General features: G+C 57.4%; 7 protein-coding genes across 27 annotated transcripts; 3 read left to right on the top strand and 4 right to left on the bottom strand.

The window, feature by feature from the left end:
* Positions 1 to 459: 459 nt before the first annotated feature.
* Positions 460 to 49,516, top strand: ANK1 (ankyrin 1). 18 transcript variants are annotated; one of them, XM_032712489.1, is made up of 46 exons: positions 461 to 1,386; positions 16,528 to 16,620; positions 24,577 to 24,678; positions 27,425 to 27,523; positions 28,384 to 28,482; positions 28,790 to 28,888; positions 29,002 to 29,187; positions 29,325 to 29,423; positions 29,527 to 29,625; positions 29,958 to 30,056; positions 30,600 to 30,797; positions 30,900 to 30,998; positions 31,292 to 31,390; positions 31,646 to 31,744; positions 31,908 to 32,105; positions 32,277 to 32,375; positions 32,465 to 32,563; positions 33,661 to 33,858; positions 34,084 to 34,182; positions 34,581 to 34,679; positions 34,856 to 34,954; positions 35,056 to 35,148; positions 35,301 to 35,373; positions 35,770 to 35,793; positions 36,631 to 36,733; positions 37,021 to 37,099; positions 37,385 to 37,482; positions 37,571 to 37,795; positions 38,202 to 38,356; positions 38,508 to 38,719; positions 38,835 to 39,039; positions 39,186 to 39,282; positions 39,651 to 39,879; positions 40,048 to 40,173; positions 40,255 to 40,374; positions 40,555 to 40,639; positions 40,885 to 40,959; positions 41,446 to 41,577; positions 41,759 to 41,905; positions 42,433 to 42,441; positions 43,564 to 44,116; positions 44,723 to 44,981; positions 46,191 to 46,274; positions 46,527 to 46,694; positions 46,980 to 47,101; positions 48,450 to 49,516. In XM_032712489.1, the coding sequence occupies exons 1-45, from the start codon at positions 1,261 to 1,263 to the stop codon at positions 47,076 to 47,078; spliced, it is 5,937 nt and encodes a 1,978-aa protein (XP_032568380.1). In that variant the 5' UTR covers positions 461 to 1,260; the 3' UTR covers positions 47,079 to 47,101; positions 48,450 to 49,516. The 18 variants fall into 18 exon arrangements, with proteins under 18 accessions (XP_032568392.1, XP_032568380.1, XP_032568379.1 ...); XM_032712488.1 differs by having other exon boundaries at positions 37,021 to 37,168; positions 46,980 to 46,985; XM_032712484.1 differs by having other exon boundaries at positions 37,021 to 37,168.
* Positions 49,517 to 51,759: 2,243 nt separating this feature from the next.
* On the top strand, positions 51,760 to 54,268 carry NKX6-3 (NK6 homeobox 3). The gene is made up of 3 exons (XM_032712508.1): positions 51,760 to 52,300; positions 53,283 to 53,452; positions 53,529 to 54,268. The coding sequence occupies exons 1-3, from the start codon at positions 51,919 to 51,921 to the stop codon at positions 53,757 to 53,759; spliced, it is 783 nt and encodes a 260-aa protein (XP_032568399.1). The 5' UTR covers positions 51,760 to 51,918; the 3' UTR covers positions 53,760 to 54,268.
* Positions 54,269 to 57,698: 3,430 nt separating this feature from the next.
* Positions 57,699 to 66,711, bottom strand: GPAT4 (glycerol-3-phosphate acyltransferase 4). 2 transcript variants are annotated; one of them, XM_032712505.1, is made up of 13 exons: positions 66,660 to 66,711; positions 64,345 to 65,326; positions 61,940 to 62,009; positions 61,324 to 61,621; positions 61,077 to 61,151; positions 60,576 to 60,665; positions 60,371 to 60,464; positions 59,799 to 59,914; positions 59,516 to 59,571; positions 59,117 to 59,202; positions 58,796 to 58,924; positions 58,635 to 58,714; positions 57,699 to 58,077 (listed from the first exon to the last, which is right to left on the bottom strand). In XM_032712505.1, exons 2-13 carry the CDS (start codon positions 64,507 to 64,509, stop codon positions 57,969 to 57,971), a joined length of 1,368 nt encoding a protein of 455 aa, XP_032568396.1. In that variant the 5' UTR covers positions 64,510 to 65,326; positions 66,660 to 66,711; the 3' UTR covers positions 57,699 to 57,968. The 2 variants fall into 2 exon arrangements, with proteins under 2 accessions (XP_032568396.1, XP_032568395.1); XM_032712504.1 differs by lacking the exon at positions 66,660 to 66,711 and adding an exon at positions 65,990 to 66,229.
* Positions 66,712 to 67,033: 322 nt separating this feature from the next.
* On the bottom strand, positions 67,034 to 68,372 carry LOC116799393 (protein phosphatase 1 regulatory subunit 3C-B-like). The gene has a single exon (XM_032712506.1). It carries the CDS (start codon positions 68,349 to 68,351, stop codon positions 67,494 to 67,496), a length of 858 nt encoding a protein of 285 aa, XP_032568397.1. The 5' UTR covers positions 68,352 to 68,372; the 3' UTR covers positions 67,034 to 67,493.
* On the bottom strand, positions 67,034 to 73,027 carry GINS4 (GINS complex subunit 4). The gene is made up of 8 exons (XM_032712509.1): positions 72,896 to 73,027; positions 72,662 to 72,748; positions 72,260 to 72,373; positions 71,703 to 71,800; positions 71,290 to 71,378; positions 70,809 to 70,899; positions 70,627 to 70,732; positions 67,034 to 68,394 (listed from the first exon to the last, which is right to left on the bottom strand). The coding sequence occupies exons 1-7, from the start codon at positions 73,010 to 73,012 to the stop codon at positions 70,636 to 70,638; spliced, it is 693 nt and encodes a 230-aa protein (XP_032568400.1). The 5' UTR covers positions 73,013 to 73,027; the 3' UTR covers positions 67,034 to 68,394; positions 70,627 to 70,635.
* Positions 73,028 to 73,308: 281 nt separating this feature from the next.
* GOLGA7 (golgin A7) lies at positions 73,309 to 76,865 on the bottom strand. The gene is made up of 5 exons (XM_032712510.1): positions 76,694 to 76,865; positions 75,724 to 75,876; positions 75,331 to 75,432; positions 74,884 to 74,947; positions 73,309 to 74,506 (listed from the first exon to the last, which is right to left on the bottom strand). The coding sequence occupies exons 1-4, from the start codon at positions 76,802 to 76,804 to the stop codon at positions 74,900 to 74,902; spliced, it is 414 nt and encodes a 137-aa protein (XP_032568401.1). The 5' UTR covers positions 76,805 to 76,865; the 3' UTR covers positions 73,309 to 74,506; positions 74,884 to 74,899.
* A 13,414-nt stretch (positions 76,866 to 90,279) lies between these two features.
* SFRP1 (secreted frizzled related protein 1) lies at positions 90,280 to 103,462 on the top strand. 3 transcript variants are annotated; one of them, XM_032712736.1, is made up of 3 exons: positions 90,280 to 90,830; positions 95,315 to 95,392; positions 101,283 to 103,462. In XM_032712736.1, the coding sequence occupies exons 1-3, from the start codon at positions 90,296 to 90,298 to the stop codon at positions 101,603 to 101,605; spliced, it is 936 nt and encodes a 311-aa protein (XP_032568627.1). In that variant the 5' UTR covers positions 90,280 to 90,295; the 3' UTR covers positions 101,606 to 103,462. The 3 variants fall into 3 exon arrangements, with proteins under 3 accessions (XP_032568627.1, XP_032568629.1, XP_032568628.1); XM_032712738.1 differs by lacking the exons at positions 95,315 to 95,392; positions 101,283 to 103,462 and adding an exon at positions 90,977 to 91,557; XM_032712737.1 differs by lacking the exons at positions 95,315 to 95,392; positions 101,283 to 103,462 and adding an exon at positions 90,974 to 91,557.
* The last annotated feature ends 18,434 nt before the right edge of the window (positions 103,463 to 121,896 follow it).

The following is a 121,896-nucleotide window of genomic DNA, read 5'->3' as shown; positions in this document are numbered from 1 at the left end:
GACAGTTTGCCCGGGGCTTTGCCCCTGGGTTTGGACCCAGGCAGTGGATTTTCTGAGGGACAAGAACTGAGCTGGTAAAGGTAGGGCTGCTCTCAAGTGCCTGCACCTGCTTTGCTCAGGTGATGGTGTGGTCACCACAAAGAACCCACCCCCCTTTTATCTTATCCTGCCCCCTCACATGCTGGTACCATGTGCAGGAACCAAAGTGACTCCTCTAGGCCTGGCCCCTGGGTTCCCATGCGGAATCGGTGCTTTTGGAAGGTGGCTGCAGGTGAAGTGCAGGGCTGTGTGTGGTGAAGGGGTCCTGACTCCCTGGGCATCTTGCCTGGGTGTCCTCAGAGAGGACCTGAGCTCTGGGGATGCCAGGGTGGGCAGGAGCTGCTGGATTGGGTTAATTTGCTGCTGCTGTGTAAACGAGCAGACTGAGCCCTTGGTTTGTGTCTCCTGTTCACAGCTGAGATCCCTCCCCTCGCTGCTCACGGAGATGAGAGGAGGAAAGGATGCTGCTGAGCTGCACTTTGCTCCAGTACTTGGCACATCCTTTGCAGAACAGGCTGTTTGCTGAGCAGAGATGCTGCAGCCATTCCCTCCTGCTCCCCCGGAAAGGAGACGGAACCGTAGCCCGGGGAGTGAGTGAGTGATGCGGCCGCTGCACAGAGCCTGGCTGGGAGGAGGGAAGCTGGAGAGCCTGGAATATGTGCCTGCCTCAGCAGCACTGCAGTGGTGAAGCCCCTGACTGACTACGTGCAGGTTCCTGTTCCTCAGGCACTGCTACAGAGAACTCGGGAGTCGGATGAGATGCATCGGCCTCCTTTTTCACTGCTGCTCTATTGTCATCGTGCACTAATTGCTGGGAGTTATTTTCCTTCCTGTGGCTGCCTGCCTGCATCTCTTCTCATACTGCAGGAGAAACGGTGAGCACAGCAGCAGCCCAGTGTCCTGTCCCACAAGAACGCTCCTGCAGGATGTGCCAGCGCAGTCAGGGGCTGCTGCAATGGTGCGTGGGACCTCGCAAACAGCTGGATTTGGGATTATTAATGCTTTATAAAGGTGTCCCAGACTCCATCTAGCAACTAGCTGGAGACATTGGCTGCCCTTTGGGGCTTGCTGACTGCTTTTGATTTTCCTCTCGTTACTGGTTTCACACTCATCTGGGTCGGCGGCGTTTGCGCGAGGGGAAGGGACTTCCCTGGCCAGGAGGATTTTGCTGCGTGGAAAGTGCAGGTGTGAGCTCTGGAGGGGACTGCAGTCTGACCAGCCATGGCTCAAGCAGCTAAACAGCTGAAGAAAATCAAAGATATCGAGGCTCAGGCTCTGCAGGAGCAGAAGGAGAAGGAGGAATCCAACCGCAAGCGCAGGAACCGCTCCCGGGACCGGAAGAAAAAGGTCAGTGGTGCTGGGAGAGCAAAGCCAGGTCCAGGTCCTGTGCTCTGGCACTGAGTGGTGTTTGTGGTGGGGGCAGAGGGGGCAATGACCGAGGGGCAGCCTGGTCCCTGTGTGAACCTGTGTGCAGCCAGCACAGGAAACAGTCTGCCAAAGAGAGGACAACTTTCAGGAGCAGGATCTGCTGTTTACCCCGACATCTTAGGGAGGGGGGCTGGAAAAAAGTCTGGGGAAGGGGAAGGGAAGTGAGGGGTTTATCAAGGCAGCTCAAGAGGTTCGTTCAGACCAGTGACAGACTGGATCTCTAAAATAAAATTGCTGATTCCTGGCTTCCTGCAGCTTCCCAGAGTTGCTCTTTGTGTTCAGAGCAAAGGGCCAAGAGGCCCCCACTCCTTTTCTCTAGTGAAGGAGCAGTTCTGGTGTCCACTCCATCTGCTGCTTGATCTCCACCAGAACACTGAGATCAGGGGACAGCAGGAGCAGACAGAGCAGGCATGTTTGTGCAGGGACTGTGAGCTCTGCTGCTGATGATGACAGGCTGGATTTGTGCATGGGACACAGGTCGTCCTTCCCAGCAAAGGCACATCCCTTGCTGGCAGCAGATGGGGGGGATCAGGGATCAGAGGTGTTCTGTCCCCTCTGCTGACACCCACATGCTGGAGCCTGGGGTCTGCTGGCTCTTCTGAGCTCTAGTTCCTCTCTGTAAAGTCACTGCCAGCTTTTTCTTGCCACGAGCTTCCTGCAGGAGCAGGTGTGTTGGTAAAATAGCTTTGGTCCCCCTCGAAGACCTCTTGAACTGGATGCTCCTCTCCCAGCAGGGTCTGAGGGTGTTTGTGCTCTGCACCAATGCAGAGAGGCAGCGAGGAGAGAGGTGAGACCAAGGGTAGTCAAGGATATATCTGGCAGCAGGTTGTGATACAGGAATTCTTAGGTGGGCTCCTCCTCTGCCTTTAGCAAAAGACTTGGAGACTTCCATGTGCCCCTCTGAGCAGGAGCCCCAGAGCAGAGCTCTGCTGTTGGAGAGTCCTGAGGAGAGCCCTGCTTTTCTCAAAGCTGGGCCAGGGCAGCCTGGGAGGGGTCTGTGTCGACAGAGCAGCTCCTCAGGGGGAGCTCAGTAGGAACGTCAGGACAAATGTGGGGTCTGCAGGCAGCAGCTGGGAGTTGGGTGTGGGGATCAGGTGCCTCCTCCAGTGACAGGAACTGCTCCCTCCTGGGGGCCTCTGCAGGGCCCCCTGTACTGGGAGCTGATGGAGCAGCTTCCCTCTCACATTGCCAGAGGACTGGAAAGGGGCTCTCCTGTGACGAACCACCAAATCAGGACATTTTGCTGTTGGGTCAGCTCTCCTGTTCTCCCCTGCCCCCAGAGCCTCAGTGTCTCCAGTGGTGGTGTTTTCACTGCCCACGTCTCCCTGGGGCAAGCAGGAGGCTGCCAGGACATACTGGAGCCCCATCCTGTGCTGCTGCAGCAGCTGTGGAGGGTTGGTGTGTGTCAGGGCAGGCTGCTGGTGCCCTGTGAGCCCAGCAGGACTCGTGTCGTGCCCGTGCCAGAGGCCCCTGCACTGGCCACTGGATGGACTGAGGGCACTGTGGTGTCCCTGGCTCCTCCTGCCCCTCTGGCAGTGCCTGCTGGCTGTGCCCTGCTCTGTGCACACACAGGGGCTCCCTGGGGCAGGGGCTGCTCCTCTGCTCAGGGTTTGCACAGGGCAGGGGATCAGATCTCGAGTTCTGGCTGAGCCCACCAAATATTGCTGCAAAGGAATTTGTTAGCAGAGGTGTGACCCGTGATCCAGGGAAGTCCCAGCATGACTCAAGGCAGTGGAGATGGCCAGAGGGAAGGAGATGATGGCCCCAGAACAAGTTTCTTCTTGTCTCATGCCATGTGAGCTCCTGCTGTGAGCTGTTACGTGTTGGGCTCTGTATCCTTTAGCATTTCCTGGCATTTTTGTGTGGTTGTGTGTGTCCCGTGAACTGCACAGTTGAATCCTTCAAGAACCTTGTGTTCTGTGACACCTGGAGGCAGTGAGTTCTGTTATTTAATGCTGTGTTCCCCAAAACCCTTCTCCTTGGACCATGATCATATTTGTTGCTCTTCAGTTTCCATGGCAATTTCTTGGGTTTTGTGTTAAGTGCATGTAATGAGATTGACCTTGTACTGTCCATTTTCGTGTTCTGTGCTTCTTGTTTGTCTCTTGGCACAGGGACAGTCCAGGTGTGTGACCCTGTCACTCCTCCAGTATCCCCTGCACCCAGCCTTTGGAACTCAGGTGATGAGAGCTGATGTTCTGTTTGACAGGGGCTGCACGAAGGATTTAAGGAACAGGATCTTGTCACTCCCCTGTGCTCTCTGTCCAGCCCAGGCACACTTGACCCCAGAGAGCAAGTGTTCAATAGTCGTGCCTGTTCCCACACTTGGTGCAAGTCCTGAACTGTGAGGACTTACCAGGGCTGTGGCAAAATGTGCTGGTGAGTTCTCGGGGTGCTCTGCAGACTGGCAGGTGTGGCAGAGAGCAAAGGAGAGTGTGGACTAGCAGGAGTTCACTGCCTTTAGAGAGTGTGCCAAGCACCCTCTGGGTTGGCTCCTTCCTGTTCCTGCTGCAGGATCCCAGCTTCAACTCTCTGTGCATTTTCTTGGATGGGCAGTTCACAGGGGGCCAGAGCCACTCTGTCCCTGCTGCTGGGCTGCTCATGGAATCTCTGATGTGGCCACAGCTGCACTGACAGGGAAGTGGTGATGGGCAGACCAATATCTGTGCTTTGGATGCAGCTCTTTATCCCTTCTCTGCGGTTTTGAGAGGCAATGATGGTCAGGAACACTTTCTTCCTTCCCCTGCAGTTGTGGTCAGGCTCCCTCAGCAGGAAGCCCTCACGGGGCAGTCACACAGAGCACTTCAGAGACACATCCCTGCCTTTGCCAGGTCATGGGCAGCAGCACAACCCGCTGGGGAACGGGAGGTTGTGACTCTGTTCCTGTAACTGTTGTGTGAACAGTTACTGAGTCCTTTTTAGTTGCACAGGACTTGTTGTTGTGGTTGTGTGTTAAAGACAGAAAATGGACCGAATCTCTTTCCAGGAACTCTGGAAGCACTGGCAGAGCTCACCAAATGGGTGGTTAGAAAGGGCCCAAAGTGCCCAACCCCTAAACTTTTATCTCAAACATAAACCTACAAGCACCTTGCAGCTGTGCCCCCATGACTGGTGGCTGGTGGCATTGCAGCCTGACAGGCTTTGAGAGTAATAAATCAAAGTTAATACTTTTATGAAAATCTTTCTTCCTATTGAAGTATCCTTATTCTGGTACTAAATTCAGCCATGTATATTCAGCCATGTATTCAGCAGACACCTTCATCTGCCTCTCTACAAAGAGGCAGATTCCAGCTGTGCTTCTCACTGGCCATGCAGGATTCATGGAGCAGGAGGCTGGAACCCCTGAAATGTCTATGACAAGGGTGCCACACAGCAAACAGCAAGAGGACTTCAGTAACAGCAGCAGTGCCAATAATGCCCAAAGAACTCCCCAGGTGCACATGTGAGAGCACAGGCAGTCTGTCTGCAGCACAACTGGAGCCATGGTATTAAACAAAAATCTGACCAAGAGCTCAAAAGGAAATTCCTGTGATGATTGCTATCAGTGTTCAAATGATAAATTATCAGTATGAAAGATGTGATGTATCTGCTTGGTACATTCAGAGTAAATTTTTCTTGGGCACGTAAAGAACAGAGGAACTGCCTGAATTTACCACTTTTTTTTTTAATGTCTCTTTTTTTTGATGGGGGGGAGGAACAAACTGCTTTTCTCTTGCCACTCCTCTCTAGTTTCTTTCTCTTGCAGCTGTTCAAGGGTAATTCCGTCACTTGTTATGGATTTGTAGAGCATCTCACACAATGCAGTGTTAAGTAGTAAAAGAAAGTGAGTCCTAATAAGAAACCTCTGCATAAAATTCCTTGGCTTTTTCTAGTTGATATTTTCCTGGAAACAGCACAGAGAGCAGCCTGAGGGTCCCTGGCTCTCCACAGCACAGGCTGGCACCCATCCTCAGTGCAGCACTGCTTCTGCAGCAGGAAATGTGTGCTGCTCACTGTTAGACACAGAAATACAGCCTGGCAGGAGAGGCTGGGAGGGTTCTTCGGAGCAGAGAGACAAGAAATTAATGAGAGAGGGTTTGAATTATGTGGGAAAGCAGGAGAGGTGTTTCTGCTTGGCAGGAGCTGTGGCAGAGACAAAGCTCTTCCATCGGCTGGGGTGAAATGGTGGGAAAGAGCAAAGGGAGGACAGAGGAGCAAGTGACCCCCTTTGTACAGTCAGTCATGGATAAGGAATAAATGTGGACCTTTGAATGGCTGGCAACAACTGCCAGAAGAAACTCCAAGCTGAGGTGTGTGAGGTGAGCTGGGAGAGGGGCTGGGTCCTGGAAGGGCAGCACTGAGAGATTACAGTGACATGGAGGATGCTGATGAGAATGCTTTTACATGGGTGAATTTTGGCACCCTTAGGAAGCCAGGGAAATGTGGGAACTAGAACAAGTCGGAACAGTTTGGACCAACAGCCACAAACCCAATCAGACAGGGAAGCAATTGCAGATGATTCCTTAGTAGGACAGTCGAGCAGTCGCGTAGGGTGACCACGCTTGTGGTTGTTGTGTGACAAGAAAAAGAGGTCACTCACCGACTGTTCACTGATAGGGTGCATCAGGGTGGAACTTGGGTCTGGGCTTAGGATCCCTGAGATGTAAAATCCAGACACCTCTGTCAGAATTATGCAATGAGCACATGAGAAACTGGGGTGAGAAATTGCTGCTGGAGCGCGGCCAAGGAGCAGCAGGGGCCGCTCTCCCCGCTCGCCTCATCCTCCCAAATGGCTCTCACTGTGCAGCAGCCTCAGCTGGCACTGCCTTCAGAGGGGCTGCAGGGAAAAGAGGGATGCACAGAGGAGGGCAAAGGGTTTCAGCAGACCCAGCTGCAGGGGGTTCAGGACGGCCCATGGTAAATGCACTTGTGAGCTCCACTGGGTCCTCCTCCCATGGGTGTTTGGCTGTACAGTCACTGGGCTGGGCTACCTGGACTCTTGCAGTGGATCCTGCCAGAGATGTGACATGGCTGTCAGCCCCCCAGATCTTCACTGGCTACTGGGAGCTGTGCTGGTGTCTCACCTGCAAGCTGGAGAAAGGACCTGCAGAGTCTCAGGGCACCAGAGCTGCTTTGTCTCCTTTCTCTGCCTGCTCCTAGAGCAGCAGCTCCTGCTGCAGCTTCTGTTCTCTCCTACTGCAGGTTTTGTTGGTTCTATCAGCCAAAACCCTACCTGCATCTCTGGTGTGGTTTAACACCAGCCAGCAACCAAGTACCCTTACCAGAACAGTGAGTGAGAAGTCAACCAGCTTGTGGTGTGGTCAGGAGGACACCCGATGCTCCAGCTGTGCTCCAGCTGTTGCAGCAGCTCCTTGCAGCCAGGATTAGGTGTTTGTACTCCAGAGCTCTCTGTCAGAGGAACTTTTTCTGCAAAGGAATGGGTATCTTCTTCCTGGAACACGATGCTGCTGTGCAGTGGCAGGGAGAAGGGGCATGGGAGGGATATCAGGACAGCCAAGGCCTTTGAGACTGGATGGAGCCCCAGCTTTTAGCACTCTGAATGCAACCAGAGGGACAGTATAGACAAAGAATTGAACTATAACTGGTAATGAGCCCAATTGTCAGCTGTTACCTAGACTGTCAAAATTATTTTGCAAATCAAAGGGTCATCTCACATCTTCCTCTGGGTTGTTTGTGTGCCAGGTTCAAAGCAACAGTAGTGCTGAATCTTTCCTGCTGTAGATGTCCAGTGTGTAAAGCTGGCAAGGTGCTTTGTACACAGAGCTGCTGGCAGAGTGGGGCAGAGCATGAGCTGCCTTAGGAGATTGGAGCACAGAGGGATGGAGCAATTGGGGAGGATTTGCTCCTCCACCTCTGCCCAGCATTCCAGCCTGGAACTGCTCTGTGTGCCAGCAAGGTAACTGTGACCCTCCAAGCTCTGTCAAGGTTGTTGGGGAAGCGAGTCCCACTGGGGTGTGGGGAGGATTACGTCAGCTGGCTGCACTGTCAGGAGACTCAGACCTCTGATTCATAGAAGCTTAATAAATATTTAGTTCTTGCTTTAGGCTGGTTGGGAAGCAGAGGGACTGTGTGGGACTGTGTTTTCCTCTGATGCTGCTTGTCTGACCTGCCACTGGAGTCCTGCAGGAAGGGAAATGCTGTCAGGATTCCAAGCAGGATCCCTGCGGCACCTCTCGGCTTCCGTGGCCTGGGAGGGACATTGTCCTCTTCAGCCACTACAGCTTCTCCATCTCCTCTCCCTGTGTCTCTCTGGAAAGGAGTCAGCAGGAAGAGGCTGTTTCAAACTGACCGGTGACTAAACTCTGGGCAGTCTCACTTGCCACTGCTCCCCACACCCCTCGCGTGTTTTCCCGTCGAGCCCCGCAGCACACGCTGGTTTGAAGGGAGCAGCTCTGCCCCCAGCACGTGTGTTTTCCTTCCAGTGCTGGCATCGTGTCTGGGGGAGGGATGGCAGAGGACAGTGCACAGCATGTTTGTGTGCAGGACAAAAGAGGCAACGCTGATCTCAGTGTTCCTGCACAGTGGGGATGTTACAGGAGTTCCTGGCTGAGCACAGGGCATCGTAGGGGACGTGGACCAAGAGCCCTCTTGAGTGACCCAGTTAGGAAAATCAGAATATTTATATGGTAGCAGGTCCTCTCTGGTGTTTACCTATTTCTTCTTTCACTGTCTGTCTTGCCCTTTGCGGAATGTGGTGCCAAGAGAGCCTGGTCTCTGAGATAACATGAGCTAATATATATTGACCTGTGTTTGACTTGACAAGTCCATCCCTTCCCCACTAAATAGTTGTCCACAAATACTAAAGGCAGTTGTAGCTGAAGAACAGCTTGGCTAGAGGGGCATTTCAGAGCAGTGCCTGTGTCTTTTCCTGACGTTCCCAGGCCGGAGGGAGATGTAGCACCGTGGTGGGGTGGGGTGAAGAGGCATCTGGATGTGAGGGAGGTTGGGCAGGAGCAGAATCTGCTGCTGCAGGGACTCACTGGCAGGAGGAAGCACTGGGGGGATGTTGGTGCTGTTCTGCACTGCTGCTCTACAGGCTCTTAAATTATTCAGGTCATAACAGCATCTGTATGTGGCTGGGGAGCCCAGTGGTTAAGGAGGTGCTGGAATGAGGTGAAACCTCGTAGCACTCAGAAATGTGTCTCAGTTCTTCCAGGCTGGGCTCTGTCCTCGCAGCAGGGCCCTGGCTGAGCTCAGGGACCAGCCCTGCCTGGAGCAAGTGCTCTCAGGAGGGTGAGCACAAAGGGCTCTGTGGAAGTCCTGCCCTTGGCAGCCTGAGGGGCTCAGGTTATCCACTGTGGGAAGGCATACAGGCAGTGTGGTGAAGCTGAGGTGCAGCAAGCTGGATCTAAGCTCAAAGGAAAGCAGCTTTACAGAGTGCTAAAATTAGAAGTTTAGTCTGAATTATGCTAATTTGTTTTAATTGTTTAAGTGTGTCAAGGTTCTTCAGAAATACACCCTCTCTGTGGTGGTCTGGAAAGGTGTGGCATCACCAGGGCTGTGATGGAAGGATGGGCCAAGGATGGTGGAGATTTCTGGGTTCCCTGCCCTACTTACATCTCCCTCACAGTCCTCACCTCCAGCTCTCAAAATGCCACGGGGTAGATTCTGAAAGTGTTAGCTCTGGGCTGAACAGACCAGCTTGCCAAAACCTTCAGTGAGTAGAGGGAAGCTTCCTGGGTGCAGGGAGGTTCCTGACACCTTCTCTCTCTAAGGGCACTTACCAGCACAGCAGAGCCATCTGAAAATTCACATTTTCTTTCACAGCTGATTATGTCATGTTTTGAACCTCAACTCTGCAAACAGCAGCAAAAATTCGAGCTCCCTTCCTATTTGCAAATGAAATTTTGCTGACTGGGTGAAACGTTAAGCCAGAGCCATACATTTTGTGTGGAGGGGTTGCAAGTGTAGGGGACTATGTTAAATCTATGCCTCCAAAATGCTGCAGCCTCAGTGAAAAATCTCCAGCAGAGACAAAACAGCAGGTATTCACCCAAGTGCCTTGGGAGGCGGAAGGAGAGAACGCAGCAGCAGGAGAGCATTTAGAAAACAGACGAGGTTTCTATATTTATCCAGAGATGAGGAAGGAAGGAGAGAGTGTGTGTGTGTGTCCAGGCCACTGGGAAGACTCCTGTCTAATCCAAAAGGTACTGCAGCAAGACAGCAAGCAGAAATGAAGGCTGTGGTCCTTCACTGCACTGTGGTGACGGGACTTTTCAGGGCTTGTAGGGTGCATTCGTGGACCTGTGTTGGACCTTCCCAATGGGAAATGCAGAGAACAGCGTTCTGAAACCCTTTGCAGAACACAACCTTCTAGGTTCTCACCCTGTAAATGATTTCCATGGGTTTGGTTATTGGAGTGGTGTGTCCTTAAATAAGATACTAAAACTCAATGATTCAGTGTTCTTGGCTTTTGAATATCTGTGTGGAGTGTCTCTTATTTTGGAGTGTTTTTTTTGTTTTCCCCTCTCTGTTTCCCTCGTGGTGGATGAAAGTCCTCTGGCTGGCAGTGGGAACAGGGGGTGGGTGTTGTGCCAGAGAGTTCTGAGAAAAGTAAATCTTACCCAACTGGCTTTTGATGTTAAACTTGCTTTTACTGGAGTGGGGAGTGTTACAGTTCTTCCCCTCTTTAATACTGAAACAGGAGTGGCATCTGTGGCACTCTGTCCTTGGCACGGGGGGGTTCAGCTCTAGGAGCTGCCTGCCTGGGATCAGTATTTGGCCCGCAGGCTGTAATTTTCTAGGCTTTTTTCATTCTTCAGCTCTTTTCCTGGCAGAACCCTCTCGGCTCACAGTGACAGTAGGTTTGGTCCAAGCAGGAATTGCTCAGTGGAGCGTGGTGTGGCAGCTCCCTTCACACGCAGCTTGGCAGTGCCACTGCCTCACGCCCACAACGTGCCCCCGCTGGGGAGCAGCAAGATGGGCACCACCCTGAGCCCCTCCCTGGGAGGGCTGGGGAGAAATGCTCCCTGTCAGCCTGCTGTCAAATGGCCGTGGAGCTGAGGCTGCAGTAAGAGGAGCTGCAGTGTCACAGGGCACAAGTATAAAATATCTGCTGCCCATCAGTTCTGTATCAGCAAAACTTCTCAGAACTTGTGCACTCGTCCCTGCCAGTGGGGAGATGTGCTTCTTGGACTTGCCAGGGAAGTCCTCCAAGCCCAGCAGCAGCTCAGTGAGGCACAGAGAAAACACCCTTTCCATCCAAAATGTGAGGCAGCAGCATTCCCTGTCTCCTGACAACATTTCACAGGGATCAGCAGCAGTTGCCTATGGGGCCTTTCAGCACAGTCTGTAGTAGGAGACTGCTTCAGGTTTCTGTGTTTGATACTGTAAAGGAAATTCTGTCAGAAGTCTGGCATAAAAACCCCTCAGATCTTTCTCTCTGCCCCCACACTTCAGAGCATCTTGTCTTGCACTGAACCCCCCTGCCCTGGCTGGGGGAGGCAGGTGGGTGCAGGGGTAGGTGGGTGCAGGGGCAGGTGGGTGCAGGGGCAGTGCCCAGCATTTCCTGGCACTGACAGCACCGTGTTTTAGCAAAGCCTCAGAGAATCCCAGTGCTGAGTGTTACAGGAGTGTTCATTTTTTTAAGATAAGCAATTATTCAGTGCTGAGGTCGGAGGTGTCCTTGCCATGCAGGGCATCTCTGTGTGCTGCTGGAGAGATGATCAGGCAGCAGCTCCTCCTGTGGTTGGCACAACCCGTGTTCATGTGGAATGACTTCCCCTCCTCTGTGATGCAGTGGGCGATGGGGGCAGCGTTGTGCTGCATCTTCCTGGGCTCTGCTGGCTCTTCTGGCTGCTCTTCTGACTGCTCAGCTCCCAGCACGGATAACATGGAGTAACACCATCTTATTTCTGAATCGTTGGGGGGAAGGGGGATTTTTTATTAATAACCCAAATTACCCCGTGAAACAGCAGCTTGTCTGACGTTAAATATTAAACTCCATTAAGTGGGTGAGCTGGGGCACAGAGGCAGCAGCGTGCTGGCAGTGCCGGGCTGGGGAGGAGATGAAGCAGTGCTGGCCAGCACCAATCCTTGCTCCTCGGAGAGCCTCCCCTCTCCAGGGCAGTCAGGTGCTCCTCCACTCAGCTCCCCAGCCTCCGACGGCGTTTTGCACGCTTTAAACATTTTGCACGCTTCGAGCAGATCCCAACATCAAAGGCTGGTGGATCCTGGCTCTGGCGTTACCATGGCAACAGCAGCTGAGAGGATTTGGATGTTTCTGGGGTAGGATTGTGCTGCTCGGGGTGCTGGGCAGAGTGGGGCTGCTCTTTGCACGTCGGTGCCACCGAGGGCATCGTGCTGTGTGAGGGGTGGTCTGGACACACTCAGGGGTCCTGTGGGGCAGAACTCTGCACCCCAGCTGCTCACTTCAGCTGCCTCCAGCCTGGGAGAGGAGGAGGAGGAGGGAGCCCTTCCCGTGCTGCGCCACACGTGGAAGTAGGTCAGCTGAATTACACCCTTGGAAATGCTCGTTTCTCTTCCCTGGCTCTCCAGGGAGCCAAGCAGCGAGTCCTGCTTCAAGCACTGGCTCTGTAGGAGCCCAGCACTGCTTTGGTGAGCCTGCCCTCGGGATCTTGGCCTCAGGTGCTTCTTCCATCCTCCTGCAGCTCCGCGTGTGCTGGACACAGTGGATTTCCAGGAGTGGGCATAAAGCTGAGCTTTTTACACTGTGCAAATGTGCTCCTGGTCTGGCTGGGCAGCATGTTAAGGGCTGCTGTGGGCCCTCCCTGGGACTCTGTCAGGCTGTGTGTCCTGGGCAAAATGCCCCATCCTCCCCCTTGTGGTCTGTGAAATGGCCCCTGGGAATTCACTGCTGTTCTGTGAACATTTCTCTTTTGGGTGACCCCAGCATCTCTGGCCAGTGTCTGCTGAGGGGACAGGCACATGTGGGACTTGTTTGGATGTGCACACAGCGGATGTCCTTTGGGGGCTCTGGAGATGGGCGTTGGGACAGCTGGGAGATGTGCTGAAGGAAATCAGGTAATTCTGAGTGCCCTCGTGCTGTCACAGCAATAAACAACCCTCAGACTTGTGCTCTCAGTGCTCTTGGCCACTGCAGACTGAAGGAGGAAATATTTTGTCAGACTGCCTGAACAGAGCAAGAAGATCTCAGTGCAGACTGTGGTATTTAGGGACAGTGAGACCTCAGGGTGGCTGAGAATGAAGGTCCTCTGAAAGTGTGGGATGAGAGCTGAGTTCTTGCTCCCTGGCTCGGTGTTCAGCAGCAGAGCAGGTTTCTTTCCAAGAGGAGCAGAGTGCAGCCTCCCAGGTGGGGACTGTGCCTTCATCTGCTCTCTCAGGAGGTCGGTCTGTGCTGCCTCCAGGCAGGCACTGCAGCCAAGAGCTGGAAATCTCTTGGTCCTGAGATCCCCAAACAGGGGGAACAATTTCTGTGTCTCTCAGGGATGTGGAGCCTTGCAGTTACTGCAGGACCAGGGGATCCAACAGGATCAATAGCTGGGGTGGGTTAACTGCAGCCTGGGCAGGGTCTTGTTACGTCTTTTAGTTTGGTACCTGCCTGAGTGAAAGCTGAAATCTGCACTGTGAGCAGTAATTAAGAAGTGATTTGCCCTTGGCCCATATTGTGGGCATAATGCCAAATTCCTTGTTCCTAGAACTGGGATTTTTCAGATTCAGGCTGAGCTAGGTGATGGTTTCTGGTCTCAGAACTGCCTGTTCTCTAAGAGGGGGACAAACAGTGGCTGTTAATCCTGTGGGTAAGATACCTTCTGGTTCCCTGGGTAGGAGAGATGGAGGCAGAGGTTGCTGAACACTTTTTATCTGTGCAGATATCTTCTTTGCAGCCAGGACAGCACAGAACTGAGCCATAGCATAAACAGTGGGCCATGAATATTCCCTTCCTTTGGGAACTCTGCAGCTCTTCCATGTCTTCACTCTGAAGATCTGACTTTCTGAGTTTTCATGGTGAATAAACATGAATAAGATAAATCAGTGTGATGAAATTTTCAGTTGCGTTGCTTGGCTTGTCCAAATGATGAGCAAAAGGAACACCTGCTAAGTCATGGCATAAGATGCCAGAGAGGCACGTGCTGTGAATTTGTCTGTCTGCTCACTGTGTGCAGGGAGGGGCAAAGGGCTGCTGGAATGTCTTGGTTTGGGGCTCAGACTAATTCCTCTCCAGGAACTAAATGGTGGTTCTGCTGGCACAGGGCAGATGTCTCTTGGAGTGAGACAGCAGGCTGCTTCATCTTCAGAACCATGCCTTTGGAGGCAGCAGTGCACAGTCCAAGAAACAAAACCTGAAGAACATCTACTCACTTTGTATTTCTGAATTTCCTTTGGGTATCTCACAGATTAAATAGTTCTGAACCAATAAACGACCATGAAATGGTTTCTTAGGGCTGTGACAGGAGGAGATTTCTTATGTCTATTAGCTGCTTCTGGGTGCCAGTTTTTAGACTGATTTGGGGAGAAGTACTTCTAAATTGGCTTCCTCACCTTCCCCCCCTCCTGACAATAAAGGACATGGAGAGGCAGCTCGGGAGAGAGCAAGGGCTGGAATATTTGTGTACAGCAAATCTTTGTCCCCCTCCCACCACATAACATTGCACAGCTCCTCCATGGACACAGAGCTGAAGAGCAGGTGTGGGTGTGGACCCCTCACATAGTTTCTCTGGTGCTCCTGGCTGGTGATTCCAGCACTTGGGAGGCTGAGGATGAGCTGTTGGAGAGGTGAGGCACCAGCAGCACCCATGAACCTCCTGTTGGATCACAGATCACTGTGCCAGGAGCCACAAACACCCCAGGGAAGTGAAGGCTCAGCCGTGTGGTGCTCTGGGAGCTGCGGGCTCTGAGCTGCAGCTCTATCCCAGCTCTGCAGAGCATCCTTGTCCCCTTATTTATGCATTTCTGGCTGCATCACCGCTGCTCTCCCGACAGGAGGAAGCTGCCTGACAGCACCACTGCTCCTCTGAGTACCTGCTGTTATCCATGGCTGGGCAGCACTGGCAGAATTGCTAAAGGTTTAAATTATTCAGCTTCTGTTGCTGACTCGGCTGTAAAACTCCCCTGAGGTTTCCTGAGGGAACAGTTTGCTGGCCAGGCCCTGGCTGCTCCTGGAGCCCCAGCAGGTGACAGGAGCACAGCGAGTGCTTTCCTGGGTAAGCAGAAAGGGACATGCTGGAGTAAGGTGAACCCCTGTGTGCCCATGTCCTTGCACCAGGAGGGGACTGCCAAGTGCTCAGGGAGCAGCAGTTCCCTTCAGTAACTGCAGCCCTGGACCCATCCCATCGTTTCCCAAGTGCTGAGTGCAGGAAGGGCTGCCCCTCCTTCCCCGAGCAAAGGCACAGAGCTGCCTCCAGATAGGAGAGCCCTCTGTTATTTCCTCTCCTGCAAGGTGTTTAAGGCTCTCTGCTGCACACACTTCCCTCCCCGCTCCCTGAAGGCAGAGGAAGAGCAGCTGAGGACAGACTGGCAGCAGCCAGCACGTCTCTGGTTACAGAGCCCAGGGAAGGAGCCTCACGTTCCTCCACAGCCACATCACCACCTCAGGAGCTTCTCCAAAGGTCACGGGCAGGACTTCGGATCTTGAGAAACCAAAACTCTTTGTGGCTGAAGGAGTGGTTTCCTTCAGAGACCTCCTCTGCTCCTGAATTTCTGGCAGAGTTTCACTGCCCCCCTGGCAGCTGCTGCTGGAATTTGTTGGTTTTACCTCAGGTGTGAACCTGGAATGTGATGGCACTGAGGCACGAGGGACCTTGAGCCTTGTCCCAGGAGCCATCTCAGGATAGCAGAGGGAGAAATTATTTTTCCTGTGGGTATGATAGATACTACAGCATCCAGAGGACAGCACTTAAGAGAGTGCTGGAACCCTGGCTCACAAAAATTCCCTGAAGCCCACAGGGGTGCCCAGTGGCAATTATTTGCTGTTATTCACTGTAACTCTTGGTCGCTTTTTCTCAGCATGAGTTAGCTCTTTTTTTAGACAATGCTCCTGTTTTTCCCAATGTAAATCATGTCCCTCTGCAGAGGCTGAGTTTAACTCTGTGTCAGCTTTGTGGGTCCAGCATGACACCGACCTGTGCAGCCTCTGAGGCTTTAAAGGGACATTCATATGCTCAGATGTCACTAAGGAGAGGACACAGAATAAAATCTTGGGGAATGAGCAAACCAGACAATCTCAGTTCAGGGTCTGGAAACAGGTAAGTGTTAAGGAACTGCCAGAGACCTTAGATTTTTGAGCTGTGTTCATGGAAATGGAAAGAGCTCTTGGGATTAAAAGCTATTCATTTATTAGAACTGTATTTGTTAGTTTTCAAGCTCTCCCAGGCTCTGATTTCTCAGACAGGGTTGTGCCCACAGTGTTGGTTTCTCCAGAACTGCAGAGATATTATTGTTAGATATAACAGGCAAGGTAACAGCAACAAACTGTTAGTAAAACAAGTTGCTCTGTGGTATGAGTTTCAGCACTGATACATGTCTACAATTAGGTAAGGGGAACTTTTGAAGATGCCTCAGTGAGGTGATAATGAGTGAATTAGACCTGGTAGAGGCATCAGTGGGAAGTGTTCAGGAAATTATCATTAACAAGAGACAGCAATTAATGGAGCAAAGAGACCAGTTTTCTCAGAGGTGGAGCCTGCACCAGCTCCACAAACAGCCCCAGGGATTGTCTCGTCCCTGAGTTTGCCTGTTCTAGATTTGTGAACGTCCCCAGTGCCAGAGGCTGCACAATCAAAGCTAAACCCAGTCTCACAGTGGGGGAGGATGAGGAGGGCAGTCTCAGGGGCACTGTGACACTGCTTTTCCCTGTGGTGCCCGAAGGGAACCGTGGATGGACTGGAGGGCAGAGCTCCTGTTCCAAGGACCAAAGCTGTGTGGCTGCCCTGCAGGCCCCCAGTGCCTCGTGGAGATGGCTCTGCTGTAGCATCTGGACCCAAGGTGGGGTAGGCAGAGCACAGGCAGAGGGATGGATGACTCCTGCCAGCCCAGCTCTGCAGGGTCACCCCGCAGAGCCCCAGGAGGGTGGGACGGGAGCGGTGTCCAGGAGGGCTGTTCCTTTGGACAACTGGTGTGACTCCCTTGCGTGTCTTTCAGAGAGGGCATGCACCAACCACTGTGGACCCCTTGCCTTCTTGCTGCAAGCAAGGATCTCCTGAAGGGATGCTGGAGCAGGAGTCTGCTGTGCAGGTAGAAGGGGGGAAGGGGCGCGTTCATTGTTTGCAGGGGCTCGAGGCCCTATCAAGAGCCTGGAGCTGCTGTCACGAGACTTCATTTGCCACTTCAGTTCCATCTCGGTGTCCTTCATTTGGGACTGTGCCCAGCCAAGGTCTGCAGAGACCAGTGAACAACATGAGGTCTTCTGCTCGCTGCCTCTGGCCCAGCCTGCTTCGTGTGGCACAGACCAAGGGACACTTTGGTTCTAGCCACAGAGCTGTTCCATTCTGCTTTGTATTGCTGAAGTTCCATCTTCCCTCGTACTGTTTGAAGAGCAGGGTTCATGCACACGGGCTCCTCCCTGTTAACAGCCCACAGATGTGTTCATGAAGTGTGGCTCAGGCATGACACCAAATAAACAGTGTCCTCGAGCCCCTGACGTGGGACAGCCCAGCCCGTAATCTCCAGACTCCAGGCAGGAGCCTCCTTGTTGTGTTGGCTGGCAGTCAGGTGTGTGAGTGGTGATAGGGTGCAGTCCTGCTGCTGATAAACCTCCTCCAGCCTGGCTGCTCACACTTGGTTTGGCTGCAGCATTCGGTGTGAGGGGCTGATCAGAGCTGCAACCTGGCTGTCCTGGGTGAGCTGACCTTCTCCTGCAGCCATGACATGTCTGCACCACCTCAGGGTGAGTACTTGGGCATGGTCAGGGGCGTGCTGGGCAGCACAGGGGGAGAGGAATCAGGTCAGCTGGTTTGCACAAGGGAGTTTAGGTATATTCTGGCTGGGAACACAAACTTAAGTCCTAGTCCAGAGAAAATGACCCTTCTCCACAAATGGTTGCAGCTAAACGGACCTCAGACTGGCAGGAAGGGTTTGCTGCCCTTCTTAAGTCACTGGGAACTTGCCTAAGGTCCTACTGGGAGCCAGTGACAGTGTGTGGTGTCGAAACCAGGTTCCCTGGTGTTGTATTTGCCTTGTCCTTCTCACCACTGCTTTGCTGTGGCAGGGAGGTGCCCCCAGGGTTGGTTTTTGTGATGGTCCCTGTTGATTTCTGTGTTGCCACCTTTGCTGTTTTACCCTGGGGCAGGAGCACGGGGTGCTGTTCCTCCTCCAGCACGGGGCAGGCTCTGAGCAGGGCAGGGGCTGTGCTCTGAGCAGGGCAGGGGCTGTGCTCTGAGCAGGGCAGGGGCTGTGCTGCCAGGGCTGTGCTCGCATGTCCTCCCAGGGCTCAGCTGCAGGGACACATCCCAGCCTGTGCTTCAGGTGCTTCCCTGTCAGTGCTTCCCTCCCTGCATGGCTTCTGGAGGCTGCACCCGAGTCTGGCCAGGCTGAGGGCTGATGGCAGTGAATCCACGGCAGCCACAGCACAGGGGCTGCACTGTGACTCCTCCCAGAGTGCAGATCCCAGAGGAAAATCCCCTTCCCAGCGCTTTTGCTCGTGCAGGTAGGGCTGATGTGGGCTGGTCCTGCTGGAGCAGGGGTAGGGAATGAGTCAGAACAGACTGCAGGGATCAGGAGCAGTTTGGGAGCATCACCAGCAAAGAGGAGGAAGCTTCTCCACAGGGTGCCAGGGCAGATCCTGGTGGCATGGCCTGGGCTCAGTGTCTCACCGGAGCAGGAGGGCACTGACAGAGCCCAGGGCAGGTGGAGGCTGGTCCACAAGCTGTGTCTGAGTCCCTGGCTGGCAGCAGGCAGGCTCAGGGTAGGTCTCTGATTCCCCTTTGCACTGGGCATCCCATTAAAGCCCTCTCAGCTCCCCAGTGCTCATTGCACAGACCTGCCTGAACCATGCCATGGTCCAGAGAAGGTACTGCCTTAGGAAAGCAGGAGATAGAAAGCAGTTCCTGTTCTGCTGCATCTCTCTCAGCAGCTGTAAATGTTGTTATGCTGTTAGAAGAGGTGTAGTGCCTGAGCAAAAAGCTCCTGTGTATTGTCTTCAGTCACAGTCTATATATTTTCTGATGAGGTAAAAATAGCTTTTCTTTTTCAGGATATGCAGAGAGCAGAGGCTCCTGCTAACATCAAAGGAGAGTGACAGCTTTCCCCTGGGTGTGCGTGGCCTCAGCTGGCAGAGGAGCAGTAGCTGTGTTAATTCTTGCCTTACTTTGGCTCTGTGTGAAAGGAAAGATGTCCTGCTCTGCTTTCCCTGTTCAGGTCTCTGGACCAGCCCCTGTTCCTGTCTCCACTCTCTGCTGGACCCATCACTGTACTTCATAGGGGAAGTGATAGTTTACAAATGATAGAACAAGGTCTCAATCCCACTGCTTAGAAAATCCATGAGCAGCAGGCAGGCACTGCCAGAGGGAGGCTTCCACAGAGCTGGAGCACCAGGGGACCCTTATCAGAGGGATCAGTCTGCTGGGTAGGGGCAGCTCCTTGCTGCCTTGCTCAGTGCAGATTAAGCTGTTCCTGCTATCTGCTCTCCTCACAGTTCTGAACCTGTTCCAGCTGCAGCAGGGAAAGGGGACCCAGGAAGGGGGAAGGAAGGAGCCAAATGGCAGCACAGATGCTGCCTGTATCCCAAATGCTCAGTTGGGACTGAGTTAACCTGACCTTTCCAAAAGCCCATTACTCATGATTGTGTAATGATGGAGGAGTGTACATTGTGGAGAGGCCAGTCTGGTGCTGGCACCTGAAAGCTTGCCCCTCTTCAGCACTGTCAAAATGCTAATGGACAAGTTGCCTCCCCTCCCACAAACCTGCCAGGGGCCCTCCTTTTCTGCTTTGGGATTTCTCCTCTGCCAGTTGTGCTGAGATCTCCTCCAGCTCTGTCAGCCCCTTGCACGGGAACGTGAACAGATCTTTCATTCCCTGCATGCTCTGATTCACCTGCTGCAAGATGGTTGAGCTGCCCCTTCCATCCTGGGCTGGGGATCTCTGGGCAGGTCAAGGTACATCCTTTGGGGCTGTTGTGAAATCTTCACTCAGCAGAGAGGAGCATGGACAAAGGGTTTACTCAGGCTGGTGCATGAAATGAGAACAAACTCATCTGCCAGATGCTTTCCAGAGGTGACTTCTTGTACCTGGACTCTCATCAGTCCTATCAAGGTCTGTGGACCTGTGCTAAATCACGTGGCAGAGGTGAGGATGATGAGAGAGCAGAACTTGGGCACGTGGATTGATGCATTCATCAGATGAATTTTCCTCATGCTTTTGCTTTTCTCTTTCATCTGGGTTTGCAGTATCTGCCTGTTCTCCATGTTCTGCTGGCTGCCTGCCTGAGGCTTTGCTACTGTGGCCTCTCTGGAGACACTGTGCTCTGCTGAATGCTGCCTTCTACTCAGAAGGCAGAAACCTGCCAGTAGGTTTTCTTTCCACTGCAGGGACCACTGAGAGCATCCAGTTTCTGTTAATACAGATAGGAGAGAAAGTTCCTGAAAGATGGACAGTGTGGTTTCCACTTCTGAGCATTTTGAGTTGAATCTCTGATTTGATTTTCCTGACCTTCCCTGATCATCCTGCAGGGACCCGAGGTGTAATCTCTGACTGCTCTTAATCTTAGCAGCTCTTTTAGTGTGTCTCCAGGACTGACAAATTCTTCTCATCTGATGAGAAGGGATCGAGGTTATCACCTGCAGACCTGGGCATTTGGTATCTGTAAGGCAGGGGGAGGCCCAGATGAGCTCTGGCTCCGGAGGAATTCCTGGGTTGGGCAATTGCCTAAAAGTGAACCCCTGCACGGGTGTGAGGCTTTGCTGCCTGCTGGAAACAATGCCTCAAAGGTGAGGGTCATGCCCACTGCTGGACTCAAGCCCCCGTGAGCAAGGAGACATCGCAGCAAGTGCCAAGGGCTGTTGCCAGGTTTGTCACCCCTGCCCGGGTGGCAGTGCTGGCTCTGGCTAATGCCAGGCTGGCATTAGCAGCTGGAAGTAACTGGATGACCTCTGAGACGTGAGTTGGACCTTTCCACAGCATCTAGACAGGATGTCCACAGCAACACATGACCTGGGTGCCAGGCCTGGGGCTCTCTGGCTGTGGGGTGAGCGGGTGCTGCCCAGCCTGAGGTGTGTCCGTGCTGGGCCTCCTCTGCCACTGCCCATGAGCCCCTGCCAGCCCAGCTGAAGAGATGAGTGAGCACACAGGGTAAGGAGGGCAGTGCAGCAGGGTGCACATGTGCCTTTTGCCAGGCTGGAACAGTGTGGAGACCTGCTCCTTGCTGCCTTTGTGTCCCAGAAAACACGGTGAGATCAGCACAAGCCCCTGAACTCGTTTGCACTTAGAAATCATCGACTTACAGCATTTAGCAGCTTGTACAGAGTGGGCTCCTGCCAAGTGTGGCCACCTCTCACAGGAGAAGGCAATGCTGAGACCCTCCCTCCCGTTATCAGTGATGGGCAGCAGGAGCTGGTGGGAGCTCCTCCCGGCTGGGAGTGAGAGCAGGCACTGCCAGAAGAGATAAGAGCAGGAGACACAGCAGGCTTACTGAACCTCTGACTGCAGCCCTTGAAACCCAGTCTGAGCCTCCGGTTTGGCAGAACTTCCCCTCTGCTTATTGCCTTGGCCGTGGCTCGATGCAGTGGGCTCAGGCAGTTCCAGGCTTCTCCTGTTGGGGTGAAGGGGCCAGTGGCATCAACGTTGTGAGAGCAGGAGGACCTTAACTCTGTCCTAGCTGAAACCAGGGCAGAGGGAAAGGGAAAAACTTATATTGTCAGCAGCCAAGGAGAGGTTTTTCCTGAAGAAAAGAAAGGGAAGGAGTGCTATGTTTTTGACTTTAGAACGTCTTGGAGCACTTATCAAAGTCCAGATCAGAGGCTTCTTTCTTGGGGAATTGCTGGCAGCAGCCTACTGACACATCACAGCCCGGATGGCCACAAGTTCTGTGGAGCATGATGCCTGTGTATAGGCTTTAGCAGATTAAATTTAGGATTTAGTGAGACTGCAGGAGGTACTCAACGGCAAGTGGGGCAGTTTATTTTCTCCTCTGGAGTAGCTCCTTCCTGGAAAACTGCTCGGAAGGCGAAGCAGACTGGAAAGAAACTCTGCAAACTCCAATAAAGGAGAAGCAGCAGGGGCTGTTTCTGCACCTGGAGGCAGTTGCTGTGTGTCCTGGGGCACACGGGTGGGGGTGACTCTGTGTGTGCTCAGGGCAGGGCTGGGCTGCACTTTGTGCTTGTTGAGGGGGGGTGGCTGGACAATGTGTCTCTGTCTGGGTGTGTTGGGGTGGTGCTGGCTGGGGTGTTGGGTGTGCATCTTCTCGATGTGCACACTCCCCGTGTCCATGGGGTCTCTGCAGTTCTTGCTGTCACTGCTCCCTTGTGCTGCAGTTGGGAGGGGGCAGTGGCCCAGCTCTGCTCCTGTTCCCTGGGGAGGGAACTGCCCCAAGCAATAGGCAGCCAGTCCCACTGAGCAGCCTGGCATCAGAAGGACAATATGACCGTGGATCCATTTCCTCTTCTTGTCCCATTTGAGCTGAGCTATCCCATCTTCTCTGGCGGCATGTGTGGTGTGACTGCTGGTGTCTGGTGCCCTGCATCTCCCTGTGTGTCTCTGAAGGTACGTGCTGAGCACAGGGAGCCAAAGGCAGCACCTCTGACTCACTCCAGCCTTGGCACGTCCTCCCAGACCCGGGCCCCAGCATCCAGGGGGTCAGGAGGGAACTGCAAACCCTCTCCTCTGTGGCAGGAGTTACCTGTGGGATGCTGGGCTCCTGGGCATGGCTGTGGGGCTGCTTTTCCTCTGCTGTTCCCAAGGTGGTACCTGCAGCTCTGACCCACTCCCTGCGCTTGGCAGCAGTCATTTGCTTTCCGGAGGCAGCTTGGTATTAAATATCCTGTCTGACACAATAATGGAGAGAAAATGAACAAATTCCATTAGCAGTTGGCGATCCCTTCAGGGTCTGCGCTGGAGGGAGGACGGAGCCTGTATTTTTAGATAGAATGCAATGTAACTTACTGGCTCTCTCAAAGCTGGGGAGTAGATAACCAAGGAGGGAGAGAGGGGACACCGGGCTCAGGTTTCAGCTGAAGTGCTGGGCTATGGCAGCACGAAAGGGCAGGTCTGGTCCAGACGTGGCTGTGAGTATACAATGCACTTCTCCTTCATGCCCACGGAGACCTCTGCTTTGCTTTTCTGCTTGCTTTCTGCTCGTAGTCTCTGCTGCTGGGCGTGCTGGGGCTTCAGGAGCCCCTTTGCTGCTGGACCATGTAGAGTTTTGCCATTTTAATCTTCAGAGCTCCATGTGTGTCCCACAGGGGCAGAGCCTGGCTGAGCTGTGCTTTGGTTTTCCGTGGGGTTTGCTGTCAGAGCTCTGTGCTGTGCTGGCGTGCTGGGGCACAGCTGAGGTGCTGCCTTGTCCTCAATCCCAACCCCAAACATGGAGGCTGCCAGCAGGGTCTGCATTGGAAAAGCTCTTTGCATTCAGCCTGTTGCTTGAAGCTGTCAGTGTTTCCTCACTGGACCCCAGACAGCACACAGGGCTCAGGGTGTCAGTGTGCACTCCTGAGCACAGCACTGCTGCTGCTGCTGCTGCTGCTGCCTCCTGCCTCTGGCAGCCGATCCTCCCTCATGGGCAGAGCACCGAGGGGCCGTGTCCTGCCTCCCCTGTGCTCACACACCCCCCAGAGCCGCGGCTCCACCGTGAATCCGAGGGCTCTGCCCTGATGGACGGGGCCCCCTCTGAGGTGGCAGCGAGCGGAGCAGCTGGGCAGGAGGTCACGGACCAGCACGTGCTCCCCTGGCACCAGGACGGGGCACAGTGGTCCTGCCACCTGCCCCCATGGCCCCCTCCACTGTGGTGGGAGCCAGGCTGAGCTCTGTGCCCGGCCCAGCAGGGCCAGGACACCCTGTCCGTGGTGGTTCTGTCTGCAGGGGACAGCAGGGTCCCGCTGGGCCCAGGGCACGGCTGCATTTCTCTGGGGTAGGAGGGTCAGACAGAAAGGATGAGCTGGGGAGGCAGATGGAGGAGAGCAGAAGGCATTTGAGTTGTGCTGCTCCAAAGTCCCAGTTCAGATGTCTGTAAAGAGAAGGGAATAGAGGAGCCTGAACCTGTGTGGTGCATCATCCTCCCTACGTCTGCCTCCAGGGCTTCTGTCTTGGCCGTGTTGCTTCCAGCTCCTGTCCAGGAGGTTCCTAATCCTGGGTGCTCTTCTTCAGCCAGGCTGTGGGCACTACAGGATGTTCTGGGGTGGCAGGATGGAGGCTCTCCTAGCACAGGAGGTCCCTTGGTCAGTCCCAACATGAGTGGTACAAGAGGGCTTCTGGTTTTGCTCTTGGAGCCGAGGACAGAGGAGTGTGTCCTGTGCCCCTGCCGTGGATGTCTCATGGCTCTTGGCTGCAGAGAGCCCTTTGGGCTGGCCTGAGCAGGCAGGTACCAGCTTGGAGTTACCAGTCCAAGGTCCCAGACTCACAGATCCACATCACTGCATTTCCACCCTGTTCTCCAGCTTCTGGTGAGCCATGCCATTGTCTTCATCTGCTGCCTCACACTGCTCAGTGGTGTTGCTCCAAGTGCTGCTGTGCCTTGCCTGGGCTGGCTGTGGTGTAGCAGTGCAGGGAGGCACTGTCAGAAAAGAGAGCTTTGACTTTCACAGCTGCAGGGTTCTCAGCTGGGGCTGTTGTCCCTGGTGCTGGTACCTGGTGTTGTGGTTACCCAGCGGCTGCTGGAGGAGGGTAGGGGTGGGCTCACCACAGCTCCATCGCTGCAGCCCCTCAGCCTGGACACAGAGGGGTTTCCTGGGCCAAGGGGGGCTGCCATGGTGGCAGGACCTCCCTCTCTACCATCCCCACAGCGCTGTGAGGAGCTGCAGATCTCCTGCCCTGTCATCTGGATGCTCTTCCCTTTAAGTCCAGGTCCCAGCCCTCCTTCTTCCTGTCTGATTTGGGGCACCTCAATCTGTCCCAGCAGTTCCCACTGTGACCTCCCTGGCCTCTGCCTTTTCTGCCTGGTCTGTAGTTGTGTTCTCTGCAGCTGAGCCAAGAGCTGACCCGGTGTTGGTGGTGGGGGAGAACAGCAGGACTCTGAGTTTCATGCTCTTTCTTTTTGTCCCCAAGGCCGATGCTGCAACCAGTTTCTTGAGAGCTGCAAGATCTGGGAATCTGGACAAAGCCTTGGATCACCTCAGGAATGGGGTAGATATTAACACCTGTAACCAGGTAGGTGAAACCCACGGGGCTTCTGGTACCACCTCCAGTTCATGTGAAAATGTGGCTGACCAGGAGGCAGATCTGAAGCAGTTGTCTTTTGGGGCCAGGAGGGCAGCAATAGCTATAAGGATCTGGGGTGCCTGCATGTACTTGCAAAGGACATTAGCAGGTAAGCAGAGAGGGCTCCTTTAGTGTGAGAAGCAACTGGGACATCTGGAAGGGGCTCAGCTGCTTCTCAGAGGGCAGAGCAGGTAGCTGTGAAGAGTAGCACAGGGGCTGGAACATCACAGGAGTGGCTCTTGGGGAATATTCCCCTTGCCTGCAGGTCTCAGGCTTTCAGACTCCCAGAAGCTGCAGCTGATCACAAGCAGGGAATGTTTGCAAAACGCCGGTCGTGGTGTTTCGGGAGGTGTCAGGCAGGAGGAGCCCTGCTCGTCCAGAGCAGACACAGGAACAAAGAGCTGCAGGCACCGAGGAGCTGTTTGCTCATCACTGTCAGAACATTTTGTATCTGTGGAGCTGCCAAATGCAAGTGGCTGAGCCTGAACTGGGGCAGGGACAGACTCAGGGGGCTTGGCCTGAGCAGGGGGAGCAGACAGGCTCCCTCGGGAGCAGGGGTGGTGCTGGGGAGGCTGACTCAGCACAAAGGCACCTTCACCTGCTCCATTATCCAGTCCCCAAACCAAGAGAAGTTCAGACTTGTGGTTTTTGTGCTGTGGTAGCCAGTGCAGTCACTGGGGACAGGCTCCCCCAGGCACAGGCAGAGCCCACCACGGATGTTCCCTCATTTCCAATAGCAAGCCCAAGAGCAGAGGGAGGATTTCTATGTGCACTGGTCCTGTAACACTCTGGGAATATGTGGTTCTGGAGAGGGCTCTGCAAAGAACTACAGCAGGGTGACCCACCCACAAGCTAAAGGTGGTGGCTTTGAACCTCTTCCTCACCCAGAGAGATGGTCAGTCATCAGCTGTCTCCACTGACCAGCTTCAAGTCCTGTCTCCAGCCAGATTTCCAGTGCTGATGAGGAGATTAACACTCTGATGGGCACTGAGTGGCCACAGCAGTACGAGGCACTTCTCTCAGTGATGCCTTTGCACTGGTTCCTGCCATCTCCCAGAGGTTAGATGGCACTTTGGGGTTTCCTTCTGAGGAATATCAGACCTGTGGGAAAGGTCCAACCTCACATGTCCTGTATAGAATAAAGAGGGATATATGTGGTCAGACCTATCCCACAGGCCCTGTATTCTTGCTCAAGTGCAGAGACCTTGACATGCCATCTGATCTTCATCCCCTCCATCGCTGCCATCTGCATCTTCATCATCCACCTCTCGTGTTTCAAACCCCAGCATGCTCCCATCTCACCCACAAGGAGCTGGAGGCCTGAGGATGAGTGCACCTTGCTGCCAGGACTCTCACCAGCAGGGAACAGTGCTGTGCTGGCACGTGGGTGCCTGGAGATGGTCCTCGTTGGGGTGGCCAGCCCTGATGGACAGTTCAGGGCAGGGCCCTGCTTTGGGACAGGCTGAATGCAAAGTCCGTGTTTTCCTGTAGGGCTGCATTTGTCGCATTGGCAGCCAGTGACTGGGATTTCTGGGAAGTGTTTGCAGCACTGGGTGAGGAAAATACAGCACCTTTCAAATTACGCACATCCTGTGGCGGTTTTGGGTCAGATGAGCTGTCAAGCCAAAGCAAATGTGCAAAACAGCCTGTATTGCTCCTGGAGCAGAAATACCAATGGAAACAGACATTGCATAAATGCAGACATTGCATTTATTGCTGTTAGGACAGAGAATAATGATTTGTCACAGGTTTTCAGCATTCAAAAGGTTATTTATGAATCCTTTGGGTAAAAGGGCACATGGGCTGAGGAGAGCAGCTGGGCAGCTGTGGTCTTGCACTCCAGGTGTTGGTTACCAAGAAAAAGCCTGTATGTCTGTGGCCACTTATCCCTGGTGAGGCAAGGGTGCCAGTGATCATTTGTAAGGGGCTGTGTAGGTGTGTCTTCATCAGAGAAGCTGGGCTGGGTCAGAGCAGATGGACTCAGTGTAGCCAGACGTGGCTGGGGAGTATTTCCCTTCAGTGACACTGTTCTGTGGGTGTTGCAGCACTCCCACTTCATTTCCCCTTGGAAGCAGGCCTTCTGTGCTTGAGGCTTGAGGGAACACTGGAGTTGGTATGCTGAGAGGAAGCCTGGGGGTTTTTGGTTTTATTGCTGTAACCAGAGTTGAGCAAAAGAATCTGTAACTCTTCAACCATGGTCCTGGACAACTGGTGCTTAGAGTGATGGGGGGTGGAAAAGCCTTTTCCAGTCTGGCAACGCTCTTGAAGCTGTTCTGATTTTAACTGAAGTATTGAGGGCTGGAACTGGAGCCTCCTTGAGCATTTTATGCTCCCCTACCTATATTCAGAGGATGAAGCATTTCTGTGAACTGACGTTCCAGTCAGGAGTCCGAACAGATGGTTGGGAGGTGGAGTACTTGGGCAGGAACTCTGCCATGTGACAACACTGTGTAGGGGTGAGTAAACCTAGTGCATCCACCTGGCAGAAGTGAGGGACAAGGAGAAAAAGTGGCATTTGCAGGTATTTAGCCTCTTTTCCAGCAAATATCCCAGCCCTTTTGTTACCTGGGAAGTGGAAGTGGGTGTCCAAATGCCTGCAGTTGTGTCTGCACAGGAGCTCAGAGTAGGAGACTCCCCAGAGAGACCCAGCCCCAGATGGTGACTAACTCCCCTCTCCCACCTTTGCTCCCTCCAGAACGGGCTCAATGCCTTGCACTTGGCCTCCAAGGAGGGTCACGTGAAAATGGTGGTGGAGCTGCTGCACAAGGAGATTGTTTTGGAGACAACGACCAAGGTAAGCACAAGGCAGTCTGGCCTCTCCCCTGTGGGGGCCACTTTCCTTGAGAGGGGAGTAACACAAACCACAACATGTGCCAGTGCTGCCTTACTAACAGCTCCCCCAGCACGGGCTGCTGGCTCAGGTCAGCCCTCGCTGCCCCGGGGCAGCCCCTGTGTCCTGCAGCACTGAGGTGGCCTCAGCACCGTTGTCACAAACCTGGAGAGCTCTGGTGCTCCATAAATAACGTCCTGTTGTCTCGTGCATCACCACAGGGTGTGGTTCTTGCTTGGTGACAGGCGAGACAGTGGCACAGGCAAGCAGGGCTGACAAGTGAACAGTCTCCAGCACCGCCTGAAGGGCTGAGAACAGGAGGAGGCCTCGCTTGCCACCTCCCTGCTGCTCTCACAGGGTTCAGGACACAGAGCAGAGTCTGGCATTCTGCCTCACCACCCAAAGGCAGAGCCTGTGTCTGCATTTTCCAGCCTGCTCATCATCCCTTAAGTCTGCTGGGGTGCCTTGGCTACCAGGGCACACTCTGCAGCTTTGCCTGGAGACTGCCAGTTCAGCTCCCCCATCCTGCCTACCCTGCTCATCTCTTGGTGCTGGACATGCACAGCACCTGACAGTGCATACAGCTTTTACTGCCAGTAACTGCATGGGAGGGATGAAGTCACTCTCTTGCCTGGCCAGCACATGGGAGGGGTGGCTGGCTGGTCTCCAGCAGGGATGGGACATGGAGCGAGGGCTGCACGGCCCCCACAGGCTTTCTTGGCCAGCTGCCCTGTTTGCATGCCTGTTAGCACATGTCAGGCCCGTCTTTCCTTGGCATCCTGGGCTGCTTCAGCCCCTGAGCACTGCCCTGTGGTGTCTTTTAGAAGGGGAACACAGCCCTGCACATCGCTGCCTTGGCTGGACAACAGGACGTGGTCCGGGAGCTGGTGAACTATGGGGCCAACGTCAACGCACAGTCACAGGTAGGGTCACCTGGTCTGGAATGGGGAAGGCACCCAGTGTGTGATGGTGGTGTCCTCGTGGTGGGAACTGTGCCCAGCTGGGGCACTTCAGCAGCCCTTTTTTCTCTGGATGTGTGGAGCCCTGGGCTCCAGCTCCAGGATTGCTTCACCATCACCAGGTTTTTTTGCTTTTTCACACCCACGCTTGGGATGGTTTTGCCCCAGTTCACGGAGCTGGGGGTGTGTGTGCTGATGGGGTGTGGGTCTGCAGGGAACTCGAGAAACTCGAGGAAGAGTTGTGTTGATGTGCATGGCCCTGTGTTTGCAGAAAGGCTTCACACCTCTCTACATGGCAGCGCAGGAGAACCACCTGGAAGTTGTGAAGTTCTTACTGGAAAACGGAGCCAACCAGAATGTAGCCACAGAGGTGAGATCCTTGGGGGGGAGCCTATGGCCCTGCCTGAGGGGGGCTGCTGTGGGATGTTCCAGGTTCTACCATAGCTCCTTGGCTCTCCCCCTCTTACCTGCTCTCCTTGGCAGGACGGCTTCACGCCGCTGGCTGTGGCTCTGCAGCAAGGCCACGAGAACGTGGTCGCTCACCTCATTAACTACGGGACGAAGGGGAAGGTCCGCCTGCCCGCCCTGCACATCGCAGCCCGCAACGACGACACCCGCACGGCGGCCGTGCTGCTGCAGAACGACCCCAACGCCGACGTGCTCTCCAAGGTGGGTGCCATTCCTTCCTGTCCCTGGGAGCTTCCCCACGCCCCCAGGGAGAACAGCAGCTTGGTATGCTGTGTGTGTCCATCCTTTCAGCAGGGAGCATTTGTCTGGCTGGGCTGATCCCTCCTTCTTTCCCCTAGACTGGATTCACCCCCTTGCACATTGCAGCCCACTACGAGAACCTCAGCGTGGCCCAGTTACTGCTGAACCGCGGAGCCAGCGTCAACTTCACCCCCCAGGTGAGGGCAGGGGGGGAAGCTGCTGGGGCTCTGCTTTGCTCACCCCTTGCCTCCTCAGAGAGAAGGGGCTGCTCCTCTAACAGACTGCTGCTCTCGCTGACAGAACGGGATCACTCCCCTGCACATTGCCTCCCGCCGGGGCAACATCATCATGGTGCGGCTGCTGCTGGACCGCGGGGCCCAGATCGAGACAAGGACCAAGGTGAGAGCAGCTCTGAGCACGGCCCATCTGGACACAGGCCATGTCCCTCCCTGAGCTCCTTATGCCCAGTGCTGACCCTGCAAACCTCTTGCTGGGGCTGTGAGGGAGGGTCCCTGGTGCACTAAGGGGATGGACCAGGTTTTTTGCTGGCACGGACAGAGGTGAGAGGAGCCACGGGGCTTCATGGCTGCAAGGGTGTGCCCTGGGGGCTGAGGGCAGACTCGGTTTTGCCTTATTTTGCAAACAGGTTGAAAGTCCCTCTTACTCCTCTGCCTGAGGAAACCCTGCCCTTCCGTGCCATACTGAGCCCTCCAACCCTCCTCTCTCCCCAGGATGAGCTGACCCCTCTGCACTGTGCAGCACGCAATGGGCACGTGAGAATTGCAGAGATCCTCCTGGACCACGGGGCTCCCATTCAAGCCAAAACTAAGGTAACCATGAGACTCAGTGGGCTGTGCTTGGTGCCAGGTCCCAGGGCAGCACAGGGGGGTAACGAGCTGTGCACAGTTGCTTCATGGCACCCATGGTGGGTTGGGGCTGAGGGATAAGGAGCTTCCTGACCTGCTTGGCTCTAGCCGGAGTCCTTTGCCTGAGGGCTTCATGCTTCAAAGGGACCAGCCCTGAGAAGGGGATGGCCTGGGGGCAGCAGCTCTTCAGGTGCTGCCCTGCACCCAGCACTGTTCCCCGTAAGGCAGTGAGGGATCTCAGGGCTCCTCTCTGGGGCAGTGAGGGATCTCAGGGCTCCTCTCTGGGACAGTGAGGGATCTCAGGGCTCCTCTCTGGGGCAGTGAGGGATCTCAGGGCTCCTCTCTGGGGCAGTGAGGGATCTCAGGGCTCCTCTCTGGGGCAGTGAGGGGTCTCACTGCTCTGGCAGCCCCCTGGGAACAAGCTGTCTGTCCTGCCCCAGAGCTGTGGTGTGGGTGGGGTGCCCGGTGCCCCTCCTGGCCCAGCCTGAGGTGCTCTCCCCGGGGCAGAACGGGCTGTCCCCGATGCACATGGCAGCGCAGGGCGACCACCTGGACTGCGTGCGGCTGCTGCTGCAGTACAGCGCCGACATCGACGACATCACCCTCGACCACCTGACCCCGCTGCACGTGGCTGCCCACTGCGGCCACCACCGCGTGGCCAAGCTGCTGGTGGAGAAGGGGGCCAAGCCCAACTCCAGAGCCCTGGTGAGCAGGGAGGCGGGCGGGGTGGGCCAGGGGAGAGAGGGGGGGTGTTCCTGCGAATGACTGATCGTCTGCCTGTCTGTCTGTCTGTCTGTCTGTCTGCAGAACGGCTTCACGCCCCTCCACATCGCCTGCAAGAAGAACCACATCCGTGTGATGGAGCTGCTGCTGAAGACGGGCGCCTCCATTGACGCTGTCACAGAGGTGGGTGTGAGCCCAGGATGGGATTGCCCTGCTCCCTCTGCTGCTCCCCAGGAACCTCTCTGGGAGCTCTTTGCAGCTCAGGACCTGCTGAGCCTGGCAGCATCTCCCTGCAGGGGAGACAGCAGCCCCCTGCGTTCCCCCTGCACTCACCTGCCAGGCTCCTGGAGCAGGCCAGGGACTCAGATTTTGCCTCTGTGCTGGAATGTGCCCTGGGGAGAGGGAGGAAGGGGCAGGAAGAGATGCTGGCAAGGCCATCAGTCCCATCTTGGCTCCTGGCCCCTTTCTCTTCACAGTCTGGCCTGACCCCCCTGCATGTGGCTGCCTTCATGGGGCACCTGCCCATCGTCAAGACCCTGCTGCAGCGTGGAGCCTCTCCTAACGTGTCCAACGTGGTGAGTACCCACCCTGGCTGGGGCTCTGGGAGCCCAGCATGTTGAGGGTCAGCAGGATGTGAGAATTGCTCAGGTCCTGCACCCTCTGTTCACCTGAGCAGTCCCTGGTGCCCTCTGTTTTGTGCTGGCAGGGGGAACTAGTGTGGGCCAGACAAGGTTGCAGGCACTGCCCTCCTCTGCTCAGAGCAGAGGAACAAATGCAGGAAGGCATAACCCCTCCTTCAGCCTCACCACTTTATCCTGTCCTTGGTGCAGAAAGTGGAGACACCCCTACACATGGCAGCCAGAGCTGGGCACACGGACGTGGCAAAGTACCTGCTGCAGAACAAAGCCAAGGCCAATGCCAAGGCCAAGGTAGGTACAGAGAACCTGCGTGATAGTCAGCTCTGGGAACAGCTAGTGCTTGTTTCTTCGCTCTCATGTGGCCAGAGTCCAACCTGCCAGGGGCTGTGCAGGGCTGAGACCCCTTTGGCATTGGTCCAGGTCTGCACAAACAGCTGCTCTGCCTCCCTTGCAGGACGACCAGACCCCCCTGCACTGTGCTGCCCGCATCGGCCACACTGGCATGGTCAGACTGCTGCTGGACAACAATGCCAACCCCAACCTGGCCACCACGGCAGGGCACACACCCCTGCACATCACTGCCAGGGAGGGGCACATGGACACGGCCCTGGCCCTGCTGGAGAAGGGGGCCTTGCAGACCTGCATGACCAAGGTAGGCCACTGAGTCCACGGCTGTGGAAGGTGTCACCTGGCTGGGCCAAGGCTGGGCAGGCTGGTGGCACAGTGTCCCTGTTGCAGGAGGGGCAGCCTCCTCCTGTGTCACAGCATGTGCTAGCACTCTCCTCATCTCTGCCACCCTGTGATGGGCTGCCTTTCTCCTCAGAAAGGATTTACCCCTCTCCACGTTGCAGCCAAGTATGGGAAGGTGGATGTGGCAGAATTGCTGCTGGCACACGATGCTCACCCCAATGCAGCAGGGAAGGTGAGTGCTGCTTCTGCAGCTGTGGGAGGAGTGGAGCAGTATGGGGAGAGGCTCTGTCCTACCTGTCTGTACCCTCTCCTCCTCTGCAGAATGGCCTGACCCCGCTGCATGTGGCTGTGCACCACAACAACCTGGAGATTGTCAAACTGCTGCTTCCCAAGGGGAGCTCCCCGCACAACTCAGCCTGGGTGAGTCCGGGCTGGGTGTCCCTGGAGGTGTGGGGAGGTGTTGTGTGTTCAGTGCCCGCCAGTCTGCAGCCAGCACTGCCCCTCAGCCCTGGCACTCAGGGAATGCACAAGGCACCAATCCCCAGCAGCCTCTCTCCACGCCTGCTGCTCATGCTGCCTGTGCTCGAGGGGCAGGCAGGGTGCCAGGCAATGGTCCCGTTCCAGCAGATAGGCTGTGTCAGGGGTGGTCCCTGCTGGCAGCGTGGTGACTGCTGTGTGGGGAGCGTGTTTCCATGGCAAGTCCTGCAGAGCAGCACTGCGTTCTGGCAGTTTGGGGAACCACACACAAATGTTTTCATGCAGCTACGAAGCAGTGAGTCAGAAAACCCACGAGCTCGTGAGAGTCGCCCCTCTCTGCCTGAGCGTGGGGAGCATCTCCCCACAGAGCAGAGCGGCAGTCGCCTCGCTCTCTGTGTTGTTTGCAGAAGCTGCGTCCTGAAAACAGCCAAGTGGCTGCTGGTGCCAGCCCTGCCCATCTGGCACTCTCCTCTCCCCTGCGCAGGCTGCCGGCAGACGTGCTGGGCAGGCACCGGGAGCAGCCGGTGCCGGTGCCAGCCCCCGCCGCTCTGCGTCACCAGCAGCCCGCGCGTCACCCTGGGCAGCGGGTGTGTGCCAGCTGCTCTGCTCCTGCAGCGTGGCACAGGGGCAGCGCTCAGGGCCCTGCAGTCTCTGCCTGAATACCAATGCTGTGCACTGGGAGTTCAGCTCCGCTCCTTAGCCAGGCACGTTCCGGGAGGTGTCTGTCTGTCTGCCCCGGCCTCTCAGAGCTCCCAGAGGCTGCTGCTGCAGAAATTCCTGTGTGGAAAGCTCCAGGACAGCCCATAGCGGCTGAACCTGAAGCAGATGGTCTTTGACACCCCCCTGCTGCCTTGGCTGGAAGAGTGGGATTGGCCTCAGTGTCAGGGCTAGTTGCTGTCAGGAAGATGGTCTGGGAGCATCCCTGAGCTTCAGGGGCAGCTAGGAAGGGCAGACCTGGCCTGCAGGCAGGGGGTGGCACCTCCTGTCCCCGCTGCTCTGCTCGGCGAGGCTGAGCACTGCAAGGAGCCTCTCTCCCCCAGAATGGGTACACCCCCCTGCACATCGCTGCCAAGCAGAACCAGCTGGAGGTGGCCAGCAGCCTGCTGCAGTACGGGGCCTCTGCGAACGCCGAGTCCGTGCAGGGAGTCACCCCCCTGCACCTGGCTGCCCAGGAGGGGCACGCAGACATGGTGGCCCTGCTTTTCTCCAAACAAGCCAACGGCGACCTTGGCAACAAGGTGAGTTGTCCCAGCACCTGCTGCTGGACTGGGGATGAACAGGCCAGCAGAGAGCAGCAGACTGGGTGCTGGCCAGGCCCCTGTGCCCCCCTGTGCTCGGGGAGCAGTGCCATGGCCAGCAGCACAGTGCCAGTCAGTTTGCCAGGCTGGAGACCTGACAGAGCCTCTGCTGGTGGAGCTGCAGCGATGGCACTGCCACTGTGCTGAGACCTCCTCTCTCTGCAGAGTGGCCTGACTCCTCTCCATCTTGTGGCCCAAGAGGGGCATGTGCTGGTCGCTGATGTTCTGGTGAAACATGGAGTGACAGTGGATGCAACGACCAGGGTAAAGTAGTGAATTGACCATGGCTGTGGTGAAAAACATGAGGGAGATACCTCTAGGCCTGCTCCAGGAGGAGCATCGCTTTTCTCTTTCTTTGTGCAAGAGACTTCCCTCTCACAGGCATTCTTGCCATTTTGCCAGTGTCCTGGGGACTTTTCCTCCTCTACCTCCCACCTCACTGGAGGGATGATTCTTACCTACTCCCATAGCTCACCCCTGTACCCCTGGGTACACCATAGTCTGCAGTGAGCCCTCTACCCTGGTCTTGGGCTCTTGGGGAAACACCCACACTTGTGCCTCGTCCCTCATGCACGGGGGCTTGCCTGTGGCATGAGCATATCCAAACCAGAGGGGCAGAAAGCACTGTCGAGGAGAGGCTGAGACCTCATCTTGTCTTTCAGATGGGCTACACCCCACTGCATGTGGCCAGCCACTATGGAAACATCAAGTTGGTGAAGTTTTTGCTGCAGCACCAAGCCGATGTCAATGCCAAGACTAAGGTACCAAGTTATCCTGTGCTCCAAGGACCCTTCTGCCCTGGGCCACAGCGGGCAGGTTGATGGGGAAGGGAGCTGCCCTCATGCTCTGGGCATGAAGCACAGTGTGAGGCCTGGGGGCATTCCTGGGGCAGCAGGCTCCCAGAACTGATGGCAGTACCTTCTGTCCTCCCCTGCAGCTGGGCTACACCCCCCTGCACCAGGCGGCACAGCAGGGCCACACGGACGTGGTGACGCTGCTGCTGAAGCACGGAGCCTCTCCCAACGAGATCAGCACGGTGAGTACGGTGCTCACCCGCCTCTCCTCACCCTGTGACCAGCCCAGGCAGCTGCCCAGGCCCCCTGTGTGGCTGCTGACCCCGTCTCTCCCCCGTGGCAGAACGGCACCACTCCCCTGGCCATCGCCAAGCGCCTCGGCTACATTTCTGTCACGGACGTGCTCAAGATCGTCACAGAGGAGACTGACATCCCGGTGAGCCCCCCTGGGTGTGGGGACCAGGACCCTGGGCGGGAGGGCTGGGGCTGGGAGCAGCCCGGGACAGATCTGCAGCTGGGTGCCAAGTCTGGGTACCAGGAGAGGGCTGTGCAGGGAAGGGCTCCTCTGACTCTGCTCTGCTCCCACAGCCAGTTGGCGACAAGCACCGCATGAGCTTCCCGGAGACTGTAGATGAGATCCTGGATGTATCAGAGGATGAAGGTGAGGGGCAGGGCTTGGGTCACACCATCCCAGAGGTCTGCTGACTGGGTCAGTGTGGCAGGCAGCAGCCACAGGGATGGCACTGGTGTTCCTGCTGGCTGGGGTGGGGGAGCTGTGGGTCCTGCAGTGGTTTTGCAAAGAGGATGAGGGGAGCCCTCCAGCCTCTTGGGGTGGCACCTCCTGGCTCGGGTGCTTCCCTGCACTGTGCAGGAGGGATGTGCCTGGACCTCTCTGTGATCCCAAGCCCAAGGGACAGCGTGTGGAGAGCCCTGGGCATGCAGAGCCCCCCCTGTGCCCTGCTCTGCAGGGAGGGTACCAGCTCCCAGCCCAGCTGCAGCTGGTCTGCTCCTGCACCCTCCCACCAAGACCTCACCTTTGCCTCTTCTTACTTTGCAGGCACTGCTCATGTCACAGTAATGGGTATGAAATGTGTCCCCCCGCCCCAGCTCAATGGCCCATTTCACCCCATGGCCACTAACCATCCGCACGCCATGTCCATCTGCTGAGCTCCTGCTGGGCTGGGCTCCCAGTGCCAGCCCTGCCATCCTGCCCTGCCCATCCATGTCCGTGCTGCTTGCTGTGGTGTGACTGCATGAATGGGCATCCTCCCACTCAGGAGGACCCCGACTCCCTGGTGGCCCCAGGCCCTGTCCCTGGCAGGCAGAGGAACCTGGTTCTGTGCCCCTCCACAACCGCCCCGTGCCGTGCTGGCCAGAGCAGGGATTGACCTGAGAGCTCAAGGGTCTCCGCGCTCCTGTGGTCCCCTCCCCATCTCTGGGGACTCCCTTTGCTTTGGGAGGTGCTGGACACACTCCCACAGGGCACTGGCAAGAGCCAAACCCCGGTGAGCTCGTTAGCAGGCGTTAGTGGGGCCAGCGGGCAGCGCTGACAGGGCTCCAGTGTGGGGGCACCCCCAGCCCCTGTCCCAGGAATCCAAGGATAGGGTGTCCCTTGCAGGCTCTGCTCTGTGTTTGGAGCTGTAAGAAGGGGGTCAGTGAACAGCTGAGACTCCTGATGGCTCCCACAGCTCCTGTCCCACTGGCCCACTGCATGGGCCTTACCTTGCCAGCAGACCCCCCCTGGCAGAGAGCAAACCCCCCGTGTCTGGTTGAGGCCCTGGGGACAAGTTTGTGTGTCCAGGAGAGGGAGCAGGGATGGGCCCTGGCTCCAGCCCTGAGGAGGGAGGGGGACAAGGGCTGGATGTCTTGTTTCCCTTGTCCACCTGCCTCTGTGTGCTGAGCCAGCTCTCGGTTTCAGAGGAGGAGCTGATGGCACCAAAACCCAGGACAGCTGATCTCAGGGACCAGGAAGGCAAGAGGGAGATACTGGAGTTCATGACCACGACGACACTGGAGCAAACGTAAGAGAACTGCAGGGTGGGGAGGGAGCAGGTACAGGGCACAGGACCAGCCTTGTGCTGGGCTGGGCTGCCCGTGGGGCAGGGACAGCTCTGGGAAAGGAACAGATCACTGAGCCCCCATCAGCTGGCATGGCAGGCAAAGCTGGTCAGTGCCATTCCTGCACCAGGACATGAGGCTGCTGCTGCCTTTGCCTTTGTCCAGCAGCCCCAGGACTCCGTGGGGATGGATGGGGGCTGAGGGACCCAGGTCTACCTCTTCACTGGCTGTCACTGATCTCTCTTGCCAGGGTGGAGTCTCCAGCTGTCCTGCAGGTCCCCTGTGTCCCACCTGAAACTGTGGTGACCAGAGCAGAGGAGACTGAGCAGGTAGGACCTGTGGAGACAGAAGCTGAGCAAGTCAGCCTGCTGCATGCACCCTCGGTGTCCCCACAGGAGGTGAGCATGAGACACAGCCTGCCACAGCCTCCCCCAGGCATTCCCTGCTGGGGGCAGCTCCATCATCACCGAGCCAAAGCATGGGATGGGTGGTGGGCATCGACCCAGTGGCACAGGACTGTCCAGGGACCATTGTGAGACTGTGTAAGGGTGGGCAGGCTCAGCACCCCCACATAGGACCCTTTGCCCATTGCATCTCTTCGGTGCCTTACACAGCCCTCCAAGGAGTTCGATGAGGACTCCCTGATCCCCAGCAGCCCTGCCACCGAGACCTCGGACAACATCAGCCCGGTGGCCAGCCCCGTGCACACAGGGTGAGTGCCCGGCCTGTGCAGCACGTGTGTGCTCTGTGCACGAGCCGGCTGCACGGTGCCCACCTGCCCGTGCCTCTGCCCGCTCCAGGTTCCTGGTGAGCTTCATGGTGGACGCCCGTGGCGGGTCCATGCGGGGCAGCCGCCACCACGGGCTGCGCGTGGTCATCCCGCCCCGCGCCTGCGCCGCGCCCACCCGCATCACCTGCCGCCTGGTGAAGCCCCAGAAGCTACCTGCGCCCCCACCACTGGCCGAGGAGGAGGGTCTGGCCAGCAGGATCATCGCCCTGGGGCCTGCTGGTGCCCAGTTCCTCAGGTGAGCACGGCTGGGAATGGAGCAGAACAGGCTGCCAGCACCAGGGTCATCCCTCAGGACTGGGAATGGATCTGGGCTCCTCTGGAGTCTCTGCCATCTGGAGCAAGACCTCTGCCCACCTCTGCTTCTTGGGGATGGGTGGAGGAGATGTCCCACCTCTGGCTGGGCGCAGCATGTTTCTGGGGTGGGTCATTCCAGCATGACAGAGCAGTGGTAGGAGAAGCCCTGTCCAGCCTCGTCCCGCCGGGCACAGAGCCTGGTGCCCAGAGAGAGGGAGGTCAGCAGCTCTGCCTCCTTCCCCAGCAGCTGCACAGCACGGGCAGGCACTCTGCCCAGGGCCACCTTGTTGCCCGCGTGTCCTGGTGGCAGCACGTGGGTGCCAGTGCCCTCTCTCTGCCGTCTGCAGCCCCGTCATTGTGGAGATCCCACACTTTGCCTCCTACGGGCGCGGGGACCGTGAGCTGGTGGTGCTGCGCAGCGAGAACGGCTCCGTGTGGAAGGAGCACCGCAACCGCTACGAGGAGAGCTACATGGACCAGCTGCTCAACGGCATGGACGAGGGTGAGCTGGGCAGGAGGGCTCTGCCCTCGCTGCGGGCAGGGCTGTGCCGGCCGGGGCAGGGGGATGGGGCTGAGCCGCGGTTGTGCAGTGTGGAGGGTGTTGGGTGACAACCACAGGTGTGTGAGCACTGATGGCTGTGCTGCCCTTGCAGAGCTGGAGAGCCAGGAGGAGCTGGACAAGAAGAGGGTCTGCCGCATCATCACCACTGACTTCCCTCTCTACTTTGTGGTCATGTCCCGGATTTGCCAGGACTGCGATATGATCGGCCCTGAGGGAGGCTGTTTGAAAAGCACACTGGTGCCCATGGTACAGGCCACCTTCCCAGACACTGCTGTCACCAAGAGAGTGAGGCTGGCCCTGCAGGTGAGCCCCAGAGGGCCTGGCCCAGGGCCCAGACATGCTCCTGCAGGCAGGGGTGGGCACGTGCCCCAGCCCAGGGAAAAACCATCCCTGATGCCTCTCCTTTCTCCACCCACAGGCACAGCCTGTGCCTGATGAGTTGGTGACCAAGCTGCTGGGGAACCAAGCGACCTTCAGCCCCATTGTCACGGTGGAGCCACGACGGAGGAAATTCCACCGACCCATTGGGCTCCGCATCCCGCTGCCACCGTCCTGGAAGGACAATCCGAGGGACAGCGGGGAGGGTGACACCACCAGCCTGCGCCTGCTCTGCAGTGTGATCGGTGAGGCTGCCAGTCCCTCTGCCTGTGCTCTCCATGGGGGCAGGCTGGGCTGCCACAGGGGGTGCAGGTCCTGGGAGCAGAGGGAAGGGCACGGCAGTGGAGAGAGCAAATGCTTAGGGAATGCTCACCCTTGCTTTCTGCTGCAGGAGGGACAGCCCAAGCCCAGTGGGAAGACATAACAGGCACCACGAAGCTGGTCTATGAAAATGAGTGTGCTAACTTTACCACCAATGTGTCTGCCAGGTGAGTCCTGGTTGAACGTGTGCTCATCTGGGGACATCTGGTGCTCCTTGGACCTTCTTGGACTTTACCAGGAGAAGCCCCTTGCCCTGTGCTCATTGTAGTGCTGCCCCATTCCTACATGCAGGGCAGTTGCTTCCAACCATAAGGCCCCCCTGCATCAGGAAACACTCATGGCAACAGGGTGTGCAGAGGGAAGGGTGCCATTCTTTGTATTTGGGTGTGTCCCCGTCACAGATGGGGCTCCACCTGTACCCAGCTCTTGGGGCACCCTCTGCGGTCCAGTTTGCTGTTGGGGAGGGTGTGGGGGCAGCTCCACTGGTGCCACTGGGGACCCTGCCCAGCAGCGCCCCGACCCAGCTCTCCCACAGGTTCTGGCTGGCTGACTGCCCGCGCACGGCCGAGGCCGTGCACTTTGCCACCATGCTGTACAAGGAGCTGACAGCCGTGCCCTACATGGCCAAATTCGTGGTGTTTGCCAAGATGAACGATGCACGGGAAGGCCGCCTGCGCTGCTACTGCATGACTGACGACAAGGTTGACAAGACTTTGGAGCAGCACGAGAACTTCACCGAGGTGGCCCGCAGCAGGGACATTGAGGTTTGTCCCCAGCACACGTGTGGAGGGCAGCAGGGAGAGAGAGGGCTGACAAAGTGAGGGGAGACTGATGCCCTGGCTTGGGTAGGAGAGTCAAGATTACCTGCCCTGTCCAGGAGCAGGAGAAGCAGCTCTGCACAGGGTCTGAGCCTGTTTTCTGCTCCCTGCCAGGTGGTAGAGGGGATGCCTTTGCACGTCGAACTCTCAGGGAACCTGGTGCCTGTCAAGAAGGCCACTCAGCCCCGCACCTTCCTCTTCCAGTCCTTCCGGGAGAATCGTCTTGCCGTCCCCATCAAGGTAATGTCAGGGTGCAGGACTGGGCAGCACTTGGGGCCCTTGGCTTGTGCCAGGCCACCTAACTGGGCTCTCGTTGCTCAGGTCCGGGACAGCAGCCGGGAAGCCAGCGGCTCCCTGTCCTTCCTGCGCAAGGCCATGAAATATGAGGACCTCCAGCATGTGCTCTGCCACCTGAACATCAGCATACCACCCTGCACCAAGGTCAGTGTCTGCCACTCTGGGAGGGCAGGGCACAGCCCTTGCTGCCAGCTTTTCTTCCTCAGCCTCTCCACACGGCCACGCCATGCCCCTCTGTGGCTGTGGGAGAAGCAGTGGTGCCAGGGCAGAGCTGCTGCCCTCTTTCCAAGCTGTTGAGCCCTTGGCTTGTCCCCGCTCTCACAGGGCAGCGGCAGCGAGGAGCGGAGGAGGACCCTGACGCCGTTGTCTCTGCGGGAGCGGTACAGCATCCTCAGTGAGACCAGTTTCGGTAGGCAGCCAGCTGGGATGGCTCCAGCCCACTCACCACCTGTGCTTGGGCTGCCCGAGTCAGTGGAAAGGCTGGGCTGACCCTGTTGTGCTCACACTCACGGCAGCTCCCCTTTCCCTGCGGGTTTCCTTGGTCCTGCCTGCAGGGCACTGCTGTGCCCACGGGGCTGTGAGACCCCCAGGCCAGCACCCCATTCCCCTCCCCATTCTGTGCAACTGAAGCTGTGACTTCTTCTTCTCCTCCAGGCTCTCTGAGCAGCACGGACAAGGCAGACCAGAAGATGGTTGACATAGCAGAACAGCTGGGCCTCAGCTGGGCTGGTGAGTCCACCCCTGACAGCTCTGAGGATGCACAGCACTCCTTGGGAAGCTGATGCTTAGGGAAGCTGGAAACAAGGTGCTGGGTGGAGTGACTGTGCTTTGCACTGGGCCCACACTGCGAGTGTTCCAGGGCACTGGAGTGAACTTTCCTGCACATGTCACACACACGGGTATCAGCCCTGTGCTTTGTCACCAGCTGTGTGTGCTGCTGCTGTTCAGGGAGGCCCAGCACTGTCGCTGCAGCCACACACCCACCTGGCAGTACCCACACTTGTCCTTATCCTGACCCCCCTGCTGCACTGGTCACAGCCAACCTGGGCAGGGGGGCTTCAGCCTCTGCCCCATCCCAGCTCCCGCATGTTCTGCTGTGTTCAGTTGTACCTAACAGAGGGTCTCTGCACCAGGCCTGGCTGAGCCCTTCACAGTGCCCCCAGCCTGGTGGTGGGCACCAGAGGGTGTGATACTGAGACGTGGTGTTTTCCCCAGAGCTGGCACGTGAGCTGCAGTTTGGAGTGGAAGACATCAACAGGATACGTGTGGAGAACCCCAACTCCCTCCTGGAGCAGAGCATAGCCTTACTGAACCTCTGGGTCAGCCGAGAGGGCAAGAATGTCAAGAGTGAGTAGCTGTGGTGCCCTGTTACGGGCGCAGAGGTGTCCGGGTTGGCTGTGTGCACGCTGAGGGATCACTGGCTGTGCTTTACAGCACTGGCTCGTGCATTCCTGCCCACCTGGAGGGCATCTGGGGCTCGTCTGTGCCCCCCCAGTGACCAGTCTGTTGACACTGGTTCCCCCTGCAGTGGAGAACCTGTACACGGCGCTGAGGAACATCGACCGCGGCGAGATCGTCAGCGCGCTGGAGGGCTCCGGCCGGCAGAGCCGCAGCCTGAAGGGCGGCTGGCGCTACACGGACAGAGAATACTCCCTCTCACCATCCCAGATGAATGGTGAGCCCCAGCTTCTGGCAGGGACTGCAGGAGGGCCCTGGGGTCTGTGCACAGAGAGATCGGGGCTGGTGTCTTGCCTGACCAGGTTGCGCCTGCTGAGAACTCAGTGGGCACGAGGTGTTGCTGACAGACGTGGCCTCTTCACTGGGGCTTACGCTGCAGGAAACTTGGTCCTGTCCTCCTGCCTTCTCAGAAACTCTCCAGGTGGGGTTGACACGTGTTCCTTATCCCAGTGTGCCAGTGAGAGGTGCCTCTGGCTGTGCAAGCTGAGCCAGGGAGCCCGTGGAGCCCTGGCTGTGTGGCTGTGGTGGTGTGTCCGGGCTGGGCCCCAGGCAGAGTGTGCCTGGGTGTGGGGACACAGCCGGGCTCAGCTGCAGCATGTGCCACAGGGAGCAGGCACACTGGACAGGGGCAGGGCTTTGTGCTGCTGCAGCCCTGCACTGTGGCTCTGCCCCTGCAGCGCTGGCTCATCGCTCTCTCCCTCTCTGTCTCTCCCCTTGTTCTGCTCTCTCAAACATGCCACCTAGTGCTGCCAGGTGCGGGCACTCCTGTGGGTCACTTCTTGTCACCTTTCTCCTCTGAGCTCATCCTGGCCTCTCCTTCTCTCATCTTCCTCCACTGCCTGTCTCCACTGTCTCCACCTCAGCTGAGCCCTCCGGGAGCCGCGTCCTGCTCCGGCGACTGCATGTCCAGGGACTGCCCCCCCTGGGGGTGTCGTGCTTGCAGGCAGCCATCCCAGGCCTCCTCCTCCTGCACGGGCTGCTCCTCCCCTGCTGGCCCTGCACTGCATGTCCCTGGCCAGGTGCCTGCACGGGGCTGAGGTGCCCTCCCTGTGCTGGAGGTCCCAGCTGTGCCCCATGCCTTGGCTGTGGCTGGCATTCCCCAGCTGTCTGGGGAACAGAACGGGTTTGCTGCTGACCTCCAGGGGTGGAAAAAGAGTTGATGGCTCAGAGTGGAAAAAAGCTGAGCAAAGCCATCTGCATGGGTAGGGCTGCCTGGCTTGGTTGAAGTCCATACGGATGTGCCTGAGCTGTGCACATGGCCCTGGGTGATGAGGACATAACAACTGTTTGTAGCCCTGGAGAGACCAAGAGGGTTGTAAGGCCCTGGCTGCCTCCTGCAGGGCCTTGGGGTTGCATGACATTTACGGGTGCCATCCTTCCCTGCTCATGGTACTTTCAACCTGCTCCTCTGTGCTGTGGAGAGTGTTTGGCTTTGGGAGTCAGTGTCTGCCAGGCTTGGCCACCTGAACTCCAGGCTAACTGCCAGCCTGCTGATGCTGGATGGGGGCTGTGGGCAGGGACCTGGGGTCTGATGGAGCAGGGTGGCAAAGAGGGCACCGTGTCCTGCAGTGTGGATGAGGCATTGTGTGAACGCCAGGCCAGTCCTCCTCACGGGAGCAGGCAGCCCCAGAGCCTGCCCAGAGCAGCCCCAGGCCTTGAAGGGAGGCATGGCAGCACTCGCAGGGACCATGTGAAGGCAGCTGCTGCTGTGAGCGCGGCCCTGCTCAGCCTGGCCATGGGGGGCTGTGGCATGACCATCGCTGTCCTCGGGGCAGGCATCCTCCCAGAGGCTGTTCCCCATTTCCCTTTTGCCCCACTGTGCTTGTGCGTGCGTGGGGCGGCTGCTGGAGACGTTGCCTCTGTCTGCCCATATAGGTTACGCTTCACTGCAGGACGAGCTGCTGTCCCCCGCCTCCCTGCATTACACGCTGCCGTCCCCGCTGCGGGCCGACCAGTACTGGAATGAGGTGGCCATCATGGATGCTATCCCAATGGCTGCCACTGAGCAGGACGCCCTGATGGAGATGTCCGACATGCAGGTGTGGTCCTCGGGGCTCACCCCCTCGCTGGTGACGGCTGAGGACTCCTCTCTGGAGTGCAGCAAGGCTGAGGACTCGGACGCCACGAGCGAAGGCCGGTTCACAGGGCAGCTTCTAGCAGATGTGCATGGCCCAGACCACATGGGCTCTATGGACCTGGTTGAGGATGACACAGTGGACTCAGATGCCATGAATGGCCTGATTGACCTTCTAGAGCAGGAGGAAGGGCAGAGGCCAGAGGGGAAGATGCCAGCCGGTGATCATCAGCCAGGGACTGGGGAGCAGGACCCGGAGAGTGAAGTCTCTTTTGTTTCAGTTCAGCAGAAGGTGCAAGCCAGGATCACGACATCACCCACTATTAGCCACGCTGTGGAGAAGAGTGCAGAGAGGTACTGCAGCCTGAGCACCAGGGTGACCACGGGAGGGGAGCAGAACCGCTTCGCCAGCTACTGCCCTGTGCTGGGCCAGCTGCAATGATCTCCCAGCTTTGCTTGCTTCTCTGCTGGTCTCCAGCTCTGGAGCCTGGGCACACGGAGCAGTGGTTGGGCCGAGTGCCTCGTGCACCTCTGGCGATGCTCTGGGGGGGCTCCTTGCAGAGCAGCTGGGAGGGAGCCCAGGCAGACACACAGGCCCTGCATGTAGGTTGTGCTTACCAGAGCCATCCCAACCTGGGCTGCCTCCTCCCATGTTCCCAGTGGCACTGGGAGCAGCACCCAGTGATGCTCCACGGCGTTGCCTTAGACCCCGGCAGCCAAGCTGTGGGGCTGTGGGGTTGGCAGGGAGCATGGCAGGGAGGTGGTCTGTGCCTTTGTGCATCTGTATTCTGTGCTGCTTCTGCCGGGAGCCGGCAGTGCCGGGAGCCAGCGCCCGGCGGGGTGCAGGCTGTGCCCGTGTGCCTGCGGAGCTCGGCTGGTGCTCGGGGTGCAGCACTCCACGGCAAAGCTGACTGCCTCTCTCTCTCTGTCTCTCTCTCCCTGTCCCTCTCCGGTGCCCAGGCTGAGGGACTGGAATGCAGAAGGCTCCTTTATCTCCTGCCTACAGGACCTGACAGCGGGCTCCTGGCAGGAGGGGGTCACCCGAAGGCTGCTCCCAACGCACACCACGGCCTCCGAGGCACAGGGCCAGGAGCAAGAGCAGGTCCTGGTGCCAGCCGTGGAGCTGATGCGGATCAGCTCTGCAGAGGACAGCGACTGGCAGCCTCAGCACCCCACGGGCGGCTGGCAGGAGGAGGCCCACAGCCGCTTCTTTGGGCAGGTGAGGGTAAGGGCAGGGGACTTGGCCCCGCAGAAGGTGGAGACCCTATGGACAGCCTTGTCTGGAGCCTGCTGCCAGGCCAGTCAGGCAGACCGGGTGCCAGCTCTGCAAATCTCCTGGCACACGTCCTGCCCCTAGGGGTGCCTCTCAGCCCAGAATAGCCTGCTATGCTGATACCTGAGCTCTTGCTCTCCATTTATAACCCAGTCACCCTCTCTGACTGCTTCCTTATTGAGTATCTGCCCTGGCTGCTGGCCCATCAGCCTGCTGGAGCCAGAAATAGAGCTGGTCTGGGGGCCAGGCTTGGGTGGTGGGCATGATGGCATGGTCACACAGAGCCAGCAGGTACAAGGTGAGGGCGAGCACCTTTCCCCAGCCAGGGCACGCAGAGCCATCCCGGCAGCACGGTCAGGGTTGGAGGTGGCTGCTCAGCTCTGCAGAGTCAGTCTCCTGAGTCACGGGTGATTCCAATGACATCCCAAAGCCCTGGCTCCTGCCCAGGGCCTCCTTTGTCCTGTGACAGAGGGACTGCACGTTGCCCTCCCACCGCAGTCAGGAGGACAGGCCGCTGGCAGGCTGACGGAGAAGAGGGACAGAGCTGTCCCGGTCCCTGCCTGGCCGGGGCATCCCGGCCCCATGACTTTGAGAGGAGCTGCGAGCGCAAAGGACAGCGCAGCTGCCCGCTCCCTTCTCGCCGCCCCCAGCCAGCCGAGCTCTGGTTACAGGCGCGTCCCGCAGGGCCGGGCAGACCCGCAGCGTCCCAGCCCGGGGCATGGCCGCGCTCTGACGGCGGGCGCGGACCCGCGGGGGCAGGATGTGGGCTCTGCTGGCCCAGCTGCTGATCGCGCTGGTGCTGCTGGCGTTCTTCCTGGTCAGCTGCCAGAACGTCATGCACATCGTCAGGGGCTCCGTCCGCTTCCTGCTCAAACACGCCCACCGGGAGCTGGACAAGGAGCTGGGGGAGAGCCCGGGGCTGGCGGACGATGAGGAGGCTCTCTCCGCCAGAGTCGTCCGCCGGCGCGTCCTCGTGAAGGTAACGAGCAGGGAGCCGGGCGAGCAGCCCCGGGGCAGATGCGGAGGAAGGCAGTGACGGGGCAGGGCAGGGGGGGAGCCGCAGGCTGCGGGGTGCGTGTCAGGTGTACTGTTCTACCTGCCAAGGGACTCCCCTCACCCGCCTCAAATACCCTGATCTCCCTCCTGTTGCTGCAGGGGAACGAAGTCCTTCATCTCCCTGGAGAGCAGGTGACCGAGGAGCAGTTCACGGATGATCAAGGCAATATCGTCACCAAGAAGGTGAGTGATCAGGGGCAAGATATGGACAAGGGCACGCAGAAGCCTTTCTTCTGTCCCCTCCACCCGGCTGCCCTGTTCCTCCCTGCAGCCCAGGGGTCCGCGCAGGGCACTTGTGTCCTGCTGTCTTCGATTACGGCACTTCTGCAGCTCGTGGGATGGAGGCTGCCACGTGCACTTGAGGGCCAGACTGGGTGAGGAGGGAGACACGGTGTCCTGAGCTAGCTGTGACACCGACTGTGTGGGTCTCCACAGATTATCCGGAAGGTGGTGCGTCAGCTGGGCCCTGGTGACATGGGTGACAGGCAGGAACAGGAGGAGCTGATTCTGGAGGGCTCCCTGCGGGAGCCCCAAGACCTGGAGGCTGAGGATGATCCCTTCATGAAATACTCCTTCTTGCACCGGGATGGTCTGGGGGCCAAGGTACAGTGTGGCTCTTAGCCCTGCCTTGCAGGCAGCCTGCCCGGGCCAGCACCACCTCTGCAGTACTCTCAGGCTTTGGGATTATGCCACCCTCTGTCCTTTCTTCTGCCCTGCTCTCCTCTCCTGTTTCCCCTCTAAGAATTCCAGGGGCAAATCTTGCCCACTGCCCTGTCTTCTTGCTTGGTGTCTTCTGCCAACTGACTCTGCCTTTCCCTCTCCTGTCCTCTTCGTGTGTCTGTCTTCACCCGGGTGATGTCCTGCTTCCTGCCCCTGCGGCTCCCTCAGGAGGAGGTGCGAGTGCGTGTCCCGAAACCAGAGGTCTCCGGGGGCAGGATGGGGGCTCAGATAGTGAAACGAGCCAGCCTGAAAAGGGGGAAGCAGTGACCCCTCAAATGGCCTCTTTTGAGGTAACCCCACCTTTGCTCTTCCTTCTGCCCGTGCTGCTGCCTGCACTGAGCTGCTGGTCATGCACATTCTCCCGGGGAAAGTGTAACATGGCTGTGCCCAGCTCTTGGCCTGCAGAGAGGGGTTGCTGTGCTACAGCAAAGTGCTGAGGGTGGGCAGTGGGGTACCCCCCTGCTGCTGACCTGCTCCTGGGTGCTGTGGGCACAGGGTGCCTCGATGCCTCAGCCAGCTGTGTGCACAGCACCCTGCTGCAGCCACAGCGAGGGGCACTGAAGCCAGGAAGGGGGTGCAGGCCATGGCAGGGGCACCATGGCTGGTGGATGGCAGGGCAGTAGGGATGCAGGAGTGGCAGGTGCAGGAACATGACCCTTGTAGGGGCTGAGACAGAGCCCCTGCCTTTGGCCTGGGACATTTCTTCCATTGTTCCGCAGTGTGAGGTCAGAGTTATTCCCTGCTCCCCCTGCCTTCCTTGTGGGGTGGGTCTGGAGCAGGCTGAGGCAGGGTGCTTGGCACAGCACACTGGGGGCAGCTGCATCACTGTGCTCTGCACACTCACCTCAGGGCTGTCAGTGCAGTGCTGGGGAAGGTGTTGCAGGAGTGCTCCCCAGCTGCCCAGCACTGCCTGGGCCCGGGAGGAGGCTGCTCAGCAGGGGCAGTTGGTCCTCTGCTCTACATGCATGGGTCTGTCTGTGCTCCCTCTCCCTGCTCTCTCCACTCTGTTAGCAGGCTCTCTGTGGGTGCGTGACAGTGAAGGGGCTTGTGCTTGTGAGCACATGTTCATGCAGACCCATCCCCATCCTCTCTGTCTGCCCCACTCCCCAGACAGTCCCTGGCTCTGCCTCTCTCTGGGGCACTGCTCCTGCTGCTTTGCTTTTGCTATTTTCTGTCATGTGTGAAAGTGGCCCAGGGTATGCATGGGAGATGTATGGGGTATTCCTCACTGCTGGGAGAGTGGGGTGCAGTCAGTCACCCCAGTTGAGGCTGGGGGCTCAGGGCTGGCCTCCTCCATCCCAGAGCCTAGAGCAGCCCTGCCAGCTCCTTCCCAGTGCCGTGTTGCTGTTGGTGCTGCTCAGCCCCTGCTTGCTGTTCTCTGAAGCCAGGGCAGCACCATCCATGCCATCTGTGTCACTGCTCCTGGTTCCAGGCAGACCACTTGCTGGGGCTCTGTCACCGTCTCTCTGACACTCCCCAAATTTGTCTAGTGGTTGCTGGGCAGAACGGGTGCATGTGGGCTGAGCACAGCGTGCAGAAGGGGCTTCCCAGCCACGTGCCTGGCTGCCCCCAGCCTTTCTCCTGGCTGTGCCACCACGAACGCCCGGTAACCCCATCTCTCTGTACGTGTCTCTCCAGGATCGCACCTCAACACCAAACCACTGAACTCCACACACGTTCTGACACATACCTGAGAAGAGAGGAGAGGAGAGCAGAGAGTGGAGGGGAGCAGGGCTGGCTGTACATGTTTCTATAGGCTAATGGCATGATTTCTGTATGAGACATACTTACCGTCCTATCCGCATGACTGACTGACTGCAAGACGCATGAGCTACAGTACTTCAAACTGACGGGGCCTCCGTCCCTGCCCCGCTGCTGCCAGGAGCCCAGGGACAGCAGCACACACCAGGGGCATCCTCTCAGCTCCTCTGCGAGGCAAGAGCTGGACTAGAAGACAATGAGGGGGAAGGAGATTCCGCCCTCGCGTGATTGCGTGTGTAGATGCATCCCCACGTCCGTGCTCCAGCTGCAGGAGGGAAGCTGGGGCAGCATGGCACTGCTCACCACGGGAGGAGAGGTGCTTGGCCCCCCCAGTGCCTCTGCTGCCTCTGCTGGACTCGCTTCTCATCCCTCTCAGTGAGTGCTGGGTTTTGGGGAGGGCAGCAGTGGGCAGGGGTGCGAGGGGAGGCTGCAGGGCTGCCCTGGGCAGAGGGACGAGTGCAGGGCTGCCCTTCCTCTCCCCAGCACGTGCAACGTCTCCCACCAGGGCAGGGCTCTGGGCTGAGCACTGAGCTCGGTACTTGTGTTGAAAGTGTAAAACTGTACAGCAATCAGCCTTGTGTATATGAACCGATAAATACTATGCAAACCCCTAGGGACACTCTAGCAGTATGTACAAAGCACTAACAGCTCTGCTCCCAAATACCTCTTTAGGCTGCAGGACAGGCAAAACCTCTGGAGTGTGTGAGCAGCTCTGGTGAATGGAGCAGGGAGGCTACAGCAGTGAGAGGGTCTGCCCCTGCCCTGTGCTCCTCTGCCTGAGCCTGGCCCCTTCCTGGCCTGAAGAGGGGGGCCTAGAGGTGCAGTCCCATGGGTCTGTCTGTGGTGCAGCCCCAGTTTGTGTTGCTTCCAGCTGGGTTAAAGCTGTAGGCCTGTGTTGAGGTGCTTGGGGCCCATGGAGGATGAGTAGTGAGACAGAGCAGGGGGTGCTTGTGCCACGCATGGGGTCGTGCCTAGCTCTACTCAGCACAATATCTGCTCAGGAGATGAGCCAGGAGCTGGCAGGAGCCAGCAGCCCTGCACTACACACCCCAGGCAAGGGCTCTGCAGGGACCCTGGCCTCCCTGCAAGGGAGGATATAGCCCAGTGACCCCTGGATGCTGACCCTCCCGGGACCAATCCCAGAGACATGGGGGCTGCTGCCCCAGTAGCAGCATTTTGGCCAGGGGGAAGGTGCTGTGGCAGCAGCCAGAGCCCAGAGGTCACCGTGGGGCTGGGGCAGCCCTGGCAGCTGCTCTGGCAGGAGAGCAGCACTGGGCAGAGCTGCCCAGGCAGCTCGGAGGTGGGCAATGGATTGAACCTGTTGCAATACTGACCCCAGGAGTGCAGGATGCGGGTGGTGGCAGTTGGTCCCAGGTCCCCAAACCTGTCCTTTACCTGACTGACGTGGGGGCCTGGCCTTTGTAGCACAGTGGTATGGAGACCCCCTGCTCTTTCCCCTGGAGGTGGCCACGGACCTGCTTTGCAGAGTCTGAGTTTGCTCTCTATGGCCATGTGCAGAACGAGCCCACCTCCAGCTTCAGGCCACATGATGGTGGCCTTGGCAGGGCAGCCCTGCCTCGCAGTGGGTGCACACCTGCTGGGAGAGCCCCTGGCTGCCCTGCAGCCACGAAGAAGCCTCACTGCAGCAAAGCAACTGACCCAGCTTAGCCTTGGAGAGCAAAGCAGCCCCTTCCCCACCCCAAAGTTGAGCCATATAGGCACAGTCTCTCCATCCATCACCCTCGCTGCGTACAATAACCTCCCTAGACCCACTGCGACAGCTGACTCCGTAGCATCACCATAGAGTTGTGTGTGGGTCCAGTGCTTTGGCCTTGTGTATGCCGTAGGGAATGTGCTGTGCTGAACCGTGCCAGGCACCTGCAGTGACATTGCTTCGCGCTCAGATTGCTTGTAGGGCTGGTAGGGGGAGGCTGCACCCGACATTGAGCCTAGAGAATGCTGCAGTCTGCACACTAGAAGCTTTTTAGAGTTTTAAAAATTACTTTTATTTTCTTTTTTTAATTGTTATGAAAACAAGCCTTTTGGATCTCCCTGTCTTAGCCCCTGATGTATAGATCATTTCCCTGTACACCAGCTATCGGACTATGAATTAATAAAGAAACCAACACAGACCGTGTCTCGTCTCTGCTCTTCCAAAGGTGGGGGAAGGTGGAGACCCCGGGGGGGGGTCCTTTCTGCCCGCACCCCCCGTGGCGGTGGCGGCTGTTCGTGCCCTGCGGTTCGCGGGGGATTCGAAGGGAGCAGGACCGGGCGCGCTCCGAGCGGCCTCTGCCGCGGTGGGTGGGGTGGAAGCGGCAGCGCAGCCGGTGCCGGCGGTGCCCCCACCGCTGCGGGCGGTGTCCCGGGGGCAGCGGGAGCCCCGGCCCGCCCGGCGCTGTCCAGCGTCCGCTCCGCCCCGCACTCCGGCCCCGTATCCCACCCCGTCCCGTATTCCGTCCCTCTATCCCGACCCCGTATCCCATTCCCGTATCCCGTTCCTATATCCCGTCCCGTGCCCCTATCGCCGTATCCTGTCCTGTCCCGTACCATGCCCACATGCCACGACCGTATGCCCGTACCCCCGTACCCCATCCCTATATCCTTGTACCGCGTCCCTATATCCCATCCCTATACCCCCGTACCCCATCCCCATACCCCATCCCCGTACCCCATCCCTGTAACCCATCCCCGTACCCCATCCCCATACCCCATCCCTATATCCCTATATCCCTATATCCCTGTATCCCTATATCCCTATATCCATATATCCCTGTGTCCATATATCCCTGTATCCCTCTATCCCTGTATCCCTATATCCATATATCCCTGTATCCCTGTATCCCTCTATCCCTCTATCCCTGTATCCCTGTATCCCTGTATCCCTCTATCCCCGTATCCCTGTATCCCGCATCCCATCCCGTCCCCGCCGCCGTTCAAAGCGCAATTTATCTGGGCGGGGCCAATCGCGCGCGGCCCGTGCGGCGCAGCCAATGGCGGGCGAGGCGGCCGCGGCCCGGCCAATGAGAGCGCCGCCCGCGGCCGCGCGGCCAATGGGAGCGCGCTATTCTAATGAGCCCGGCTTTATCAGAAATGTTGGCGCTGCCCGGGCCGAGCCGAGGGTCCGGGGCCGGACCCGCGCGGGGCACCGGGCCCTGCCCAGCCGGCCCTGCCCGCCCTGCCCTGCCCCGTCTGCCGGCCCTGCCCGGCCCCGCGCGGTCCCCGCGCCACCCGGCACCCCCGGCCACGCCGGGCACCGGGGGCCCAGTAGCTCCCAGGCCAGTGGGAATGGGCGAGCCGTCGCACCTCCGGGGGTCCGGGCTCTGAGGGCCGCCTCGGTGCCGGAGCCATGGACGCCAACCTGCCGGGCACCTTCCTCCTCAACGGCCCCTCGCTGGGCCCCTTCCCCGAGGCCAAGGCGCCCGTCTGCCAGTACTCGGTGCAGAGCTCCTTCTACAAGCTGGGTCCCCCCGGGCTGGGCGCCCAGCTGGCCGCGGGCACCCCCCACGGCATCTCCGACATCCTCGGCCGGCCCGCGGCGACGCCCAACAGCGGCCTCCTGCCCGGGTACCCGCACGCGGGCGGATTTAACGGACTGAGCTCCCCGGGAGTCTATTACGGGCCCCAGGTGGGCGCCCTCCCCAAGGCTGGCGGCGAGTACCTGCCGCGGGGCCGGAGCTGCTGGGCCGAGGCGGCCCCGGCGTGGCGGGGCGGGCGGCAGTGCGGCGGCCGTAAGTACCGCGGGCCGGGGCGGGCGGGGGTGCGGGGGTGCCCTGCAGAGCCCGGACCCGTCGGCACCGGGGCAGAGACGTGGGGCGGCTGCCCGGGCTGCGTCTTGTCCGTCGCCCTGCACGAGGCACGGCGGGTCAGCCTGCGGGCTGCCCCGGGGCGGTGGGAAGGGCCGCGATGCCAAAGGCTGCTGGACCTCGAACTGTCACAGAAGTTTCGGCTCAAGAGCGGGGGCAGCTCCAATGACAGAAATTAACTCTTTGCCCCCAGGCAGCCACAGCTGGCACGGACAGGCAGAGCACTCTGGCTCACTGATCCCACTTTGCTCCAGCAGCGTCACTGGGGCCAGTGCCTGGTCCAGCTCGGTGCAGAGAGAGGCAGGATGGCCGGGTGTGGACTGACAGCAGTGCCTGCCTGGTGGAGAGCTGGCAGGGGAACTGCTGAGCATGGTGCTACTCTCCCAGAGGGTGGGTGGGATGGGTGCACCAACTATCCCATGAGGAGTTCTGGGAGGCTCTGGGCCAGAGCCAGGGTCCCATTCCACCCTCTCCAGGTGATGCTTTTGGAACGGATGGGTCAGGCAGCTCAGCCATCTGCTCCTGGCACAACTACGAACTGATGACCAGCTCTGCTTGTCTTCTGTCCTGCGTCCTGCAAGGTGTGGGGTGTGGGGGCACGGTGTTCCAGCGCTGTGTGGCTCTGAAGTCCTGCACTGCTGGTAGCGACCCTTCCCCTCTCAGCACAACCGCCCAGTGCTGTCCTCGAGCAGGAGCTGCACAGCCTGGTTCTGGCACAGCGTCAGCTCAGCCCTCCTGGGATGGGGCTGAAGTCTTCAAGCCAGAATACGGTTTTAATTTGGAGGGGAGCTGGTGTGGGGGGACTCTGTGGGTGTTGAGGGCTGGTGCCGTGCTCAGGAGAAGGGGAGAGCTACCCAGAGTCGTGGGCTGCAGAAAGCTCACCTGCTTCTATCCTCCTCTCCTGCAGCCCCTGCTCACCTGGCTGACAGCATCCACAAGAAGAAGCACACACGTCCCACCTTTACAGGGCACCAGATCTTTGCTCTAGAGAAGACTTTTGAGCAGACCAAGTACTTGGCAGGTCCGGAAAGAGCACGGCTGGCCTATTCTCTCGGCATGACTGAGTCCCAGGTGAAGGTGAGTGCTGGTCCCTGCATGGCACAGGGTGTGCAGGGTGGTGGCTGCTCACCGAGCTGGGCCCGTGGGGCGACAGGTCTGGTTCCAGAACCGACGGACCAAATGGAGGAAGAAAAGCGCCCTGGAGCCCTCCTCATCCTCGCAGCGGGCGGGGGGCTCTGGTGGAGAGCGGGCGGCCTCTGAGACCGAGGATGATGAGTACAACAAACCCCTGGACCCCGACTCAGACGACGAGAAGATCCGGCTGCTGCTGAGGAAGCACCGTGCGGCCTTCTCGATGCTGGGCTTGGGCTCGCACAGCGGCTGAGCGCGGGCACAGCCGGCCCCTCTGGGCTGGGGGGACACTGGCCTGGCCACCCGCATCCTGCTGGGGCGACTGCCCTCCCTGGCGGGCTGTTGGAATGGGGCAGCTGCCGGCGGGACGGGGATCGTGGCTCGCAGGGCTGGGGGCAGCACGTGTGGGCAGTGTCAGGCACGGCCGTGGTGTCGGCACTGATGAAATAAAGGTCCCGGTCAAGTCCAAGCACTTGTTTCGTGGGTGTGGGGTCCAGGGTGGCCCTGTGAGGCTGGGCCAGAGAAGGGTCAGGGATAGGATATGTGGGGCAGGGTCTGTGTACCAGGCAGGGGAAGGGGCTGTGCTGTGGTGCTGTGTGTGGGGCAGGAAGAGCCTACAGGAGCAGGGCAGCCCTGGGGACCTTTCCCAGGGTTTGCCGTGGTTTGGGTGTGCACCAGCAGCAAGAGGTGCTGGTTCAAAAGTCACTCGTTGGGGCCTCTTATTGGAACCTCTTAGAGGCAAATAAATATCATTTATCTTGGGCTGTGAGTGAGAGCCCATTCACCTGTCGGGGCTGCAGGATTGATGTGGCGTCAATGGCCCTGCTGTGTTTGCCTGCCAGCCTGGTGGGTCCCCCCTCCGTGCTGCAGCCCTGTGCAGTGGGGGCTGCACATCCACACCCCTGGGCCTGCACACCCCCTGCTCTGGCTGCCCAGGGCTCAGCCCCTGCGTGCCAGTGGTGGGTGCTGTGTGGGGCCGGCCATCCCTGGGTGTCAGAGGGGCTCCTGCTGGCACAGGCACAGCGCTGGGGGCCCGGCAAGCTCGGCAGTTGTTCAGCCAAGAGCCAATTCAGTGCCAGCCAGGTGTGAGCAAATACACGGTCTGTGTCTTGGGAGGAAATCGATAGGAGATAAGGTGCTGCCGGCCCATCAGGCACTGATTAGCGGGGTGGCACAGGCACAGAAGGGGCAGGCACAGGGAAGGGATGTCCTTTCCTGCGGCCCCAGGCAGTACCTGTGTCAGGCTGGTGGCCAAGTCCACGCCTGGGACAATCGAAGGCCCTGAGCACCAGCCTCGTGGTGTGTGGCTGCAGACCACGGCTGTGCAACCCTCCTGCCCAGGCCCCAAGGCCCACATGGGCCTTGGAGTCCTCTCCAATCTGTCACTGGGCTGGGGGCACTTTGCCAGGAGCCCTGACTGCTGGGCAGCACTTTTCCAGGGCTCAGGAGCTATTCTCCCTGCACAGGTGCCTGTCCAGCTCCCCAGTGAGCACGGGGCTCATAATGCTCCCCCCTCAGCCACGCAGCCCCTCCACTGCCTTCATGGGGCAGGTGCCAGGAGGGTTGAGGCGCAGAGCCAATGGACCCTTTGAAGGATGGGGGATACCAGGTCCCAGAGCAGCGTGGTGCCCGGGGCTGGTGGCAGGGCTGGGAGAGACACATCACTGTCTGTGGGCAGAGCCAGTGCTCAGCAGGAGCAGGTTCCACACGGTGCGAGAAGTGAGGGGCTGCTGTCGGGATATTTTTTTAACATTTTCTAAGCTGCCCAGCGTGGCTGACAATTTTTAATGTACTAACTGCCTGGTCCAGTGAGCTGATTAATTGGTGCTGTGGAGATCAATACAAAACAGAAAATTAAAACAATTTTAAAGTGATTAAGTAGTTTAACACCTGTCTGATGCCACGTCAGAGCTAGGAGACAAATAAAGCAAGTGGCAAAGGGCCTGCTGTAGCCAGGGAGAGTGACAAATGGCTGCCACAGCCTGGCTGCCCCGTGCATCCCCACAGCCAGACAGGACCCCAGGCAGTGCTGCTCCAAGCAGGGCCCAGCCCGCTGGCCAGGACCAGCCCCTCTCCTTGCCCCCCTGCCCTCCGTGGCTCCCGTGGCCCAGCAGAGCGGTGCCCCCGCAGCGCCGGGGCTCGATGGGGCGAGCAGAGTGGTCAGCAGTGACCACAGCTCTGCCCACCCCGTGCCTGGCGCTGAGCAGCCCCTGGCTGTGCGGGCAGAGCCGGGAGCCGGCGGTGCCGGGGGTGCGAGCACAGGCAGGGCAGCCTGGCAGGCAGATGGATGGCAGCTCCGCTTCAATTCCGCATCCCTTTTCTCCCAGACAAACCCCGTCGGATTTTCATAAATCAAAGCGCCACACTGTTTAATAAAAATTTATTGACTTACAAGTGATTATTTATCAAAAGGCCATTAATAGCGGCTCTGGGAATGATGTGCTACTGGGTGGTGCATGGAGACTAATAGCAAATCAATGCCAGCATCCGGGCAGAATGCATATGAGAGCCCCGGGCCCCCGCGGGGTGCGCGGCGGCTGCAGCCCGAGCCAGCAGCCCCTGCCCCGCCGGCCGCCCAGAGCTCCCCCCCCGGTTATTTATCGCTTACAAATGAAATGATCGATACTTTTAATCTAGAGCTAAATTTATTAACTTTCTCATCGGAGAGAGACATATTGACTGGGGGCATGGGGTGGGAGAGCCGAGCAAAGATGGATGTGTGCCTCCTAACCCGTCCAGCTCCCTGCCTGCTGCCGAGCGGCCTGGGTGCTGCTGGGGACGGTCCCCGAGCACGGTGGAGGTCCTGCAGAGCTGGGGAGGGCTCTGCACATCACCATGGCCTCAGGGACAGGGCACCCAGCTGCGGGCAGGAGACCTGTGGGCACCTGCAGCCGGGTCCCTCCGCGAGGTCACGGCGGGGGCGTGGGAGGCCTGGCCAGGGTAGAGCCCTGCCCACACTGTGCAGCAGCATCTGTGCAGCCTGAAGGCAACACCCATCCCTGCCCAGCCCTGGAGAGTGCTCGGGAGCAGCTGCTGGCTGGGGAGGGGTGAAGGAGACCCCAGAGACCCTGCCCGGGCAGCAATGTCCACGTCCCCAGCTCAGGGCTGTGTCCCCTGGGGAAGGAGCATCCACAGCTCCTGGTGAGCACGGCCCTGCCTGGGCACCCCGTGGCTCTCCGGGACTGGAACTCCCACCAGAGCTGGCTGAACCACAGGACCCTGTCAGGGTGTTTGTCCAAATGGCCTCCAAGCAAGGGAAAACCTTTGCAAGCCTTGGAGCCAGGGCAGCAAAGTTCCATCAGGTAAATGGGAAAAAAAAAAAGCACAGGGAAATTCCAGTTTAAGGCCATTTGGAACAACTGTCTTCACCTGGGGGAGCAGATGCCCTCCCCACAAACACCTGAGGTACAAAGGCACTTAGGTAATTGCCTTCTCCAGGGTGCTGGGAAATGCAAGCAGGCTTCAGCAGGTAGTGAAACAGCTTTTGCTTGTAAGAGCAGGCAGAGAACCCAGTGACAGTACCAAGTTTTGTAGGAATTTAGGAAAATTGGAAAGTACACGGGATGAATGCTCAAATGCAAATTGTTTTACTGAATAATTTACTTGCAGAGCTGAAAGGGAAAGGGGCACCACCTTCAGCACAAGATTCCAGTTTTCCTGCAACAAGCTGAGATTATCCATGCACGTGTTGGTGCACGACAAGGTCAAATCCCATTGTTTCCCTCAGGAGACATTTGAAAGGGGATCTCCTGCCCCAGCCACGAATTCTCAGGCTCTCCTACCCATCCTAAGCTCCCACTAGAGCACGTACAGAGCCCCACCAGTGGCACCTGGCACCCTCCAGCTCCAGGGAGGCTTCCAGGGAGGATCATCCTCACTGCATCAGGAGCAGCAAAGAGGCTGTTACTCAGACACTGGAGAAACAACAATCTGGGTCAGGCTATGACAGGAAAGCGGCAAAAGAAAAGATTTCTCCTGGAAGTGGATCTGGAAATAGCCTGAGAGACCACATTCTGCTCCTAAGGGGTTTATGCCACACACGTGAGAGGCTCGTGAGGACTCCCCTGGTTGTCAAGGCAGCCGATTCCAGCGCAGCTCACCAGCTTCAGTGCCGTGGGAGACTTGTGACTGACACCCCTGCACATCATTCCAGTCCTCCCCCGGGGCTGGGTACACCAGATGGAAGCACACGACACCATAAGAGTTTCTTTTAATACTGCCCCTGCACGGGGCTTCACTGTAACAGAAATGAGAAGGCATCTTTGCCACGAGCTGCCCAGGGCCTAAAGACTCCAGGCAACAATAGTGCCTCTGGGAGAGAACAGCCAGAGGGTGAAGGAGTGAGTCCAAGCGGCTCTGGAGTGGCCCAAGTCCAAAGGTTTGGAGTTGCTCCAGACAAGCCCTGGCTGGTGCTGGAGGCAGAGGGCTCTGCAGCCCCTCAGCAGTGCTGGAGGCAGCAGCATCAGGAGCGGCTCCGGTCTTCATGGTTGCCTACAATCATTTTGCTGTAGAGTTTCTGTTGCTCCTCCTTGAAGGCGTCTTTCACCTTCTCCCTCTTCAGTCCTCCATCCCTGGGGAGAGAGTCGGATCAGGGGGGTGCAGAAAGGCACTGCCTTCGGATGGGGCTGCTCAGGGCAGGTCAGAGTTCCAGCAGCTGCCCCTGAACCACAGGCTGCCAGGGCACACTGCAGGCCACCTGTCCCCAAGGGCAGTCACTGTCCCACCAGGTTCTGCCAGGAGCTGCCCCCACGGCCCTGCACTGTGCTCATCACAGCAGCTCTGCCAGCAACGTGAGCTCATCTGGTGCCACTGCAGGAGACTGACCCTGCAGAGCCCCTCTGCCTGCTCAGGGCCTGGGAAAGGAATTTCCCAAGCTGAACACACCTTGCTGAGCAGAAATGAGTCAGACCCAGCACATCCCACTGCCAGCTGGAATCACAGAATGAAGCCCTGGTGCTCAACATGCACAGCAGCAACAAAGACTTTAGTCCCTGCTAAGAAGAGCATTCCCCCAAGGCCTGCTCTGCCCCATGCAAGACACAAACAGAGCTCTACAGCCCAGGAGCACATGCAAGAACCCAGGAACAGGGAACTGTCACCAGGAAGAGAAAAGCCTGCCTGGACTCACCAGAGCAGATCCACGAGGCCCCCCTGCCTGGCAATGGCTGACTTCACTCGATTGGCAAACTGCACTGCGTCCTCTTCAGGCTGTGGCAAAGTCAGACAGCTCAGCAGCAGCAAGGGGCCAAAGAGGAAGGAGATGAGATAGGCCAGGTTCACCTTACTTACCTGTCTGGTCATTGGGGGCAAGTACCAGACACTGCAGACAATGGCCCAGCTGGTCATCATCCTGAGGAGGTAGGTCACCATCCCGTATTTGCTGCTGTTCCAAAAGGCATCTCCGAACTGTGGGTCGTACTGTAGAAGCAGAGGAGTTTGTGAAAGTCAGGCAGTGGCTGCACCCTCCCTCAGGCTCCAACTTCCACCCAAGTGCAGCTACAGGCCAGCTCTCCCAGAGTGACCTCAGCTTTCCTGTGCTTTCAGACCAGGCTGGACTGGGCTGCCAAGACAGAGGGCTACTTGTGCCCTAAGAATGTTGCCTTCTCATACCTTGATGGCTACAGGGTAAACTGTGGCTCCGATTTCAAAGCTCCCCTTCTTGAACATCATCACAGATGTGTTGTTGATGCATGTTCCTGGAAGAGACAAGCACAATCTTCTCAACTTCTGTCTGCAAGTCAGTTCAGAAGTCTAAGCTACAGGCTTAAGGGCTGGGCCACAGGAACTCCCCCCCAAGCCTCAGTCCAAGGCCTGTTCTCTGAGTGCACAGGATGGGTCACTGGGACATCATGGATCTGACCCCCACGTTCTGGGGGGTCGGGCACCTCTAAAGACACAATGTCCCTTCGCCTCAGTGAAGGCTGTGTGAGAAAGGAAGGAACAGAGATGTGGTGCTGTCCCAAGGTGCACTCTCCACCAGGTGCTTGCCTGGCCTTGCTGCACACTCACCTTCTGGAAAAATAAGAATGGGCAGTTTGCTCTTGTCCTTGACGTGTTCTGTGAGCCTAAACAGAAGAGTGTCACCAATTAGCAGAGGGGACAGGAGCTCTCACTAGCAATCCACACAGCACATGGTCCTTGCCCTGCAGTCACCAGGGACTGCTGGGGTGCCAACAACAGGGGCACAGTGTGCCAGCACCCCCGAGGCCAGGCAGTGCCCTCATCCAAGGGGAGTGAGCAGCTCCTCCCTCCCCAGCCTGCAGCCCTGCCCTGCAGGCAGCGACTGTCACACCTTTTGGCCACCAGGTGACGATCTCTGACCTCAGAGCGCTCGAACCAGACGTGGGGACAAGCTTTCACCATGGCCCTCTGTATCACACCCATGAGCCCGCCGTGGACCTGACCCACCTGCACAGGGCAAGAGGACACAAGTTACAAGACCCGGGCACACATGACAGGTGAGGCAGCTCCCAGCTCCACAGACAAGTTGAGATTCATCTTCCTACCCCTGCCCTGGAAAGGCTGAGAGGAAAAGTCCCAGGCTCTGACAGGAAGGACAGACACAGCCAGCCCCAAGTGCTTTCTGCAGGGCACAATGTCCAACTGCAGAAGTGCTTTGCTCTTCCAACAACAGCAAAGCCCAGAGCTCTGCTTGCAAAGCCATGCCCACACACCCCTGGTGCTCTGAGTCCCAGGGCTTGCTCGAAAGCCGTGCACAGCAGAGTCTGACAGCCCTGCCATGTCCTGCAGGGAAAAGCAGTTCTGCATGCTCCAGGGACTCTGGCTGCCCACTCCCTGTCCCACACTCGTTGCTGCTCCCTCCCCGTGGGCAGCCAGGCCCTGCAGGTAGAGCTGGGCCCTCACCATGGCGTAGTAGCCATCGCTGGCCAGGATGATCACGTCGATGGGGGAGGTGTGATTGGCCACGCAGATGCCTCCGTTTCGGGGTCTGTTTTCTCTAAATGCAAAACAAAGGCAGGGGTGAGGAGAGGAGGGAGGAGTGAGGGCTGCCCGAGGCCCAGCCTGGAGCAGCTCCTGGGCAGGACCAGCCTGCTGGGCAGGGCCTTACCGGTCGTGGTAGGTGATGATGGCTGTGAGGGCCCGCACGCAGATCCGGTAACACATCAGGTGGACGTGTTTGCTCAGGAACTCCTTACACCTGCAGCCAGGACAGAGACAGTCACTCCCCAGTCCTACAATCTCCCCTGTAATGGTGCCACTCAGCCCAGCTGCCCCAGGCCCAGAGCCAGCCAAGCCCTTAAGTCTCTGCCACAGAAAGGGAGCATGTCCTGGGCCGTGCTATCAGCTTATGGCCACTCATGAGAACCAAACTTTGGCCTTTGTTCTTTTCTGTTATTACTCCTTTCAGAGACCAGGGCTGAGCGCTCTGCCACAGGTTTAGAGTTCACATCTAGGCCCTTTCTTTGTTTAACATCATAGGGTGTCTGCCCTGAGAGGCTGTGTCTGCAGGTGGCAGGACAGACAGGCCTTGCAGGAAAACTTCAGGATTACCAGGTCTCAAACTGCAGGGAGTGTTCCCCACCTACTCTTCCCTTGAAGACGAACTCACCTTCCATTTGGCAAATATCCCACCACTGTGGTACCAGTCACCAACAAGCTGATGCCAGTAAATGCCAGGGCTATCCTGCAGAAAGAGGGAAGCCACATGTTAGCAAAACCAGCCACGGACCCTGCTCCCCGAGGCAGCCACCTCTGCTGATGGTGCTGAGCAGGGTCCACAGGCTGGGGAGCAGCTGCAGTGGCTGCAGCAGGAACAGGCCAGCACAGCCCCCTGGGCAGGAGGGCCCAGCACTCACCGCAGGGGCAGCAGGAAGCAGTAGCGGATGAGCACCCCGAGGCCCCAGAGCACCGTCAGGCGCAGGCTGATGTACTGGAAGTTGTAGTTGGTCCTGCTGAGCAGGTTCCAGGACTCCAGCTCTTCAGCTGAGAACCTCTTGGTCACCTCATCGTCCATGATGGTCTCGATGCCTTTGCGGCAGAAATAGAAGATGTCTGAGAGCTCAAACTCGGGGGTGTCCAGGGCTTTGCCGCTGCCGCTCCGGCGGAGCTCCTTGATCTCCTCCTCCAGTGACGTTGGCTCCTTTGCAATGATACCTGCAACGTGCCACAGGCAGCTCTGAGCAAACTGTGACCTGCCTGCTCCAAGAGAGCCACGAGCCAGGCCCTTCCTCGCCCACCCTTCCTCCGGCCCAGACAGGCCCAAACCAGCCCTCCCCACTGTCTAGAAATGAAGCACTCCTGGGGTGCTTCCCTGCCCTTCCCCATGAACAGGACCTCTCTATAACTCCCTCCAATCCATCTACATGGAAAAGGCTTCCCAACAGACCTCAGCTGCTCAGAGGCACCACATCTACCCCATCTCCCCAAAGGAATTTTGAACTTCCTGTGCACCCACGCAGGGCAGGATCTCACCATTGACATAGGGCTTGTACAACGGATGGTTCTTCTCCTTGGCACCACGCTCTATTCTCAGTGTCGCCCACTGCAAGACAGACAAGACAACCACGAGATGGCACAGCAAGATTTCCTGTAGCTTCCATGACCTCTTGGCTCTGCTGCACCTGGCACGTGGTTGCCACTGCACAGCTTCTGGCTGAACTGTGCATCCTGCTTGGGTGGTCTGCACCACGGTGGAGGAACCTGCTCAGGGGACCAGAGCTATTTTTCAGCCTTGTTTCTTCCACACTCAAAGCAGAGACTGTGTTTTCAGGTTGCTGCTGAAAACCCCAGGCTGATGACGGGATGGGATCCTTTCCCCTCCAATTCAGCTGATGACTGCTGCTGCTTCTCAGCTCACCAATCCACCCTAAACAGCAGCAAGCACCCTCAGACAGCTGGCTGCCAAATCCCATGTCTGGACTACCTGTTCTCTCAGCTCCTTTTCAAGGGCACCAGCACAAACTGCAGGCTGGATTTCTGGGCAGCCTTCCTGCCTGTCCTCCGAGAAACCTCCGCAGCCCGTAACTCCTTGCATCACCCAGGCCTGGGAGGACAAGCTTCCGAAGGAGGAGCCCTTGTATACAACATGCTTATCTGTGAGGGAGGGGAACTGCTGGGAACTCCTGGCATCCTGCTCTCAGGAGGCAGCGATGTGGGAATGCTGATTGCACACGGAGTGTCTGGCTCACCTCGCAGCCGCCTCTGCCAGCAGCAGGAACTGCAGGATTGCAGAAGATTGCCTAGACACTGCCATCCCAAGAGAAGTCAGCAGAGGAGCTCTGACCCCGCAGGAGCTGAGCAGCCTATGGAGAAGGCATTCATGGCAAGCCCAGCACATCTCCATCCTGACTGCAGCAGCAGCAAACTCAGCCTCCCACCTGGGCAGGTCCCTCCCTCCCCACCAACACGGGTGTGTTGCTGCCAGACAGGCCCCGTGGCTGTGTCCCACCAACTGCCAGACCAGACTGCTGCCCCTCTGGGTTCCCAACACTGGCCTCGAGAGCTGGGAAAATCATCTGGGCAACTAATGGCCCCCAAACATGCAATTCTGAATGACCAAACTTAACGAGTGAATTCCCACCAACTCGGGGAGCAGCTGTGTGTGAGTGCTCCTCTATCCCACCACTAAGATTCTTTGATAAAGCCTGAAATACACTTCCCACTCCTTTCAGAAAAATAGGTTCAAACACCAAAATAGGTGTTGAGAGTAAATGTTCCTGAATTGAAGGGGAAAAAAAAAAGAAAACAAGGTGAAAAGTTCCATTTCAGATAAACCAAACTTCTTATTTTTCCCCCTGCTTCAGTCAGTAAATTTGAAGTCAGGTCTTCAGACATCTGTGTTAGCAAAGCCCCTCACAAAGACCAGGGTCTTCCCTCAGGCTTTTGGGGGGACTGAGAGTTTAAAGAGCTGAACACTATGAGCTCCAGGGCTGGCTTCCCAAGCCAATCAGCACACAGTTATATCCCAGCCAGAAATACTCTGAGGATGACCAGCCCTGTTCAAACAGCAGCAGCTGTACCATAAACCCTTTAGCAGCATGAACTCCACATTTAAGAGCCTAAAACCTCCCCAGCAAGCACAGGGTGCCCCTTTAGCTTTCACCTGGGCTGCCAGGGTAGGGTGCTGTAGGCTTTACCTACTACTCTTAGTAGATAAAAAATTCTGGTCAGGGCCTTGCTTCAAGGAGAGGTGTTGGCTCAGAGACAGCCCACAAAATTAGACCGCCAAAGGCAGGCAAGGGAACAGCATGACCCCAAGCTGGAAAATTCCACTTGGCCTCTCTGTGCCAAGAGGGTCGGCAAGGGCTGCTGGTCATTCTCTGAGGTGGCAGGTCCAGACACGGCTCAGCAGGCGACACTCCAGGACAGAAGCATGTTGAGAGCTCTGGGTTCTGGCCACAGACCACTCAGGGCTTGCAGGACAAAAGCCTTGCCTTACCTCCTGCTTTTGCTTCGTCCAAACACGTCCTGGAGAGGAGTAACCTGCTGGCTGCAGGCTGGTCCCTCCCCATCACCCCACATCGAGGGGTACCAGAACTCTGCCCTGTCTGGGACAGGAACCCCTCCAAGCCATCCCTCAGCACCCTCAGACCCTGCTGCATCCCTGCTGGCTGCCCAACCTCACCAGCCTGTTTCTTTACTTGAAGACTTACTAGATTAATCAGAGGGAAAAACCAGCCCACAGACAGAGGTCTGGTAAACCACATTTGGCCAAGATGAGCCGAATGGGTCATCTGGCCCCAGCATGACACCGACAGCCCAACCTTCCACCCTGGTCATCCACGATGCCCTGATGAGGCCAAAGCCTCTCTTCCTAGCACGACCATGCTTGACAAAACCCCTGCAAACACACAGAAAATTCTGAAAACACGACTTACCTGAAAAATTTTTAATAAAGTTTTCATGTAAACCTTGCGGATGCCAAAGGAGACTCCAAAAATTGCTGGCACGATGATGAAAACCAGAAGCAGAGTGAAGAGGACAGTTATGGAAATCCCCAAGAGATTAACCACCAGGCTGTCAAAGGGTAGCAGGAGGAACATGGTGAAGGGCCCAGGCAAGGCCGGGGCCCTGCAGCCAGACAGAAGGACTGCCTGCAGTGATGAACCAGTCCTCCCGTTACTGAGCAACAGTCTCACACACGCACCGAGTCCGCAGCCCGCTCACAGACCCCATTCCAAAGTTCACATCCTTTTGGGGCTCTGAGAGACAGGGAATGCAACGGGATCAGGGAGAGCACTCGGGAGAACAAGCCAAGAGTCTGCCAGGAGGCCAGGCGAGCCGGGGCAGCGCGGGCCAGGAGCTCAGAGCAGAGGGCACACGCACACCGGCCCGTCCATGGGCGCGCGGGGGGCACGGCAGCGACACAACTGCGGGTCCCCTCCCAGGCTGCTGCCGAGCGAGTCCTGCAGGGGGGCAGCTCGTGGAGAAGCTGGCAGTAGAATCCCCTCCCGGCTGCTGAGAGCATGCAGAGTCTCTTCAGAGGGACAAGGTGGAGTCCATCCCTGAGCCTGCATTGGAGGAGATGGAGGGAGTTGGCACTCGCCGGAGCCTACCGTGTGCGGAGCTATTATTGTTCTCCCCACGAGGACGCGGGTGCCGGCGCAGGTCCTCGCATGACGCCTGGAACGGGTTCAGTTCTGGAGGCCCCTGGCATCCACTCACGCTGAAGGGCTGTTACAGACACGAATGGAGCCTGTGTCGCTGGGAAGCTCTTCAAACAGCGCGTTGGCTTCTTGGCAGACGAGGCACTCACGTGCCAGCAGCAGTAGCGGAGGAAAGAGCAACCCAAGTCAGCAGCTCGCAGAGATGTCAGCGCAGAGATGGTGGCAGGAGGCCAGGGACACTGGGCTCTGGAACCTGGAAGGCAGTGCTTGAGTGAGGTCACACCACTGAGAGAAGCTCCTGAGACACAGCAAGACTCAGACCAGGACTCCAGCTACTGCCTGGCACTGTCACACACTCAGGAATCACCCCCTGCTGCCACTCGTCCTGTATTTTCATACCAGTCCTGTATTTTCATACCACGCACACCTCAGACTCAGGCAGAGCAGACTCATCCACAACCATGCCTAAGGCACGGGACGCTGCAATCAGGTCCCAAGTACAGGAAAGGAGTGACAGAAAGCCCTTCCTTGTGACAGATCTTATCGCCTCCCTCATTTCAGGGCATCCCAGAGCACTGAGGAGGCGAGGTACCCAAATTCCTGGGAAGGTATCACTTCCTCTGCACCTGTACATCTCATCCTCGGTCACACAGGGCAGCTTTACAAACAGTTCAGGACAGGAAGTTACCCCAGGGAGAGAATTACTGATGATGATTAGCCAAAGAGGAATTTGCTGGGGCACGGGGACCAGTGAAAAGGTCACACACCCTGCACTGCAGCCCTGCTGAGGGAGGATGTGCATGCACAGGACCAAGGCTTGTGACAACAGTCAAGTCTGCTCGGGGGAGACTCCCCTCCAGACACCACCTTCACCTGGCTATGGAGTGTCAGCCTGAGGATGGGATTTAACAGGTACCTGACAAGCACACAAGGCAGAGGAGAGTCTGTGAAGATCCTCTTGCTCCCCTGTACAGTGCGTTCCAGCTGCTGGTTGAACACGGCTGTACCAGTAACGCTAAGAATATGGTAAGTGCTTCAAAGACACACGCACAGACCATGTCCTGGGAGAGGCAGCTCGTCAGCCACACGTGCCCATTATGCCGGAGCCGTCACCCATCCGAACCAGGACTCACGCCGGCGAACAGGTCAGACCGGCCCCCCGAGCCGGGGACGAGGCCCTGCGAGGGCTCAGCTATCGCTCCCGTGCACGGTGTCACCGCCGGGCCGGGGCGGCCCCGCCCGTCCGGCACCGCCCCGGGGCTGGGGCAGCGCCCGCGGCCCGCACCGCCGCCCCGGGGCTGCAGCGGGACCCGCACAGCGGCGGCAGGGCCCGTCCGGAGGGCCGCGCTCGGCTCCGCTCCTCGGCGGCCCCGGCAGCGCTGGGCCTCGGCCCTCCCGGCCGCCTCCGGCCCCGGGGTGCGCGCGGCCGCGCCGGGGAGGCCGCGCTCCCGGGGATAACGGTGCGCAGCCGGGCAGGGCCCCGTCCGGCCTTCCTGGGCCCGGGCGGGGCGGGGCGCGGGGGCCGCCCCGGGCCGTGGGTCGGTCGGTCGGTCGGTCGGTCCCTCCCTCACCGCTCCCTCACTCACCTGCCGCCGCCGCCGGGCCCCGCTCCGCCCCGCCACGTGCCGTGCGCGCCCCCGCACCGCGCGGCCTGCGTGACGTCAGCGCGCCGCCCGCGGGGCCGCGCCCGCAGGGCCGGCCCGATCCCCACGCCGCCGACAGGGGGCGCCCGCCCGCCCGGCCCCGCCCCGCGAGGTGGGAGGGGAGGAGGATGAAGAGGAGGAGGAGGATGAAGAGCAGGAGAATAAAGAGCAGCAGGAGGATGAAGAGCAGGAGAATAAAGAGCAGCAGGAGGATGAAGAGCAGGAGAATAAAGAGCAGCAGCAGGATGAAGAGCAGAATAAAGAGCAGCAGGAGGATGAAGAGGAGGAGAATGAAGAGCAGGAGGCAGAGGCAGGAGTCGCGAAGCGCCGTCACTTTATTAAACTCCCCGTTACAGCACCAACGACCGGAGGTGCCCCCGCCACTCTCGGCCCGGTGGCCCCGCACTAAGCCCTTCTCGGGACGGTGGAGCACGAGGAGCCCGTCCCCTCCCCAGCAGCCCCTTCCACACAAGGCACTTGGGCAGCACCGGCCCCGTGGCTCCCTGAGTGGCTCAGGCCTGGCCGCGGGCTCTGGCTCACAGCCTGTTCCTTGTCACTTGCAAGAACCTACAGGAGTCACTCCAAGCAGCAGCTTCCAGCCTCTGCGCCAGGAGCCAGTAGGAAAAAAGCTTCTGCAGAGACCGGCAGCTGCTCATAGAGCCGTGGAGGGGCTAACAGAACTGTGAGCAGCATCTTCTGCAGCTGACCCTTCCCCCAAGACTCTTGTACCATGTCTGGGATGTGGAGAGGACCTACATGTCTTCACACACTGCCCTCCTACCAGTAAGGAGCCTGGGTCTCTGAACGCTGCCAGGTCTGCAGGTGAGAAAGGACCAGGGCGGCAGCCCCAGAGGTGCCAAGATGCTCCCAGGCCCCACTGGCACTCTTCATGGCACGGGAGGATCCGCCCACATGGCGGATCTTGTAGTTCTTCCCATGGTTGTTGTCCCAGTGGGTCTTCTGTCCACACTGGAAGGAGATGCAGAACTCTGTGGCCCTGCGGCCGCTGGCTGGCTTGGGCAGGGTGAGCTCAAAGGAGAAGATGTCTGTGTCGGCCGAGCCGTACGTGCTGTGCATGTACTGGCAGGGGACGTCCCGGAAGCTCTTCCAGCCGTCGAAGGTGATGCGGACTGCCACCTTCTTCTCATAGGCAATGTTTCTGACCTTCACTGTCCCTGACAGAGCACGGTCCTGGATCACACAGCTCTCCAGGCAGACGAGGTTCCTGTGCAGGCTGCTGCGGAAAGCCGTGTAGTCCACTGAGGGCTGTGGGAAGTCCAGCACGTACCTGCACGCTTCTGGGCGCGAGTCCCACAGCCTGGGGCGGAAGGAGGCAAGGTCTGACAGGGCATGCTGCAAGTCACAAAGGTCCTCCTCAATCCTTGAGAAGAAGCGGACGGCCGTCAGCGAGAGCCCCTTCATATCAGCAAACACGACTCGCTTCTTCTTCTGCCCCTTGGAGCTCTTGGTGTTGTCTCGCCGCTCGGGCTCAGGTTCTGCGCTCAGCTTCTGGTTGAGACAGGATCGGAGGGGTTTGCGGCCTCGGTTGCCCCGCAGCTCCTCGTAGGAGTTCAGCAGCTTGCGGATGGGGGGCGAGTGGCTCAGGCAGAGCCGCACGGCCAGGTCCACGGGCATGGCTGGGGGGGCGACAGCCCGCCTGCCGCACACCTGGAAAAGCCTAGAGGCGAAGAAGGGGTCAGGCCCCGGTCGCCAGCCCCGGTGAGCCCCCCGGCCCCGCCCGCCCCGGCCCCGCTCACTCGCCGCAGCTCATCGCGTCCCGCGCGCTCCGCTCCGCTCCCGCCGCGGCGACTCCGCCTCAATGGGGCCGTGGGAGCGCCCGCGCCCGGGACACCCCGCCTCGGCCAATCAGCGCCGAGGCCACGCCCCGCCACGCCCCCGGCCACGCCCCCCGGAGCGGGCAAGGAACGGGGAGACCCCCGGGGGCAACGGCACCGGGAACGGGCCCGGCGGGGGGAACGGCACGGGAAGGGCTCCTGGTGCCACAGAAACGCGAGTGCTCTTGGAAGAACCACCAGCACCGGGAGGAAGCTCCGGGAGGAAGAGGAGCACGTTCCTCTCGCGTTGTCTTCAATGGGGGAGGCTCAGAAGGGCTTTGTACATCCCTTTTCAGGTGCCTGTCCAAAGACAGCTATTTCCAGGCTGTCTAAGAACAGAGAAAAGGCCCAGACCCTGGGCTCATCCTCAGAAGCTTCTTACCCTAGCTGCGTGCACTGAGAAAGAAATTTGCTCACACCCGACCACTGTGGTGTCCCTGACATTTATATTCAAAATCACCTTCACTGTTCAGCTCACATGTGACTCCTTGACACTAAAGACTGTCACCTAAATCAGATCACCCCTGCCCTGTACTCCCTGCTAATCTCCCCAGAGCTGTCTAGCCATTTATGTTAAGCAGCCCTGATTGTTCCTGCTGACAGCACAGATTTTCATCAGCTCATGACACAACCGACCGACCTATCAGTATTTCTACACTGCTTTTCATCACCACCGTGTCTGAATGTCTGCAGTACAAGGCAAGACACCACTCATGGCACGACCAAAGTGAGGCTGAACCCAGTGCTCAGCTGGCAAAAACCTGCTGTTCAGCCCCCGCCTGTCAGCAGAACATCTGAAAGTGCCTTCCTAGCAATGAAACCATTTGCCTCACCTTTTTCTGGACCCTGGGAGAGCAGATCCGGCTCAGGCAGGGAAATCACAGCTCACCATCAGTGCCCTCCCTGCGACCTCTTTCACCATCCACCTACTCTGCATTCAGAGCTAATCACTCAGCAAACCAAAGCCATCTCACCCGGGGGGAGCAGGGAACAGGGAACATATTTGAGCCCAAGTTTTACAGCAGGCCCTGTGAAAGCTGCTCCCACTCTGCCCAGTCTCTCCCAGTGGCACAGATTAAGGTGCATGCACTGCTGCATCTTCTCTGCCTAAAACTACAAGCTAAAAACCAGCACTTTCTCAACAAAGCTGTGGACACACCTCCTTCCCCCAGCACAGACAGAACAGAGGTGCAGTGTTAGCAGTTCCAGAGGTGTCCCAGTATTTAGTCATGGAAGGACACAAAAGCAGGTAGCAGCATTTTCAGGTGGGCCACAACTGACTCTCACTTGGAGCCTGAGTGATCTCAGCCCACCAGCCACATCCACTCTCCTGCCCAGCTGTGTGCCAGCTGCCAGGCTCCAGAGAGGAGCTGCACCAAAGGCACTCTGGATACCACCAGGTCAGCTGAGGTTCAGCTGCTAGAAGAGGACAGTGCCACTCATGCTTGCAGTGCAGCAGCCACGTGAGAAGCAGCGTGGTGGCAAGCACGGGCTGTCTGGACTAGTGTTCAGTCAAACTGAATAGGGCCAAGGAGAAAGCTGCCAGACGTGCCACCCAGACAGTGCTCAGGCAGATCCCTGGAGCACGCTCCCGCAGCAGCAGATTAACGAGGACTTTGGCTGGGAGCTCCAGTCACCTCTGTGAAGCTGTCTGGCTGTAAATACGGGCAGGGCACAATCCACAGCCCTTCCTGGGGGGCTGTGCAGGGGAATGTGCTACTGATTCCTAAGGATTAAACCCAGCCTCCTCTTAACGTCTATACTTGAATCTTCTTTATCTAAATGGATTAATTAGGAAGACTATAAACCACACATGCAAAGCCACTCACACTACAAGATGCCCTATGTCACCCCCTGCCTGGCAGAAGAAGGTGCTCCCCTCACACAGACCATGCAGGGAGGACCCTGCCCTGCCCAACACGAGCCCCTGCCAGGTGCTGAGGTACCACAGGACACCCTGGGCTTCCCCTGGAGGGGACCCGGCCTGGGTGGCCCCACAGGAAGCTCCAGGGAGCCCCGGGCTGTGTGTGTGTGGGGAGGGGTCATGGCAGCTGCTCCCCCCGCCCCGCACTCACCTCTGCCCCTCAGATGAGCTGCACGGCGCCCGAGGCCACCAGCGGGGCCACGGTCCTGTAGCGGATCAGGTGCTGGGAGCCCTCCTCCAGGTCGATGGCGTATTCCCTGTGGGCACAGGTGGCACCTGAGCTGCAGCCCAGCCCACCCACCGTGACACCGACCCGGGGACGAGCCCACCCACCTCTGCTCATCCGTCTCTGGCTCCACCAGGATGTTCTCCTGCCGCTCCAGCACCCTCAGGAACACAAAGGAGTCCAGGTTGGGCTTCGGAACTGCACACAAGGGATTCAGAGCACAAGCTCAGCCCCTGCTGATGTTCCTCTGTGGGACACCAAGGGGTCCGAGGGACAGCAAAGGGAACCCCTGACACCTCTGAGCACACGTGTGCCCTGCCCCAGGGCAAGGCAGGACTGCAGGGCAGGGCACAGCAGAGGGAACCCCTGACACCTCTGAGCACACGTGTGCCCTGCCCCAGGGCAAGGCAGGACTGCAGGGCAGGGCACAGCAGGACCCTCTGGCAGCAGCACAGAGCTGTGTTACAGCACTGTCAGCACATCATCTTTGCTTCTCCTGAGCAGCAGCTGGAGGACAAGCCCTCACATTCTGGGCTCCCACACTTTGTCCTGGCTCTACAATTTTCAGCTCGACCTGGATGGACTCACCTGATTTTAGGAGAGACATTTTCTGCAGGTTGGGTGGCATGTGTTTTAGGGCCACGTTTTTCAGGTAAGTCTCTGTGTTCGCCATGTACCTGAAACAAACCATTGGAGCACTGACTGGTTTAATGAACACAAATCTGCAGGGAGACTGCTGTTGCTGCCAGCAAGCAACAGCTCCTGGTCCCACAGGCACAGCCACAGACAGGCCCCTTGGCTTACCCTGGTAACTAACTGACTCAGGGTTATTTTGTTTCGGCTCTCTTTTCTTGCCTCTAAGGAAAACCTCCTGGTAAAACACACTGATCCTTACTTCAGACCTGTCTAAGGCTCTCAGTCTCAAGAACTGTTCAGCATAACACACAGGGGAGTTCTGTAATCTACAAAAAGGGAGGAAGATGCATTGAAAACCTACTCACTCTTTAGCAAAAGCAAACTCCTCTGGTGACAGGATGGAGGGCTCCCCTTCAGCTCGAGACTTCTCCTTCTCCAGGATGTGGGGGAAAAACTTCTCTATCTGAAATTGGAATAAAATCCAAAAGAACGATACAGACCTCTCCCAAGAGTTCAGTGCCCAAATCCCCACTCTCCATTGGCTTCCCCTACAAGCACCTGCATGAGCAGCCACAGGCCAGCCCAAATCCCTGCTCCTGAACAAACTGTGACACCAGTACGGCTGTACAACCACATGTGCAATGGCAGGGCTCAGGCAGAATGGGCCAGCAGTCACCTGTGCCACTCTGGGCTTAGGTGAAGGAAACAACACTCACAGGGTTGTGACCAACACTACTGTGATGTCCCTTCACCACCACAGGGGGGTGTGCCCACAGAATCCATTCCTTTGGGCTGCACTTCAGAGAACAGGGAGAGAACTCGCTTATAACTGTCTTGCTGAAGGAAGAGGCCTTGCATGGGTAAGAATCCCTCCTTTTGAGCAGTGCCCCTTTCTCCCCTCTGGCTGCAGAGCCAGTGTTACCTTCACCAGCCGACACCTCAAGTAGCTGCTGAGCACGAAGCGGATCCTCTCGATCTCCATGCGGTGCACGCTCACCTTCAGGTCTCCTCTCTTTGCCCGCTTCAGGTTTGCTTCCTGCACGGAAAAGCCAAGAGACATCGAGTGGCTGAAATGTCAAAAAGCAAGAAACACAGAGCAAAACATGTTTTGTACACAGAACCCATGGAATCAGACGGTGGCTGCCCTTGGTGACCCAAAGCACAGTGTTCTTGTACCCCTCAGCCCCTCCCCAGGGCAAGCTCAGAGAGGGTGCTCAGAGAGCCTTTGTCCCAGAGACAGGGGAGCAAACAACTCCCAGAAACGCTTAGGCCAGTCCAGCCAACCCAGGGCCCCTGTGCCTCCCCCCAGCCCTGCAGAACCCACCATGTGGTCCAGCTGCTCCACGACACACTCGACGATCTCGGGTCTGCTCTCCAGCAGCTCCGGAGCGAACTTCTCGTTGAGCCAGGCCTAAAAGAAGGTAGGCTACCAGCGTGAGCGAGGAGCGCCCCTGCCACACGCCGCGCCCCGGGGAGGGCACAAACGCGCCCGCGGCGAGCCCGGGGGCCCGCACACGGCCCGGTCCCGCAGCGCCACCCGCTCCCCAGCGCACGGCACCTGCTCCAGGCTGTGGATCAGCTGTGCCGGGGTGAGCACCAGCTCCTCGCTGCTGCTGCCGCCGTCCGAGTCCGCGCCCGCCTCGTCCCCGCCGGGCGCCGCCATCGCCGCCGCCATCGCCGCCCTCACGGCGACCCCGCCCACCGCCGGCTGCGCACGCGCGGCAGCCTCTTCAGCCAATCAGGAGGCAGATGCAGCGCGCGGCTCTCGGCCCGGGCTGACACCTCCCCCTTCCCCAGCCCCCCCGGCCCCCGGTGCCCGTGTCTCCCCGTTCCGGGTGCGAACCGTTCCGGGGGGCAGCGGTCCCCGCCCAGGAATCGCCGCCCCCGGAGCCGCGGGAGCTCCCCGGGAACAGCCCCGGCCCCGATCCCGGCCCTGCGCTCACCCCCCGGCACCGCCACACAGACCCGCACTCGGTTTAAGAAAAGGTTTACTGATCAGTACTTCTGCCAATATTGCAACAGCTGTGAAAGGCAAACACTGTTACACAGTTTAGAAAAAACAAGTTTTTATACAATGAAAATATTAAACAAATCTCAAACAAAACCCCACAGTGGCTGAGGAATGAGCCTGGAGTTCCAGATCCAGTATTAGCACCTGCAGCACCACCAAATCAGCCCCTGGGCCCCTGCTCAGTTGTCTCTTCTGAACTCCTGAGTTCCTTCTACAACTGGACACTGACACCCGGCACCTAAACCCAGGCTTTCATCAGGGAAAAGGATGGAAGAGAAAGGATTAAGCCAGCTGGGACTGTGGGCCCTCCATGGTGCTGAGCAATGTCCATGCACGAGGCTGCCAAGGAATGCACAGCTCTGCTCCTGCAGCACCAGGACTGAGAGACCACCTCACACGACACCTAACAGCTTGTCAAAGCCATGTTTTCCTATAATTTATAGATAATAAACCCATAAAGAAACAGTTGTACACTTCACATATTAATCAGAGTAGGGTGGGAATTGTTATGTTTATTGGCTCAGCATCCACTTTACTGTGCTCTCTGCTCACAGCCCAATAGACCCCTCCTGGGGAGCACAAGGACCACCAGGGTTCAGGTCTGGCCACTCCTCCCCTTCCAGGGATAACCAACACATCCACACAAGGAGCACTTTGCCCTCTGGTTTCCTACAAGAGGCATTGCCTTGGGTCACTCCTGGCCAGGAAGAGGCACTGTTTATGTCCTCACTCCAGCACCGACCTGGAGGGGAATTCCCCACCCTGAGCTGGAGCTGTGCAGAGCCCGACTGAAGGACAGGGGGCTTTGAGAACCAGGGGGGAGCAGCACTGCACTTATGGGACTAAAGGTAACCCTCTGCTGGGCTGAGGGCTCCGTTTCTTTCAGGGGAGAAAGCAGCTTTACCACTTCTGCTTTTTCTTCAGAAGGAAAAAAAAAATAAATCCCAAAGCCAAAACAAAACTAAAAAGTGATTTCATTGCTTCAAAATCTCCTGTAAAGTGGATGCTGACCAGCTAGGTCACCCCCTGGGGAGCAGTTTGAGGAAGTTAGTCCTTGTAGTAGATGGCACTGTGGATCTGGCAGCAGAGAAAGGAATGATGCTCTAAAGTAGGAGGTAGGGGAACCTTGGTACAGCGAGTCCACCGGTGAGCTGTCGTCTGCAAAAGAAGTTTCACAGGATTAGAAACTCCTCCGAAGTCAAACCCTTCCACAGCTGCAGTTTGCTGTCTCGGGAGGAGAGGCAGCAGGAGGAGCCTGAGCAGAACTCAGCACTCTGGATTTCATTTGTCCAACAGGAAATAAAGACTTTTATCCTGTTTCTTTTTGCATAACAGGCATAAATATTTCCTCCCTCTTTCCTGCACACACTGCCAACAACCCAGACTTTACACCCCCATCCCAGGACCTGCAGAGCACCTAAGACAGGGCAGCCAGTTCCAGTTTGAGCTTTCCAAGGCCAGGGATAGTAATTCTGATGTTCTATATCTCCTCTGAGCACAGAGAAGAGGCTGGGATTGATCTGGGATCAAGGTACCTGAGACTCCACAGTTTTATCTTCCGCTGGTCAAACCTCTGTCTTCATAAATGGTAATTTCAATCTGCACAGAAAAGCTGTTAGGGAAACACACCATAAAGAGATTATGAAAGCATAACCAAAAAAGGGCAGGAAAACATCAGGATGATGGGACTTTTGACCTCTGCTTCATTCCTGCTGTTTTAAGGGAGGTCTCAGAGCTCCAAAGCAAAGGGAACAGCTCATGTGAGATGCCCTGTCAGGTTGGGTTCCACCACATTTTCAGTGCCTTTCCATCTGCCAAATCTTACATGTACCAAAACCTGAGCAGAGACCAGGACACAACAGAGAGCACCACAACTATCCCAGGGTCTGCTGTGTCACAGATCAGGCCTGAACAGAGATGCCACACTGAGACAAACAGGGAGCACGAGCCAGGAGACAGTCTCAGAAGCCACAAAAGGATACAACTCTGAGTCCTCTTTCAATGGGGTCTGTCAGCAGGAGGCCCTGAGGAGCGTAGATCTTCTCGTTCTGTTCCTGGATGAACTTGGCAATTTTCTTTAGAACCTGCCAACAGAACAGCACAGGACTCACAGCTCCTTCCTCAGGCTTCCTTAGTTACGAGTCAGAGCCCCAGCACTGTCACAGGTATGGAGAACCAGCACACACCTGGTGTGACAGCAAATCCCTGCAGGACCCAGGGGACTCAGGGACACCCCTAGGAGATCCAGGGGCACCCCCAAGGGACCCAAACTGAGGTACCTCCAGAAGGAATCTGTCCCACAGCACTGCAGGTCACAGGAAATCCCCACCCCACCCAGGCCCACGTCTCTGCCCGCAGGGGAGGCAATCACACACCTTCTCATAGTGTGTCTCCATGCACAGGAAGATGGTGTAGGCAGTCAGGCAGGCCAGACACCCCTCCAGGTAAGACTGGCCCCCAAGTTTTTCAGCTTCTGCATAGAGGTTGTTCAGCGTCCGGACCGTCTCCTCAAACTGCTGCCTGTCAATCTGCACGAGAAGCAAGAGGGGCTGTCACAGCCTCCCACACCCTCAGACATCCCCCTCCTCTCCTGGAAGAGCTGCACTGTGCTCAGAGCCCCAGCCTGAAGGACACCCAGCCTCAGGGTGCAGCTCCTGTGCTCGGGCCGGGCCTGGATTGTAGCACAACGTGCACACAGAGCCCCTCAGAGCAGCACACAACACCCCTCAGCCACCGAGAGAGAACCTGAGCCCACAGCCAGCAGAGACAAGCAGGTGGGCAGTGCCTGGACACTCCTGCTGCCCACGGAGCTGGCCAAACACCCCCCCAAAAAACACAACACCCCCAACAACCACAACAAAGGAACGAGGGCGAGGAAAAAGTGGAGCGACAGAAAGAGAAGGGGGCAGGAAGGGGGTGTTTGTTTTGCTGTCAGCTGAGGATCTCACACCTGGCAGCATCGAGCGAAGAGAGAGCACTTGAGGCAGCACTTGAGCGGCCTCGGAGCGCGCTCGGCAGGACGGGCAGGATTCCACGGGAGGGGACGGTGCCAACTCCCGGGGGCACAGAGCCGGTTCTGTTCGCGCAGACACCGCGCGCACACTCTGCTCCCCTGCTGCCAACCCGCCGCCTTCCCGGGACCGAGACACGGGACCGGGACCGGCACACGGGGGCGGGAACCCCCCCGCCCCTGCCCCCCCACGGCCTCCGCTGCGGGTTCGTGCAGGATCCGCTGCCCAGCGCGCGGGGGTCCCGCGGGACCGGTCCCTGGCCGGCCGGGGCGTCCGCCCGTCCGGCCCGGCCCGTCCGGGCCCGCTGGCCGAGCCCCGGCGCGCCCCGCCTCACCCTGTTCTCCAGCTCGGCCGGGAACTTGCTCTGGAACTGGCAGCGCGTGCCGCCGCTGTAGTCGCGCTGGATGAACACCTTGCCCGACACGGGCGCCTGCTGCGGCCTCATCGCCCCGGCCCGGCCCCGCCGCCGCCGCCCCGCGCGCTTTGCGGCTGTCGCGAAAGCGCCGGCGCCGCGCCGGGCAGGCCAAGGGCGGAAGTGCTGCCCGCACCGCGCCGGGGCGCGGCACTGCGCAGGCGCAGCTCCGCCAGGCGGCTGAGCGGCCGCGCCTGCGCGTGCGTGAAGGGAGCCCGCGCTCCATTGGCTGCGCCATCACAGGCGGGGGGCGGGGCTCCTCGTGACTCCGCCCCCCGCCGTGCACGTGGGACCGGCCCCGGGAACGGCCCCGGGAACGGACGGGAACGGCCCCTCCCATCCCGGGAACGGCCGGGAACGGCCCCGGGAACGGCCCCGGGAACGGCCCCGGGAGCGGACGGGAACGGCCCCGGGAACGGCCCCGGGAGCGGACGGGAACGGCCCCTCCCATCCCGGGAACGGCCGGGAACGGCCCCGGGAACGGACGGGAACGGCCCCTCCCATCCCGGGAACGGCCCCGGGAACGGCAGGGAACGGCCCCGGGAACGGCAGGGAACGGACGGGAACGGCCCCTCCCATCCCGGGAACGGCCGGGAACGGCCCCGGGAACGGACGGGAACGGCCCCTCCCATCCCGGGAACGGCCCCGGGAACGGCCCCGGGAACGGCCCCGGGAACGGACGGGAACGGCCCCTCCCATCCCGGGAACGCCCCGGTGTCCCTGTGCCCCTCGCTGTCCCTGTACCTCTGGCCACCATCCCAGCCCCGGCCGGCTGAGCGGTGCCCGCTGTGGTGCCAGCCGGTGGCTCGTTTATTTCAGCAGTTGATAAGACCCGTCCCCGGGTGAACAAACAGCTCGGGGAGAAGGTGTTTGTTTCTTCAGTCCCGCTGTTTGCTCCCGCAGCTGGCCCTCCCCAGCCAGCTGGAGCTCCCGCCGGGAGATGATAAACGAGGGGAGCATCCCAAGGGGGAATGAACTGCAGCACAGACGGGATGTTTTGGGTCACGCTCCCTCTCTGCTGGGTCGGTGTCCGGGATGTTTTGGGTCACGCTCCCTCTGCTGGGTCGGTGTCCGGCAGGGCTGCAGGGCCAGACGTGCTTCCCATGACCCCGGTGCCAGGGGAGGCTCCCGGGGCAGGATGTGCTGCCAGGCCATGGTGCAGGGAAGGGAAGGGAAGGGGGCTCTGAGGTCACTGGCTGCAGCACTGGGGGGGCCCAGGCTGCTTGGACACTGCCCTGGCACATCTGTCCCCCTCTCCATGGACACAGACTCCTGGCCCTGTGGCCCTTTGGTGTCAGAGTTCCCACCGACAGGGACTTCTCCATGCAGTAATTGAAAAATGCAAATGCCTTGTGCCCTTCCTGCAGGGAATCCCTCTGTGGGGCTGCAGCACTGACTCCCCTGGGGAAGCCAAACATCACACAGAGTGTCTTTTAAGTGGAAATGACCGATTTTTCACAAAGAGATGAAGCAGAAATAATTAAGCAGGGCCACAGGCATAGTTATCTTGTACCTGATTGCCAGGGCTCAGCCAGGCAGAGATTACTTCACTGTCCTCTTTGGCTGGTTTTTCCTTTTCTTCTGCTCAGGTGCTGATAATGTTTGCACCTCCTATCACAGGGCCTGTGGAAATCCATTTTCAGAGGAGCTGCTCTTGCACCCTGAGTCAATCTGTGGACTTTGTGGGCAAACAAATCTCAGGAGTGGCTGCTGGGCTGAACAGAGAATACACAGCAGGGCGACAGACTGAGTGTGTGTAGAGAGGAAGCAGCACAACAGCAGTTTAAAGATACCTTTTCCTGTTTGTATTTAATCTCTCTCTTTCTACTCTTGAAGTGGAAAGTGCCCTTGCCTGTTTGGAAGGCTCTGCAGGCACCAGGAGGGGACGGTGTCCCCATCCTGCCTGGTCATATGCTGGGCACGGCTGGAGGGAGCCAGGGGGCCCCGCCTGGGAGTTCCTGAGACCCCCGTGAACCCTCTGCATTTGCAATTTCCACTTGGTTCCCATCACACCAGAGTCTGGTGCAGCATTGTCCTTCCTCTGAGAGAGGACTTTTGATGGCCAAGAGGAATTCAGTGCCAGTGGAGCAGCAGGAAACATTAACCCTTAATTCTCAGCTGGGGGGGACCCTGAGCAGTGAGACCCTGGTCGGAGGGGCAGGAGTCCCTGCTGCCAGTGAGGGGGCTCCAGCTTCCCCCCTGGCTGTCCAGCTCTGAGGACAGGGGCAGCCCAGGCTGCCTGGTCCAGCTCAGGGACCTGGATACTCCGCTGCTGGGTCTTGCCTCACCCTCCTGCCCTCCATCCCTCCCACAGGAGCAGCCTGAACTAATTAACCCTCTAGCACTCCATAATGAAGGCTAATAAACACCTAATGGGTTTGCTTGAACAACCTCGGCAAAGGCTGCAGGAAACCCCTGGTCTGTGGGGTGGGGTGAGACCAGGGAGCACAGGCTGGGGCTGCCCCCAGCTCCTCCCTCCTGCCCCCCTGAGCCGAGACCCCCAGCCCGGTCCCTGTGTGCCCCTCGATGCCCTCAGGCCTTGTCCCCTCTTTGGGGACCCGGGACTCGAGTGTGGGCAAGGCAAGGTGGGCTCATTGTTCCTGCAAACGCTGTGGTCGGTGCCCTGTGCCTGTCACAGCGGGGCTCGAGCAGTGCCAGGAGCCCCAGTGCAAAGGAAATGTGCTCAGAAATATTCTGCTTAAAATACTGTCCCAGATGGACGGCATCTTCCTAACCTTTAGCTGGTTCCAATGTGCAAACAGTTAAGACCATAATGTTAACATTTTCTCAGATGTTTTATGTGCATATAAAATATTCTCAAAGAATGTGCTCTTGAATGCAAGGTTTTATCCCATTACAATTTTATTAGTTTATAAAAACATAAAAATATGTTTTCAGGGTGTCTGAGATACTGCTGGCCTTCGCAGTAAACTCTGAAGACCTTGCAGTGGAATATAATCGCTGCTATGTGGGAGATGTCTCTGAAAGTTTTGTGATGAGGTAAATGTGCTAATTTCTCAGTCCTGTATCTGATCACCTCTGAAACCACTTAACATAGGAGCAGTTAATAACAAATATGTTCCATCTCTGCACTGAAATCTTCTTTTGCTTTCTGTTGGGGGCCAAAGGCTTGGCTTCTGAAGTATAGCTTAAGAGCTCAGGGCAACTCTTCAGTTAACTCAGTTGCTTCTCTTATCCCCCAGCAAGCAAAAGAACAGATCTCTCTTCCCCTGCCTGGCAACTGTAGCCCCTTCCAGCTGGCTTCCAGAGGCGGTGAGAATACATTTCTTTCCTGGCTTAACTGAAAACCTCAGTCAAGGAAGGAGATAAATGGAATTTAATAGATGTTCATTTTCAGACATCTACCGTTGTGCTTTTGAAACAGAAGGGATGGCAAACACTGTAATCCCTGGAAACCTTCCAGGTTTGCCATGTGAGCAGGAAGGCCAGGCATGGGAACGCTGGTCATGTAATCTGTCCCTTTCTGAAATATACATTTATTGCACCGCGGTGTTTTATGATTCCATGCCTAAGTAGTTCATAATTTTAACAGGCCCATTCCGACTCAGAGCAGTGAATTAGAGTAAGCCCGTTAAAGCTGTGCAGGGAGCGTCCCCGAAATCATAAAGCAGGGCAGTAAATTGCTGTGTCAGGAGAGAGCCAGGCGCTGTCTCCGGGCTCGCACACCCTGGGCTGACCCGGAGGGGCTCAGCCACAAACCCGGGGGGCTCCGGGGGGCCCTGGAGAGCTCTGTCCCTCAGGAGCCATCCCGTGGGATCCCATCCTTCAAGAGGGGCGTGGGAAGGGCCCACGGGGCCACGTGGTCCCCTCTGCCCCTGTGAGACCCCCGGGTGCTGGGGGGCCACGCTGTGCCCGCGGGCACGGAGTTCTCCAGCCCGACCAAGCGCAGGCACTCGGGGCTCACGGGGGGAGACGGAAGCGCTCGGAAACAAAGGGTCTTTCAGGCCACCTCGTGCAGTGCAGATCCAAGAGGACAAATCAAATTTACAGGCATAGCTTAGATTGGGAGATACGCTCGCAAAGCCAATTTGTTTCGTTTTATGGGCTCGAAAGATTCTAAGTCAGGGCTCCCTGTATGGTTTGAATTAGGTTGGGATAGGGGTATTCTAGAAAGCCAGATCTGGAGAGGTTTTCACTCAGGGTGTTTGTAATCAAGTAGAGGCCATCCAGCAATGCTCTGAAATAAAATATTCCATGCTTCCACATGGCAAGGAAAATTATGAATACCTGAAAAGGGAGGTATCTGTCTTGTTTTAAATACTTAGGAATAAGATTTCACATGTGTATCAACAGAGAAAGTGAGAATTTCAAAGGGTGCTGCTTTAAAAAGCAAAAAAAAAAAAAAACCAGAAGGAAGCTCAAAGTGCTACCAAAAAAATGAAGGTTATTTTCCTCTACCCATCTGTGGCATTAACAAGACTGTGAGTTTTGTTGTCTGAACAGGAGTGTGACTGCAGGGCTTGGAGCTGGCAGGTCCTTGTCCTGCCAGGTGATGGTCCCAGCACCCTGCTCGTGCTGACTGGGGTGACAGCATCTCCCTCCTGGGCTGGTGGAGTCCTGGCACCTTCCCTCCAACACGAGGAGCTGCTGTGACTCCCCAGCCTGAGGGCCCTGGGGTGCATTTTGTGCCCTGCAAGCCAAAAGCAGCGAGGAGACCTTGGCAGTGCTGAGCTGGTTAACGGCTGCACTCCGTGATCTTAGAGGTCTTTTCCAGCCTTAGGGATTGTGTGATTCTAAGGCTGTTTGGGCAGAGGGATAAGCCCCTGGCTCCCACTGCTGAGCTCAGCTGCCAGAAAAGTTCCCCGGGAAGTAGCACAATCTTTGTTTGGTCATTAAAGCAGAAAAAAAGAGAGGGAATCTTAGGAAATGCTTGAAACGATTAGGTGATCTTAACTCTAAGGAGCTAAACAAATGCAAAGCAATTCCCCCCCCCCCCCCAGCCCCTCGTGCTGCTGTAGAATGTAATCTCATTTCTAAACACACAATTACAGAAAATAAAAAGAAAAGAAAAGAATAATTAATTTCTGCTTCCTCATGCAAATCCTCTGACCAATCATTTAGGGATCAGGGGCAATTCAGCTTCTTGTGCAAATTCCAAACTGAAGGCCTGAAAAAAACAAGTGAATGGATTTACTTTTCTAAGAACCAGAATTAACAAAGGTTCCATTTTCCATGGTTATGTGCCTGGCCAGACAGCCCTTGCTGACAAGCTCTCAAAAAACATGTGTTGGCCTGTTGAAAAGGCCCCAGTGTTGACTGACAGACAATTGAAGTGACAAATTGTTTCATTGTACTTGGCAGGGAGAGCGCTGTATTAGATAATTATGGCGAGGAGGGAAGCGACAGGTCACAGGTCAGAAGACACGTCTGACCCTGTTTTCTGAAAGCCCTGAAAGGAGCCCACGCCCGGGAGAGCAGCGTGGTGCTGACAGAGGCTTCTCCTTCCGCTGGGGTGATTAAGAGCTAACGAAGGTGGAGCGGGGATGGCTCCCTGGCAGCACCCACTGCCCCTGGATGGCTCCCTGGCAGCACCCACTGCCCCTGGATGGTTCCCTGGCAGCACCCACTGCCCCTGGATGGTTCCCTGGCAGCACCCACTGCCCCTGGATGGTTCCCTGGCAGCACCCACTGCCCCTCGCTGGCTCCCGTGGGGCCTGGAGCGTCCTGGGCTGCCTTCCGTGGGATCTCCGGGCTCTGCCACCCCTGGGGCAGCACCAGAGCCCTCCGAGCACCTCGGCAGGTCCTTCCATGGGATCTCTGGGCTCTGCCACCCCTGGGGCAGCACCAGAGCCCTCCGAGCATCTCAGCAGGTCCTTCCATGGGATCTCTGGGCTCTGCCACCCCTGGGGCAGCACCAGAGCCCCCCGAGCACCTCGGCAGGTCCGTGTTCTGCCCCGGCCGTGTCCCAGCCCCGCGTCCCAGCAGGTCACGCTCGGGCACAGACACCTCCCAGCCCGACCCCTCCTCGCCGGGGCCTGGTTTCTTTGCTGGCTGCAGCAGAGCACAGCTAATAATTATTGAAGCCTCTCTCCCGCCACAGAAATAAAATATGGCGTGGAATCACAGCACAGCCACTCCATTGAGAGCAGCGCTCCACTGAGTAATACCAATAATTCAAAACAGATGAGCCAGAGGCTCGAGCACTATGGGCTCAGTATCCCAGCCTGCCCTGACCCCTGGAATTCGCTGAAAGTTACCTTGAGACTCGCCAGAGCTCTTTGTAACTTCTGTGAGGGTTATTTATTGCAAAGTCATAAATATTTGCTATGGATTTTCTCCATCAATCTACAAAATGAATTAGGTTAGAAAAAATGTATGTACTCGGATTTTGGGCATGTGTTTCTCAGGCAGGGGAGAAAATGTTGGATCTCAATTGTGCAGAAGACGGGCTGCTGCAGAGCTCTGGGCTCTGCTGCCTGCACTAATTAATTCCCTTCCGCAAACGGTTTAAAATGCACAGTACAGTTGAGAAGGGGGGGAGGGAGGGAAGAGGTTCTTCTTTAAATCTCCTTTAAAATCTTCCATAAAATTATTTATGGGTGAAGGAAAATTCAGTTTCCCCTCTCCTCCCTCCCAGATGCCCTGCCAGTCCATGAAAACCCTGGAATTCAGGGGCTGTTGTGCCCCAGGGAATCAGCCTCAAGCCAGCATCTCCCAGTCTCCCTCAGAAGCTGGCACTGGCACCAGCTGGGTGCAATGGGATGGATGGGGAGTGCCCAGCTCTTCCCTTCCAACCCCAAGGAACAGCAAAGCCACTCCATTTTCCCACCCCTTAAAGAGAGGAAGGGGAGCAGGGCTGGCCCTGCCCTGCAGGCACTTCTCTGGTGAATTGACAAGGTTTTATTCAGGAAGCTTAAGTGAGACCTTCACTTTGAGGATGCTGCAGTAGGATTTGGGCACAGGCACTGCTGCACCCAGTGGTGAGGGTGTGACAGCAGCAAGTGGGGCAGGTTCTTCCCCCAGAGGGTGGTCGGGCTCTGAACAGGCTGCCCAGGGCAGTGGTCACGGCCCCAAGGCTGCCAGAGCTCCAGGAGTGTTTGGACAATGCTCTCAGGCACAGGGTGGGATTCTTGGGGTGTCTGTGCAGCGCCAGGAGCTGGACTGGATGATCCTTGTGGGTCCCTTCCAACTCAGGGTATTTTATTAATCTCCAAGCCCCCAGAACTCTGCACCTTTTCAGCCACTGCCAAGTGACTGCAGGGGACCCAGCAGCCTGTGTGTCCCCACGGCAATTCCCACCCGGCTGGGGAGCCCTGCGCTCCCATGGCTGTCTGTCCTGCCACCCAAAAGCTCCTGAAAGGGTCTGCATGAATGAGCTGATCTAGCTTTGTTTCTGCTCCCATGGTTTGCCCTTTACCCTTTGGCCTTTGCCCAGCTCTGTGGCCAGGGGAGCGAGGGCCTGGCCACAGATGACTGCACAGCTGGCCAGATCCTCTCACAGGAGCACAATGAGCCGTGGGGGGGCCGGGGCTCCTGCTGCTCCCTGGCCCCAGGCACTGCCATGCTTGCTAAAACATCAAACCCGGGATTTTTCTCCTGCTGGAAGAAAGGCTCCAGTGCAGTCCCGTGCCTGGGCTGTGCCCGCTGCTGCCCGGTGCCAGGGAGAGGGGCTGCTGCTTCCCCGTGTGCTCAGTGCTGCTCCCAGTCTCCATCCTGCTTTTCTTCCACTGTGCCTGTGCAGCAAAGCCAAGCCCTGCCAGCCCTGGCTTTCCCTCCGTGGTGCTGGGCTGAGCCCAGCCTGCAGCCCACCGAAGGCAGCCTCCGATTGCCTTCCCTTCTCCCGTGAGCATCCCAGCAAGGAACAGCCTCTCCCGTTCCGTGCACACCCAGCAGGGACTCTGCCCTGTGCAGGTCACACCCCTGTCCCTGTGCACAGGTGAGGGCAGGTCAGCTGGGAGTGCCAAAGACCCGTGTGGGGCTTTTTGGGTAGGGGTGTGTCCAGCAGCATCCGGACGTCAGTGGCACGTGAAGGTGTGGGCACATGTGTGTACATGTACATGTGTGTGCATGTGTGTACATGTACATGTGTGTACATGTGTGTACATGTGTGCACATGTGGGTACCTCTGGGTACCTGTGGGTACCTGTGGGTACATGTGGGTACATGTGTGTGCCTGTGGGTACCTGTGGGTACCTGTGGGTACATGTGTGTGCCTGTGGGTACCTGTGGGTACGTGTGTGTGCCTGTGAGCACCACACTCAGACCTGCCTGGGCTGGCCCCTGCTGCCCGCCACGGGCTCTGGGCTGGGTAACAGAGTAGTGGGGAAAAGCTGTGAGAGAGGGAGCGTGACACGAGGAGCTATTTGTTCAATCAATGATTTACCAGATGTGTACACTGTACTAAAGGCTTGTAAACATACTTTAATGGCCAGCTGTAAATCCGGGCAGTAGCAGTGCCAGATTCATGTCCATCAGATGTGTCTTAAGAACAGCAGAGGAAGGGCTCTGAATCACTTTGTTATAGGCTCTGTCAGCTCTGCAATTGTGCATGTAAATCAGAGGACCAGCGTCCTCAGGTCAGAATTATTTGAGTGTCAGGAGAGGTTTTATGACCAGCAGCTTCTCCTTTTCTGGGTTCCCTGCAGTTCCTTGTCTTCCAGAGGCAGCATCTCCAGAACTCTGGGTTTCCCAGTGCCCCAAGTGCGTGGCTGTGTTTTCACTGACTATGCTGGAAGTCTCTTTTGTTAATCACTGAAGCACAGCGTCATTAGTGAGAAGTGCAGAGTGTACACAAAGAGGAACTTGCCAAATTACTAATAAGCAGAAACTCCATCCATCTTAATGAGACAGGGTTAAGAAAATAGCAACCTAGAATATACACAATGGAGCTTTTCCAAGCTGTTTATTTACTCCTCCTAGAAAGTAGTTCTGAGCTCCATCTCTGGTCCTGCTTGGAGATTGTCACATGTTTTCCAAACCACAGGCTTCTTATGCTCTTGCAAATTATTAAGCATGAGAAAGATAAATAAATAAGTGGACGGATGGCTCAAAAATTATTAGAGGGAAGAGGGCAAATGGGATTGCTGCAGAGTGAGAGCATGAGGAGGTGTTTCCTCGTGGTGGGCAGGTCTCCAGCTTCCTTTCTTTGGGGTCCTCACCAAAGCAGCTGAGGGCCCCCATGTGCTCAGGCACCACAGGGCTGAGGCTCCCACCACACCAGCCCAGCGGTGTGATTTAGAGCTCCCTGGTGACTTGCAGCACTTCCCCAGGTTCCTCTGGCAACCTAGAAGGGGTCTGCACCCACGCCGAGGTGTCTGCACACCTGTGTTCCCCAGCCACATTTTTCTTTTGTTGGGTAAGGAATGACTTGCAGCTCCTTTCACGTGCACAGCTCGGCTGCTGCGGTTTTATTGAACGCCAGCGCTCGCTGGATGTTATTCAGGCAAACTTTATATATGCCACAGACCCTCTCAGCAGCCTGCACCTGGTCCAGGGCAAAGCTGAGCCTCGCGGAGAAGAATGTGCTGCAATGCAGCAAGTTATTACAGGATAAATATTTATAAGCCCCTGTAAACATTTGCCGCCGGTTCCCTCCTGGGACTAGGGGCAGACGGTCAGAGTTTCAGCAGTGCTGAAGGCATTAGCTCTGTAGTTCTTTACATGTTATCCCAGCTAGTAAACCCATTGCTGATCCTGTATGGTTATAGCATTTAATGGTGCTAATTTCACACTAACACGAGACAGCGGCTGGAGTTGTTGCAGGCCTTGATCCTGGCCCTGCTCTTGGTGGAGGTGTCCCCTGCAGCCCCAGGGGTGCTGGGCACCTGGCCAGGGTGCCTGAGTGGGTCCCCACAGCTGCAAAACCTTCCCTCGCCGTGGGAGCTGCGTCGGTGTTGTTGGAGCCTTGGAGGCAGAAAACAAACACGGCTAAACCAACATCCTCCTCGGGGCTGACCCCGGCAGGGGCTATCAGCTCTCGGGCCGAGGGGGCTAATCTAAAGCAAATATTCCCTGGAGGTGTCCAGGAGCTGTCCTGCCACGGCAGGATCTCTGTGAGGGGACATGGAGGGCGGGCTGCCTCCCCTGGCACTCCCATCCCCTCCCTGGAGGGGCAGCCTGAGCCCTGCGGCCAGTTGGGCTCATCACCCCATCACTGCTGCCTCTGTTGGGGCTGAGAGGGGGCTAACGCAGGGCTGGGAAACTGGGGAAGAAATGCCAGGGCAGGCAAGGCCGTGACTCCTCCATGCCCTCCAATGCAGCAGTAAAACAATGAGCCCTGGGCAACGGCGCTGGTTGCATGGGACTATTTGGGGGCTTCCCTTTGCTGCTCATGCACGAAAGCCAGTCATTTGGCAAAAATCAGCTCAGTTAGCAGGCATTGTTCGTAAAGAGCCAGGGCCTGAATGGGCTCAGGGCTAATATATTCTATTATCCCACGCCTGCCTGTTTCCCCGCATTCCAGCGTCTGGGCCGGGGCAGAGTGTGCCCAGAGTGGGCAGGGAGGGCGGGACAGGCGGGAGGGCACCGCTGCCAGGGGCACAGGGCCACCTCGGCCACCACCCGCCCTGTCACCACTGAGCACCTGCCTCAGGTGGGTGTGGAGCAGGGCGGGATGCTGAGCTGCGGGAGGGGCGGGCAGAGCGCCTGGTCCCGCGGCTGCCAGGACAAACAATGGAGCCAGGAACAGGCACAGTTAATTGGGCTGGGCTTTTCACAGGGCAGGAGGGGTCTGGGGACAGCCAGAATGGTGCGTGGTGCAAAGCCTCTCGTTATTCAGTAAGAAAATGTTAGCCCCTGTGGGAGAGGCAGCAATAAATGGCTGTAAAGTAAGGTTAAATGATGACATTAGAGACTAGGCAGAGATTTAAGAAGCAGTAATTAAGATTAAAGGGATTGAGATTTAAGAAGCAGTAAAGGGCTACATAATTATGAAGGGAGATGGCTGTGCAGGCTTCACTCAAAAAAGTTCGTGCCCAGTTCGGAAGGGGTTTGCTGAAAGAGCAGCCCTTCCTGGGCAGCTGCTCTCTAAGAGGTCTTATACTGTGTGTTAAGCAATTTAGTGGCCTAGACCAGAGCTGTTAACTTTTTCATTTTTTGGTTTTTTTCCCCTTCTCCCTTTCTTCTTCTTCTTCTTCTTTTTTTTTTTTTTTTTTAAAGAAAAAATGGTTTGCTGGCAACTGTATTTGCTGGTCAGTTGTATTTCAGTTCACAACTCGCTCTTGGATTCCCATTCAGGCGCTGCTGCCATGAGTGTGGGTATCAGCCACGGAGGAGAGAAGGCAGCCAGCAAAGACCTTCCCTGGGCCGAGTTCAAGAACGGTGCAGGCCGTGAGTGTGGTCGGATTTGGCAGCCGAGGCATTCCCAACTGGAGCTTTCCCGCTGGGATGAGGAGCAGTGAACTGTGGCAGGCTCAGCAGCCACTGTCCAGCGTGTCAGGGCTGCAGCCAAGCCCACTAATGAGTGTGGGACGCTCCAGGGCACATGTCCCTGGAGTGATCTGACAGGACATTTACCTGCTGCCATGTGGCATTTGCTGACCCCCAGGTAACTGGAACCCTGACTGCAGTTTTATGGCAGTGTTGCTGCTGTGGCCTTTGGAGAGCTCTCCAACTTTGGAACAAGAGTCTCCCAAGTCCCCACCTTGCCTTCCCACCCATGATGTCCCTGTCACGCTCCTCAGCCTGGAACAGGATGGTAGCACTGCCAGAGTCAAACGCCCATTGCTGCTCTGCAAATGGAGAGGCTCTGACACTTTCCTACGACCTTGCCATGGAAAATGGAGTCACTGGAAGAGTTTGATTCCTGACCAGTGCCCATAAGGTAACACTTGGGTGCAAATAAAGATGCTCGAACAAAGCCTCGAGCAGATCAGTGCCCTGCTCTGTGTTCCACATTACACCTGGCTCCTGGGGCATGGCACTATGTTCTCAAAATTAAGTGTTTCAGTGTCTCTAAACTGGTTCTGGTAAAAGCAGATTCTATGCTGTCAGAATTTCTCAAGGGATGTGAAGTTCATTTTGCAGTTGTTTCCCGGTGCAAACAGTGGTCGGTGCTTTGCCAACATTTCCTGAGCCCGAGCAGCAGGAGGGGGCCTGCTCCATCCAACTGCTTATTTCACTCTGCTACAGCCTCCTCACGGCACGGCCGTCCCCTGTTAATGCTGAATTCTGCACTTCATTAGTGGTGCAAACTGGCTGCTCTCTTCTGCTGGCCCTCAGGTGAAAGTGGCTCTTTCAGGCTTCCAGGCTTCAGAGCCTCTTCCATTTACCTCTCAATGAGGTGTAGTTCCTGTATTAAATGGCACAAGCTGTTTGAGCCAAAGGCAGCAGCAGGAACAGGAGCTTCGGAGGAGTCCGGAGGAGGGAGCTCAGGAGAGCCACTGGAGAGCTCAGGAGAGCTCCCTGGCACAGGGAGGGGTGGGCAGAGCTGCTCAAAGGCCAGAGTCTGTGCACAAGGGCTGAGCCGGCTCCTCCTGCCCGGCTCGTGCCCAGGGACACTCTGCTCTGCCCCGGAGCGCCTGCACTGGCACCCGGGTGGGCTCATGGCCACGGTCCCCCGTGTGCCCAGCTCCTGGCTTTGGGGGCCCTGGGGAGCGCAGCAGGGTGAGAGAGGAACAGGGAGTGCAGCTCCTGCTGTTCCCAGGCGCGATATTGCTTTAAGGAACAGACCCTCTTTCTCTCTCCTGTTTTTTTTTTTTCCCCTTCTTTCCAAATACCATAGTTTCTGTTGGAATTTGTCCACGGGGAAATGAGGTTTGCGCGGCCCAGTCCAGGTTCACAGAAACATCTGCAACCTTGGAACAGGCGCTCGGGAGCGCCGGGACCTCCCAGAGCCGCCCGGGCACGGCCCCCGCGGGGCTCGGGCCGCCCACCGGAGCCCCCCATCAGGGCCCTGTCCCGCTGCAGGTGGCGCCGGGCCGGGCCGGGTGTGGGGGGCCGTGGGGTCGGTCCGGGTGTGCGGGGTCCGGGTGTGCGGGGCCGTTGTCCCGGGGCCGTTCCCCGTTCCCGGGGCCGTGGGTCGGTCCGGGTGTGCGGGGCCGTTGTCCCGGGGTCGGTCCGTTGTCCCGGGGCCGTTCCCGTTCCCGGGGCCGTGGGTCGGTCCGGGTGTGCGGGGTCCGGGTGTGCGGGGCCGTTGTCCCGGGGTCGGTCCGTGTTCCCGTTCCCGTTCCCGGGGCCGTCGGGGCCGCGCCGCGCGCGGGGCTCCCCCGGCCGGGGGGGCGGGGCCGGCCGGGGGAGGCGGGGCGGGATCGGCTCCCGCGGCCGTGATTGGCGGAGGCGGGCGGGCGCGCGGCGGGCGGCGCGGCGCTGATTGGCTGCCGCGGGCTCACAAACCCGCGGCGCGGCGCGAGCGCGGCCAGAGCGGGGCCGGGGCGGCGGCGGCGGGAGCGGAGGGGCTGGAGGGGGCTCGGAGGGGCTCGGCGGGCGGCGGGCGGTGGGCGGTGGGTCGGGGCCCCGGGTAGGGCGCGGCAGAGGGGCCGCCGGGCGGGGGGCGCGGGGAGGGTCCGCCGAGGCGGCCGCCGGCAGCGCGCGGCGCCGTCGGGGCCGGCGTCGGCGGGCGCGGCGATGGGCAGCGTGAGGGGGCCCGGCGGGGCCGCCCTGCGGGCGCTGCTGTCCGTGGCCGCCGGGCTGTTGGCCTGCGGCGGGGCCAGCGAGTACGACTATGTCAGCTACCAGTCCGACCTGGGCCCCTACCCCGGCGGGCGCTTCTACGCCAAGCCCCACCAGTGCGTGGCCATCCCCGCCGACCTGCGGCTCTGCCACAGCGTGGGCTACGACAAGATGGTGCTGCCCAACCTGCTGGACCACGAGACCATGGCCGAGGTGAAGCACCAGGCGAGCAGCTGGGTGCCACTGCTCAACAAGAACTGCCATATGGGTACCCAGGTCTTCCTCTGCTCCCTCTTCGCCCCCGTCTGCCTGGACCGGCCGGTCTACCCCTGCCGCTGGCTCTGCGAGGCCGTCCGTGACTCCTGTGAGCCCGTCATGCAGTTCTTTGGCTTCTTCTGGCCAGAGATGCTCAAGTGTGACCAGTTTCCCCAGGATGACGTCTGCATTGCCATGACAACTCCCAATGCCACCGAGGTCTCCAGGCCCAAAGGTAAGGCATGGCCGGTGCTGCAGCCTTGCTCCTGGCACTGCTGTCTGAGCTGACAGAGCAGCTGTAAGCCCAGGAGGGGCTGCGTGGGACCGAAGGGGGTCTTGCGGCAAGAGGAGGCTCACCTGAACTCTGCTTCTTGGCAGCAGCCCTCCTCCAGCCTCCGAGCACTCGCGGCACACTCCTGTCCCAAGGAAGGCAGGATGCCCTGCCAGCTGCTCATCCCTGTCCCGGAGCCAAGCCTCGGGACAGGCTGTTTGGGGCACGGCGGGGGTGCACCGGGGCTGGGCTGCAGCCCTGGTGGACCAGGGCCCGACCCTCCGTGCTCAGGTGCTGCGGTGCCCTGGCCACGGTTCTGCTCCCCAGCCCAGCTCCTGCAGGGCTGCTCCGGGCAGCAGGAGGGTGTGCGGCCCTCGCAGCATGAGGTGCTGGCTGGCTGCAGTCAACAGTGACTGTAGTTCTGGAGGGATCCCCCGCATCCCCTGCAGTCCTGGGGCAAGAGACGGGGCAGCCGGTGGCAGTGAGACCCAGCCCTGCCCTCGGGTGGGCTGTGGGCTGGAGCTGGGGCAAGAGACCTGCCAAGAAATGACCGGGGAAAGTGGACGTGGTTCGTGTTTGTTCCCATTGCATGCGGCACGTTTCTGTGGTGCCAGACTGGCTTGTTTGTTTGAGTTGCAGTGAGTCTGGCTTGTTGCTGGAAACTTTACAATAAATAAATATCCTGATGTCACTTTGGCATTCGCTGTCGGAAACCGGGAGAGGCTGGAAGGAGGGATGTTCGTAGAGGGAGATGGCAGAGGGCTCTAAGAGAGTGCAGTGCTTTTTGGGGAGCAGAGCCTCATTGGAAGGGATTGGCACTCCTGGGATAGTGATGGGCACTCCCGATTCCACGGGGGATAGTGCTGGTGCTTGGGAGGAGCTGGGGGTCAGGGATGGGGGGCTGAACTGTTGCCGTGGTTTCTGCACTGTTTCCAGAGCTACTCTGGAGGGGCAGCTGCCCTTTGCACTTACCTGCACAGACAAAGGCTGTGTGTGGTGCTGGGCTGGCAGCCCTCACCCAGCTGGCAGGGACCGTGCAGGGTCATCCTGCCCATCCTGGAGGGACTTACACTTCAGAGAGCCCTTCCAATACAGGGCAGAAAGGGGTGTCCTGCAGCAGAGGGGTCCCTAGGAGCCTTGTGGGGCACATGGAGGGCTGTGGCAGGGGGGCAGGCACGGGGGACACTCAAGCTTGGCACCCAGAGGAGCTCTGTGTCACATCTCACAGTGGCATCCAGAGCCAGGTGGAGTGTGAAGCCTGTGCCCGTGCCAGGGGCTGAGCTCTGGCTGCTCTCATTCCCAGCGACCCAGCCTCTCCTGACACTGATGGCAGTACAGCCACACTGGCTTGCCCTTACTGGTGTGATTGCTGGAGGAAGCTCTTTGTTTTCCAGGAAGGCTCTGAAATAATATGTCCTGTGTGAACCTGGACCCTTGGTCAAGACCGCAGCCGTGTTTTGTGTTGCAGGTACAAAGGTTGCTTTTATTCCCCAGGGACTTGCAGCCAAGCATGCTCCCGGGGCAGCTGGGTCTGAGCTGCCCCTTCCAAGGTCCGAAATAGAGTCTGAGCTGTTTGCAAGTCATTCATTTTACAGACAATGAGCCAGGACCTGGGAACAGTCTTCTGGATGAGCAGCATCTGCCAAGTTCTTCCATGTGTAGTTTTAACAACTTTCTGATCACCTTTCAGACCTGTCTTGGCAGCAGCACTGGGGTGGGACACTACTGCTTTCTTTTGGTGCCCCAAAGAGCTCAGAGCGAGCAGAGCAAACTCCAAGTTAAGTGCAGCCACTGTGAGTTGTGAGCAGCCAGCACTGCCGGGTCTCCTGGGTACCGCAGAGGATCCGCCGGCAGCTCAGTGACAGCAGGGGCCAGACCCCTCACCTTGGCTCTGGCACTGCCACCTCCTGCAGATGCAGAGTCCTCCTGGGTGAGCTGCAGCTCAGCCCTTGTCCCTGTGCTGGTTGGGTCCTTCCCTCTGTCTGGGCTCTGCCGTGGGCTCCCTGTTTGTCTGTGTTTTCTGCCAGTGCCAGCTCCTGGAGCCCCTTTGCTTTTGGGCACTGGGGTGTTTCCTGTTGATTCAAAGAGGGTCAGACCCCAGCAGTGTCCCCCCTTTTCTCTCGGCACTAATAAGAACGAGTCCTTTCAGTATTTTTCCCCATTAACACCTTGAAATTGGAATTTGTTTCTGCCTCTCAAAGAGCTGACCTGTTGAATTCCTTTCTCCTTAAGCACAGGCGGTAAAGCCTGCAGGCCCACGGGATGCATCAGGGGAGTTGCAGATTAATACAGCATTACACATTCCTTCTCCTGCCCCTGGAGTAAGCTGGCTCTACAGCCAGGCATTGGAAAATGGTCAGCAGGGAACAAGCGAGCTGGAAGCAGGCTGAGGTTGTGCTTGGAGTCGAGCCGTCAGCTGCAGCCAGGCCCCAGCTGACCTGCAGTGGGCCAGGAGGGTGGGCTGGAGACCTCGGCCACGGTGCCTCAGGGGGGCTGGGAGGGCAGGTGGTTTTGGGGGAGCTGTGGCTTTACAGAACAGCAGTTTTGGGGTACAGAGCTGTGCCAGAGCTGGCCAGCCCTCTGTCATTTGTGGTCCTGACTGTGGTGTGATGTGGTGTCCCAGAGCAGAGGACAATTTCCCTCCCTGTTGGCATGGGACAGTGTCCCCTGCACTTCTGTCCTGTGACAGGGCTGCAGGAGGCAGGGCTGGAGGATGGGTCGATGTAGATTGGATAAAAGGAATTTTTTTTGCAGTGAGGGTAGTAGAACGCTGGCACAGGTTACCCAGATATGGCAGGAACGCCCCCTTGTTCCTGAGGGTGGTCCCCAGAACAGTGATGAACTCCTGGCTCTGCAGCAGATGAAGCACTGGGGCTGTCTCCCTCCCGGGAGCACCCTCTCTCCCTTGTCATGAACTCATTAAATGTGCGGCCTGGAAGAAAATATTCTGACTGCTGATTTTAAAAATAAAGTGTTGGGGATGTCATCGTGTCCCCAGAGGTTGGCCTCTGCCTGTGTCACTCTGAGTTAAGATGGTAATGGTGGCAATTGCACGTTAGGGTTTTGGAAGAGTAGGTTACCCAGGTGATGGGCAGATCCCACAGGTACCGAGGTGCCAGGAGTGGGACTGTGCAGTTGACTGTTGCTGCTGTGAAGGCTGACTTGTGACGGGCACAGAGGGGCGAGCAGAAGGCCAGTTGCTCTGCATGTGTGATTAATAAAGTCGTGGTGCATGTCCCCAGGAATTAGCATTTGGCACAGAGCAGATTTAGGGGTGGCGAGAGGGGAAGAACAAGCCACAGAAAACAAATGTCTCGCCTGAACCCCTGTGGGGCTTCTGTGGCTGAGCAGACATGACTCTGTGGTCGTGGCCGTGCCCCCCTCGCCAGCTCTGCCCTCTCTTTCTGGGACACCTCTCTGCTTTTTCAGTGCAGCAATGCTGTGGGTTTACTGGCCTGCACGCAGGGACCGGCAGATGTTTTGCTGCAGCCTTGTCCCTGAGAGTAACTCCCTTGTGTGGGAAGAGCCCTCCATCCTGCTGGACCAGGAACAAGCAGCATCTCCCAGCTCCATAAATTCATCTGCCAATAGCGCAAATCTGCGTCTGTGCTGCTGGGTGGTCTCTGCTCTGGCTGCAGACGGGAACCTGGAAACAGATTCTTATTCTCTGGGTGCAGTGAGCTTTCCTCCCAGGACATGTCCCAGTGAAACCTCCTGGGCTGGCATATCCCAAGAGGCAGATGCTGGCCCCTGCCCAGGGCTGGCGAGCAGAGCCAGCTCTGCTCCTCTGCAGCCGTGAGGCTGCGCTGGGCTCAAAACAAAGAAGGAAAGACGACCCTGCCCTGGGACAGGGTGGGAGGGAGGGCAGTGAGGGGCTAGCCAAGCGCTGCCTGGGCAGCCTGCAGGGTGGTCCCCAGCACCCAGGGGAACACTGTGCTGAGCTGGGCTGTCCCAGCCCTGAACCCCCCCTGCCTGGCACCAGGGTGGCCCCTTGGTGCATGAGCCATCCCTGGGCACCGTCCTCCTGCTGTGCTGGGGTTGGGGCACCATGTGCTCACCTGGGCATGCCATGGGGAAGGAATGTCAGCAGGCCAGGGTCCCCTCAGCTGAATGCCTGGTCCTGAGAACTGTTCTCCCTGCCAGGGCTGTCTTCTTGCTGTCGGCAGCTGCCTGCCCCTGCCTGTGTCTGGCCTTGGGGCCACTGACAGCGTTGGAGTGGGGTTGGCAGGAGGCTGCCCGTGGCCAGCGCTGCCCTGTGATCTGGTGGAGGGCTCCTGGCCCCAGGCAGAGTGTTGTCCTGCAGAGCTGGGAGCTGGGAACCCGGGCAGGGTGCCTGGGCACGTGCCCCCCTCGAGGGCAGCAGTCTGGCAGTGTGGACAGCCTGGCTCTGTGGTGCTTCTCGAGCTGGCTTTTCACTGCCTCTCTCTTTGCTTCTCTTCTCCTGCCAGGAACGACTGTGTGTCCCCCTTGTGACAACGAGATGAAGTCAGAGGCCATTGTGGAGCACCTGTGTGCCAGCGAGTTCGGTGAGGAGGAGCAGGGGGGGCATGGGGTGTTCCCAGGTGGGCAGGGCCAGCACGGCTCCTGGATGGGGACCGCCGGGTTCCCCCGCTGCCCTGCCCGGGACGGTGGCAGTGTGGCCCGGTCTGTCCCCGAGGCCAGCAGCCTGTGCCTCTAGATGTCAGTGTGGGTGCGTGGAGGAGGGCGCTGCGGCGGGGCTGGGCTGGGCTGGGCTGGGCTGGGCTGGGCTGGGCTGGGCTGGGCTGGGCTGGGCTGGGTGTGCGGGATGTGCCCGCTCCCGCTGCCGAGCTCTGGGGGACAGGGACAGCAGGACAGGGCCGGCGGGTCCCGAGGCAGTGCCCGCACACTGCCTGGCCCAGGGGCAGTGCTGGGCATCCCTCCTGCTCGTCCTGGGGAAATGTGGGGCCTGGGGTCACCTGCCAAAGCAGCGGTGCTGCTGCAGGGGTTGGGGCAAAGTGGCAGTGCCGGTTCTTTGGGGAACTCAGTGGGGTTTGTGACTTAACCCTGGTGTTCCCAAGCTTTTGTGTGCTTGCAGGAATAGTGTATAGCATGGACCCTTATTCTGACTGCAAGCACGAAGGAGGAGACCAGCCTCCTTTTCCACCAGATTGCTTGTGCTGCTGTTATTTCTTTATAGCAAAGTTATGCTGCTCTTGTCAAATCTAGGCATAAAACCCCAAAGCCCGTCCTTGTCTAGCTAGGGCCAAGCTGTGAGCTTAAAAATGCAGAGCTACTTGAAAGCTGTGTCCTAAATATATTGTGAGTGAGTGAGTGAGTCAGACAATCGGAGGTAAACTGAACTTCATTTTAAAAAAAAGATTATCACAGGGAAAAATATTAGCTTTCTCAGATCAAGCCCAGAATTAACTGGTTTTGACATCCTTGCTGGTGTATGTAACTTTCCCGGAAGGTTATTAAAGGCATATTGAACAAGGTGTGCATTCCTGGGGGATTAACACTCAAATGTGCCCTGTGCCAGAGTGTGCTATGCAAACCCAAACCTGCTCTGCATGCTGGCGTGTTACCCTTTCTGCTGGAAATGAATTCTCGACTCTCCTGCAGATTTGGTATGCCAGAAGTCCTAAGTTCAGCTCAGGCTTTTTCTGAGAGGGAAAAGCATCAACGGGAACACCCATGTAATAGTTTCCCAGGAATGTGCATACTTCTGGTGGGTCTGGGAATGGGAGCAGGCACTCAGTGCACAGCCTGGCTGGGCAGCAGGAGATGCTGGGTGCTCAGAGCTCTGCCCTGGGCAGGCACGGGATGGGAGCTGAACCATAGCTCCCCACTAATGGCATGGGGAGAGACTGGGGGGAGCTTCCCAGGTGGTGGTGGGAGAGGGAGCAAGTGGCCTCCAGGACCAGCCCAGCTGGTTGGGGCAGGGGCTGCTTGCCTGGGCTTGCCGAGGCTCTGACTTGGGGACCTGCATCCCAGAGGAGGAGTGAGGGGTGCTGCTGGTGGCAGCGGCGGCTCCGTTGCTGGTGGGTCACTGCAATCCCCATCACCTCACCAGAGGTGTGTGAAGAGTGAGCTGAGGTGGCATCCTGCTGGTGGGCAAGTGCCAGGAAGGCAAATAACAAGTTTAACCACATGCTTGTCGTCAGCTTCTGCCACTAAATATCCTCCCGTGGTCTGGGACAGTTACACAAGGGGGAGCAGAGGCCAAACCAGAGGAATTCGTGGCCTCGGCAGAGCGCCTTGGGACAGTGACTTGCCCACAGTGTAAGTTGTTATTGGGAAATACTGTGGTGACAGTGTCCAGAGGGTGGAATATTTCTTGGCAGATGTGGCCAGTCTGTAGCCAGCTGGGAGCAGGAGCAAGGGCTGGGATGCAATGCAGGTCCTACCTGTGCCCTCTGAGGGAAGGCAGCACGAGGGCTCGGGGGGATGTCTCAGCTGGGCTGAGCAGAGGAGACATGGGCTTCAGGAAGTTTTCCCAAAGCACAGTGCGTGGCCCTTGGATCTTTGTTTAGTCTTGGGGCTTTACTGTCATGGGGTGATTTCTCAAGGAGAGCTGTTTATCTGGCTCTAAAATAAACTCCCGACCCTTCAGACTGAGGTTCCTCATGCACATCCACCAAGGTAAACACTGGCAGCTGACAGGTTACAGATCCTCATCAAAGCCAGACATGTACAATAAATGTTTAAACTAACATGTGCTGCATGGGGCAGCTGTTGGTGGGTTCTGCACCGATTCCCACCGTAACTGTTACTGGAGCTTTCTCTTACATCCCAGGAGCTCGTTACAGACAAGAGGTGAGGAGCACTTTGCCCACCACAGATATGTGGCTGTGCCAGGGTAGGAGGTGGCTGTGTGGCAGCCCTGGGAATGATCTTGAGGACAGCGCAGGAAGAGGGTGGCAGCCAGCTGTGAACACAGGGAGACTGTAAAGAAAAGGCAGAAGAGGGTGCTGGGGCTCAGAAGGGTGCCAGGGGACTGCCAGCCTCGTGGTCCAGCAGAACTCTGGGTTTGCCTTCATTTGAGCAGTGGTGACCGTGGGCTCTGGGTGCTGGTTTGAGGTGGCTCGGCAGCTCCTCCAAGAGCAGGACAGCTCCTGGTGGGGTGTCAGCGAGGGGTGCCAGGCCCCTGGCCTGGGCACAGAGCCGTGCAGGGGGCTGGGGCAGGCCCAGGGGTGTCACTGCAGTGTAGGTTTTGGTGCAGTGCTGATGTGCTGGGGCAGGAGGGATGCAAGAGGAAGTGTGAGATCGGCCTCCCGTGCCCCCACTGCCGCCTCCCCCGGCTGCCCTGGGCTGCAGCCAGCGCTTGTTTCTTACTCCTGGAGTTCATTCCATGCTCTGTTTCTCTTAGTGATTTTATTTATTGTTTCTGCCCTTTCTCTGGGGTCTGAGGGGATCCTGCTGAACGGGCTCTGTGGCACTGGGGACTGCAGAACAATCAATACATGCTGTTTATTTTCTCCCGGTGACTGACAGCTCCTTGCCTGCAGTCTTCTCCTGTTACAGCCCTAATGTGTCTTCTGGCAGGCTTCCTCCTTCTCAGTGATTTCTAAAGGAAGGAGAAATGAGGCTGAAGGAACAGTGGAGCTTTCCCTTCTCTCACGTTTCCTTTCCTGCCCATGAGGTGCTGGAGTGGGGCCCGTGCAGGCAGGAGAACACCAGAGGCAGGGTCCCGGTGACAGGCTCCTGTGCCATGTGGGGCAGTGGGTGCCAGTGCTGCAGCCGATGCCAAGGCAGCCTGTGCAGCTGCTGGACTGGAAAGGTGGCACGTGCTTGTGCTGTGGGCAGCCCTCTGGGTCTCTTCCTGGGGTCAGCTCCTGCCTGGCAGCCACGGCTGAGGATTTAGTGTGTCCAAGCAAACACATCCCGGGGGCTCAGAGGCGGTTCTGGCCCTTCTGCTCGGCGCTGAGGCGGATTTGGTGCAGCACGGGGGGAGCAGAAAGGCCAAGGCTCCCAGTGAGGAGCTGTTTGCTTTGGCAGCTCAGCTGGGGCCCGAGCCAAGGCTCCATCCCTCCTGCTCGAGCCTCTCGCCCGCCGCAGGGGCGTTCCCAGGGCTGGGGAGGTGCCAGACGAGCTGCCCCAGCAGCCACTGCACCGGGGTCCCCCCTGCCAAACCCCGGGTTTAGGAAAGCCACGAGCCAGGGGCCGCCTCCCCCTGTGGGGTGGGGAGCTCTGGGAGTGGGATGTGCACTGGGAACAAATGTGCCCTCGGGTGCTGCTGGCCTGGTGTGCGTGGGAACACGGCTTTGATACCCGGGGGCCTCACCTGGAACATGGGTTGGAGCTGCAGGAATGTGGCCCAATTTGGGGAGCAGTGGGGGCCAGGGGGGCCGGGTCACTGAAGGGGGGTGAGGGCTGAGCAGAGATCGTCGTGCTCTGTGATTGCTCAGCCTGCAGCACTGCAGGCAGCTGGAGCCTGGTGCTCCCTGAGCCAGGCTGTGTTCACCTGGGCAGCACTGCAGGCTGTTGCTGGTGACAAGGACATCACTGCTGGGAAGAGTGGAGTCTGACACAAACTATTTGCACCCCTGATCTGCCTCCTCCTTCATCCCCCTTGGCGTTCTCCCATCTTGGCTCCGTGTGCTGCTCTGCACGAGCAAGGTTTGGATGAGGTTTTGGTTCACATCTGGATTTGTGGTTCCCCTGGGCAGCTCCCATGAACCTGCATCGCTGGCTCAGTGTGCAGGGAAGGGAGCAGCTGTGAGCTCCCACAGCACAGGATTACCAGGCCTCCTTTGTCTTCCATGCTTGGAGCAGGACAGCTCCTGCACCAGCTGCCAGGTCCTTTTCTTCCTCTAGCAACAGGATCGAGCCTTGCAGTGATCCCAGCAGAGCAGTCTGCAAACAAGTCATTTCACAGAAGTCTCTTATTGTGCCACTGTAATGGTGTTTTACATCCCTCCTGCACTGGCCACTCCTGTGCTTAGTGCAAGGGCTCCAGGTCAGCACAGATAAAGAAACTGAGGCTCACACTGAGGGGTGTTGCTGCTGCTGCCCAGTTATGTCATGGAGTTTAGAGCTGCCTGAAAACTACTCACTTCGTTTTCCAGATTTGTTGCAAACTGATCTGGTTCAGCATCTCTAGCTCTTTAAAGCTGGAACTTCTTTAGCTTCTTAAACATCCTGAATTTGGAAAACGGATGGAATGAAAATTTCTGTTGGGTTTCCAGTCCTGGATTACTTTCCTGTACAGTAACAGTGTAACACGACAGGGCTCTTGGCAAACCCAGCAGTGTTTTTGGCACAGGGGCAGGCAAACACCACTGTCCCTGTTGCCAGGGCAGTGGATGGGAGCAGAGGGTGATGTCTGTGCTGCTGCTCGGGGTTGTCAGCGCTGTCCTGCTGCCATCCCTTGCTGGAGGGGGGAGCAGCGCTGCCTTCCAGGGAGCAACACGTGTTTGCTGCTGCACAGACTTCAAGGAACGATGCTGCGGAGCCAGAGGCTCCTGTGGGCTGCCTGCACCCGCCCTCGGACTCAAATGAGAAGGGACAGCAGCCAATTAATCACCTCTCTGAGCACCAGTTATCTGCAGCTCTGAAGTAAACTCCCAAACCTTGGAAATGTGTTAGTAATTTTTGGCCATATGTGCTTTTCCCCAAAAAGGAGGCAAAGCCAAATGGCTCAGATGTGATACTTTAATGTACAACACATTTTCATCATTTTTACCATGTATGCAAAATTCTTCTTCATGGTCAGGCAAAAGAACATTAATTTTGGTTTTTTTTTGGGGGGGGGGGGGGTTGGGATTAACTCGGGAAAATGTTGAGCCCAAAGAGGAGAGTATTTTCCATGGAAGTTGTATCAGACCAACTCCCCTTCTCCTGGGGAGGGTGCAGACACGTCTGTTCTGGGCCCTTTAGGCTCTGTGACTGGATCTCCTCAGCTCCATGCAGAGACTCCCAGTGCTTGGGAACTTGTTTCACAGGCACCTGAGGGCCGGTGTGACTGCAAACAAATGCTCGAGAAGCCAAATTGACCTTTTAAATGATCCTTTCAAGAATCTCTCCATGCCTCCAGAGCAGGGAAATCACCCTGTTTACTTAGCTAACGTTTTTCTTTCAAAGAGCTCACCGGCAGCTGAACAAGTCTCCTCTCAAGCAGAAAGCGCTGGATGCTTTGCTGGGGGAAGGGGAACAGAGAGTCAGTGTTTGACCTTGATGCTCTCCCGGGTGTGAGGGCGGCTCCATCTCAGGCACAGGGGTGTGAGTGACACCACGGGCCATGTCACTGAGCAGGGGGTGCAGGAGCTGAGCGGGGACAAAGGGGGTGCAGGAGTGGGGCACTGGATGTCTGCAGTGGGGCAGGGCACTGCTGCTGTCCTGGGACCACGGTGCCAGTGCCCCCTCACCCCCAGCCTCACTCAGCAGAGGCTTTGTGCCGGTGAAGGCTGCTCAGGAGTTGTGTTGTTTTTCCCCTCTCTCTGGCTTGTTTTGCAGCTCTTAAGATGACCATAAAGGAAGTGAAGAAGGAGAACGGGGACAAGATGATCATCCCACGGAAGAGGAAGGCGCTGAAGCTGGGGCCCATCCGGAAGAAGAACCTGAAGAAGCTGGTGCTGTTCCTGAAAAATGGGGCAGACTGTCCCTGCCATCAGCTGGACAACCTCGGCCACTACTTCCTCATCATGGGCCGTCAGGTGAAGACCCAGTACCTGTTGACAGCCATCTACAAGTGGGACAAGAAGAACAAGGAGTTCAAGAAGTTCATGAAGAAGATGAAGTCTCCCGACTGCCCGACGTTTCCGTCCGTGTTCAAGTGATGCGGGAGAGCCGCTGCCCGGGCTGGGCTCGCCCCTCTGCAGCAGGGGTGCTGGAGCCAAGCCCTCCTGCTGCTCCATCCTGCTCCTCAGAGCTCCCTCAGTGACCCCAGCCCTCCCACATCCCTGCTGTCAGTGTTTGCCCGCTGGCCTGGGCGTGCCACGTGTGTGCCCCGAACAGTCGCTGGGGTCACACACGGTGTCTGTCCACGGCAGCTAAAGACCTGTCACTCCACAGACATGTACAGCCATTCAAATAGCAGCTGTCAGGTAAAGAGGGCAAGCAGAGGGGTGTGAGGCGATGTCCAGAGGTTACACACCTGCAGAAAGGACCCTTGTGACCATGTCACTCCTGTCTTCATGGCTGCAGGATCGCCCTGAATTCCTGTACGAACCAGAGCCGGCTGATCAGACAGACATCCCATCCTCACAGTCCCCTTACAACCTCTGAGAAAACCTCCTAATTGCCCTCACTGTAAAAAAAATCCCGTTGTAGTCTAAACGTGCTTTGTCTAAGCCTTAACCCCAGGTCCTTGTGGTGCCTTGCTGGGCTGGAGCCCTTCCTCACCAGCATCTCTCCAATGTCTCACCAGGTGCCTGCCCTGGCCTCTGCCACGCTGTGAGCCCCTCGTGCCCAGGGCTGTGCTGCTCCCTGGCAGCCCTGGAGCCCCTGGGCTGTGCCCTGCAGTTGTGCACTGGCCATGGGAGCAGAGGGGGCTCTGTGCCCCACCCGTGCCTTCAGCCTCACGTGGGCCCCCAGCACAGCAGGTCCTGCTGAGCTGCCCTGCCCTCGGCCTGGGGGGCACTGCCCTGCACGGGTGCCCAGTGCTGCTGGTGCCCAGTGCTGCTGGTGTCCAGAGCTGCTGGTGTCCAGAGCTGCTGGTGCCCAGTGCTGCTGGTGCCCAGTGCTGCTGGTGTCCAGAGCTGCTGGTGCCCAGTGCTGCTGGTGCCCAGTGCTGCTGGTGTCCAGAGCTGCCTCCATCTGAGCCCCCTCAAGGGTTGGCCCCCCTGGGGCTCCAGCTGGTGGGAGCTCAGGACCAGCTCCTGCAGCTCCCTCACTTCCCCAGTGATGTTCTGATGGTTCCTCCAGGCTGCTGGCACAGTCCCAGAGTGCAGCAGGCTGAGGACTCGTCCCCCTGGAGCTGCAGGGAAGCGTCGGCTCCGCCTTTCCCTCCTCGCTGTCCCTGTGGGACCCATCAGTCTGGGCTTTGTCTGTTTGATCTGTCACAACTTGGCTTTGTATCATTCTACATTTTTTCCCCCCAATCAAAATGTTGTGTTTGTATGATTTCAAATAGTTTATGAAAGACAAAGAGTATCTCATCCGAAGGATTGCATTTATCGACCAAACTGAAATGCATTATTCTGTTAATTGGACAAGTTCTCTTTTCCATGGACCCATATCATTCCCCATTCATTGTCCTTCCTGCTTCCATTCAGTATTCTCATCCATCAGCAATACTCTAAGAGAATGAATATCTGAGAGCTGAGATAATCCTGCTGTATCATGGTTAAATGAAATAACAAATCCTCATTTTTGAGGTTTGAACCAAGCCCACTCAAAGCTGGTAAATTAATTATTCCTTAGCTCAGGAGTGCTGTTTATTCCCCACGTGGGAACAGAGCTGTGGACTTGGTTGTAGAAGAATTCCACGAAGAAGCCAAGCACTCTGAGGAATGATGTTTCACAGCTAACAGAGAGATGGATTTAGGACATGAACTTTGTAGAGAGTCCCACTAGGTTGTCTTAGACCACCATTTGTAGTAGTGTTGTTTCTTTATTGCAAAATTAATCATTGTAGATAATGTGCTTTTATCAGTGAAGAAATAAATAAACAAACCACAGGCTTTAACCTCACAGATTGATGAGGTGAGTGATGGAGAGGGCTGGCAAACCCAGCTGGGTGGGAAATGGAGTGAAAGGCTGGTTGTCTGTGAGTGCCCACAGTGGCAGCACCATAAAAGCCTCGCAGGGACCGGGGCAGGGACCTTCCATCTCCCCTGGCTCCCCTTCCTGAGCACACAGGAGCTGGCCTGGGGGCTGTCAGCAGTCCCAGGGGTTGGAGTGGGCTGCCCAGAGCAGTGGTGGAGTCACCATCCCTGGAGGTGTTCAGGAAATGATTGGATGTGGCACTTGGTGCCACTGTGGTTGATGTGGTGGAGTTCAGTCCAAGGTTGGACTCCATGACCTTGGAGGTTTTTTCTGCCCCAGTGATGCCATCCATGATTCCTTGCTGCCTGCCTGCAGCAGCTGTAGCTTGTTGCAGGGAGAGCAGGGCCCTTCCTGGGAACCTCCTGCTGCTTTGGCCAGTCCTGGCTGCAGCTCACAGGTTGTTTGCATTAAGGTGATTTTTTACCCACCTGAGGGTGAATGTGCTGCAGTCCCAGTTGGGTCTCTGGTGCAGGGGGAGGTTTGAGAGCTCGGGGGAAGCAACAAGTTCTTTCTGCAGCACATTTGGCTGGAGACATCAGCAATGCTGACACCACGAGAGAGGTAAGGCCAGTGCTGTGGGGCTGCTGCTTGGGGTCTCCTTTCCCCAGCTCAGAGCTGGTGCCTGGGGTGGTTTGGGCTCTGCTTTGTGCATTTCACTGCTGGGTGTCTGTGATTGCTCGACAAAGTGTGATTACCAGGTAGATTTGAAGAGGTGCAGGAAGCCAGGCAGTGTGTTTGCTGAATATTTACCAACTCAGTTCCTTCACTGACTTCTTGTAACTGACAACTCTGGAAGTATCTTTACGTCATGTAAAAAGTGAGACTCACAGTCAAGTGCTGCATGTGGGGGCATTTGCTGTCTTTAGGTTTCCTGTGTTGCTCTCTGATAAGAAAAGTCTACTGAAACCTGAAATGGTCTAAATGTAGACTAAGGAGAAAGCACCCGAGGTCCTGGAGTTGTGCTCATGCTGGATCATGTGGAGCAAACAGACTTTGGCTGAAATGAGAAAGCATGAGAGGCTCCTTAAAGCAGACACTGCCTGTCTGCTGGTGTAGCATTCCCTGGAGCAGAGAGATGTGTGTTTGTGCAGTTTATGGGTACATTTTACATTTTAAAATGTCAGATGCTGGTTGTTATAATGAGTTCCAGTTTAAGTTACAAGCATTTGTGTAAATGCTCAGTTTAAGACGTGTCATGCTGGGAGACAACTTCAGTTCTGCCCTGCTCAGGGCTGTGGGGTGTCCAAGGGACAGGGATGTGCCACCTCTGGGCTGCTCAGGCTTGCTGTCTGCCTGGGTTTATCAGAAGTAAGAATCTTAAATCCTAAAATAAAATATCATCCTTTTGTGACTCAGTTTATCCTCCCAATAATGTTTATCTTCTTTGCTCCAGCATTCCTTCTGTCGAGTACCGCCCGTTAATTGAGTTTCTGGCCTCCAGTTGTAGTTCAGTTATAAACAAATACAGTTTTCTTTCATGCTATACAAAAAGTCATCTTCCATCCCTCAGTTAATTTTTCCCATTACTGGCAGTCTGTGTTCTGCTTTGACCTCTGCTGGGGGAGAACTGTTGAGCAACTGGGGAGGACTGGTTCTCCTGGGGAGGGCAGGGTGTCAGCCTGGGGTCCTGCTCTGTGAACGCTGTACATGACGAGGGGGTGACACACCCTGGCTGTGCCAGCCTAGAACTGGCTTGTCAGGGGCTCACAGGCAGCAGCTGCTCTGGGCTCATCAGCCAAACAGGCAGGGTCCTGCTTTCATTAGCTGTTCCACAAACAGGTAACCCAGGGCTGCAGTGACTGCAGCACAAGTGACTGAGAACTAACAGAAGCAGTAATAACAGAAGTGACAAACTCCTTCCCTTGGCAGGCAGATGGAGCTGCTCTGACAGTGATCCCTGCTCTGTGCAGTGCCAGGGGGAGGGGGGGACAGATGAGCCCCCTCATGGCTAGAGATGGGCCCCCCAGTGAGGGGCTGCTCAGTGAACACACAAGGTCTCAGCTGGAATGTTCTGCAGAGCCACAGCGAGACCCTCCTTCCACCCACCCCAGCACCAGTAGCACTGCAGAGAAAATGCTCCACCGTGTTCCAGGGGCTGCTCCTGCTTTCTCACTGCATCGTGCTGGATGACCCTTAAAAAGGACACACACACACATGTAATTAAAGCCACCCTCCACCCCAAGGCCAGAGCTGTGTCTGGAAACCGCCGTTCCCTGGCGCAGAGGCTCCTTTTCCATCCCAGCCCAGCTCCACAGGCCGCGGCGGCACCGCCGTGGAGAACGGGCTCCCCGAGAGCCAGGAGGGAGAAACGTCTTCCAGTGTCTTCAGCAAGTGCTTTTGAAATCCCCATTTTGCAGAGGAACAGACTTTTTTTATTACTATTTCTTCCCCTGTAATCCCACCTGAGCCCCTGAGCGTGCTGCCTGTCGGATGAGCTGCTCCCTCTGGGCGCTCTGTAGGTGTCTGAGCCACGCTCGAATGTCCTCCTTGGAAGGGGAGTGGGGCAAGCTGGCGGCTCCTCTGCTCTTGGGAGCTTCTCGTGGCAGACAGGCCCACGTGCGGGGTCCAGGAGCTCTGCAGCATGTGGCTGCCCGAGGCAGAGCCCTGTCCCGGAGAGCCCTGCGGGAGGAAGCACAGATCAACCTGTCAGGGTGGCCCCGTCTGCGCCGCGGTGGCCTCGCAACCTTTGGAAAATGAGGGCTTTGTTTCAAGGACTTCCCATCAGAGGCTGGAATCTCCTCTGGGGCGGCAGCCTGCCACAAGAATGCTGCCTGCGTGGCGGGACTGGGGTCCGCCGTGCCCCTGCCCTTGGCACGGGCTCTGCCCTGGCCCCGGCCCCTCCTGGCACAGCAGAGTGATGGATCTGTCTCCACCCGCCAGGGCGAGGGCACGGGCACGCTGCGGCACAGCGGGCTCCTCTCACAGCCTGCCAAGATCCCGAGAGCCACGAGCAGCCAGCAAACAGTCCCTCCTTTCTGCAGGAGTGTGCTCGGATGGGGAGCTCGCTGCTGTCTGAAAAGGTTTTCCTTTAGAGGCAACCAGGAGATGTTTGCCAAGGCATTGCTGTGGAGAGTGAGAAGAGGGAAGCCAGGACAGGGCTGGCAGGAGCCATACCTGGTACAGTCAGCACTGCAGGGTTTGGGGTCCAGCTCTCTGCTCCCACTCCTGAGGTGTGGGAAGAAGGGCTCTCTCTGAGATTCCGTGAGGCTGCCACCAAAGCTGTTCTGCCTTTTCTTTAGCTTAGGTTGGGGCAGGTTGGGCTGTTGGCAACCTCTGCTTCAGTGCTTTACTGTCTCTATCTTTCTTCAAACTCTTGAGTTATTAATGTGGCTGAGAGGTTAATTTACTGGGAGGTGTAATGTTTTATATGAATAAATTATGGCCCCAGAAGGATGGTGGAGAGGGAGTATCTTTGCTGTTACTTGGAAAGAAATGAGGAGAGCAGGGCATTTGCCTTGGGCAGGCTACAACGCCTGCACAGCCTCTCCTGCGTTCAGAACCACATTAAACCCCCCAATAACAAACTGCAGCCCCTCGAGGCAAATGTGACACCTTTAAATGGGTCATCCTCACGTGGGGGTGATCACACCCAGCCCAGTCTCCTCAGCTCCTGCACAGCAAGGGCAGATACAGCTCTGGAGAGGGCTGGGCTGTGTGTGGGAGCTCCGAGGTGGTTCCACAAGTGGCTGTGTGAGGCCACGTGCCTTCTCCCGGGGCTCCTGTGACAGTGGTGGCTGTGTTGGCCTGGCCAAGCCCACGGTGCTGGCTGGCATGTTCAAGTTTGTGTGTCAAATGGTCTTTAGCCTGATATTAAGATTTTATTAAAGTCCCCCTCCTGGATTAGCTCTTGCTGAGACTTGAGGCATCACTGTGGGTGATGATTAAACACTGTCCTGCACAGCTGAATCTTTGCAGCCCTGCCTGCCTGCTCCGGAGTGTTTGCAATTTCTTCACCACTTCATGATCTTTCCTCTCACTCGCGCTGAATGTTTATTTAATATCCTGGAAGACCTTTTAAGCTTCCTGGGTTTAATGTTTGCTAAACACCCTGTCACTTCCACTTGTATTGATAATTCCCGGCCCTGTGCTTTGCCCTGCAGCCACGCCAGGGGACGGGACAGCTCCACACCAACACAGACCCCAAAAGCTGCTGCTGCCCCGGGGGGGTCCGTGGGAGCTGCAGGGGGGGCTCCTCGGCTGGATCATCTCCCCTTGCATTACCTCAGCCCCCGCTCTCCCCGGCCCTGGCAGTATTAGTTTCACAAATTCATTTTCCTTCACAAAAGCTTTTGGTTACTTTGGGATTAGGGACTGTTTAGAGTTCATTGTTTTCCCCGAGCTGCCTTGTTTTGCTGTAACGCTGAGACGCCTGGGCTGCAGGAACCTAATCCCCCTCCTCCTCCAGCAGCCCAGCTCTGTGAAAATCCGTTCTCTGCTTTAGTGCAAATTGTTGATGGGAGATAGCAGCGGGTCTTTCTGCTTCCATTTAACGTGTCAGCAGGGAAAGACATCTGCTTGCAATTATGGGCATGGCCTCGCTGAAGGATTGGTCTGGTAGATTTTTATAAGATAATAGGAAATCTTTATCAATTCATAATTCCTGGTGTCAAGGAGAGGAATATGTTTCATTTAAAATATTCGCCTTCTATTTTACAAAATTGTGGGATAAGCCATGAGACTGATATCAAGGGAAGAGGCTTGGAGTGTGCCCTGTGCTCGCTGTGAAGGGCCAGTCCCACGTTTCCCACATGAAAACCTCTGAGCAGGGGAGGGCCAGTCTGGGGAGCTCTGCTGCTGGTCCCTCTGCCACGTGCCCAGAGAGGCAAATCCTTTTGGAAATGATGTGCTGCTGACTTTGCAGTGTGCTCTGGAATAGCAGAACTGTCCCCAGCACAGTGCCCAAGGCATTGGAATCTCTTGGATGGGGTGAGTGGCTGCAGAGGAGCTGCTGTGCACCAGCACCTCCTGAGGTGGTGGGGAGACCCTGTGGCATCCTGGCACGTCCCCAGCAGCTGCAGGAATAGCCTCGGGGGCAAAACACTGTTCTCACTTCCCCCCAGCCCAGAATAGCTGCTGCTGGAGGGAGTGCTGGCTGCCTGCCCCGGGAGGGCAGCTCAGGGGCCTGGGGACACTCTGGGACAGGCTCGTGGTCACAGCATGGGCTGCCCAGAGGGCTGGAGGAGGCTCCTGCTGTGCTGGGCTCCTTCCAGCCCAGTGGGAGCCTCCTGCCTGCCTGGGGAGCGGGGAGGGGGCTGCTCCCTGCCCTGATCCCTCCGTCTCCCCTCGGAGCTGCTCCTGGCAGGACACGCTGTCACTGCAGCTCTTCTTGGCCCTGCTCAGCCTGTTTGTCAGCCCTCCGGGAGGCTGTTGTAATCTCCCCTGTGATTAGGGGTCTCAGAGCCTGTTCAATACCATTAACAAAACAAGCAAATAATAACAATAACGATCTGTGCTCAGGAATGCTCCTGAGAGGAGCTGGAATTGCACTCAGTGCCTTTCAGCTAAGAAAGCTCCTCATGCTTCAGCCTTCTCAGGGGCTGCAACTCCAGCTCTGGGAACTTTCTATGCTCTCTTGTCCATCAACTCCAATTCCTGTTCCCTGCTGTACATTCCTTTGCTTGGACGTGGAGCTTCACCTCTGGGGAGAGGTGGAGAGGTGTGTCAGACTGCAGAGACAGTTTTCCCTGTGGATGTTGGACAGACTTGGGTGCCAGTTGTCCAGAGAGGCTGTGAGGTCCAGGTCTTGGCAGCTGCTCTCTGTGCTGATATGGAGATGCTCTCCCTGGTCCCAGCGGGATCATTTAGGGTTTGACATTGTTCTGCCACCACATCTGGTCTGCTCTGGGGATGGGAAGCATATCCTGGACTCCTGGGCTGATGGCACTGCCAGTGCACACGTATGTGAAGCAAGGACAGACTGCTGCCAGCCCCTGACCATGGCACAGACCAGCACAGTCCAGAGGAGCAGCTTGTGATTCAGCCAGGCTTGAGAACAAAACAAAGAAATGAGAAGGGTGGGGGAAATTCTGGGCTAATTTCTAAAATGCCATGCATTTCTGGGGGCTGCTGGAATGGCCAGATCTTTGTTGAGGCGGGGAGGGAAGGTGTGGCTGGGGATGCAGGGCTGTGAGTGCCAGGGGCTGCTGAGTGCTCTGGCCTGAGGACACATTTGCTCCTTGCAGAGGAGAAGCAGTCTGGTTTCGTTTTAAGCTCCCAGATGTTGGTCGTGTTACCAATGTTTCTTTTGACTGAAGCAAATTCAAAACATCCATCTTTAAATTCTCAGACATGGGACGTGGGGAAGTTCATTCCTGCACAGCTCCCAGCCCGGCCCTGCCCTGGCTGGGTGTGCTGTGGATGTGCTGTGGCATCCTGCCACGGGCACATCACCTGCCCTGGGGTCCAGGCCCGGGTGCCCCTGGTGTGGGGTGGGCAGCCCAGCACACTCCAAGGGCTGGCTGGGGCTGCTGCTGGTCAGTGGGCACGGGAGAAGCTCCTGGAGCCCCACGGGCTGCTCCGAGCTGCCTGTTCCCTGGGCTGGCTGCCACGGGGCCCACGGGGCCAATGTCCTTCTTAATCGCCTCAGATTTGGGGGTGTGAGAAGCAGCTTCTACAAAACAGTGTGAGGTGTGAGTTTTGCGTAGTGGAGACTTCCAGGACTGTTTGATCTGGGAAGCACGGGCACAGGGTTGGATTGCTCCTGCTCCTCGCTGCAAAGCTGAAAAGTCCCTGCAGAGCAGAGCAGGTTTGAGGTTCAAAGGGACTGGGAGCTCCCTCCTGTGCCGACTACACCCCCAGGGCTTCCTTCAAGGCACGGAGTGCATGGGTTTGGGCAGGTTTTCATGCTTTTGTCGTTTAAAAGACAGCAAGTCTGGAAGCAGAAGGAGAGTGTTCTGGCAAACCCCATCCCCTGTGGCTCTCACCACGCTCTGCAGACCGTGCCCTGAGCAGGGTTGGTCAGCAGCTCCTGAGGGACCCAGCTGCCAGCCCAGCCCTGTTCAGCCTGGAAAGGTGACACAGTGGGGCTGTGGGGTCTGGGGTGTCCCCTGAGCCCTCCTGTGGGAGCGGAGAGGGGCACCCATCCGAGCTCTGGAGGTGATGCACCCAGGGAAGGTGCAGGCTGGTGGGCTTGACAGTGCTCTCCTGCTGATTTGGAGCATTAGATTATGCGGGTTTGAGTTTGATTTCTTCCCCCCTCCCCAGTTTTTTAGTAGCTGACAGTTGTTACCAGCATGAGGTACTAACTTTTTATTTTGAACGCATGAGTTGGGGCTCGTTAATCACTTCCAAATGTCCCCGTCTAAGGGCGATATTGTTTCAGCATTCAGCCACTAATTTTTTGAAATCTCTGAAATAAGACTCTGCTCTCGAACATGTGCTGGAGAGTCGTTCCTTTCCGCTGTATTTTAAAAATACACATGTGGTTTAATTCAACAAGAGGGCTGGAGGGGACATTTTTCCTCCAGTTTTTCCCCCCTCTTTTTCTTTAGAGCTGTATCTGCCAAACCACCCGGCTCTGTGCCAGCAGCAGCCCCTGGATGATCCCAAATGCGTCTGGGGGTTAAAAAGTGTGTTTCTGGGAAAGCCCAGTGCTGCCTCCCTGTGATACAGATGGTGAGGTGTCCCCGGGGTCGGGGCAGCTGCCACAGCTCAGGGGGCAGGTAGGAGGCACAAGGAGAAGGGCTGGACTTGCAGCAGCTCTGGGACACCGGCCTCTGGAGCAGCCCTGGAGCTGTGCTCCCTCCCTGCTGTGTACCCAGGGCTGTGCTTGCTCTGGCAGTGCTGTTGGGCAGGACAGAGCCCAGCTGGGATGGGGATTTGCTGTTGGCCCTGGAAGGTCTGAGTGCTGCAAGGCTGGGGCAGAAATGGCACTGCCATTCCGGGAATGCTCCTGGCTCCAGCAGGCACCAAAAATCCACGGATACATCAAAGCAATGGGATCTGGTTATCCAAAAATGTGACATGCAGGGAGGAGTCCTGCCAGGCCTAAAGCCCTCAAAGAACTTGGTTGTGTCTGGGCTCAGGGACCCCAAGGAAATATTAATTTCTGTGACTGAACTGGCTTTTATGTGTCCTGGCTTCAGTAGGACTCTTGAGGAGATCCGGGTGCTCCACAGGGTCTGGCAGATGCAGGAGTTGCTTTAAACCCAGACATCAGTCAGAGACCTCTGGTTCCAAGCAGAAAGAGACATTTTTTTAAGTATTACCACTTGGTTTGTAAAGAAGTGGTGCGGGGGGAGAACAGGGATGAGCTGTTGGTGCGGGATCCAGTGGAAACCCGGGAGGCTGAGCCCAGGTGAGGACCAAGCCAGGCTGTGTCCTGCCTGGGCAGTGCCCACAGACAGCAGAGCTGTGTCCCTGTGACAGGCCGTGTCCCCTGCAGCCCATGGGCAGCACAGCTGGGCCACAGCTGGGGCTGAGCCGGCTCTCCTGCCCCTCTGCCCACAGCCCCGACCACAAAACTCCCTGGCCTTTGCCAGGGAATTGCTGCTGGTGGAAACCCTCTTCTGTCTCCAGCCCTTGGAAGCTCTTGAGCATGCTGAGGCTGTTGTGTCCTGTGGTTTTGTTGATTTTATAAATAGACGTTGTAAGTGAACATGAAAGAATTTGTGCTGACCAGGGGCTGTTCTTGTTAGAGGCAATGAATGAGGAGGGGCTGATTCCTGCCAGGCCCTGTCCCTTACGTCATGCTGTCCTCTCGTGGCACTCACACCCTGCAGTGTCCCAGGCTCCCTGCAGATGCTGGGATGCTCCCTGCAGAACCAGCTGTGTGGCAGGTCTTGTTCTCAGGAGGAGGGGTTGCTTGGCTGTGTGTACGTGGCACTTCTGTGTCAAGACAAAGATGGTTTTCTAAGAAGGAGACTCATGATGAAGCCTTTCCATAAAAGCTTCTTTGAAGGGAATCTGCTGAATGGAATGGAGTGCTTCCTCTGTCCTCCTGAGCAGGGTGACAGCATTAGGAGGAATGGGGGGGCTTGGGTTGTGCAGTTGGGTTCCCATGTGCTGTGTGACTCAGGAGTAGCTGCAGCCCTGGCCCTGAGCTGGGCACTCACCCCTCTAAGACCCATCACACGCCCTGGCTGAGAGCTGCCATGCTGCTGGCCCAGGTCATTACCCAGGCTGTGGACTGGCACCTGGAGAGCAGATGATTGACCCCAGGAATGCGCAGGGTCTTTCCAAAATTCTGTTTGTGTTTTCTTGTAAACTGCCTTCTGGGCTAAACTCCCGGTCCCTCTGTCTCCAGCAGATTCCCACAAGGACTCTGCCACTGGCACAGTCAGAAAAGCTTCCCGTTGGGTACCACACATCCCGTGTGTCCCAGTGAGCAGCTCTCTCCCAGTCCCTCAGGAACACACTGAGGTTTGTATAGGCTGAAAGTCAGAGGGGTTCAGCCCTGACCCAGAACACAGCCCATCCCTTCCAGATTTTTTCCTTTCCCAGCAGACTCTCTGGCTTTGCTTGGCTCGTGGTGGATGCAAATATCATTGTTCATCCCGATGGGAGGCTGAGCACGGCAGAGCTGGTTTGATGGATCTGACGTACGTTGCACAGACAACATCTCATCCCAGGCCAGCCTGCACAGACAACATCTCCTTCCCAGGCCAGCCTGCACAGACAACATTGCATTTCGGGGGTGCTGGAGCTCCTGGCTGGGACCCCTGCAGTCTCCCTCCCATCGTCAGCCCTCCAGAGAGGATGCTCTATGTCCTGCAGGGTCCAGGGCAGAGATGTGCTGCAGGGGAAGATGTAGAGGGAGATGCCAGATGGATGGTGTATCCTCAACTGGGCAGCTGGTGCCACTCTGGCAGTCTTTCCCTGATCACATGTGTTGTCTGTTCTGTTGTCACCTACTCCAACTGGGCCAGGAAGGTCCCAGTGCCTCAGCTGCTGCAGGCATTGGGTGCAGAAAGTCCTTGGTTTCTCTGTTTCCTAGAGAAGGAAATTTCTCCTCCAGCAGGAGGGCTGGGAAAGCTAGGCAGAGTCACTCAAGGGTTAAAAGGCAAAAGACTAATTTAAAATAGAGAGGATTCAGGATTTAAAGTCTTTTTTTGGGATCTGGGGGTCCTGGTTTGTGTCCTCCAAGCACTCGGATTAAACATATGTGACTAAGCAGGAGCAGAGATGCTCCCACTCTCCCCAAGGTGTTTCTTGGCTCCCAGAAATGCAGTTTAAGGGCTGGGGTGTCGGTGGAGACGCCAGCAGAGCAGAGAGGAGCTTTAAGCAGAGCTCTGCGCCGCTGCTTTCCCGACGAGCAGATCCAGGAGCCAGAACATACAGATTCCCGCTGGCTGTAACCAGAGGAACAATGAACGAGGGCGCTGGGGGGTTCCTCGTGGGGACAGCGAGTCAGACTCGGCGTTCCCGGGGGACTGTGAGAGGCGGCAGTCGGGGCTGGGCTCCGGCAGCGCCGTGACCTGCGGAGCAGCACTTTGGGCTGCGCGGGGGGAAAGGTGCGGGGCGGTGCGGGGGTGATGCGGAGCGGTGCGGGGCGATGCTCGGAGCGGCGGCGGGCGGCGGGTGCCACCTCACGGTGACCGAGGGGAGCGGGCGGGGGACCCCGAGCGCGCCGGGACCTCCCCCGGGGGCACCGCGGCCCCCTCGCCCCGCCGCTCCCCCGTCCTCCCTCCCTCCCGAGCCGAGCGCTCCGGGGCTTCTCAACAGAAGCCTGACCCGGAACACTTCCAATGATGGGAAGAAGCAGTTGCCCCTCGAGGATGGAGCCACCACCGAGGGGTGGCTGCAGATGCAGTTCCCAGGGCAGGGCTTGGTTGAGAGCAGCTGAACTTCTAAATGGCTCAGCAAAGACAACCAGGATTTAAACTGTGCAGTGTCGAGGCAATCAAAGGGTTAATACAAAAATCTCCTCCATATCCATTCCTTGGAAATGACCTCTGCAGAGCCCTCCCAGAGGTACAGCTATCTTGTCTCCATGCTGCAGGAGACAGTACTTATCCCGAGCCTGACAGTTTGCTGCTGTCTCCAGACACTTTGCTGGCAGCTGGTTTTAATTATCCTCACTCTGTGGTACCTCACCTGCTCCTGCAGACTTGGCACCATGAGCTACTGAGAGGCTGATGGAGCATCACATGGTGTCCCCACCAGGCTGGACAGGAGTCACTGCCCTGGGTGTCATTGTGGGAGGCTCTCTCTCGTCAGCTCCTCTGGGCATTGCTTCCACTCGTGCCAGGTTTAGGTTTGGCCCAGGAAACACTTGCAGGAAACACTCTCTTTTTCCTCCTGAAGCACTAGAAGTGCACAGAGTTCTGCAGTTCAGTGCTGTGGACTTTGAAACCGTTTGTGCTGCTCAGCTGGACAAGACTCTGCTTTGCCCTAGCAGGGAGTTGGGCTCAGGGACACACACAGCCCCTTCCTCCGCCTCACAGCTCAGCTTCCACGCGGTGGTGGGCAGGAGGCAACACTTCCCAGCCACCTTTTGCAGGCCCAGAGGCCCTTTGTTTCCCAGGAGAGCCCATGTGAGATGTGCAGTCCAGGGCACTGCTCGTTCCCCCCAGCTGGGTGCTGGAGCTGACCCGGGCACGTGAGGAATCGTGGCCAGGACCTGCACGTGCAGGCACTGCTGTCTGCTCACACCTTTCAAAACGTGTGTTTACACCAACCTGTCAGCTAATAACAGCCTTGAAATAAAGCAAAAGCATCACAAGGAGAGAAGGGAAGGACCCACTGAGTGAAGTTCACGCTGGTTCCACTCCCTGAAAAAGAAACAAAGCCCCAAGCCACAGCCAGCACACTCAGAGCCTCTTGGTGACAGAGTCCAGATCACGTTTTTTGGGGAGCAGAAAACATCATGACAGGCTAAAACAAATATTTCCAGAATGAAACTACTCATCAGAGACTCTCAGACTGCTGAGGGTTTCTTCCCACTGCTGAGAGCATCCTTCTCTCCTGGAGTCCCAGACTGCAAAAAGGACCTTTTCCGCACACCGAAGGGTCTGATGGGGTGAGTGTTTCCAATCTGCCCAGGATCTGCCCCACTGCAGGGAGCCAGCCCAAGCAGCCCTGGTGGCACCCTCTGAGCTCTGTCCCAGGACTACTGCTCTGGTCATCCTCACCAGCAAGTCCTGCCAGTCTCACCTCTACCTGCAAGGAAAGAGTCATTGGTGTGTTCTCCAAATTTTTTTGGCTGCAGAGAGCAGCCAGTGAAGCAGATTTCCCACCCCCATGCCCAGGGGCTGTAGCTGAAAAGGGCTCTGCTGTCCAAGTGAAAGCTGGATGCAAGCTGAGGGAAAACAGATGGTTTCAAGATCAAGCCCATCATACGAATGAGAGGCCAAACTGCTGATGGATGGGGCAGTGTTTAGTTCAGGCATGGAGCCAAGTGCACTGCTGTCCTCCCTGGGCTGTGGGGCTGCTGATGGCCGAGAGCACAGGCCCTTGGAAGGGTCCAGAGGAGCCTGGCTCTGAACAGAGCACGACCCAGCTGGAGCTCCTGGTGAGTCCCAGCATTGCAGCTCTGCTGCAGGATCGTCCCACTGCACTGGGTGTGCATTCCCCCTGCTCTGGGTGTGCATTCCCCCTGCTCTGGGTGTGCATTCCCACAGCACAGGGTGTGCATTCACCCTGCTCTGGGTGTGCATTCCCACTGCACTGCACTGGGTGTGCATTCCCACAGCACAGGGTGTGCATTCCCACTGCTCTGGGTGTGCATTCCCACTGCTCTGGGTGTGCATTCACCCTGCTCTGGGTGTGCATTCACCCTGCTCTGGGTGTGCATTCCCACTGCACTGCTCTGGGCGTGCATTCCCACTGCACTGCACTGGGTGTGCATTCCCACTGCTCTGGGTGTGCATTCCCACTGCTCTGGGTGTGCATTCCCACTGCACTCAGCTGGGCCCAAAGTGCCCCTCGTGCTGCTCGTGGCTGCCCGAGGTGGTGACAGACTCTTGGGCCGGGCTGTGAGGCCGCAGCAGGAGCCAGGGCTTGTGCTGGCTCAGCAGTGCTCGTCACCCCCGGCCTCAGAGAGCCTCTGAGAGGAAATTGGATTTAAAACGGTTCTGCCTGGCTCCCAGGAGCGAAGGAGGGCTGAGGGAGGGTCACTCATCACCAGCTCATTAAGGGCAGAAACCCAAAACCCCGGGGAGTGCTGTGCTCGAAGGCAGCCTCTGACAGGGGTCATCTGCACGGGCTGCTCTGCTTGGCAGTTGGGAATCACGCTGTGCTCTGCCCTGGGGCCGTGTCCAAATGGGGACTTTTTTGTTATTTTTAGCATTACTCACAAAGTATTCCCTGTTTTCATCCCGTAGGACCAAGTCCGAGGTGGTATTTACTTTTGGAGACGTAGATGCTTTGTTTCTGTAAGGTCTCTGGGCAGAGTTGTGTTGTGTTTTCATTTGCATTTTTCATATATAACTCGATATGGAGCTTTGTGCGTGGCCTGGGGGTCGAACATCCCTCACCACTGTTGCTGTGGCCTCGCTGGGATCACAGAGGGACTGGCAGCTCAGTGGGCAACTGGAATGGAAGAGGGGGCTGGGGGCTGGCTGGTGCAGCAGGCTCTGTCCTGCCACCCACTCGGGGCAGGAGGGACACTCCGGGGAAGAGGCAGAGCCTGCACTGGCAGTTTGCCCTGAGCATCCTCTCCCAGCAGTGTCAGCATCCTGCACCTGTGGGTTGCCTGGGGGGCCTTCAGCTGAGAAGTTGCCTCTGGAGAAGGGTTTCCCCTTTCACCAGGAGCACCATCCCCTTACATCCCAGTGCAGTTGCAGTTTTTGAGAAGGAAGAGGGAAGGACCCACCAGCATCCCTTCTCCCCCATCTCCATTTGCACATCAATGTGCTCTCCCTCGTGGGGCAAATTCAGACAAAAACACATTTGCACTTGAATATCCAGCTAACATCTGGGCCAGCAGTTGATGTCTCAATCCATCTCCAAGGCTCAGTGCTAGGAGCACTTAACTTTGCCCTTGCCCAGATGTGCCTGTTCTCTGTGCTGTGCAGAAAGGCAGAAGTTGCACAGGGTAGAATGTGTTGGAATTGGCACTTTGGAAAATGCACTCTCTGCTGGAATGTGCTAACATCCAGCTCACACAGAAGGGCAATTAACTCTATTTATGTTCATGAGCCTGAATCTAAAACCAGCTTCAGAAAGCAGCTCACTCTCATTAAAGGGCTTTATAATCATTATGCTAAAGTATTTCTTTTGAAAACATTTTCAGTTTCTTAAACAGTTAGGATATTTATAAAATATGGCATCAATTACTACATATTTCTTTATTCACACTGATTAAACAACCTATAATTATACTTAAGCCTCTTATTTGTATATCATGGCAGCATTAAGAAAAGCTCTGTGATTTGTCTGCGTGTTTTTCTTTCCAAATAGCAGAGGGCTGCAGTCTCTCCCTTCCTTTGGAGCATTACCCTGCTGGTGTTGACCACAGAGCAGCAGCCAGGTGTCTGCTGCCCCAGCCAGCCCCTGGCAAAGGCGTGGGCTGAGGCTGGCACTGTGTCGTGACAGGTAACATTTGGCTCTGTGCTGTTTGGACTCTGAGCGTGGTGTTTACAGCAGCTTCTCACAGGAAAACATTTTCCTGGATCCTTTTTCCTTGCTGTAAAACAGTCAGTGTTGGAATGACCAAACCCTCTCCGGCAGTGGGAGGTTCACCAAGGCAGGGTGGGCTGGGCCCTGCTCCGGGGCTGGGGGCTGTGCTGAGGGGCCCCTCCGTGCTCCCCAGGGGCTCTGCTCTGCTGGCACTGGCACAGGGACATGGGGCAGGGCTGGCAGAGGGGCCTGGCTGCTGCAGCATTGCTGCTGATGGTTTGGAACTGCAGGGAGATGTGTTGGCCAGGTTGGGAATGGCTCCACTCTTGTCGTGGCTCTTGGCAACTTCTGTTGGGGCTTCACTCGATGCTGAGGTCTCACTGCTTGAAAACTACTTGGTCGAGGTGAGACAGATCCCACTGACTGCTCCCTCTCCCGGGGGGATGGGGAGTTCCCAGAGGACCAGCCTGGCTCTCCTGGGTGCATGGGGAGTTCCCAGAGGACCAGCCTGGCTCTCCTGGGTGCATGGGGAGTTCCCAGAGGACCAGCCTGGCTCTCCTGGGTGCATGGGGAGTTCCCAGAGGACCAGCCTGGCTCTCCTGGGTGGATGGGGAGTTCCCAACCTGGCTCTGTGGTTGGCCATCGGCAGCACAGGGACCACTCCCAGGTGGCAGCCTGGAATTTGTGCAGTGCTGGCGAGGTACAAGCCATTGTTTCTCTTTTGACAGAGTGGCTGAGCGAGTCCCAGCACAGCGGGGCTGGGGACCCTCTTGCTCTCTTTATGGCTGTAATGTTCTGCATTGTTTCCGCTGGTTCTGTGCCCCAAACACTTCCCCACTCTTGTGTAACTGGGGCTTTCTGCCTTAGAAAATCTGTGAGGTAGAGAAGGCTGTACAGTGGGAGAACTGAAACCCAGTTTCATTTTTCCACCCTGTTTTTCTTCAGTGGGCCTTCTGTTCACTCGGAGACGGAACAGTGAGTCTGATGTGAATATCTAGCAGGAGCAGACAGATGGGTCCAGCTGAGAACTTGAGTCACTTCCAAAATCCCTATACAATATTGCACAAGCCACATCTGATCCTAGAAGCTCTTAGTTTTCTCTGATTACGCCTTCCCTGTTGCCTATAGCCATCCTGTCTTACCCCAGGCTTCTCCTAAGTGTCCTTGTACTGCTCCCTGAGCTCCTGCTGCACCAGTGTGGTACAGGGTAAGATACTCCTGGGAAGGAGGAGGGCATCCTCTTCTTACCCAGGTGGGCACATGTACCCTTCCCCATCCGAAGAAGGTCCTTCTCCTGCAGGCAGAATAGCTTAGCTCCAGCTGGGAACCCAGAGCTGCTGCTCTTTGATAAGCATCTCTCAATACCTGAACTGTTTCCTCAGAGTAAAAGGGACTCAAAGGCAAGATACTTGTATCACTTTTGTGCAAATATCAGATTACAGCTTAGAAACCAAATTGTCTGCAATTAGATGACTGAATTAAAGGGAAGACAGACAGCAGCATGCACAATATGAACAGGGTTCATTGTTTGCCTGCAGATACTGAAATTTCTTCAGTTCAGTCTCAGAAAAGCACTGTTGTGTCTTCCAGAGTGGCAGAGAATTCGATCTGCTCCTGCTTTCTTCTTTGGGATGGGGTCCAAAGTTAACTCCCTGCAGATCACCTTACTTTATGAATAAGAGGAGCTCCTCCTGCAGTACCTGTGCTGGGAAAAAACAGGTGGGAATGTTGCTGGAGACCCACACCGGGACCAGGAGTGATCCCAGAGCTCGGAGACGCTTCTCCCAGCCTGGTGGGGTGCTGGCTGGCCAGGAGAGGTGCTGGGCTGTGGGTGAGCTGCCAGGGGAAGGGGCAGCATGTGGCTGGTACTGCAGAATGCCCCAAACCTGCTGGGTTACGCTCGACCCTCCAAAATGCATTTTTCCCTGTTGAAGGGAGCAGCAGGACAGCCTATGAGCCGTTAGATGTGGTTTGTGATCACACCTCAGCTTTTGACTCGAATCACTTTGGGGCTGGGATGCTGCCTGGCACCCCTGACCCTCAAATCCCTGGGAACTTTGTGGGGCCACATCACAGAGACTGGAAACTTCCTTGCTTTGTCACTCATGGCACTCGGGGGCAGGGTTCAGTGGTGGTCGCTGCAGTACCGGGGTAACGCTTGGACTTGGTGGTCTTAGGGGTCTTTTCCAACCTCAGTGCTTCTGTGACTCCATGACCGTGTGATCCCACGTCTCTGCGATTCCACGATTCCGTGTCCTGCGATCCCCTCTGGTGACCTGTTCCGGGGCGTCGCGAAGTCCCAGAGCCGGTGCCGGGGGCGTTTTCTTGTCCCCGATCTGCTCCCGGTGGGAGGGTGGGGTGCGAACCCTCCCCGTCCCCCTCTCCGGAGGCTGCGGCTCTGGGGATGTTCCAGGTTTCCATCTCCCTTAGGCTCTGGGGATGTTCCAGGTTTCCATCTTCCTTAGGCTGTGGTGCCTCCTGCTGTCGGGCCGCGGGACCCTCCGCACGCCGGGACCCCCCGGGACCCCCGGGCGGGCCCCGCTCCGCGCTGCGGGGCGGCCCCGGGGCGGGGGGGTCTCTGTGCCCCCAGAGCCCCGCCGGGCTGCGGGATCCCGGGATTTGTCCCCAAAGCCGCGCGGTGGCGCGTTTGTCCCGGGAACGGCATCGCGGGGGAGGCGGAGCGGAGGTACCACCTCCCAAAATCCCCCCGTGCCCCCCCGGTCCGGGGGTGCTGCCCCCCGGGTGAGGGGGGGCTCCCCGCGCCAGCGCTGCTCGGTCCTGCTCCCCTCGGCTCAGGGTCTGTGCGAAATTGTGTCAGTTTTGTTATTTGTAGTGCATTTATATATTATACATACATAACATATATTTATACACACGTATAGAACATATATATATATATACACACATATATAGCATATTCAATATATTTATAGAATATTTTTTTATTTTAATTGCTGCGCTGGAGAGAATCTTGGAAAGTTCCATTTGCCCTAAATACCTTATTTTTTTAAAGAATAAGCCCAAACAGCAGCAGCAGCGCTTTGCTTCTCTCCTGCCCAGGTACCACAGGTAACACGATCGATGCCGTGGTGCCAGTGAGGCGTCCCTGCTGCATTTCCCACCCGTCCTGGTTTGGGATCGAGAGCAGCCGTCAGAGCTCCCGTTCTGTCCCAGCGAGAACAGTGCCTCCCCATGGCACAGCCGGTCTGGACACACGAGCTGCTGCTTCATTCATTCCACTGATTGCTTGCGGCTGCTAAAGCTTTTCCCACTAAAAAAAGAGCGACAGTCAGTCCCCAGAAAATTCAGGAATTGATAACAGCCTCTGTGCTGGAAGGAGTGCAGATGAGAAGACTTTTGATTTGTAATTTGTGGTCTAACAAACTGATTAGGAAAGAACAAAAAAAATAATGGGAGCTTTGCTCGTTTTATTTAACTTCTAAGAGAACAGGTCATTGTACCAAAAGTCACTGAGTTATGGGGCCTGCAGCGAGGCTTAATGACAATTTAAATTAGGAACCTGAGTTGTGGCTTGGTAAGACCAGAGGGAATGCTATAATTAGGAAGGCAGTGATTTCCCTCTGACCTTTTGTTTTTAAAGTGTTTTAAATGGCCTTGTCTCGTCCACAGAGATCCTCCTCTGCTGCCTTCCCTCTCTCTCTCCCTCCTTCCCTGCCAAGTTTCTTTAATGTGGGTCGTGCCTCCATGTTTGCAGGTGGCACAGAACAGAATCTGCATTTTGCTTTTTCAAAGTTAAAGTGTCTTTGAAATATGGTTTTGCATCTAATGCAGAATGTAATAAAAAGACTTTAAAGAGCTGCTGACGCCTCGTGGAAAAGTGAAAAACATTCTGTTGAGAAAC

Source organism: Chiroxiphia lanceolata, chromosome 28 (genome assembly GCF_009829145.1).
Source record: "Chiroxiphia lanceolata isolate bChiLan1 chromosome 28, bChiLan1.pri, whole genome shotgun sequence".
In the NCBI taxonomy this organism is placed as follows: Eukaryota; Metazoa; Chordata; class Aves; order Passeriformes; family Pipridae; genus Chiroxiphia; species Chiroxiphia lanceolata.
Note: the sequence above shows the minus strand (reverse complement) of the source record. Positions and strands in the feature narration are given on the sequence as shown.

Excerpts from the sequence above, each read along its gene's own strand:
- ANK1 (XM_032712484.1), top strand. The coding sequence starts at position 1,261 with ATGGCTCAAGCAGCTAAACAGCTGAAGAAAATCAAAGATATCGAGGCT. Across the intron at positions 39,040-39,185 it reads CCTGCTCTGCAGTGTGATCG|GAGGGACAGCCCAAGCCCAG; the intron begins GTGAGGCTGCCA and ends TTTCTGCTGCAG. Across the intron at positions 40,640-40,884 it reads CCTCAGTGAGACCAGTTTCG|GCTCTCTGAGCAGCACGGAC; the intron begins GTAGGCAGCCAG and ends CTTCTCCTCCAG.
- NKX6-3 (XM_032712508.1), top strand. The coding sequence starts at position 51,919 with ATGGACGCCAACCTGCCGGGCACCTTCCTCCTCAACGGCCCCTCGCTG. Across the intron at positions 52,301-53,282 it reads CGGGCGGCAGTGCGGCGGCC|CCCCTGCTCACCTGGCTGAC; the intron begins GTAAGTACCGCG and ends CCTCTCCTGCAG. Across the intron at positions 53,453-53,528 it reads TGACTGAGTCCCAGGTGAAG|GTCTGGTTCCAGAACCGACG; the intron begins GTGAGTGCTGGT and ends GTGGGGCGACAG.
- GPAT4 (XM_032712505.1), bottom strand. The coding sequence starts at position 64,509 with ATGTTCCTCCTGCTACCCTTTGACAGCCTGGTGGTTAATCTCTTGGGG. Across the intron at positions 62,010-64,344 it reads CTTTATTAAAAATTTTTCAG|TGGGCGACACTGAGAATAGA; the intron begins GTAAGTCGTGTT and ends TCTGTCTTGCAG. Across the intron at positions 60,465-60,575 it reads ATCATCACCTACCACGACCG|AGAAAACAGACCCCGAAACG; the intron begins GTAAGGCCCTGC and ends TTTTGCATTTAG.
- LOC116799393 (XM_032712506.1), bottom strand. The coding sequence starts at position 68,351 with ATGCCCGTGGACCTGGCCGTGCGGCTCTGCCTGAGCCACTCGCCCCCC.
- GINS4 (XM_032712509.1), bottom strand. The coding sequence starts at position 73,012 with ATGGCGGCGGCGATGGCGGCGCCCGGCGGGGACGAGGCGGGCGCGGAC. Across the intron at positions 71,801-72,259 it reads TGAGGTGTCGGCTGGTGAAG|ATAGAGAAGTTTTTCCCCCA; the intron begins GTAACACTGGCT and ends TTCCAATTTCAG. Across the intron at positions 71,379-71,702 it reads GAGTTTGCTTTTGCTAAAGA|GTACATGGCGAACACAGAGA; the intron begins GTGAGTAGGTTT and ends GGTTTGTTTCAG.
- GOLGA7 (XM_032712510.1), bottom strand. The coding sequence starts at position 76,804 with ATGAGGCCGCAGCAGGCGCCCGTGTCGGGCAAGGTGTTCATCCAGCGC. Across the intron at positions 75,877-76,693 it reads CGGCCGAGCTGGAGAACAGG|ATTGACAGGCAGCAGTTTGA; the intron begins GTGAGGCGGGGC and ends CTTCTCGTGCAG. Across the intron at positions 75,433-75,723 it reads TGGAGACACACTATGAGAAG|GTTCTAAAGAAAATTGCCAA; the intron begins GTGTGTGATTGC and ends TTCTGTTGGCAG.
- SFRP1 (XM_032712736.1), top strand. The coding sequence starts at position 90,296 with ATGGGCAGCGTGAGGGGGCCCGGCGGGGCCGCCCTGCGGGCGCTGCTG. Across the intron at positions 90,831-95,314 it reads CGAGGTCTCCAGGCCCAAAG|GAACGACTGTGTGTCCCCCT; the intron begins GTAAGGCATGGC and ends TTCTCCTGCCAG. Across the intron at positions 95,393-101,282 it reads CCTGTGTGCCAGCGAGTTCG|CTCTTAAGATGACCATAAAG; the intron begins GTGAGGAGGAGC and ends CTTGTTTTGCAG.